This window comes from Mytilus edulis, chromosome 6 (assembly GCF_963676685.1).
Source record: "Mytilus edulis chromosome 6, xbMytEdul2.2, whole genome shotgun sequence".
NCBI lineage: Eukaryota > Metazoa > Mollusca > Bivalvia > Mytilida > Mytilidae > Mytilus > Mytilus edulis.
In genome coordinates, this window is record NC_092349.1 from 58,685,067 (window position 1) to 58,829,245 (window position 144,179).

At 32.3% G+C, this 144,179-nt stretch overlaps 4 protein-coding genes across 7 annotated transcripts in view; 1 reads left to right on the forward strand and 3 right to left on the reverse strand.

The window, feature by feature from the left end:
• Positions 1–9,280: 9,280 nt before the first annotated feature.
• On the reverse strand, positions 9,281–46,619 carry LOC139527988 (serine-rich adhesin for platelets-like). 3 transcript variants are annotated; one of them, XM_071323741.1, is made up of 14 exons: positions 46,525–46,619; positions 46,281–46,409; positions 40,055–40,154; positions 38,808–38,954; positions 38,029–38,136; positions 36,968–37,102; positions 36,489–36,583; positions 35,939–35,999; positions 20,279–20,303; positions 17,394–19,078; positions 14,594–14,668; positions 11,491–11,548; positions 10,202–10,304; positions 9,281–9,427 (listed from the first exon to the last, which is right to left on the reverse strand). In XM_071323741.1, the coding sequence occupies exons 3-14, from the start codon at positions 40,142–40,144 to the stop codon at positions 9,343–9,345; spliced, it is 2,667 nt and encodes an 888-aa protein (XP_071179842.1). In that variant the 5' UTR covers positions 40,145–40,154; positions 46,281–46,409; positions 46,525–46,619; the 3' UTR covers positions 9,281–9,342. The 3 variants fall into 3 exon arrangements, 2 of the variants coding, with proteins under 2 accessions (XP_071179842.1, XP_071179840.1); XR_011665499.1 differs by lacking the exons at positions 46,281–46,409; positions 46,525–46,619 and adding an exon at positions 45,177–45,220 and having other exon boundaries at positions 10,202–10,610; positions 10,763–11,548; XM_071323739.1 differs by lacking the exons at positions 46,281–46,409; positions 46,525–46,619 and adding an exon at positions 45,177–45,220.
• Positions 46,026–78,846, forward strand: LOC139527989 (THO complex subunit 6 homolog). The gene is made up of 14 exons (XM_071323742.1): positions 46,026–46,114; positions 49,835–49,950; positions 50,469–50,533; positions 56,121–56,175; positions 57,109–57,160; positions 58,631–58,668; positions 60,112–60,160; positions 64,079–64,156; positions 72,386–72,485; positions 73,119–73,171; positions 74,990–75,058; positions 76,792–76,905; positions 77,462–77,590; positions 78,717–78,846. The coding sequence occupies exons 1-14, from the start codon at positions 46,112–46,114 to the stop codon at positions 78,804–78,806; spliced, it is 1,011 nt and encodes a 336-aa protein (XP_071179843.1). The 5' UTR covers positions 46,026–46,111; the 3' UTR covers positions 78,807–78,846.
• A 4,553-nt stretch (positions 78,847–83,399) lies between these two features.
• Positions 83,400–120,547, reverse strand: LOC139527987 (telomerase-binding protein EST1A-like). The gene is made up of 20 exons (XM_071323738.1): positions 120,409–120,547; positions 115,638–115,828; positions 112,344–115,003; positions 111,744–111,866; positions 108,318–108,495; positions 105,514–105,737; positions 101,152–101,230; positions 100,387–100,497; positions 99,771–99,959; positions 99,046–99,107; positions 98,440–98,579; positions 97,357–97,612; positions 96,735–96,832; positions 95,289–95,392; positions 92,406–92,588; positions 91,042–91,179; positions 90,666–90,816; positions 89,102–89,316; positions 88,203–88,284; positions 83,400–84,417 (listed from the first exon to the last, which is right to left on the reverse strand). The coding sequence occupies exons 1-20, from the start codon at positions 120,515–120,517 to the stop codon at positions 84,287–84,289; spliced, it is 5,424 nt and encodes a 1,807-aa protein (XP_071179839.1). The 5' UTR covers positions 120,518–120,547; the 3' UTR covers positions 83,400–84,286.
• Positions 120,548–128,036: 7,489 nt separating this feature from the next.
• LOC139527990 (malate dehydrogenase, mitochondrial-like) overlaps positions 128,037–144,179 on the reverse strand; it is an 18,774-nt gene continuing 2,631 nt past the window's right edge. The window contains exons 2-8 of one of the 2 annotated variants that reach the window (XM_071323744.1): positions 140,613–140,934; positions 136,630–136,739; positions 135,788–135,913; positions 135,323–135,427; positions 134,244–134,315; positions 132,590–132,742; positions 128,037–131,659 (exon numbers count right to left, since the gene is read on the reverse strand). In XM_071323744.1, the coding sequence (XP_071179845.1) occupies positions 131,531–131,659; positions 132,590–132,742; positions 134,244–134,315; positions 135,323–135,427; positions 135,788–135,913; positions 136,630–136,739; positions 140,613–140,934 (1,017 nt within the window). In that variant the 3' untranslated portion in view covers positions 128,037–131,530. Of the gene's footprint in view, positions 131,660–132,589; positions 132,743–134,243; positions 134,316–135,211; positions 135,428–135,787; positions 135,914–136,629; positions 136,740–140,612; positions 140,935–144,179 lie in introns of both variants that reach the window. The other variant, XM_071323743.1, reaches the window with a different exon arrangement.

Consider the following 144,179-nt stretch of genomic DNA (forward strand, 5'->3'; position numbering starts at 1 on the left):
AGCATTGCTGAGGACGATTATAATTGGGGAAAGTTTCTGTTGGTGCAAAATATTTTTTGTACCAACAGAAACTGGTCGGCCTGTTTAAACTTTACCATTCGAAATTGGACGAACTGTTTATACTTTAACACTAGAAACTGGACGACCTGTTTATACTTTACCATCAGAAATTGGACGAATTGTTTATCCTTTACCATCAGAAAAGAGACGAATTTTGTATGCTTTACCATAAGAAATTGAACGAGTGTGCACTGGTAGCACAGATAATTTATATTACTTTCATTCGTAACTGTTAGTTTGATTATTCATCTGCAGATCATTAATTTAATATTAAAGTATTGTAATGATCTCTAATACATGGCCATAATTGCAAGTTTCAGTTAATTTAGAGTAACTCATATTTAATAATAGAATGCTGTCAAAGAAATTATTGCAAAAAGAAAAACCATGTAAAAATATTTTTTCTACATGGCCATAATTGCAAGTTTCAGTTAATTTCGAGCAATTCATATTTAATAATAGAATGCTGTCAAAGAAATTATTGCAAAAAGTTAAGCCATGCAACAATAAGTTTTTACAGTTTCATTCTTCTATCGAATTTCAAAAAAACAAATGTGATATACACAAACTTATAGCCGCACTTGTTTTGTTTATATGTATTTATTGAATTTGCAATTGATATCCAACAATTAAACAAATACATTTATAAATAGCTAATAAATAGTAATGTCAACAAGAATCACCCACCACTCACTTAGTGAATGGTCAATCATCAACGGTTTCGACCTAAACTTAGGATTTTATCCTGCAATATACGACAGGTGTCTCATAAGAAACATTCGAATTCATTCCCGATTTTTAATAGGAAGATCATTGAAAAACTTTTTTCCAGCATAACATCTTTAGGAATATCATGTATCTTTTCGTATCAAGCTTGTCTGTACTCATGCAACTTATGAATTGATACCAGCAACAGTTATTTAAAAAACAACACCATATAACTATATTTGGATGCTATCATCCTTATTGCAAAATAAATGTTTTGCAATAAAATTAATTCAAGATATAACTAACCTAGCAAGTTTGGCAGTTCGTTTTAAGACTTTTTAATGACTAAAAGACGTTAAATTGGTGGCAGTTTCAAAAAGATGGTTTGTCATTCAATGCTTCTGTTATATACACTTCTTTGGTAGCGCCTTTTTATTAACTTAACGAGGTACAGAAATATTATTCAAAAACAGTAATTACTATGAAAAAAATAATGAAAGTAGAGAATGATAAGATAAAAGTCTGTTTTTTCAAAATCATAATGTCATGTGGACGGTTTATAAAGAAAAATGTCTCTACATTAAATTTCTATTCATTCTTTATGTTTATAAATATGCATTTACCAGTATACTTGCATATACAAATTGAAGATGTGGTATGATTGCCAATGAGACAACTCTCCACAAAAGCCTAAAATAACACAGAAATTAACAACTATGGGTCACCGTACGGCCTTCAACAATGTGCAAAGCCCATACCGCATAGTCAGCTATACAAGATCCCAAAATGACAATGTTAACCAATTCAAACTAGAAAATTAAGGTGGTATGGGTGTCTTCCTCCATCTTGGATTGTAAAACACAGAGAACCAAAGGTCCAGATTTTCTATCAAGTTAGCAAAATTTGCAGGAATGTAGATATTTAATGTGAATTTTCATTTAGAAGAACCAATTTATAAGAATATAACTTATAAATATTAATATTTTTGCAAATGTTGATTATTTTTGGTTGTTTGTATTTTTTTTCTCAAATTGGCATTTTAAGGGGAGGTAACTCTAAAACAGTGCATTTTCTGAAGGATTCTACATGGAATTTTCCTATTTTGTTATTTAACCGAAAAAACGTACGGTGAACCTATCTTTTCTTTTGATATTCTCAAAGCATTGTCTGAAAGCTATCTTTTCCTTAAGTATTTAACAATTCTATCATTTTCTTTAGTTTCTAATCACAAAATGGTTTTTTTTCCTGTATAATCCATGCAAAATGTGTCATTTTGTCACGTCCTGTAGTTTGATAAAATGCGCGGTGACCTATCATTTTTATTAAATTTTTCAACATATATCAATAGATACTACATTTTGGCAAAGTATGAACAAATTCTATCATTTTTATTTTACACTCCCATACCACCTTAAAGGCCTAATTTATGTACCAAAAAATGAACGAAAAACAAAAATGTAACACATAAACAAACAACATCCACTAAATAACAGGTCTACTTATATTACCACTGTTTATAAAAATTCAAAATAAATAGAGAATAAATTAATCTAACCTTAAAAAAGAATCAATGATGACGCAACGTTAGCTTCTCGGTATGTGAAATGCATATGGATTAATGATTGTGAAAATAGCTTAGAAATCGACTGAATTGGCTCCAGTGTTGAGACGTCACCACGTGATACGTAATTGGTTTAATCTTTACTTACGTCAATTATCACCATTGATAAATAAATGAGAATGAATTAAAATAATAATTCAATCCTATTTATCCACAATCCGAAACAGACACTATTGCTAAAACAATTTGCGGCGAAAACTGCTCCAGGTATTATCATGAACACATAGATATCCGAAATATATCCTTTATCCTTTGAATCATTCCTTAATTCTGATTTGTAGACAAACATAGATATGTTATACATTCTCATCCCCAACACTTCTTATTCTTAAATACAGATAAAAGAAGGAGTGGGGTGTAGCTGTAAGTCAATAAGACAGAGACACAACAACTCAAAATAAACCAGATATCAAACTATAAATAGGTCAACAAAGGGTTTTTGGAAATATACCGATGGGTCAAAATGCGCTGTTTATATCAGTTAGGCGACAATGGTAGCTTTCTTATTTTCAGTCCATAGTGTTTACTTAGATATGTATGAAGGCTGGTTCAAAGCTTAGACATTTCCCAGACGTGGTCGAATTTCGAGTACGAAGTGGGATCATTTTTTTTTTACAAATTGGGAAACAACAAAAGGTCCAATTATTATGCTGCTTCAGCAACTAACATTTATACATTTTAACACAATAAAATTCTTTTAAAGTTCAGTTCTTTACCAACATTTTATAACTGCAAAGTTTGGTTATCCTAATTGTACAGTCGTGTGCTCTTAAAAAAACTCAAATGGTTAAGCTCCGTCAATTACGAAAAATAGCATCATGTCCAATATCAGTGCATACAAGTTTTTTTTAATTTCTTCTGATAGTTGAGTTTATCAATTTGACCCAGATAATCTGTACCATATGTCAACTTCTAAATCACCTGGATGTTTAAAATAGAGGAGATTATATTTAAAAGAATAGCAAGTTGCTTTCTTTAAAAAAAGAAATGCAATCGTAAACCAAAATTCTTCTTTGGCATTATGTATTAGATAAGTGTTTAATAAAGATGTATTGTTTTATATTATTTTTGTGGTATAAGAATTAGAAATTGACATTGATTGTTTACTTAATGTAACTACATGTACAGTTTAATGAGGGGTGAAATATTCTTGTTAAAGGAATCATTGCCCGCATCCAATGAATTGTTTTTTTCTCCTCTCTCCCGAAAGACAACATTCTAAGTCACCCACTGGATGTTCCATTCTAAGGTGCTGGTTGGGTTTTTTTTCGATAAGAGTCAGTTTTTAGGCTAAAGTACAAATGCAAATGTGAAGAAATTAATTTATGATTATTTGTGTTTAAGAAATGCAATACGTGAGCCTGAAAATAGATGTTTATATTAAAATTTGATATATGTTCATGGTTATTTGACCAATGGCTTGATACTGTTCATTATTAAGTTCCTTACACCTGCTCTGCAAGGTTTTTGTTATGCTTAGGGTAGTAAGCATTGGCAATTTTAAGTTGTGTGCGTTGTGCTCTTAAAAGTTTTAGATGACAAACCTCTTTTGTTAAAAACAAAAACTTTTTAAAACCTTTAAATCGCTTTGAAGATATTTTCCGAATGTTTCTTTTTATTTTGATGTTTTCTTATATTTTAAATTGTGGGTCATGAAAAATGCCTGCAAGTTTAATTGTAAATATATATAATTTCAATTAAACTGTATCCTCTTTACCTTGAAGACCAAAATCTATTCAGTAATAAAGTTATTTATAGCCTAGACAACACAGCTTACACCTTGTACTTATAAATAAACATTATAAATAAACAAACAAAATTGAAAACAACATGAACTGTTGGAGGGTGTTCCTTTTTTTTTTTTATATCTGAACACGAACTTTTAAATGGTGTCTTTTACATGGTAAAGTTGCACAACTGGCTTATGGTATGTATGTAAATTCTTTTAAAGCAGGTGTATTCATAAGCACATGTCCCAAGTCAGAAGCATGTTGTTTACATGGTTTAGTGGTTGTCTTTTTTTAGTGCAGTTCATATTTGCTTTTTGTTTCTGGTTTGAAGTTAGATTAAAATAGTTTTTTACTGTTTACATTATTTTATAACAGTGTTTTGGGGACCTTAGTAGGATGCTGTCCAATGTGATCCAAACCTTTGTTAAGAAGGCTGTATTATAACCTATAATTGCTAACTTTGACTACACTGTGTCTAACACTTGTAGAGAGTTGTCTCATTGGTATTACTACCACATTGTCATTTAAAAAGATATTCCCTCTGACATTTGACAAATTCATTAGAATAATCTAAATATTGAAATTGAACTAAAGTTGTTTTGTAGGTTTCTTATACTGACCTTACCTTTTCTCTCTTGTTGGGTAGTTTTATCCTGGTAATTTGGGGACACTTTGTAGCATACTGTTCAGTGAGATGGCTCAAAATCTCCTTACACTATTTTACATTTTCGTACTTAATATATCATTAAAACCGAAAATTCATCATCTTATCGTCTTCGAGAAATAATAATTATTTATTTTTATTTTGACGAACATTTTGAAGAGCCTTAATTATTACAGGAACATATAGTTAGATAATCTGTTCCCGGACCCAGATAACTATATAATAGAAAATAATTTTTCTTATCTCTGTCTGCATCTGTCATCACTCGGTGTCTATAAATAGACATTTGATATCTTATAGCTGACCCTGTAAGGTCTGCTAACATTGCATGCATGATTATTTTTAAGGTTATCGATCGTAATTAAAGCGGCACATTTAATATTCGTTATTTCATTCCTTGAAGTATTATTTCTTTCATCTGCATAGTGATCCATAGTAAAAATGTACTTTTAAAAAAAAATATATTTTAGATTTAGATTTCATTTTTTTTGTCTTCATATTTAATATCTACTTATACATATTTTAATAACGAAAAGGATCCAGATGTACCTATAGCAATCTGATCTATTATTTTAATCAAGGAGGTTATATGATCTCCTTGTTTTAATAAAAAAGGAAATAATGTTGCAATATTTAAACAAAGAAAATAACTGTATTTCAATTTGCAATTTTAATGAAAATAAAAACATAAATGTACTTTCAAAATAAATTTTAACGTTATTTTCAAAAAACTATATTTTTTTTTTTAAATCTCGTTTTTGACATCTATTCAAGGACCGTATATTAGATTTAATATATACCTCCGTGGTATATCCTAGACTTAACATTTTAATTAAGTGCAAGAAAGACTTCCTTTTAATTTCAGTATGAAAAAAAACAAATAGCCTGCTTTGTACATCATGTACATCTTCCCTAGACTCAGAATCTTAAATAAAGTGCTAGTTATACTACTTTTATAGATTTTAGTTTTGACAAATCTCGTTTCCGAATATAAATCGCATTGTTTACATGAAATCTTATCTCATATCTAAACACAGCTGGTTTCAACGTTTGACTCTAATTAAAATAACTACGCATATGTGTAAGGTTAATATTAGCAGCCTGTAATTGCGTGCAAGGAAGTATTCAAATGCTCATTAAAGTAGCTTGCATCATATGTAACATATCTCTATAGCAACTTTAAGATGCTAATGCTTATTCAACAGGTCAATTAATAAGCTATTCCGCATGTATATGAAAGGTGACCATAGAAAGAACAGATGAGTTCCGAATAACATCCCGTGTTCCGAAAGACTACGGACATCGTTCAATATATACTGCGTAAACCCTCAGGGGTTTACGCAATTATCATAGAATAACCATCAACACCATGGTTACAAAATGAGATCACTATAACACATTTTCACTAATACTTATTCCCGTCTAATGACCACATACCGTATAGCGGGTTATTTTCGCGGGTGTAAAATTTCGAGATTTACATTGAATAAGGTATACAAAATATTTTGGCGGATTCAAAACTTTTTCAATACCTTTGCATGTGCACTTTAAAATTGGCGGAATTCATTTTGACGAGTTTGATCTATCCTCGAAAATAAGCGAAAATTTACACCCCGCGAAAGTAACCCTCTATTACATTAACAAACCTATTGTTATATTATTGTTCGTTTCTGTGTGTGTTGCATTTTAACGTTGAGTCGTTTGTGTTTTCTCTTATTTTTGAGAAATTGAGATAAGACGTGGCACGGTACTTGTCTATCCCAAATTCATGTTTTTGGTTTTCATGTTATCGGTGTTATGTCGTTGTTCTCCTCTTATATTTAATGAGTTTCCCTCGGTTTTAGTTTGTTACCCCGATTTTGTTTTTTGTCCATGGATTTATGAGTTTTGAACAGCGGTATACTACTGTTGCCTTTACTAAACCATTGGAGTATATTTAGATGGCAGAAGTACGTGTTTACTGTTGAAGTTTGAAAAGAATTTGACCGCGTTATTTTTGTTTGACTAAATCATTACGGTACTAATCACGTTCTTGGAAAGCTATAATGAACCATTTTTAGATATCAAAAAGTTCTGTGGATTCATTTATTTTCGTAGGTTCCAAATTACGTGGATTAAGAAAAACTTATTTGTTCGTGGACATTTTATTTCGTGGTTTTGCCGATGTCTGCATACAAGCCCTTAGAAAATTTGCCATTAGTTGAACATGTAATTTCGTGGTTCACCCATAGGCACGAAATCCACGAAAATTAGTATCCACCGAAAAATAATGAATCCACAGTATCTTAAATGATTTCCCATATTTGAAATGATTTATATCAGACCTTCGATTTTGGTTATTTTTACAATTCTTTGTGTTGTTTGGCATCATTGGCGTTAACGTTCTTCAACTAACAACTCCCTAGAACAAATAATTGTTACTTATGAAATAAGAAGATGTCCTATAATTAACAACGAGTCAACTATCCAACCGATTCCAAAGTATTTTATTATCATCAGTTTATAAACTGTTGACGAAGAGATTTGTCTCACCTGTTTGAATAAAATATGAAAAGAGACAATCTGATGGGCTTATTAATGCAAAGCTACTGGATCATGAAATAGTGCTCGAAATAGTCGTAAATCTAAAAAGTAGATACTAGTAGTAATCCAACTCTATATTCATGATATTAAATAGCAATGATCTATCATAAGCAGTTTATATCAAAATAACTAAAGGTGAAAACTAATGTGTACTGATATAAATGAAAAAAAATCATGTCAGCTATCAAATATCAATCAAAAGTAGTTCCTCTCAAACTATAATAATCAAAATACTAAATATTGAAAATTGCTAATAAATTCAGTCACTGAACATTGACCTTGAAAAAATCGTCAAACTGATATTAACTGGTAGTAGTCATCTTTGAGATTTGATTTTTATATGATGAAGACATAATTTTTCATTCAGTTTAATTGAGGTATTGAGCTGGCATTTTATTAAACGTAAGTAGTTATTTGATAATTTATGTTGATCATTGTCAGTTTTATTCTTTTACCTATTCTAACATCAGACATATACTTCATTTAAACTTTGCGTATTGATGTGTGTTTTTAATTCTACATTGGCTAGAATTATGGGGAGGGTGAGATCTCACATGTTTAAACCCGCCGCATGTTTGTTCCTGTCCACCACAGTCGGGAACCTCTGGCTGTTGTTAATTTTATTTTTATTTTTGTTTTTGGTTCATTTGTATGTTTCGGAGTTTGGTATGACGACCACTTTCGCTGAACTAGTATAGTATTCATTTCTTTGTTTAGGGACTGTGTTGAATTGGTGGCAGTCGGCTATTTCCTGCTCTTTGGTGGGTTTGTTGTCTTTTTGACTCAGCCCCGTTTTTATTCTGAATCTTATATATTTAGTATCAGTGATCTATCACAAGTACATAGTTCCTATTAACTTAACTTAAACAGATAACTTATCGATGAAAAATACTAATTAATTCAAAGTCACAGCATCGTTTCTATCAATGTGTATTCTTGTGATACTTAAGTCTCATTCGGGAAAATTTCCAAATAAAATTGAGAATGGATATGGGGAATGTGTCAAAGAGACAACAACCCGACCATAGAACATACAACAGCAGAAGGTCACCAACATGTGTTACAAGTAAAAACTATCAGAGAAATTTTAAAAAATATATATTATAATCCACTAAAGTATGTGATAAATTTGTGTTATTACAACAAGTGGTATTTTAGTAATAAAATTTTCATATTTTATAACCAATCCGGATATAACACAACTTGCATGTTGAGAAAATGAGTGAGGGGTACGAAGAAATGATTTATAAAAAAAAATGTGTACATCTTGTTTCAATTTTTACTATCAAGATATGCATTTTTTCAATCATTTAAAACATAGAAGGTGAAATTATATGCTATCTGTTCTTAAAAAAAATATTTACAACTTAGTGCTGGTCAATTCGAATAAAAATAAAAACAAAAATGTATAGAAATTTCTTATATAATTGACAACAACCTATATTTTTTTATTCAGACTGGTCCACTTCATCTTTAGTGAAAATGTGTAAAAATAAAATTCATTGTGAAACTATTTTTCTTTTAATAATAATAGCCCACAAAACTTAGCTAAAAATTAGATCTGAAAAAAGCTAGTTTTCATCTTATTTTCTGGCTGCTCATATTATCATTGTCTTTATTTCTATATATTTTACTGTAAATTCCATTTCTATTCAATCTGGATGTGTCTATTCTGCGCATTCTCTTTTTTCAAGCCCTTTATCTTTGATCTACTCAAATGAGACAATCATATCAATCAGGTTGGCTCCACCATTTTCTACAATGCCTGTATCAAGTCAGGAATATGACAGATGTTATCAATTCGTTTGATGTGTTTGAGCTTTTGGTATTTCCATTTGCTTAAGAACTTTTCATTTTAATTTTCCCTAAAGTTCAGTATTTTTGTGATTTTACTTTTTATAACACAACTTGTAGTTTTTGGTATTTAATTTATTAAAATATCACAGACTATTTTGAAATGCATAAGGAAAATCATTCTATCTATTGGAAGTGTGTCCATCTACATGATAATAGAGTTCATTCGTTCTATCTCGACTGCTGTTACAACTACAGAGGTGGCTACTGAAAAATAAAAATATCCGTATCAACAAGCAATGGCAACACCAATTCACTTGGGCTCATTATTGAAGGCCATACAGTGACCTAAAGTTCAATCATACCACATCTGCTTTCTTTTATTTTTGGCTTTTTGAGATAATTTTATAATATGTAATCTGTATGTGATTTTTTATACATAAAATAAACTCTTCAAAATAAAATAAATTTGACTAGCTATTTCCACCAACACATTCTTCTTCTCAATGAATTTTCTGTTATTGTGTGTCATGCCCTGAGGTAAACCAGCAGTTAACATGGTTAACACAATACTATGTTTAAAATTGAAATTCCATTCTATTATAAATATGTGGTTTCCATAAATTTTATTCCACCGAAAAAAAACAAATGCTTTAATTGTATTTCTATTAATATGTAGTTTCCATGAATTTCGAATAAAAAGCAATAATAGGCATTCGTAGCATTATACAAATAACTTACAGTTTTCATTTGCCAATGTATGTTCCAAGTCAAGAATATGACTGTTTTCCATTTATTCCGTTCGTTTATAAAGTCGAACATTTAGATTTATGGAAGTTTATGGACTTTTTTTTAATATACCTAGGAGTTGGGTATTTTCGTTAACACTTTTTTGTACTAACTTTATAATTTCATTGCATATTGTCAACTTTGGTAAGAATTACAAAAATGCCAAAATAAACGCGCGTCTGGCGTATTAAATCATAACCCTCGTACTATTTTGTGTGTACTTTTCTTATATATAAAAAAAAACCTCCTTACGTGAGAGCAATGCTACTGAGGTCTACATTCCCTTGGTAATCTTTGTGGACATCTCCTGCTAACTTCTGAAAATCTTCATTAACCGGGACATCTAGTTCATTGCCTGTTAAGAAATATGTCATTACGACAATGTGTGAAGAATAAATTTACAATGTGTCAACACATATCTTACACTCATGAGAACAAAGCGAAAGATGTATGCACACTGTTTCCTCAAGAGTAGCATCAGTCCGGCCAGTGGTCAGCACTTTTGACCTATATTATCATTGATATGGACATACTTTTAATTTCACTGTTAAAGAACATAGAGTGTATAGAAATGAGGCCCCTCATGGGGGGGGGGGGGGTCCTATTAATCACATAATCACCATTTTTTTGCCAATATAATCACATAATCATTAAATATTTGCTTATCTTTAGTAATCAAATAATCATAAACTAAAAATACAGTCCTAGGTAATGAAATAATCATGAAATATTTGGCTTAATAATCAAATAATCATTAAAAAAACGGCCAAGTAATCACATAATCAAAAACCCCATGAGGGCCCTCAGAAATACTAAGGATTCTCTACCCTAGAGATAGATTATTTAGTTGTATGTGGCAATTCTTTCCGAAATTGGGCCTTCGATGATCTTCAACTTCGTTCTTTATTTGGTCGTCTTAACCTTTTTGAATGGAGCGTTACTAATGAGCCTTTTGTGAGCCTTTTGTAGACAAAACGCTCGTCTGGCATACAAACATTTTAATCATTGTGCCTATGAAGGAATTATTTACAACTAGACTGAGTCGTAATAAGTAATATGTTATTTTGAATTGAACCAGTACTTGTCTTTCTGCTATGTTTGTGTTAATGTTTATGATATTTAGAATATGCAAAGCCCTTTAAAAATAAAAACATACCAAAGATGTCATTAAATTTCTACATCGATGAACAATCAAAAACACCTTGCCATCAAGAAAATAACACAAATAAAACAAACAATAGTACATATCTCCACAGAAAATTAAACTATACATTTTCTATTTGTTATAAGTTATTGATTTTCAAAAATTGTGGCTATGAGCATAATTAGAAAGATATGTCTTCCAAAAGCAAACATCTGGCGCAGAAAATCAGTTATGTTTAAAACCATTGATCAAATTTCAAACTGAAATTATTCTTTAAAAGTAGGTTTAATGTGTTTAGAGTGCAGAGAAGTTCTCATATAATATCAAACTCATTATTTCTATCATGTTTATCAACTAAAATAGTTATCAAAGGTACCAGGATTATAAAAGTGTGTACCTTCAATCCGATTAGATAATGTATCATATTTCAAAAAGCTTGTTGTTTCCATAAAACCCTGAAATAAAATGCAAAGATTATTCAACCCAGCAGGATATTAATAATATATACAAAAACAATCTTTGATACTTATTTCCACGAAGACGACGCGTTACCGGAATACACTTCATGAGTTTTCTTATCACGTAACATCATCTTAGTCCTTTATAAGTAAATATAGTAAATTATTGTCTTGTTAATATACTATAAATAGAAGTATTAAAGTACAAACAAACATTGTAATAAAAGCAACCTCAATAATGACCCCCATTTGGATTGAGAAGTAGCTTGTAGACAATATAAACATTTCCAGTTGCACAAACAACACTCGTAATATGATTTCAAAGTACTAGTGATATACCGTCAGTAAGGTCAGTAATAGGACGATGGCAGTACCGGAAGTTATATCATACGGCGATTAGGGGAATATAAATGGTCTATGACAATTGAATAATCGTTAGAAATTACGAAACTGTCACTATTAAGACTACTTTTAGTTCCTGCGACCATTGTTAGTTCGTCTTCTTAACCATGTTTGATAATTTGTTGTTTTCGGACGTCACACCTGTTAGTTAGATTGCAATAATGACACCGCATCAATTAAAATAGGTAACAACACCAAAGGTTTGGTTTGGGTTGATGGCTTTAACTACCCAAAAATTATAAGGGAAAACTTTTAAAGTTATATCGTTTCTCATGGGTCATTTTTTAAAGTTATCCATCTGAATCATTAAAAAAAATAAACCTTGAAATTAAGTTCGTACCTGTTTAGATTTATATCAGTAATTGCAGGCCACAATAGGAGGGGAATATGATTAAGTGTCCTAGAAACCAGTAAAACTGTGAGGTTTTTTTAAATATGTGTATGTTTTTGAGATTGTGACACAGTGATGACTACTGTACCCATAGTTCGACTATTTTACCTATCATGTCTGTTTTGTTCACGCATCGTTGTAAATATAATAGAATTTGATGCGACTGTCATGCAAGTGAGAGGTTAAGCGCTATAAAACCAGGTTCAATCCACCATTTTCTACATCTAAAAAGCCTTTACAAAGTAAGGAATATGCAGTTGTTTTCCATTCGTTTGATGTGTTTTGTCATTTAATTTTGCCAGTTGAATAGGGACTTTCCGTTTTGAATTGTCCTCAGAGTTCAGTATTTTAGTGATTTTACTTTCTACTGCTCACTTATGAAACCATCCCCTAAGGAAAAGGATAATCAGGAAGTTGATGAGAAATAAAACTGAGAAAACATCCTACGATTGTGTATAGCAAATGAAGCCAGACATCAATTTCAGTAAGCTCTCATTTGTATATGTGGTATTTCGACATTTTATACATCAATGGCAATAAATGTTACAATTTATAATTGCTCTGTTTACAGGAAGTTGACGGTAGATGAACCATAACCCTTATCATATTTCAAGCATATTCAAATGACAACTGGTGACAAATTACAGGCATATATGATTATAGTTCATGAGAAAATGGATTGCAACGAAATTTTAACTGAAAGCACGGACATACTGACGGACGGAAAAACAGGCGCAAAAAGTATACTTTAACTCCCTCCTTTGGAGCAAGGATATAGAAAGGATTCTGGAGTAAAAGGACAACATCAATATTTATTATTAATCAATTCATTTCTATATCTTTTTCTTGGTATCCATAATGCTTCGTGACAATTCTATACTTTATGTTGGTTACAGAAACTTCTCTAGCAATGACACATAATAAATACTCATACGCAGATTGCCTGTTAGAACATAATTTAATCACAATCTGCAAATACACTGTTCATAAAAATCTTCAACAATTTTAGTTATATGTATTTATAATTAAAATCATTAAATGTGATTCCTAAAAAGTAAATTCACAAAAATAGTAAACTCCGAGGAAAAATCAAAACTGAAAGTTCCTGATCAAATTGCAAAATCAAAAGCTCAAACACATCAAACGAATGGATAACAACTGTCATATTCCTGACTTTGTACAGTAATTTTCTGATGTAGAAAATGGTGAATTCAACCTGGTTTTATAGCTTGCTAAACCTCTAACTAGTATGACAGTCGCATAAAATTCCATTAAATTGACAAAGATGTGTGAATTAAACAAGCAGGCATAATACTGTGAATTAAATTTTTTTCGAGGTTAAGAATTTTCGTGGATTAAGGAAAACTTGTATTTTCATGGATATTTGATTTCGTGGTTTTGCCGATTTCTGTGTACAAAGTCTATAGAAAATGTGTAATGCGTTGAACATTCGAATTTGTGGTTCATCGGTACCAATGAAACCCACAAATTTAGTATCCAACGAATAATAATGAATCCACAGTAGGTTAAACGACAAAATAGGGGTACAACAGTCAACATTTTGTTATAATCTTTATCACTTTAAAAACAAAGAAACATATCATGTAACAACGAAACAAAAAAAGCACATAAGCAAAAAATGAAAGACAAAAATTGACCATAGCACAATAAAATATTGACGGGATGTATAAGTACCGAGCCACGTCAAATAAATATTATCAAAAAAGACTTCACAGTAAAATCAATAGTCAAAATCTCAAATAATAGAATACTGTAAAACATTATAAAGTTGGTATACAACGTCGGTACCCAGAATCTATAATTCAGAGCATAGTGTATTATTTGTGAAGTTGATACGGAATATTTATCAATATGTCTTGGTACCTTCCGATGAACTTCTTTAGGAAAAGGACGACTTCATTTAACCTTAAATCAGTACATTTCTTTTATCTTATCTGATTAGTTAAAACAAGAAAAAATTCAAGAAAAATTATGCATTTATTTATAGTGTATGCCTGTGAAATATAAGCAAACTAAATGATCACTTTAGGTTGTAGACCTTGGTTCAGCAACTCTTCAGTGATGCGATTGTGAAAGTCAAGTTTCATCAATATATTTTAAACATTTACCTGAAACAGATTTGAAATAATCTATGTAACCTAGAAGCTTAGTACATATTGTTATTTCCCTTAACCTAGGTCTACCTCCTTAAGTTTATAAAATAATTAATAAACTGAATAACACATTACCTCATCAAGATGTTGTTCTACACTTTCTTGAACATAAAAATCTAGGTCAGCCAACTGAGGTAAAGCATCTTTCCACTGAAATCAAACAACCCTTTGGTATATGATTAATGGAAAGTATCCGACTTTTCATTTTACGAGAAACAATGCGAAATAGTGCAAATACGATTTTTAGAAAAGTATAAATAAAATTACAGACACAAAGAATTCAATTAGTAAACATGAAGATAAGTTACATATAGCTGAGTGAAAATATTCCACCTCTACCTTTAAAGTCGATCTACAAGCTTGGTATAATTCTTAGAATGCCTATGGAAGCAAAACGTGCGACAAAAACAATTGAAATGTTATTCATTATGATCATAAATGCATCCAATTACATAGGTTATCATAGATGGACAACGGAAAATATGTCAAACTCATTCAGTCAGTTGGCTGAAAAGTAGCAAATATTAATTTAAAAAAAAGGCATATGTAACAAAGTAATTCAGACTAACGGTATAAATCAGAGTTACCTATAATTGCAGTGAGGCACAAACAAACAATTGATCAATCAACCATCTCTTATTGTTTGTTTTTGTTGTGCTCTAGCTTGTACTTCTGTCCGAATATTTTTTTTGGCAATGGTTTTGTTTGTCCTTTTTGAAAGATGGATTTTCATGTTAGTTTTTATCAATTATAATATTGAAAATATCAACATGTGATGGCCATGTCTTTTAATGTATAGCAGTTGTGTCATAAAATTTAAAATGAAAGCGTAAACCAGAACTTAATTTATTTGATTGGTGTCCGCTTAAATAAAATTAGGAAATCTTACATATTCAAAGACGATTATATGTTTATATGTGTATAAATTTACCTTTAAAGACAAATTCGTATATTTCGTGAATTATTAACTTTCTTCGTGTATTTATATAAAAAGAGATCAAGTTTCATTAGCGTTATACTTTTAATCGTGATTGTCGGGTAAATAAGTCGGTTAAAAGTTTCATTTGAAGTATGAGTTATATAACTATCACTCTCTATCTCTTTAATGCCACGCACATGGCGGATATGCAGCAAATTATTATTTCTCTTTTATTGGTTTGACAGATAAATGATAAGGAAAACCAACGTAACAGTATAACACATACAATTCTCCTATCCTTTTTTTGCATCATATCGTGATGAACTACTTAATTCATTAAGTGACATGTCAGCTTTGCAATGCCGTTTTTATCCAACTTTTCTGTGCAAGTCATATAAGGTCTAGATAAATTAATGGATCAAATATTTCCCAAGCTTCTTAAATAAAAATCTAATAATTTATGAATCACGGTTAAAACATGTTTACACGGTTTATCAGCATATTAACATCAAAATATCACAACAAATTGCACAAAACCTGCTTCCGTTTCAAAGCATCTTAAAATGTTCTACATAATGACAATGAATGAGGTCTGTATAACGTAAAGCGGCAAATTACAGGCATATTAAAGACGAAAATATGTTAATGCAATTATGAAAAGGAAAACTGCGTTTTACTGGACACACTGAGCTAGAATCGAAACACGCTATTTCACAAGGTGTCTATTTTGTAGACGAAACACGCGTCTGGCGTATCAAATTATAAGTCTGATGCCTCTGATAACTATTTACAAATCACAAAAAGATATTTCACCCTATCCTGACACAATTTTCATTAACTTCAGACCAACCAGTAGTTGCTCTTTTTCTTTTATGATATTGGAATATTTCTAAAATAATATTATTAGAGTGTAAAATTATTGACAAATGCAGATTTTATATGAAGCGCAGAAGCGGTAATATTCAAAAAGTGCAAACGATCAATGCTCTTCCAATCCTATAAAATTATAAAAAGTTGCATTCAATTCTTATATTAACATTTTTCTGTTAAACCCATTGTTTTCAATTCATTTATTAAACAGGGGCATGGATAGCTCGTGAAATCATAGTTGTTATATTTTATACCGGGAAAATGATATTGGAATGTATTGCGATTGTTGTCAGATTATCAAACTTAAGATTTCTAATGAAACATACACATGATACATGTAATGTATATAGATATAGGAAGAAGTGGTGTGAGTGCCAATGAGACAACTCTCCATTACGGTTGCTTAGTTCAGAAGCAGCAAATACAAAAGTTAAAGTAATTTGTTGGCTATTAAAGGTCCACAGGAAATTCAATTTGAATAAGAAGATGTAGTACGGGTGACAATGAGACAACTCTCCATCCAAGACACAATGTATAAAAAGTAAACAATTATAGTTCAAAGTATGGTCTTTAACACAAAGCCTTAGATCACACCGAAAGGGAAGCTATGCAGAGCCCAAAAATGACAGTGTAAATCAATTCAGGGAAACTAACAGACTAATCTATATGGAAAAAACAAAATGCATGTTAAGGACATGTACTAAGGAAATGTAATATAAATATCAAATCTGCTTTTTAATAGACCGACGACTGAGCTTGGTTTTTATAACGTGCTAATTCACCAGGTAACAGTCCACAGGAAGGTATGTCGCCCTATCCGAACACATGCTTCTGGGATTATAAAAGATCAGCCATCAATGTCTCCCTTGAGAGATTTGAAAGATTGAAAGATTATATTGCTTTGCCATTGCAACCATATGTGATGGTAGGGTTCAACCTCCTAAAGGTGAAAAACCAGAGACTATCCCTAAGGTTTGTAAGATAAATACAGAGTGAATTTTGAACACAAAGCGATCGACAACTTACCGATATACTATATATAGGATTCACATACCAAACTGCTATTAAACATGTTAAAATACTTACCAAAGAATGCACAACAGATTTGTCTCTTGAGATATCATTGTCCAGCAGAAGTATCATTGAGGTTTCACTAGACTGATTTGCAGCTTGACCCTGGATATACAGGGTCATCTGGTATAAATCATCTTGTTGTGGGGTCCATAAATGGTTGGTATCTGATTCATCATCTAGTCCTTGTGAACGCAAGGTAATGCTTGATTGCATAGATGACGAGCCAGAATTCTGCAAAGTACTTTGTAAGGAATTAGGCATGGAGTCAATATCACCGAAATATTTCATTTTTCTATCAAAACTTGGTCGTTTTAAATGTAAACTATATTCAGATGAGGATTCGTCTGCCGATGATTGAAAATCAAATCTTTCCTTTCGTCTGCTTGTTGATAAAGAAGCAATATCGGAAAATGACCCATCCGTTTCTTCTTTACTTCCGGAATCGTCAGAAACATCATCAAACCCTGACTTGGATAATCCTGCTTCGCCATCAGATGAAACTCTCGACGAAAAACTAGAATTTTCATTCTTAGTGTGTTGCTTTTTTATTCTTAAGTTTGGGTCGTACTTATAACTTACAGTATCACCGGTTTTCTCTGAATCAACAAATACTTCGTCATAATTCATATTATTTCCATTAATGTTCTGTTCATTATCATTTTCAGTTCTAGAAATACTTGTTTTACTTTCATCGTCATCTTGTTCGGAATGAGTATTAACTCTTTTTGGAACATCGTGCGTATTTGTAAATGTATTAGATTTAACTGAATTGACATGCGAATCTGAATTATTTTGAACAGTCACACATCCGCATGAACATTCATGTAGACAATCTACTTTAACATCCTGATTATTTGAAAACTTTATTGTATCCTCCTCGGAAGTTCCCTGATTGTGCAGAGTGTCATTCTCGTCTGTTAATGTTCTTGGTTTAGATATATTTTGATGTGTTTGATCATCTAAGCTAGCCTTCTTTTTGCTTCCCAGAGTCCGGTTTATATTGTCTGTTTTATTATGGTCAATTTCCAAATTGTCTTCAGATATTTCCTCATGCACTGCAGATTTCTTGTAAGATCCATTTTCGTTCAAGTTACATTCCAAATGCCCGCTATTGTCATTTTCATGAACGCCAATACTATGTATCGTGGCTTCAACAACTATTTTATTGTCAGTTACTTTATTTATTGAACTATCACTATGAACACCTTGAGATTTCATTACAATGTGACCATCCAAAATATCGACGGTATGTTCAGGTTTTTCTAAATTACTTTTTTCTATACGTTCGTTGTGATGGCTACTCCTGTGATCACCATCTTCTAGATCGCTTATGGTTTCAATAATATCTTCCTTCCCAATTACAGAAAGTCTACGAGATTCATCCGAAGATTCAGATTGCTCGTCATGCGTTTTCCACATTATAGTATTTGTACTTAATCTATCATCTTTTTGTTCTACAGAATGAATGTACGGGTCTAAAGTTTCTTTTTCAGGAATACTCTCCATTACTACTTTATAAGGACTTGGAGCACGTTTAGTTTTAGGTACGTTCGTTTTGTGTGCCATACTATCATGCCATACAAATTGGGAAGGGTGATTATGCCTGTCACTTGGTTTAAAAGATTTGTCTATTGCTTTCAATTCATCTTTCGTTAGGTAAACTGTTATCATACGCATGCTACGGGAGATGTCAAAATCTAAAATAAATAAAAGATATAATTGAACTACTGTAAAAGAGTACTGATATTGATTAAAATAGAAAAAAAGAAGTTACTTCAAAATAAGAAAAAACATGGCACTGATCCTTATGCATCGATCTCTCTTGCTAAACGTTTCAGTTGATCAAGGAAATTAGAAGATAAATGTTTGAAGTTATCTCCTCTGCCACTTGTACATGATTCCTTGAAGAAAGAGAAATAAACCATTAAAATAGATATATATTTTAGGGGGTCCCAATTATCATCCCTCAAACCATGCAGGTAATATATTTTCAATGGCAATCGTCGCAACCTTTGTTGATCTGTATTTTCCTCTCAATGCATTGTAAATAATGGAGAAAGTATTACTAGAATTTAATAAATCAATAGTGTGAAAGACGACCAAACACATAGGAGGATTATTTTATAAACTGACAATAGAAGTCGCCATTGCTATACACTACACAATTCGGAATGTTTTCGTTTTAATACGATTCAATTTCAGAATTTATTTAACCTTTCAGTTGTTTTGACTCAACCCAAACGGATGAGGTTTATATAAACAAAACGCGAGTCTGGTAAACTAAGTCTTAATACTGGTATCTATATTGAACTCAAAGTCATAAACATTTTGTCCAACTCAAAAAAGAGATCAGATAGACCTCATATCTTTGATTGTTATTATTAACAAAAATATTCAAGATTACTACGCTGACGTGACAAGTCCCGGGTGCTTTGATTTATTATAACGCATAAAAAGGGTTTGAAAAGAGAGCTGAACAACAGCATTTATTACGACTGAACTAACACATTTTACACAACTAATACAGTGACAAGCAATCCTACAAGTATGATATTTTTCGACACAGAGGCTCGGATTAGTGCCGTCAGCAAGTGTAATTGTTGTGGAGTGAAGCGGATATTAAAAAGTTAATCATTAGTTCAAATAACTATGACGTCTTGGAAGGCTATTTTAAATTTTTGCTTTGACGTTTTCCTTCCTCGGCGTAAGGTGTCAAAGAAAAACATATAATAGCCTATCAAGACGTCATAATTATTTGGACTAGTTAATCATCAGAACTCTTTTAATGCATCTGATAGGTCAACTATAACCTTCATTATTCTTAAACATATGATTATTTCCTTGGTTTTAAAAAAGGGGAACTAGATGTCTGTGTAAATACTGTTGCAAAAACTCACCTGTATTCAAATGGATACATGGTAACTGCAAAGAGAACATATGCACTTTATCAAAATACCAATATATAACTGTTTAACAAATCCTTGTCTGTTTAAACATAAAGCTAATTTAAAAGCAGTCATTAATATAACAGAAATAAATACATTTCCGAACACTAAGAAAAACTTAGAAAAGATTTTTCATTAAATGTTTGAAAAAAAAGTCCTATCAAATCTACTTATTACATCTTTTGTGATATTGCTGTTCTTTTTTCATATTTTATTACTTTTTCTACATTCAACTTATTAATAAGCATTATCTTTAGAAAAATACCATTCTTATAAATTACATACTAAAAAAAATTAATGGTACAAATCAAACGATATGCTTGACTCTGGTTTTTTGTTGTTCTTTATAAATTGTGTACTGTGGATTCATTATCATTCGTTTGATACCAATGTTCGATGGTTTCGTAGATACAAGTAAACCACGAATTTTTCAATAGGCTTTGTATATAGAGATTGGCAATTCCACAAATCAAATATCCACGCGTAGATTTAAACGTTTTTAATTTTGTATTGTTGATGTGTGTATCTTAAATATTGTTGAAATCTGTAATAGTTAAAAAAAAAATCTGTTATACATTATGTTTCTAGTGTAAACTCTTCCTATATACCAGGAACGAAAATTCGGCACCTGCGGCAGTGACGTTTATATTAAAAAAAAACATTAAAAAAGCTAAATAAAGTACGAAGTGGAAGAGCTTTTAGGAACAAAATGCCTTAAAGATTTGCTAACTACAGCTAAGGTAAACCATTCTTTTGGTAGAAAAGACTTAGTACTTCAAAAAATCTAAGTTTTGTAAACTTCTGGTTTATGATTACCATCATTAAGCAATGCAATCGGCAAAGCAAGTAATTATACTGTCATGGAAGAGAGAAAAAAAGAAAAAAAACTAAACCGTATTGTGAATGTATGATTTTAAGATGAAATAAATCAATATGCCTTTTGTAAAGGAACTGATCATGAACACTTGCCATGAATGATAATTATACGGTTGGAACAAGTAAACTTGAGTTATGTAACTAGCAGTCATCTTTAAGCCATACTTATCATTAAAATCAGGGATTACCGTGTCATTTCGTGTTCTTGTATTATCAAATTACAAGGGAGACATGTACTAGAATGTCAAATGTTCTTGAAATTATAAATTTCAATGGAGATTAAAAATGTTTGAAAATTATCAAATGAAGTACATACGATCTCAAGCTGATGAAAACCACAACGCCACATACGACTTTGAATATCGGGTTTTCTTCTATCATTATAATTGACATGATCATAATAATAAATTAACTGTTTACAAAACTTTGAACTTTTGAAATACTAAGGCTTTTCTATCTCAGGATTGATTACATTAGCTGTATTTGGCACAACTTTGCGGATTATTTGGTCTTAAATGCGCGTCAACTTCGTACTTTATTTGGCCGTAGTAACTTTTCTTAATTAGAACGTCACTGATAAATGTTTTATAGATGAAACATATAAAATTTCAATCCTGAAATCTATGATGTTCTTGTCGGTCTTATCTAACGCCATGCTACTACAGTGCATTATATTTATTTTAGGTGACTTGGCGTGGAGTAATCGGTGAGGATGGGTATTGTAGGAGGGGTCCTGATCCCGAAATCCCGGGATTAAAAACACGAAATCCCGAGTTCCCGAATTTAAATAAATTTAAATCCAGACTTCCCGAAATTCGAAAAAAGAATTCCCGGATTCAGAAAGGGTCAAATCCGAAATCCCGAGCTTAAAAGCACCCGATCCCGGAGTCCCGATAAAGGTCCTATCCCCCTCATCGGTTCGCTTATCATTAATCAGTACATTTACAGAGAGATGTTCGTGTGTAAAATCAAGGAAGTGTCTGGCTTTTACAAATGATCCGGTTTAAATAGTCAATCACTATATTTGTATTCGCTATAAGATTCACAATTTGACACGATCGTTGATTTGCATGTCACATTTTATAAGTTTGGGAAAATGTTAAACTGAGTAAAAATAACTATTACGATGGCAGTTGTAAAATATGCATATGCATGTCGGAATTCTATATCATTTAAATAAACTTATTCCCGAACGTATTTCTATTGGGGGGGGGGGGGGGGGGGGGGGGGCGCAAATTGTACTTCCAACTTGTTGATTTCCTTTCTTAAACAGCGAAAATGTTCTTCAAGGATTTCCTTCAAGATATTACTGAACGCATATAAAATGTAAGGGAAAAAAGAATGCATTTTTGTATTTTATTTTCCCGAATGTTTCAACAAGTCACCTAAATCATTCACCTCATGATCTTTTTGGTTTTGAACACTACAATACAGTACAGCAAATACAAATGCAAAACTATTTTGTTCGTCGTCCTATATCTTATAATCAGCTCTTTTGTATCGCTGTTTGGTGACTAGGATACGTGATATATAATTAGTTATAAGGATCATAGCGGAAATCCTTCTTATCACGGACGACCTTGAATAGACGTAACTTATGCAAACCAGCCTCATTAGTTGAAAGTTTGATATTATATTTATAATGACATTGTTCATTATCAAAAAAACAGAATGCTAAATTAAAAGGCAAATGTTATTCATATCGTTGTTAGGGAAAACATGATCATCAAACAAACTACATGTATTTAGGTCAAAGTCAGACAACATTTTAATTTTGGTATATAGATATATAAAAAAGTGTCAATAAAATAAGTAAAATAACAGACATTTATGTGGAGAGGAGAAAAACAAAGACGAAGAGCAAGTTTCGAATATTTGATCAATGTCTTAGCACACTGCATTTGTCAATGATAAAACATATATAACTATACATTATTGTTTCATTTCCTTTTTCTCTTCATTGTATTCATAAATTTATTGGAACCAAATCATTGTAATAATTTGTACCAAATTTAATTTGATTATTAAGTAATGTGCGTCTTAAATTGATAATAAAATATTAAAACTTTTAAATTGAAACACGAGGTATCACATTGTATCCATGACCATAAAATGCCTGTTAATTAAAATAATTAGACTCATCATAGATACCACGATTTAAATTTTATATTTGCGCCAAACACGTGTTTCGTCTACAAAAGACTCATCAGTGACGCTAGAATAAAATAATGTAAAAAAGGCCAAATAAAGTACAAAGTTTAAGAGCATTGGGGACCAAAAATTCCTAAAAGTTTTGCTAAATACAGCTAAGGTAATCTATTCCTGATGTATTATTCAATAAGTATATTTATCCATTATGTGATAAACTATGCATGTTAATGGAAAATACAGATTCATTATATGTCTGAATGTCAAACATCCTGTACACATCATTTGTCTGGTTTAGTTCATGTCGGGATAGAAAATTTAATTATAAACATAACAACTCCACTAATGTTAAAGTAAAATAGAAATATAACATTACCCCGTACTACCCCAATACAAATGAAACCGGACGTTGACGCGTTCGAAGCGATAATCAGGACAATATTTAGGATGACAACAATTTGGAATGCCTCTCTAGAACTTATTTGAGTATATATAAATATGTCAATGTGCATGCTAGTTTATTTATTCAATTATACAATTGTTGTTAGTTTTAGATATTGCATAGAACGTTTGATAAAACTGCTAGATGCAAAACGCACAGACATGGTGCAATTTCATACGTTTTATGAGATAAACAATGCTGAATATCTTTTCGTGCATACACCTTTGCGTATTAATACCTTAAGCAATAACAAATAACTATACTTTGATATACAAATGTTCCCTAGAACTAAGAATAAACGCAATATCATAGTAAATAAGTTTTCTCTTACTGTATTGTTCGTTCCACTAAATGTGTCGCGTTCGTTGTGCTTTTTTGAAAAATCACTGTACAGTTCGTTGACAAAAACCGTTACCAATCACTTTCTTGTCAAGGTATTCGAGATGATGTCGGCAACCCTTTTTTCTGTATTTTATTGTAAATGTTTATCCGTTAAATTAGTCAAAATAGTTGAACTTAAATCACCAGTCACCCAAAGCCAAAATTGCAGTGTTTAACCAGCGTACGTCTGATAGGAATGTTTCTATTGAAAATTGGGACTTTCAACGTTATTCCAGATGAAATGAACAGTTGATAAATATATTCCAGAGGAAATAAAGTTTCAAAAAGTATAGAACAGTCATTAAAGCATTAATGACTTCCTTTTCACAATTTGAGGCTCCTCAAAATGCTGATGTTGGTCCAAATTCGCATAGACGAAAGCAGGCATAGGAGCTCGTTGAACTTAGTTTGCCGAATGCCTTTGATGGCTTTATCCATGGGTGTTTTTTTGTTGTTTTTTTTACATATAAAGCTTTTTAGATGTGGTGTGATGGCCAGTGATACAACTTTCCACCAAAGTTTAAATGAAGTGGGTGAATAAAGCAATTATTATAGTTCAATGTACAACATTTGACAGTGAGGAAAACCTATACCATATAGTCGGCTATAAAAGACACCAATATAAAAAAATGTGAAAAAATAAAAACGAGAAAACTAACGGTTATTTATTTATAACTTATGGATTAATTATTAAAGAAAAAAAATATGACAGATCTATATGACCTATGTTATACAGGCCCATGACGTAGGACCGACACGAAAAAATGCGGCGGGATTAAACATGTGAGCCCCCAACCCTCTCCTTAACCTGGGACACTGGTGTAACAGCACAACTTATAAAAAAAACCCATAAAAAAACCTGTACAGTTGCAATTGGCTCAACTCAAAATGTCAGTACAAGGCACAAAAACCATATACATAAAATTTCGACAAAGGAGTAATTGTAGTAACTGATAGTTATTTCAAAGCGAATTAAAACTTAGAGGTAAATCATGTGTATCTAAAGTATTAGTCAGTGATTATGTTCCAGACCGTATGAGTATTTGGACCGTACGCGTACGGTCTGGGCCGTATGCGTACTTTTTCAAAATATGTATGCGTACGGTCTGACTTATATTAAGAAGTATACATAAAATATCGACAAAGGACGAATGGGAATATATGATCCAATGTCTCGTGTACTTTACGAACCCTTGAAAAACTTTTTGAGAGGTCCATAAATGGCCTGTTGAAAGGCAACATTTGTGTCCTTATTCAATATACCTCATTTTATCCAGTGGCAGTCCAAACTTCGCTGACGTAATTCCGGAGGGCCTCCTTCCAGGACCTACATGTAGTATGTGTTGCTACTTTGTGCTTATCTTGAACGTTAAGCAGACAACAATCAGCTATTACGCACGCGTGTCATTAACAAATAAAGGGGTCCAGAAATTGTAAAGTATCAACTGTGAAACGTTTCAATTTTTTATTGATAACTATTAAGACATGATAAAAGAAACTAAGCAAATGTCTAAGGTTAGGTTGATGGTTGCTGATTGATGCTTTGCTCAATTGCATAATTTACCGATTACGCCAAAGCCAACGGTAACTGGGGAATATAAATATGGTCCTTTTGGTCTTCTCCGAAATAAGTCAAAATTTGAATGAAATGCATATGGATGGGTATAGACTTCTAGGTGCTTAAAGTACCAGAATTACCAATCATGTAGATTTTGGCATCACAGTAGAAAGACTGTAATGTTCGAGGAAACTAAGCATTATCTTTATACCTTAAAAAATAAACAAACAAAAAATACATAATAGAAGAAAGCAATTCAGTTAATATTAAGAAGTATCTCTTCATCTTTATATCTTTACATTCAAGAAACTGTATTACTATTGACGGCTATAAGTTACATGTTCATTGTATACACATATTCTCTAGCCTTAATGTAACTCTATTGTAATCTATGACCCCCTTGGACCCGCCTCTGAGATTCAGACCAAAAGCCTATAATCCATTAATTGTTTTTGATTGCCGTCTACATCAAAAAGAAGATGTGGTATTGAAACAACTCTTCGCAAGAGACCAGACGACACAAAAATGAACAACTATAGGTCCCCGTACGGCCTTCAACAATGAACAAAGCCCATACCGCATAGTCAGCTAAAAAATAACACAGAAAACTAACAGCCTAATTTTTGCAAAAAATAGTGAACACAAAAATATATATAACCACTGATTACAAGCTCCTGGCTTCAGACAGGCACATACAGAATATGGCGGGATTAAACATGTTAGCGGGAACCTAACCCACCCCTAACCGTACATTGACTGTCGTATGGTAAACATTTTCTAAAATGCTATCAAATTAGATATTCGGACGTGTGTATCTGTATGCTTAGTCATATTTGCATCTGTCGAGGTAATGTATTTCTACCAATTCAACTTTCGTATACATAAAGATTTTTTTTACATGTACAAAATACCTCCAAGAGTGTTTCGACAATACAACGGATATTATGGGTTGCTGTCTGCATGTTATGGTGGTAAATTATTTATTTTTAAACATGCATATTGGTTATAATCATATCAAAGCATTATTTCATACACGTAAAATTCATTGACAAACGCAATATTGTGTCAACGAAGCGTACAGTATAAAAAGGTGTAATGACAACGAAGCGTACACAACATGAAAATAAAGACACTTTAAAACGTGTATTTTTGTTTTTGTTTCTAGACACAACACAAACATACGACCTTTATAAGTTTGTAAATTTTAACTATGAAATTTTCAAAAATGTATGTTATAAAAACTATGAGGTGCAAAAAACATTAAGTTTTGAATATTTAAAAATACCAAGCACGTTTTATCATTGATATCATCGTGCGTTATTTGATGTTTGTATATAAAAATTCCACATATTTGAAAAACATTTAAGTAACTAATGAGTATTATGGCAAAGAATATATTGGAGCAAAATATCCGAAGAATAGATATTGGATTTTCTTTAAAAGTATTAATTTGTAACTGTCTGAACTCAGTGTTACACGATGTGTTTGATTCGAACGCGTCAACGTCCGGTTTCATCTGTATAGGGGTTATACAGGGTGAACATCCATTATAAATACTTTTAAAGATCACAAATGGTCATTGTACTATGGTGTGAGTGAAATTAATTGGTGTCGCTATGAATATGTTAGTTGTTGTGTATCATTAGGAATTACGTAAAATCCCTTGATATTTTCAGGGATAATATATAATCACTGGTGACTTAAAAGATTTTCAGTAATTACGCAAAACCATAACAAATCAAAGCCTTAAAGGCTGTAAAAGCAATTGCTGCCATGTTAATGTTTGGGGACTTTTATTTTTCATCCACATATATACAAGAATTAAACCTGACATGAGTGTTGTCTAGTTAAAAGTAAGAAGGTTTTAACTTTATATAAATAAAAGACTTTAGCAGAAAGTCATTTTTAATATGTTTTATATTTCACAAGGAGACAACACGTTTACCAGGCTAAAGTTGGGGTCAAATATACATGTGCTGAAACATATAACTCAAAAAGAAATCATCATGGATTATCCCCTGGTAGTGTTTGTAACTTCCTTGGCAATAATTTCCTTTATTGATTTAATTTTAACAATTTTCATTATTAATTTATATTTAACCATTAACACAACTGATTAAGTTAAAACATTTCAACTTTCCAGACACAAATGTTAAAAAACGGGAAAGAAATAAAATATCTTACAAGACATAAACATGTAAAGAATAAATGTATATTTCAGCTTAATAAAAATATTTTCATAATGTTACTTTGTCATCATTTTTAAAACTAAGTTCCAAACATTATTGCTCAGTTGATATGTGTCCTTCTGATGCGGTACGAGCACAGGCACTTGTTTCTATCCATAGGAAGGTCGATTATCCATATAAATAGTTTTATATGGATAGTCGACCTTCCTATGGATAGAAACGAGTGCATGTGGGTACGAGATAACTACAATTCTCATGCAATCCCGAAAAGGGGGGTCATCACAGACAAACATGACATTAAATCGTTATCACTGAACTAGTATATATATTGTATAGGGGCCAGCTGAAGGACGCCTCCGGGTGCGGGAATTTTTCGCTGCATTGAAGACCTGTTGGTGACCTTAATTCTGTTGTTGTATGTTTTTCTATGGTCGGGTTGTTGTCTCTTTGACAAATTCCCCATTTCCATTCTCAATTTTATTATACGAACAAGAACAAACAGCTCTACGTTGCTTTGATATTTATCAATTTTTAGGAAACATTGCGAAAAATGATCTTCAATATTTCGAAAACATGTGAAATAAAATTGCTAACACGGTGGACCGTCGAGTGTCAACAAACGTAGTAGACTTGTTCACTGAAAAGACGAGGATAATGGTTTCATCTGACATTTGTTATGCAAAACCCAGTTTTGATCATGATATTTTTAAAAAAAGACGTACTTTTTTTCAATCTATGTATTAATAAACTAGAAAATTCCAAATTGTAAATATCTCTTCATCTGGACCGACTTGGCATCTACTACGTTTGGACGGGTCCATTTCATTAGGAAGGTGATCGATAAATATTACGGAGTTTTGACAGAAAAGGAAAACGAACTTATTGTTATGTGTTTTCAACAAGGGTTTCGTTCCGCTAAATTATTTGCGCAAATAAAGTTTGTCTATTTTTAGATTACAGGTAATAATTTGACACTACGCATTAACCTGTGTAGTGATTTTGATTTTACGATAAATGTATGAATGAACGATAATTTTATGAATGAACAAGAGCACCTGACCTCTTAAAGAAACACAAATTAAACATAAAAAAACGTATTTATTATGAGATAATTCAGTTAAATTTTCAATACTAAATCAACAACTGAAATGAATCCATATTTTGTTGAAACATCGTACGAACGGCGGAAAACGGAATCGCATTTATAAAAATGTACTTTTTTTCACTCGGACTTCTATGTTATTTGATAGTCAAACGGTTGACCCTTTAAATACAAAAATACATCTACAAGAACATATTCTGAAACTTCTTAAATCCACTAACTTTTTTTTAAAGTTTCAAGCTATGTATTGCATTAGAAAACATACATAGGTGTTAAAGAATGACTGACCAGGAGCCTGTTTAACAAAATACTATGGCTTGATCTGGGCGGAGTCTCTGATCTGGGTCACAAAGATGGCCATACGCGACGGCATAAAAGCAATTGCTTTAAAAATGATTGTCAGGGATTTTACAAAATACTGGAATGAAAAGACAATGAATAAAAGTTTAATAATTTCAGGACCAAAAAATCACATTTTAACATCTTTAATATCTAAATGTTAAGCCATTTATTTTTACAACTTTCATTGTAAAGGATGACATCTTTATTACAGATTAAAGATTTAATCATTTTCCGTCTCTCTTATTGTTTTACAACATCCACTTGAAAATAAAAACAAATATGCGTTCATAGTATAGGATTTCCCACTCGCACTATCTTTTTCTTTGCGCAGTGGACCGTGAAATTAGAGTCAAACTTCCATTTGAAATTCAAATTAGAAAGATCATATCGTAACGAACATGTGTACTAATGGTCAAATTGATTGGACTTCCAACTTTATCAAAAACTACTATGTGGGGTATAAACAACCTGTCCTTCATATCGTGAATCTGATTTTACTTCACGTTCAAGGGAACAGATGTTCTTTAGAAACATCTGAAGGAGCCATACAAGGGAATCCGCAACCTCAAATTGATTTCTTGTGTAGGATTTGATTAAAATTAAAACAAGATCCGTTACAGCACATTTACGGACATTGGTCACAATATATATATTGCAGAAAGCTAAATACGCACATTTACCTTAATGTATAGTTTGTTAAAAGTATCTTCAAGATTTGATGAATGTGTAAATAACGCAAATCATACCATAAATCACTTATATGGCTGCAACCAAGGGTAAACATTCATGACAGGAAGAGAGAAAAAAATCTTTTCTTTAATGATTGTATAGTTTAATTATTTAATACTTTATATTACTTTCTTGTGTAACAGTACTTGATATCCGCCTTTGTTTTACCTGATTAGAGAATATATATTATTATGAACTTTCAGTCATGTACCTAGAACTCATTTGATAGCAATAATTCTAATCGAAGTCAGGATTTGCCGTGTTATAGCCATTCCGTTTATATAATTATAACATTCAGTTGGATAAAATATCGCAGAAGTTATTAAATGACGTATATCTCTCTACTATGTGACAAATAAGAGGTAGCCGATATAAAGGAGATAATTAAAAATTATAAGTTGACAGTGATATCAAAGTATTTCATCGCAAACAATGTTATCCATATGTTTCTTCAGCTTGAGACCTCAATAACAAACATGCCTGCACTTTTTCCAGTGCATTAAATAACCAAATCAACTAGACAATAAAAGCCTGTGTAGCTAATCGTAGTGTATGTGCATATTTAACAAAGCATACTCCCCACCACAGTAGACAAGAATCGAATTCATGACAAAAATCTGTTTTGTTGATCTTGTATTGCTGATCGTTTAGCCTGTTTAGTTTTTCCTATTTTCTTTAGTTTTTGCTCAAAACACAAAAGGGGATAACAAAATCCTCATATTAGGGCAAACACTCCTATAAAGAGTGACAGTCTACCAAACTATATCAGCAAATTTAGACTTGTTAGTAGATCATGTAGATCTTGACTGAATGTTTTTGTGATTTAAAGTGTATCATTATCTATTATGATTTTCTTTCATATTTGGCAAAACACAAATATAAGGTGAACATCGTCTTCAAAGGGCAATAACTCCAATAAGGAGTCGTCTTTGACTATATCATCCATGTTGTCTTCATCATAGATTTTGTTTTGCTAATCATTTTTGCCCAGCTAAGATTTTATCTGTTTACTGTGGATTCATTTATTTTCGTGGGTACCAATTTTCGTGGATTAAGGAAAACTTACATTTTCGAGGTCTAAATAAAAGACCTTAGAAAATTTGGTATCGTTGAAAATTTAATTTCGTAGTTCACCTGTTACCACATAATCCACGAAAATTGGTATCCAATGAATAATAATGAATCCACAGTATTATAAATTTAAATATATAAATCCAAAAACGCCAAAAAATTGTTAAATCATCATCTAAGTGCAGGAACTCTAATAAGGAGTCAAGCATCTCTGCCACTTTAAAATTCATTTTCATATTGTAAGCAGTACATGCAACAGGATATTTCTCAGATAAAATAATTCCTCATATTATTTAATTGTGTTTTCTTGAGAAAAAAAAGATTGATGATCAATTGACGATTTCAACAATGATGACCTATTTGGAGAACTTGTATTGCTGATCATTTCAAAGTTTGTCTGAATCTATTATAATTTTCAATTTAGTTGGCAAAAAAGAAAAAAAATGATAAGATTTATCATTTAAGGGCAATATCTCCTATAATGATTATTAAGATTATTAAAGATTACTATAAGTCATCTGACAGTTAAAAAATATATGAACAGTTCAACGCATCAATGTAAAAATATCGGAAATTGATGAGACTGTCATTAAAGTGAGAGGGTTGGCGCTATAGAACAAGGTTTAATCCACCATTTTCTACATTTGAAAATGCCTGTACCAAGTCAGGAATATGACAGTTCTTGTCCATTCGTTTTTGATGCGTTTTGTTATTTGATTTTGCCATGTGATTATCGACTTTCCCAATTGATCTTCCTCTAAGTTCAGTATTTTTGTGATTTTACTTTTTGGTAGAGCTCAACTATTTGAACATTTTTGCTTTTGTCAGATTTTCTCTCTTTATAATGGTTTTCAAAATAATAGATAAAAACTTGCTTTTACCCCCTGTTCTATATTTAGCCAGGTTGGCCGTGATGGTTGGCCGTGATGGTTGGCCGTGATGGTTGGCCAGCTGTATCATCGGACACATTTTTAAAACTAGATACACTAATGATGATTGGGGCTAAATTTGATAAATTTGTCTCCGTAGTTTCAGAGGAGAAGATTTTTGTAAATGATAACACAAATGTAAGAAAAATTGTTAAAAATAGACCATGAAGGGCAATTACTCCTTAAGGGGTCCGGTCAAGTGACAAGTTTAGTCATGTTGACTTACTTGTAGATCTTACTTTGCTGAACATTATCACTGTTTACAGTTTATCTCCATTTATCATAATTTTCAAGATTATAATTTTGGCCAAGTACTTTCAAAGGAAAGATTTTTGTTGAAGTTAAAGGACGATAACTGCTGCCAATTAATCTGGGTTGAATAAGTCATAAATGCACAGCTTTATGGTACGAAAATGCTGCAGATGAATAAGATGTTTCGAAAATGAGTTTCGATTTATATTTCACTAAAACATCAGACAAGACTTCAAATTATCAGTTCAGACTTTTCAGATGATCTTATGATCAAAATGACCGATTAAGGCTTAATATCATTTAATTACCAGTGCCTATATCTATTGAAAACTTGATTCATTATTAATAGTGTCATACACATATGAAATTTCTTCATTTAAGATTTTTTAGAAACACATAGAAGACATTATCCAAAAGCACTAGAAAGGTGAACACAAAAACTGATATCAATGATAACTTGTCTTTTTTTCAAATTGACGATAAATCTCTAACAATAGAGAGATATAGAAACCTTTTTTTTTTTTAAAAACAACATCTGGATATACCTATAGAATCTTTTATATGATTAAGAAAAAATAATCTAGGCTAAGTGGCTAGTATTTTGCTACACAGCTTTCCCTCACACAGACATGATTTTCCTGTCATAAAGGTGATGGGAAGAGTAATCATTAAAAACAGAAAATCTTAATATCAATCATCAATATAGTTACAAACCAAACAAACGCAATTGGCGGCAGTGATTTACCTGCACAGACAGATAAACAAGTACCAAACATGAATTGATCAATGCATGGCTAATTTGTATGTTTGACTGCTTTATAACTAAAATAATTTTAGTAATTAATAATGATTTTAATAGTTTGTCAAAATAATATCCAAAGTGACATTAATTTGAAAAGTTATAAATAGGTTCCAAGATTTGGGTCTTTTCATCGATACTGACACACATGGGCGAAATGAAAAAATAAACTGACAAATGTAATGATTTCAATTTTCCCATTGTTAACTTGCATTTCCCAGCAGTAATATTCCCTATGCCCTATGACTACATAATTTGCATATCTCAGTTAATAGTCAATGCTTGTGCTTGTTCACTTGATACAATCTACTTCATTAACAGTTGTGTGGTACTTTTACAAAAAAAAATCAGAGTTATGATGAAAGACTACTTCATTCAACACTCCATAATTTTAATGTCATAATCCAGATTGGTTGACCTATATGATGTGTCTGTGTCCCATTTCACAAGCAATGTGATTTTGCAGGCTAAGATCTTTAGAAACACGAATAATTTTCTGATCTTTAATTTTCATATCTGTGCCCTATTACTGATTGTAAAATCATGACTGAGTGTGGATTCCCATGGCTTGTGATGCATGCATAGCAAAAGATGCTTAACGTAGTAACACACCCATTTTGCTCCATTTCAAGTTCATGGAAGGTCCCCAATTTTTAGTTCATACCTAAACTAATATCTTTTTTAAACAATTTATGATATTTCTACTTAGGTGAATAAACTACTGTTGCCGCCATTTGAGAGAAAAGTGGACGGAACAAAGCTGTAACACAGGCATGAAATTTAAATATGCATACAAAAGCTTTAAAATTGATAAATAATGTTCTGTGACTTATCTTATGTTCATATCAAATATCTATTTGAAGAAAGACACTATAACATCAAATAAGGGGATGCTTGACAAAAATTTACAAGATTTTATAACAAATTTCCTTTATCCCTGTAAGTCAACATCCTGATTAGGAAAATCTTTTTAATTTTCTTATCACAATACTGTTTAAGGAGTATGAAGAGTATTGCCCATACAAGCTTTGGTCACATTTCATTAGTATCACTCTTAGTTTTAGCAGAACCCACATAAAGGTACGGGTCACTGTCTGTTTAGGTGTTCAAACTGATGCATGTGTTTTTCTTTAGTTTACGATCCTAAGATATGTAAAACTTTATTTTACTCAAGGATGGAACCGTTTTACTTTCAAAGTCGTATTTTACTGATATCTATTAAGTATGGATTTTTGGTACATTCTCTTTGAACTTAAAGTACATTATTATTTGAAAACAGCTCGTATTTAATTACTGTCACTAGCATAATAAACTGATATAAAACAATCATAAAATCTTCTCAACTATCCAAATATGTTATCTTTGACTTCAAATTGTAGAGAAAAAATGAATTCTGAATATGAATCAGCAGGCAACACATTAATTTTAAATTTTAATTTTAATTAAGACATAAAAAGTTGGAAGTACATGATTTAAATGGTCCTGTGTATGCTCTTTCTATAAAACTTTTATATTTTATTACATAACCAGGTGCTCCGCAGGGTGCAGCTTTATACGACCCCAGTGGTTGCACCCTGAACAGTTAGGGCAAATTTGGTCACAATATTCAAGCTTGATTCTGTCTGAAGTTGGATTGTGATCAAATTTTTTACATAATATAGGTTTTTGTCACAAAATAAATGTGGTCAGAGATCTAACAAATCTATTGCACAATACTGTGCAATTGAAGATTTTTTCTTGAAACTTTTCAAAATTCGAAATTTGAAAAATTTTGAAAAAAAAAGAAAGCCTTTCAAAAAATGGTAAACAAAAAATCCCCTCCTCAACTTTTTGAAACCCCCATGGAGCAATAACCCTTAAACTCAATCCCATGCTTTCCATTGCAGTATTGAACCTTGTAGTACAATTTCAGAGGGATCCATACACTTAAACACAAGTTATTGTCATGATTGTTTGGAAACTAGAAACATGCTTCTATTTGATCCTTTTTTTGGTCTCTAATTCCTACATATTTTGGGCAATTAACCCAAAACTTAATCCCAGCCTCCCCTTAGTTATATGGTACATTGTGGTACAATTTCAGAGAGATCCATACAATTACACACAAGTTATTGTCTTGAAACTAGAAAAATGCTTGTTTTGACCCCTTTTTGGCCATTAATTCCTAAACTTTGGCCTCATAACCCCTAAAACGAATCCAAACCTTCTACTTGTGGTTTTAAACATTGCAGTATGATTTCAGAGCAATTGAAATACTTCTACACAAGTTATTATCTTGAAACTAAAACAATGCTTCTTTTGGGCCCCTTTTGGGCCCCTAATTCCTAATCTGTTGGGACCATCATCCCCAAAATCAATCCCAACCTTCCTTTTGTGGTATTGAACCTTCTGAAAAAAATTCAATGAAGATCTATTCACTTAAACTAAAGTTATTATCCGGAAACCAATGTGTCTTCGGACGACGACGACGCAGACGACGACATCATACCATTATACGATCCCAAAATTTTTTTGGGGTCGTATAAAATTAAGGAGATGTGGTATGATTGCCAATTAGAAAGCTATTCACCAGACACCAAATGATGGAGATGTTGATAGCAACTATTGGTTGCAAACAACCTTCAACAGTAAGCAAAATTCATACCCTAAAGAAATAAGCCATAAAAGCTCCAGACATAAAAAAATTTCTTACAAATTCAAATGAGAAAAAGTATGCATTTAGTTCAGAATTTTGTCTCATCTTTAAAAACTGAAGTAGTAACAGAGAACAAATTTGAGTTGTTAAAAGATTTACCTCAGGTTTAACAAGAATCAGTTTACGTGTGAGCTCAGGTGGCATCTGTGTACATAACACTCTGAAAAAAATAGCCAAATCATCAATGAATGTTATAATTGTCACAAATGTTGCTCATATATGATGAAATGAGTTTACGGTTACTACAATCAGAACAAATCTGTCGTCATCTATTCAAACATATATTTTATAACAGTCCACCACTGGTGATGGTGTCTGTAAAATTATGAAGGGAAGACTTCAACCAGATATTTAAGTCTGTTTTATGTAAGGGTTCAACATTTTTTCCTTAAATTATGGTTTTTTTTTCGAATTGTGCACCTTCTATTTTTTACCAATATAAATAATTTTCTCATAGGTATTCATGTAGAACATTTTATTTCTTGTCAATGAATCCTAAACAGTGTTCCTAGTCATAAGTAACTTTTGACGTAGAATTCTGTTTTCCTTTGACTTATGATATTATCTCCCCTTTTTTTTTTTTTTTTTTTTTAATTAAAATTGATTTATTCTTTTTGTAAATGTTTGAAAAGTCCATTCATATACTCACTTGTTTTTGTAAAGTATAGCACCAACATGTACCCCAGGTCTTCTTTGACTAGACTGTAAAATGTATGATGCTTGACAAAATAGGTCACTTCCACTCTAAAATGTAAAATATTTCGGTAGAAGCATGTATTAGTAAATGATATGATGCCAAAACCAGTATCATTTTTCTTTTAAATGCATGATCAAACCACAAGCTTTTTCAATGATTTTGTCCTTTTTTGGCAAAATTGGCTGCTGTGTAATTAGTTTAATATTCAGATTCATAATATTCTGTTATAATTTTATATTTCTCATAGTGAAGTAAAATAATTTTTAACACTTATGTTATTCCTTTTGGAAAAAAAAGACTAATTTAACAATGCAAGCAGTGTCTTTCAGGTGAGAAAAAAATCTTTAATACAGTCGTCTTCTTTTCTAATGTGAGAAATTACTGCATGTTGATGAACTATTACCCCTCAATTTTCTACTTTATGTGTTTACCTTGGGTAAGTGTACCGTTGGTACTATCTGAAAAACTTGACTTATAAAGTTGTTATAGAAACAACCTGATGGATAAAGCACATCCCATATCTTTTGTAGTGCATCTGCAAATCCAGCATTATCATTCTCAAATTGCTGAAAACAAAAAAAAACATACTTAAAAAAGTCTTAGACATATATAGCTAGAATAAACTAGTTATATAATACTAAAATCAATGTTTGGTTACAACATATAAGAACTTTCCAGCAGTTTAAATTATAAACTTGAAGCAAAGAAACTAAATAGACGAAATTAGTCAATCCAATTATTTGCTTGTTTTCTTTTATCTAACCTTGATTTATTTGTCTGTGTTTTAGAAGGCTGTGAAAATCCATTTATATTACCAATTGTAAAATTTAATTATCATTATAATAAATAAGCTTTACTTAAAGTCGGCAAGGTATACAAACATAGACAAACATAAGCTCTAATGAGCTTTTAACCGACATAACTGCATTTGCAGAATATTTATTATTGAACTTTTGTAAAAAAAAAAATGCAATTTGTATTCCATCAATATCTTGCCTTCAATACCAATTCATAACAATTTGAAGACAAATCCAGGTCAAACTTGTGTTGAATATTTTTTGTTTGTATTACATAAAAATATTTTCAACTTATTATAATCATTTTCAGATTCAAGTTCATTTTTATTATTCTAATATGACAAATTTAGTATGAGTTATTTCCCTTAGTCACCAATCGGGAGGATAAATGGTTGATATTCTAATATGATCAACTAATTTAAATGAAACATGCAGTACAAACAAGTGTATGATAAAAGATGCATACCAGATCATAATGATGAATCATTAAAGACCAAAACAAATAAATTGTTTGGAATATAACTTTTTCTAAAGTTAAGCAGTCAGTTACATTACCAAGTTGAGTTTGGCTGATATATGAAGGAATTTGTGCACTTAATCCTCCAGCCAGGTGACAAAAGGAAAGTAACTTTTGTTCAAATTGTGTCAATTGAAACCTATTTATTCTTGAAGGACAATTATAGTATTTCAATTACCTGTACTATATTTTGAATACTTCCACAGAACATTACAAATGAATCATGTAAGAAATTCAACTGTTTCTTCATATGAAAGTCACTGTCATTTAGTGATCCTTCTAATCCCTGTAAAAACAAGAATGAAAATGAAGGTGATGACACACTTTTGAGATACATGTGGCTAAAAAGGGTAGGAATTTGAGGGGGAAAGGCAAAAAAGTGAGACGTGTGAATATTTTTTAAAGCAGGATTTAAGAAATGAACACTCCCATGCCACCTTCTTGAATATGATAACCTTAAAAAATTTGTGTTGATTTTGTTTTTATTTCACTATCCATGCATAATTAAGTGACATGATATTAATACTGTATGTTGCGCTCTGTATGCTTTATGTTGTTTTGTTGTTTACTTGGTTTCAGTTTCATTGACATATTTACATGCATTATTTTCAAATAAATATAGGTAACTGTTTCACCAATATTTAGTTTAACTATTAATATTAGCTTAAAAATATAAAATAAGGGATAATGTTCTCTATCATGTAAAATAATGATCCTCTAAGCATTACATAAAATAAGTTTTACAAAATTGAATATTGCCTAAGTTCATTAAGTTTTAAAATAGGATGAACATCACAAAAACATGTCTAAGAATAATACATTCTGAGCATTTTTGAAAAAGGAACCAGTTTATCACAAGACAAATGTGAATGGAAAATAAGATAAATCTTATCTCTATTGCTAAGCATACATTCATATTCAATTATGTTTCAATTCTTAACTGCTTAAAATATTTACCATAGTGTAGCTACCGACTCTTTTTAAGCAATACTTCTCATTCTGTAATTTGAAGAAAGTTGGAACAGACTCGCTGATTGTAGCCTGTAGGAATTCAGACAAACCCATCAACTGTCCACACAGGGCACATTGTTCATCTGCATTTGTCTGCAATGTTGAAGAACATGTAAAAGTTATAATAATTTAAGACTAGTAAAATCAACAACAGACAAAAAGAGTAAATTAATTGAAAACTTGCATGTTCTCAATAACTAAACAAATCTATTTAATATAAGTTTTTGGGGTTTGTCTTTCCATAATGCAAAGATTTGTACTGTCTGATCAAATTTCTCAATCAAAACATTGTCAAAAATAGCCAAAAACTGTTTCCAAAATCACTATATGAAATACAATTTACATTGCGAATTTTGTTTTTGTTGAAACAAACAAGGCCAGCAAAAAAATTAAAGACTTCAAGTACAACAACACAAATGTATATATATGCATGCTGCTGCTTAACAAAACAAAATAAATGTTGATTCTACCACTGCATCGAGTGTAATACGATATTTATCCACTCGAGAAAGTTAAATTTTCAAATTTAAAACGCGAGGCTCGCCGAGCGTTTTAAATATTTAAAATTTAACTCTCAAGAGTGGATAAATATCGTATTACATGAGATTTGGTGGTAGAAACTGTTTCTCTAATGATTTTCAAACAATACGCAGGCAAACTTATTCCTTCTTTGTGACTGATCTGCAAAAAGATGTGTTCTTTCTATGTGACGTCATCAGGCATGGTCGCCTTTTTTCATGCCGTCACAATAGGAAATTCAGAGGAAAACAAGAAACCAATGAAGAACTGAGATCAAACAAACCACACATTGATTAAATTTTTTTTATACAATGCGTGCAGAAAGGGATAAATTGACGAATAATTAGAGAATTAGAGAAATGTAGTTACAAGAATTTCTTTGAAATATATAAAATGTATATAAAACATAATACCAACTGTAAATGTATATGCAATGTTTCTTTTGCCTCAAATCACTTTTTGAAGTTATTGGGAACACATCAAACAAAGACACATACACGTATATTGATAAGGCTGCTTGCAAAATTAAAACACATATAAAACATAAATCCCAACAATCATTAAATAATAAACACAAACAGGACCATGAATATAATTTATGTCATACTTCATAGGTTAGCTTTCTGTGATCCATTGCTTGTTTTTTAATGTACATTTTGTATTATGATACTCACAATTATTGGATAGAAATAGACAATCGCATCTTTCAAATCATCTTCTTCTTTTTTAAGTTTGTTGTGATCATAAATGAAGAATTTTCCCATGCCATTTTTCCTGCAAACAGATAAATGTATATGTAAAAAATAGCAGAACTGAATGAGAATATATATGAAACTTAAACATGGCAGAAAATCAGAAATTCAGAAGAGACACATTCAAATCTAGAAGCTGATTTAAAAAAGGAATAGTTTGACAACATTAACTACCATGTTAACCTTAATCTAAACAACAGACAATCCCAAAAAACACTGAATATAAGGAGATGTAGTATGAGTGCCAATGAGACATGCTTCTCTATCCAATTAGTCACAATTTGTAAGAGTAATTACACTGACTAGGTCAAAGTACTACCTTCAATATGGATCCTAATGGTCTCACAATATATTTATATATATATATATATATATTAAAAAGGGAGATGTATGATTTTCAAAGATCAGAGCTCCAGATAAGAATTCACAAATTGGGTTTTTTACCCACCATTTTCTTATATAATTGAGTGATAAAGTTTTTTGATTGCATTATCAATTCCAATTCACCCCTCATGTTAATATCAAATTGGGTTTTTCACCACCAAGCTCCTTATTGTACTGGGTTTTTTCATCAACACAATATTGAATATTTAGGCAATATCAACCCCAGATTTTTTTCCATCTTAAATATGTTTCTTTCTTTGTTTAGCTGTTTTATTTGGTTTATGGTTAGGGTTATTTGCTAGCTGTTTTATTTGGTTTATTCACTGAGGAGCAATTGTAGGTTTAATTTTTGTTCCATTTCAAACCTTCTGCAAGTTTTGTATTTTCTCATATATACTGTATAAAACGGATATGTGTATTCACAGGCACTCATCTTATACCTTTATATAATAAATTCTGAGACCAGTGTAAAATGAAACAAAAAATAGTTTATATTATAAACTCTAATTATACTTGAATGTTTTTGTTTTATTTCAAATTTCATAAATCTGGGTTTAGTTGTCTTTTATTAGAACTTTTGGTTTCTGATGCTTTATCATGTCATAATTGATTTGGCCTCAAGTGTTTGGCCTTTCACTTTTTCCAACTGATTTCTTTTTGAGGAAACCCTGTATTTATTAGCAATGTTCTCGTTAAGGTACGCACACACGCCCGTGTGTTCTACGGCTTCCTAAAAACACTGGCTGAGTCTTGTTATCATCATAACTTTTCCTCAGCTTTTCAAAAGAAGCAGAAAACATGCTTCTATTCAATATTTTAACCGAACATTCACTTTTGTTTTAATTCAATGTATGTTATGATAAATCCCGAGCAATGCGAAAAAAATATGACTACATGACACACACTAATTGGATAGACGTCGAGAAGATCGATATGTTTTCAAAAACACGTGTACCTATTGAGCAACGGCAAACTCTAAAAGGGACCTATTTCAGCTACTTGATGCAGGGATCTATTTTTAGAACGAAAGGAAATTTCCAATTATAAATATTATAAAAAATAAAAATAGTTTACGCTACGACTGTAAACAGATAAGGGTAAACAACGCAAATGGTAGCCAATAAAAGGGTGGAAAACTCATGGTTTTGGAATATAATTGGGTTTTCCTTTGAATTAATTGGGTTATTGAACCCTGCAATGGGCAATTGCATTGGGTTTTTTATTATTTGTATTGCATGATCACGCAAATACGCAGCTTATCTGGAGCTCTGAAGATACAACAAATCGAACAAACCAATGAGTTCAAATGAAGTAAATGTATACATTTATAAGCAACCATACAGCTTTCAACAATGCGAACAACCCATACTAAATGTATCATCCTATATTGTCACTTTGATTCTTGTATATCAGTCATTTCAAAATAAAGTACAAATTCGGAATCTGAACTTTTCCAAAAAAAAAGTTAAAATAAATGCAAATTAATTTAAAAAACCAATAGCATATTGATTTGTTAATATTTTTTCAAAATATGCAATCTTACCAACACCTGAGAAAATTTTATTTTAAAATTGTGTGCAGGCTTGTGTCAGATTTTGTCCATCCTGTTACTATTTTTAACTGATAGCAAAAGTGATAATAGAAAAGAAAATATCCAATGAAAAGTGTGGCTCACATTTGCATAGCAGTGTTCATTTGAAATCACATTTACATTTATCATTTATGTAGATTACCCAAAAAAAATCTGCAGATAGTCGGTACGTTCAGGAAAATCATCACATTTCTTATTTTTCAAACACTCTTAAAAAAATATTGTGGAGACAGTGGCATTGAAAATTTACTAGTATGTCCCTTTTCAATTATACTAACTGGAAACTTAGTCAATAGATCAGTTATGTTGATTGTAAAAATTATTTTACACATTTTTTGGGGTAACAGGAACGAACAAAGACAGTAACAGGGAGGACAAAGTGGTAACAGTAGAGACAAAACATAATTTGGGTCACGAAAATCAATAACAAAAAACTGGATTTTGAATTTCATAGGGATACGAACGGGAGATATAAGTAAATAAACATTATACACGAACCATTTATACGTGTATCAACCCTGTCTGGGTCAAACAAACAAAACAAAACAAAAACAAATGAAAAATTGTTATTGGTGTTTTTTGTTTTTTTCGTTAAGTATGAAGTAAGATTTTGTTGCCGCAAGTCGTAAAAATCAGTACATAAGATGACATGCCTTTCTGTGAACTACCGCTTTTAAGACCAAGTTCAGCATGTTGGTTCTTATTTATTTATCATATTCTCTTCCTGAATATGCCTTTAAGTGTCCACTGGAGGCTAACCAATCAGCAGAACAACCACCCATCGTTCCGTCTTAGAGAAGGTTGAAGATAGGCGTAAAGAGCAAAACTAATTTCATATGTTTAAAAACATAAGGACAATTTAAAGAACACAACAATACAACTGAACGAAAATTCAAATTATTTTTTTTCTTATTGTCAATGATTCTGATATACATGTATCTAGTTTCTGACACATTTTAACACTGAAGGCTTGTCATTCTTGGATTTCTGGATCATCTCGATAAGTTCACGAAGAGGTTCTGATTTTATTTGGATTCGGAATGATAGCCAACATTCTGGAAGTTGTAGCAGCGTCTCTCAATGATTTTGACAAAGAAAAGCACGGAGGCGTCCAAAAAAAAGGGGGGGGGGTATGTCATTATAAAAATTAATAATACACACAGATTTGCCGCTGGTGTGCTTATTTGTATTTGGAATGGCAAATATATCAATGACCTGCAACTTTAAGAAGGCAATAAATCAATGGGTAGAAATTCTTATATCAATTAATGGGTCGACCCATACGTACATGATGTGCACCTACTGTAGACTAAAATTGGTGTTCTAATATTTGTATCTCCTAATATCATCTCATTTAAGTAAGAGAAGGGATTTGCACATAGTTATTTTATGAATAGGGCAGGGGAGTTCAAACCACAATCGGAGGTATAATATACCCACATTTATATGTTGTGCACCCCCCCCTTTTTTTTTGGAATAAAAGACATTCTTTTGTGTCATGAGTGTTGCTGTCGTCTCGCAAGGTCTGTATCTCTATTTGCCTGTAACGAGAAAGTATCATGTCTCTAAGAAACCAGTACAAAAGTTGGCAAAACATTGCACAATTAATAATGTAGTCCATCCTGTTACCAGTCAAGGTAGCACTTGACTTGTTCTAGAAATACCTCAATACAAATGTACATTTTATGAATTAATATACCGTACGGTAATAAATATGCGTAACAATTTATTTGCGATAATGTAAGAGGCATTTTGAGTTTTCTTACACAAAGTATGTCTATCCTGTTACCATTTTTGTCCCTCCTGTTACCAATGTCTTTGTAACAGGAAGGACAGTAACAGGATGGAAAAAATAGTACATAACTTAAATTGGTTTTATAATAGTCGCTCCCTAATAATTGATGTAGTGTTTTTATACTTCCGGCCCATGCCTAAGTTACGGTAACAACCGTTTCATTAGTCTTATGCAATTAAAAATTATCTATCAACTGGTAACATTAAAGACATTATAAAAAGGTACGCATACATCAATACCTACCGATCTTTTGATTCTGATGACCAAAATCTTTCCACATAAAAAATTTCACCATGTCGTTATGTCCTGTATCCACGCCTACGACGTCACCATAAAAAACCGCCGTTATTTGAGGGAGAAACTAGTTTTATTCCGTAAACAAATAAATAGTAACAGGAAGGACACATATTGATGAACAGACATTCCAGTGACTGTGGAATAAAAGTTGTCATGATTTGAAACATGGAAAGTTATTTATTTTTAATTATGATGTTACTAAATGAAGAAAAATCATTCTGTTTACCTTTAAATGCAGTTTTATGTACAGATAATTTGAATGCAAATGTTATTTATCAAAAATGAACGCATGGAAATTGGCGAATTTTCATACTTAAACGAATATAAAAAAAAATATGAAACTTTTTGCACACTAATATTTGCATGTACTATCTTGCACAATATGTAAACTCTTATGTTAAATTGAAAAAATATGTCAAACTTACAAATAAAACAGACAATAGACATTAACCGAAAAATGTACATTTTTTTGAAATGACTGATATCATGTATATGGTGAACTTAAATGTGTACTTTAAAAAAATCTTATCTTTATTTTTGGAGTTGGTAAAACTTCATCAGAGAATTAATATTAAACTATTTATCTATATTTTCATACATCAATCAATGTCACAGTGGCGGATCCAGAACTTTTCATAAAAGGGGGGCAGCTGACTGACCTAAGGCGGGCCTGCTCCAGTCATGCTTCAGTGATTCCTTATATAATCAACCAAATTTTTCCACGAAAAGGGTGGCCCGGGCCCCTTCCCCCTGGATCTGCCTATGAATGACAATATTATATATATTAAAATATCAACTTTTTCTCTGAACATGATCTCTAAAGGACAGGCCATATAGTAGCCTTAAATCTTAGGATTCAGGATTCAATATTACAAATAACTTCTTGTATATAAATGTTCATATGAACATGCTGTTTTATGATGATATTATTGCTTATTCATATCTGAAAACTTCTGTCAAATTATTACGTTCTTTACCCAACAACGGCCATTTTCTAGTCATATGACTTTCACTTTGTATACAAATTTTTATCACGTGATTTTATTCTATTTTGAGAGAAAGTATAATATAATACATATTACTACAATAAGAATTAACTTTACAGTTGATGTCTGTTTCTTTATGTTAAAGAACATGATTTTAATCATTCTAACTCCCGGGATAATATAATTTATTGGTTTTTTTTTTTATTTAATTCCGGATTTTTACCCGATTTCGATTTTTTGTTAGTCACCGGAACTGCGGGAAAACCAAGAATCCGGGTCCGTTCGCCCTGATTCTCGTTCGCCCTGGTATCTGTTCGCCCTGATTCCTGTTCGCCCTGATTCCTGTTCGCCCAGGGTCCATTCGCCCAGGGTCCATTCGCCCTGATTTTTCATTTGTTCTAATTGTTCTAGTTTCCTAATTTTAAGAGTATAATACTAAATGAACTTGTAAACAAACATGTTTCATGATTTACAGTTCGTACATCATTGTTTTTATTAATTTCAAGCTGAATATTTTATCAAAAGTTTTAAACAAAACGTTTGATTTTTATTAATAATCCATCAAAAGACAAGTATCAAAATAATCAGCGATGCGAATTATTTTGTCATTGAACAATTGTAATGATCCTAAACAAGCCATAAACTTTAACATATTTCGCGGTTTCCATAAATTTCAAGAATATATACCATAGAAATATCTGAATAAGTTTATTCAACTTCAATGCCCTCAATATTAATATTTTTTTAGTAGGGCGAACGGACTATATGGGCGAACGAACTCAGGGCGAACATACCCAGGGCGAACATGTTATTAGGGCGAACGGTCCCGATACCGAAAACCAAACGAAAACAAATCAACGTGCAAACTGCCAAAAGTTTACATATTACCAGTTCACTGGCGAATACAAATAGATTCAAAATTGAAAATGGTATAAGTTTCGTATGAAAACTTGAACTTATTTCTAAGCTCTGTTTAAGGGCTAAAAAGATGGGCTTGATATTGAAGTGTTATTTGCCATTTTGGCCGGTCTCGCTGAGCTCTACGGTTACCCCAGGGGTTAATACAAGCTATACTTAGTGTTAGAGTGCCCTTACCTCTCTTCTAGGTGTCAGTCCCAGCTAACCTTGTCAGGTCCCAAATTTCAGGCGCATTGCCTTGCTCGCTTCGCGTAAGAGAGGGATGCACTTGAAGTAGAGGCTGGAAGTACCTATAGTCGCCGTCAGCTGAAATTCGTAGCGGTTATCGGTAAAAATAATCTAAACTATCAATCGCGTTTCACTCGAGATATAGTTTTTCACATTCCATTCATAAATCGCAAAAAGAAAAACCACTACTGACCTACCTTTTAAGTGATCGCACTGTAACAATCCTGACCTTCACTTTTTCATAGACGATTTTGAATGGTGGAATCAGCCATTGTTTTTACCGGAAGTGTTTCCGTGGAGTTCAATTTCATAAAATTTGCATAAAGCGCGGGAAACCTTATCGCATCAATGAAAGGAACATTTCAGGAAACTGCGTACTGTGACGAATGTCATATGTAAACAAATGATCCTCATAGAAACGAAGATGGCGGAATTACAATGGAAAATATTCCCGAAAATGTGAAGGTCAGGATTATTACAGTGTGATCACTTAAAAGGTAGGTCAGTAGTGGTTTTTCTTTTTGCGATTTATGAATGGAATGTGAAAAACTATATCTCGAGTGTACGCGATTGATAGTTTATATTATTTTTACCGATAACCGCTACGAATTTCAGCTGACGGCGACTATAGTCCAAATAATTATGACGTCTTGAAAGGCTATTATAATTTTTTTCTTTGACGCCTTACTTCAACGTCGAAGTAAGGCGTCAAAGAAAAAAATTATAATAGCCTTTTATCATCGGTATAAAGACATCATTCGTAAATATAGCTCAACATGCAGACTTCTAATACGTTCAGGTATTTCACATCCAATTTTTTATGTAAATATTCTTTATAAAGCACAAAGGTGTCAGTATTCACCTCAGAAACTTACAAAACCTTTGAATAGACTTATTAATAAGGGATATAATTACGATCCTGTTGTCAAGTCATTAAAGATTGCATATTTTGGCGTTAATATTGAGTCACTGATAAGGTCTTTGCATCGGAACTAAACACATTTATTCTAAAAACAGTTGTTGGCATGACACGGGTTATGTTCTTCTCATATATGTTATGATGGTATGATACTAAACCCCTAACGGGAAGGATTGTGCCTGATGTTCATATGATGAAATCATAATCTTTCAGTCAGTTTATTTGAAGTCTGGAGCTGGCATGTCAGTTAACTGCTAGTAGTCTGTTGTTATTTATGTATTATTGTCATTTTGTTTATTTTCTTTGGTTACATCTTCTGACATCAGACTCGGACTTCTCTTGAACTGAATTTTAATGTGCGTATTGTTATGCGTTTACTTTTCTACATTGGTTAGAGGTATAGGGGGAGGGTTGAGATCTCACAAACATGTTTAACCCCGCCGCATTTTTGTGCCTGTCCCAAGTCAGGAGCCTCTGGCCTTTGTTAGTCTTGTATTATTTTAATTTTAGATTCTTGTGTACAATTTGGAAATTAGTGTGGCGTTCATTATCACTGGACTAGTATATATTTATTTAGGGGCCAGCTGAAGGACGCCTCCGGGTGCGGGAATTTCTTGCTACATTGAAGACCTGTTGGTGACCTTCTGCTGTTGTTTTTTATTTGGTCGGGTTGTTGTTTCTTTGACACATTCCCCATTTCCATTCTCAATTTTATTTTAAGACGTCATAATTATTTAGACTAGGAAGTACCCAACTGTTACCCTTGCGTCATGTGTCCCTTTCAGATCCCTCGGTGATGTACCAGTACCCTTGTTACATGTTGGGGAAACCCCCTAGAACTACGGGCCAATTACACTACTGTATATTTTTTTTATTTTTATCAAAGAAATCTAACAAAAACATTTCATATACAATAATACAAATGATTGATTGATTTTACTCTGATCTCCAACGGCTGTTTTGCCTTACCTGCTATTCCCATATCAGTAATTAGATATTTTCCCATCCAATATAGATGAGCTGCTTGGATGCTTCTGAAGTTCTGTCGCCGACAGACTGCCTTTGGTCCATATAAATCAGATCTCAATTTGATAATTTTTCATTTATCTTTTCATTTATATTAGTTTCATCTTCCTGCCACCCTTTATTTTCTCATATTTGGACAGTTTTCACAGTGACCCAACGATTCCAGGATTATCATTATCACACACTATCATTTTCTATGTGCAAAGAAACGTAAAATTGGGGTCAAAACTTTAATTTGGCAAACAAATTAAAAAGATCATATCATAGGGAATGTATACATCCTAAGTTTCAAGTTGACAAAATTTTCCTTGACCAAAAACTTTAACTTGAAGGTTGAAGGATAGGCAGACTTACTTAAATAAGTGATTTTCTAAATCACTGATTCAAGTAACATTATTTCCATAAAGGTTGGAAGTTAGAGTTGTCTTTCTTTAATAATCACCTATTTAAGAAGTAAAAATTAATCACTAGAAGAAGTGATATAATTTTATTGTAGCTTTAAATATAGAATACTAATGATCCAGGGACTAATTATGTTTCTAAACTTATCAGAACCAACATCTGTGTTGTCTAGGATGACTAGGTCATTTCAGGTGATGACCTTGTACTGAATCTAGGATAATGACATAAAAATCACTTGTTTAAGTATCAGACCTCAATTTCCTTCCCAAAAATCACTTCTTTAAGTATCATTCTTTTAATAACCCCCATTAATTTCAACACCCCCGAACAGTGAAATTTTTATCACGAACAGTAGAATTTTATTACATAATCTGAAAGATGAAACCTTGAACTTCACAGGAAAAATACTCCCACTGCTGGGAAAAATCTTTGAAGAAAGTATCAGTTCATAATGTAAAGCCATTATTATAGCATTTTTTCAACTAAAATAGAATTTTCAGCTAAATTTTAGCATCGAAGGCATAAACCTTGCTACTTAAAAGAAGCAAAAAGTTCATTTTTTTTTAATTTTACTAATTAAAAGATATTATTTAAACCTATGTGTTTAAAATTTTGAAAAAACTACAAAATTCCAATTTGTGACAAAACCTCGAATTTGCTACTCATTTCAGTAAGTCCCTTGACTTGATAATGCCCCTAAGTAGGGCATAAAAAGTAACTACAACATGTATTCAATACTATAAGATTATGTGAAGTCAGTGATTTAAAGGAAAAATATGCATTGATCTTTGTCAGTCATTTGCAACCTTAAAGTACCATACAACCATTAGTAGAAATGGACTTGGAGGCTCAAAGACTTACACATTTTTACATAACAAAATAAGTACACTGATATTCCTTACTTTTAGGTAGGCAATTTTATCTACCCCAAGTATAGATTGCCATAGCTGTATTTGACTAAACTTTTCACAATTATTGGTTTTTAAAGCTCTAAAACTTTGTATTTTACTTTAAAAATAACTTTACTCTCCAATTGTTTTTATGGAGCGTTGCTGGTGATCATAAATCTCATCATCTGCCGTACAATTTTATAAGCCTTGTTTGTTTAGGTTTGATGATTTTTTATTAACAATCAACAATGCTTTTGTCTTTGCAGGACAGAGATTTAGCAGCACGTAGACAACTACACACGACAATATTTGATCATTGTTACTCGCCATGTGGAAAGTACATTGCAGCTGCTAATAACTACGGACAGATTGCTGTTTTCAGGTGTAGTAACAGTTATTTTTAATTAAGTGTAGACTACATGGTTTAAAAAAGGAATGTTGTTCCAGGGTTCTCATTCATAAAGCTTTTTTCATTACTTCTAGTACAAAATTTGTGCTTTAAACATATGATTCATTATTTTGATTGGTAGAAGCCTGAGTATGATAATTACTCAAAACTTTTATGACCACATGGACAGATCTAATGTCATGAGTGTATCATATTCATTATGATTATAGCTTTATTAGAACAGCATCCTTACAAACATGACAAAACTTGATTTTAAAACAGTTTTCAAGGAAATTGTAAAAAGGTTCAACCATGAGACTTGATTTTAACTTCTTTGATATTTTTAATCCCAAATGACATTGCTTTAAATTTATGGATATTCAGATATACACTTTCCATACTTTTGATACTTTTACTTGGAATGATTTAAATTATTCAAAAGCTGCAATGTCAATATACTTTTTGTAGTTTGTAAAGAAAGAGTATTTTTTTTATCCATCATTATTTTACAGTTTGTCAGCAGCTTTAGCACCAGAAGCTTCAGAAGCTACATGGAAACCAGTCTTTATATTTGAAGGTAAGAAACCAGAAAAAAGGGGGATCAGTCTTTATGACCTACACATGACCTAAAAAGGATGAAAAACATCTGAAAACCAATTATTATATATACTGTATAATTAATACCAAACAGGACAACAATAAGAATTGTACTTGAAGATTTTGAAGTATAACAAAAAATGGTTATAAAGAGTTTGGAAATACTAAAAACTTCATGGAAACCAGTCTTAGTGTTGGACCAAAAAAATCAATCAATGTTGTAGATACTACATGTTATAAACATTTAACAAATGTAAGTATTTTAAATGAAGAATTGAAGGTTAGAAATAAAATTGATATGGGATGTCATAAGATATCATTTAAACAACTTACAATACACCTTTTTAGCTCACCTGGCCCGAAGGGCCAAGTGAGCTTTTCCCATCACTTTGCGTCCGTCGTCCGTCGTCGTTAACTTTTACAAAAATCTTCTCCTCTGAAACAACTGGGCCAAGTTAAACCAAACTTGGCCACAATCATCATTGGGTATCTAGTTTAAAAAATGTGTCCGGTGACCCAGCCAACCAACCAAGATGGCTGCCATGGCTAAAAATAGAACATAGGGGTAAAATGCAGTTTTTGGATTATAACTCAAAAACCAAAGCATTTAGAGCACATCTGACGGGGTAATATTGTTTATCAGGTCAAGATTAACCGCCCTGAAATTTTCAGATGAATCAGACAACCCGTTGTTGGATTGCTGCCCCTGAATCGGTAATTTTAAGGAAATGTTGCTGTTTTTGGTTATTATCTTGAATATTATTATAGATAGAGATAAACTGTAAACAGCAATAATGTTCAGCAAAGTAAGATATACAAATAAGTCAACATGACCGAAATGTTCAATTGACCCCTAAGGAGTTATTGTCCTTTATAGTCAATTTTTAACAATTTTCATAAAATTTGTAAATTTTTATTAACATTTTCCACTGAAACTACTGGGCCAAGTTCATTATAGATAGAGATAATTGTAAGCAGCAAGACTGTTTTGTAAAGTAAGATGTACAAACACATCACCATCATCAAAACACAATTTTGTCATGAATCCATCTGCTTCCTTTGTTTAATATTCACATATACCAAGGTGAGCGACACAGGCTCTTTAGAGCCTCTAGTTTTTCATTTTAAACTGAACTAAATACTTTCATGACTTTTGTACTTGTGTTAACTTATTGAAACCTTCTCTTATACATACTTATACAGTTAACTCTCGTTGTCTCGAACTCGGTTGACTCGAAATTTCGGATGAGTCGAAGTTTTCACGTGGTCCCAAACTTTATTCCATACAAAAGTATGTAATTCGACTCCTGATGAGTCGAAATTGGATGAGTCGAAATTTCGGTTGAGTCGAACTAAATTTACGGTCCCAAGGTTAACAAAAGCATTCAAATTCATTTTTTATCTCGAACTAATACACATATGTCAAAACATGACCTCCGGGATTGAAATGGATTGAAGAGTTAATCTGACAATACACGTGTAATTAAATTTCCGGTCACTGACCACTGTATTGATTTATGACATGCTATTTCCATGAGTGTTTACCTAAGATTATCTTTTATAGAATTTTTATAAATAATTAGTGATAAATTGTTAATGTTCATGAAAAAGTATTTAAATTGTTTACAAGACAATTAATTTGTGATTTACACTAATGAGCTTGGGTGTGTATAAAGTGAGGATTATGGCTTCCGTTGATGATCACCTAAAAACTACTCAAACGGGGTCTTTAATCTTATTATATGTTCTTTTGAAAACAAAGAGTGAGATAAAACAAAATGAATAGAAATCAAAATTTTCTTAAATCTCTTGTATCCGAGAATAAACAATTTTGTCAGCTATTAGCGACCTGAATTACGAAACTGTCGATTGGAAATTACTCTCTTGGAAAAGCCATAGGATTTTTTTTTAATTGAAACAATTGAATAAGTAAAAATAACAGTCATTATAATAATAAAAGACTGTGACATACAAATACATCGATCCGATACTAGGATATCGATCCCCTTGTCATATTCACCCGGATTTATTTTAGCTTTACCAAGCTAAGCAAGAGTTGTGTCCCTTAGATTGTCGAACTTCCGGTGTTCGTTTGAGTCGAACTACGTGTATCTCGAAATATTTCTCAGGTCCGGCTGACTTCGACATAACGAGAGTCGACTGTATATATATCACTTTAATAGTGGTTCATTTAAAAGAACTGTGTATGTCTTAACTGTAATAAATGTTAGGTTGACGTTTCATCTATAATTTTTAATAAAAAACAAAATTGTAACCTGCCATTAAACTACATGCAGGAATAGTTGATTATTTTTATAAAAAAAATATCAGACTATTTTTATAACCTTCTTTGATTTTAATTTAAAAAAATGGAATTTGGTATCCAAATATTGATACTTTTTATTAATTTTTAGCTCACCTGGCCCGAAGGGCCGAGTGAGCTTTTCTCATCACTTGGCGTCCGGCGTCCGGCGTCCGTCGTCCGGCGTCGTTAACTTTTACAAAAATCTTCTCCTCTGAAACTACTGGGCCAAATTTAACCAAACTTGACCACAATCATCATTAGGGTATCTAGTTTAAAAAATGTGTGGCGTGACCCGGTCAACCGACCAAGATGGCCGCCACGGCTAAAAATAGAACATAGGGGTAAAATGCAGTTTTTGGCTTATAACTCAAAAACCAAAGCATTTTGAGGAAATCTGATGTGGGATAAAAATGTTTATCAGGTCAAGATCTATCTGCCCTGAAATTTTCAGATGAATCGGTCAATCGGTTGTTGGGTTGCTGCCCCTGAATTGGTAATTTTGAGGAAATTTTGCTGTTTTTGGTTATTATCTTGAATATTATTATAGATAGAGATAAACTGTAAACAGCAATAATGTTCAGCAAAGTAAGATCTACAAATAAGTCAACATGACCAAAATGGTCAGTTGACCCCGTTTAGGAGTTATTGCCCTTTATAGTCAATTTTTAACCATTTTTCGTAAATTAAAGTAATCTTTTACAAAAATCTTCTCCTCTGAAACTACTGGGCCAAATTAATCCAAACTTGGCCACAATCATCTTTGGGGTATCTAGTTTAAAAAATGTGTGGCGTGACCTGGTCAACCAACCAAGATGGCCGCCACCGCTAAAAATAGAACATAGGGGTAAAATGCAGTTTTTGGCTTATAACTCAAAAACCAAAGCATTTTGAGGAAATCTGACATGGGATAAAAATGTTTATCAGGTCAAGATCTATCTGCCCTGAAATTTTCAGATGAATCGGTCAATCGGTTGGGTTGCTGCCCCTGAATTGGTAATTTTGAGGAAATTTTGCTGTTTTTAGCTCACCTGGCCCGAAGGGCCAAGTGAGCTTTTCTCATCACTTGGCGTCCGTCGTCTGTCGTCGTCCGTCGTCGTCGTCCGTCGTCGTCCGGCGTTAACTTTTACAAAAATCTTCTCCTCTGAAACTACTGGGCCAAATTTAACCAAACTTGGCCACAATCATCATTGAGGTATCTAGTTTGAAAATTGTGTCCGGTGACCTTGCCAACTAACCAAGATGGCCGCCATGGCTAAAAATAGAACATAGGGGTAAAATGCAGTTTTTGGCTTATAACTAAAAAACCAAAGCATTTAGAGCAAATCTGACAAGGGGTAAAATTGTTTATCAGGTTAAGATCTATCTGCCTTGAAATTTTCAGATGAATCTGACATTCCGTTGTTAGGTTGCTGCCCCTGAATCAGTAATTTTAAGGAAATTTTGCTGTTTTTGGTTATTATCTTGAATATTATTATAGATAGAGAAAAACTGTAAACAGCAATAATGTTCAGCAAAGTAAGATCTACAAATAAGTCAACATGACCAAAATGGTCAGTTGACCACTGTAGGAGTTATTGCCCTTTATAGTCAATTTTTAACCATTTTACGTAAATCTTAGTTATCTTTTAGAAAAATCTTCTCCTCTGAAACTACTGGGCCAAATTAATTGAAACTTGGCCACAATCATTTTTGGGGTATCTAGTATAAAAATTGTGTCCGGTAACTTGGCCAACCAACCAAGATGGCGGCCATGGCTAAAAATAGAACATGGGAGTAAAATGCAGTTTTTGGCTTATAACCCAAAAAACAAAGCATTAAGAGCAAATCTGACAGAGTTGAAATTGTTGATCAGGTCAAGATCTATCTGCCCAGGAATTTTCAGATGAATTGGATCATCGGTTGTTAGGTTGCTGCCCCTAAATTGGTAATTTTGAGGAAATTTTGCTGTTTTTTTGTTATTATCTTGAATATTATTATAGATAGAGATAAACTGTAAACAGCAATAATGTACAGTAAAGTAAGAACTAAAAATGAGTCAACATGACCAAAATAGTCAATTGACCCCCTGAGGAGTTATTGCCCTTCATAGTCATTTTTTAACAATTTTCACAAAATTTGTAGATTTTCACTAACATTTTCCACAGAAACTACTGTTATAGATAGAGATAATTGTAAGCAGCAAAAATGTTTAGTAAAGTAAGATCTTCAAACACATCACCATCACCAAAACACAATTTTGTCATGAATACATTTGTGTACAATGTTTAATATTAACATAGACCAAGGTGAGCGACACAGGCTCTTTAGAGCCTCTAGTTGGTTATTATCTTGAATATTATTATAGATAGAGATGAATTGTAAACAGCAATAATGTTCAGCAAAGGAAGATCTACAAATAAGTCAACATGACCAAAATGGTCAGTTGACCCCTTTAGGAGTTATTGCCCTTTATAGTCAATCTTTAACCATTTTTCATAAATCTAAGTAATCTTTTACAAAATCTCCACTGAAACTACTAGGCCACAATCATCTTTGGGGTATCTAGTTTGAAAAATGTGTCGGATGACCTGGCCATTCAACCAAGATGGCCGCCACGGCTAAAAATAGAACATAGGGGTAAAATGCAGTTTTTGGCTTATAACTATGAAACCAAAGCATCTAGAGCAAATCTGACAAGAAGCTTAATTGTTAATCAAGTCAATATCTATCTGCCCTGAATTTTTCTGATGAATTGGACAACTGGTTGTTGGGTTGCTGCCCTCCAATTGGTAATTTTTAAAGAAATTTTGCCGTTTTTGGTTATCTTGAATACTATTATAGATAGCGATAAACTGTAAACAGCAATAATGTTCAGCAAAGTAAGATCTACAAATAAGTCAACATGACCTAAATGGTCAATTGACCCCTTAAGGAGTTATTGCCCTTTATAGTCAATTTTTAACAATTTTCATTAATTTGGTAAATTTATGTAAATTTTTACCAAATATAGTTCTCTGTTACTAATGGGCAAAGTTCATTATAGATATAATTGTAAGAAGCAAAATCGTTCAGTAAAGTAAGAACTTCAAACACATCACCATCACCAAAATACAATTTTGTCATGAATCCATTTGTGTCCTTTGTTTAATATGCACATAGACCAAGGTGAGCGACACAGGCTCTTTAGAGCCTCTAGTTATTTTACTTTATCAGATTCTGGGCTGCTGTCCCTTAACTTTCACCCTACATCTGCTTGTATTTGTTCTTATATCTTTGATTTCAGCCTCAGAAGATGGAGCTATTTTTACTCTAGCATCTACAGATACTTTACTGATAAGGTAAGTGATAATAGGTACACAGTTATTCAAACTAAGCTTAAAGATTTGCATAACTTCAGGTTAAAGTATTTGGTTAAGGTAGTTTAAGTCCAATCAATTTGAAACTTAGTACACCTGTTCCGTATTACATGTATAAGGATTTCTTTAATTTTAATGCCAAATTAGAGTTTAAGGATGTACTTAGGTGAGGCTAGGTGAAAATTAATAAATTAAGAATTTGAAATTGATATTTGAAGCTGGTAGAGCATTTGTTAGGGATAAGAATTAGCTAAAATATTAATAGGTCATGGACCTCCTTTGCAAGATATATGAGATTTAAAATATGGCGGGAAAGGCTGACTGGGACTTTTACCTTATATTTGCATTGGTATTATTTTGGTTTCAAAACAAAAGAAAGAAAATTAAGAATCTTCTAAAATTTTGGTAAATGACCTTTCATGAGCTATTAAAACTTATATGAAAAAATAAATGGGTGTTATGGGGCAAAATATTTTACCTTGCTTTGTATGGAAAAACCCCAAGGAGTCCGAAATTTGACATGAATTCCAAAACCTAAGTACATCCTTAACAGGGATAAATTTATTTTTATGCACCCGCTGCTTTGCTGTACAACACTTTTAAAAATACAATGGAATATACTACTGATATTAAGGGAAACAACACCAATCTTTTTCCCTATAGCTAGCAAGCTCTTTGAGGTAGTCAATATGTAGAATATGTTTTAAATTGCATTTGCATCTTATTCTTCTAAGAAAATTCATTCTTAAAAAAATGAGTTGGGAAATACAATTAAATCCAGCATTCTCTTCAAGAAAGAAAAAATAGATTACATTGTATGGTCATGATGGTAGATCAGAAACCCAGCAAAACCAGTTAAAGCTAATGCTAGTTAGGGCTGTTTGTATTGATAATATGATTTTCAATTACTTTCAGTGGAGGAAATGGTCCAATAAAGGCTTGGAAATGGGCTGATATTCTAAGTAAGGTAAGTTCTTTTGATATTATTTTATCAGGAACTACAAATCAGAGCTATATGATACTTGGTATTGATCTTTATTTGAGCATGCTATATTGCTCATCTACTTCCTTTTTAGCTCACCTGACCTTAAAGGTCAAGTGAGCTTTTCTCAATACTTGGCATCTGGCGTCCGTAAACTTTTACAAAAGTCTTCTCCTCTGAAACTACAAGGCCAAATTTAACCAAACTTGGCCACAATCATCCTTGGGGTATCTAGTTTAAAAAAATGTGTCCCATGACCTGGCCATCTAACAAAGATGGTCACCATGGCTAAAAATAGAACACAGGGGTAAAATGTATATTTTGGCTTATATCTTTAAAACCAAAGCATTTAGAGCAAATCTGACATGGTGTAAAATTGTTGATCAGGTCAAGATCTATCTGCCCGAAATTTCAGACGAATCCTAAAACCCGTTGTTGGGTTGCTGCCCTGAAATTGGTAATTTTAAGGAAATTTTGCAAATTTTGGTTATTATCTTGAATACTATTATAGATAGAGATAAACTGTTAACAGCAATAATGTTCAGCAAAGTAAGATCTACAAATAAGTCAACATGACCAAAATTGTCAGAGAACCCCTTAAGGAGTTATTGTTCTTTATAGTCAATATTGAACAACTTTTCGTCATTTTTGTAACTTGTACAAAAATCTTGTTTTCTAAAACTATGGCCCAAATTTAACCAAACTTGGCCATAATCATTACTAGGGTATCTATTTTAAAAAAAGTGTCTAATGACCCAGCCTACCAACCAAGATGGCCGACATCAGTAAATACAGTAACAGGTGAGCGACACAGGCTCTTGAGAGCCTCTAGTTACCAAATAGTAATATATTCTACATAAAATGGCTATGTATGAAGGTATCTGTTGTCCAATGGTCAGTACAGTGGTCATGACTTAATTATAGCACTTAGATATATTTTCAGTGTATAAAACATATGATTTATATCAAAATATTGTTCAAATCTCCTAGGTTATGTTAGCCTTGGCTTGTTATGACTACTATTAATTTGTGGGATACCAATTTCTATGGATTTCTTGATTAAGAAGAATCCATTATTTCAGAGATCTTTCAACACAGATAAATAGATCATTTGATGTGATTTACTGATAAAACAAAAAAATTTCTCTTAGGAAACCTGTAGGTGACCAATTTTTCTCCAACTACGAAAAATTGATATAAACAAAACTATATTCACAGTATTATATTTACTGCCCCTTTTGTATACCTCTCGATATATTCATACATATGTGTTACCAAAAGTTTGGTACTTAGCCTTCCTAATTGAGGTTTATTCAAAATAGAACTAGTGTCTCAAGCACAATATGCTGTGTATCTCTCACTTTGAATGCTCTTATTATGACTATTATCTAAAAAAAAATTATAAATCTAAAATACCATTTTTTTTTCCAAATGATCATATTTTGTGATTTACAGTCCCCAAGATTGGTGTGGTCCTTAAATATTCCCAAAAAGTGAGTATAGAATACAAATAGAAAATGTGTTGTAAGGTTATTGCATCATTATTGGTTAAATTCAAAATTTATAATGAAAGCATAACTTTATTGCAGGCAGTATTGCTGAAAATATTGCATTCTTAACTTTTGTTCCATTCAACAGAGACTTTAACATTACTTTGAAATAAACATATGCAACATTATACTTGAAACATATGCCGAAATAATCTACAATGTAAACAAAGATCAATTGAAAATGAAAGTATTCTTGTACCATAGAATAAACTCACATGCACTGACAGGATATACAATATTGTATAAAAAAAGCAAATTTGATTATTGACTTTTTTCTGCTTCATGTTTATATCTTTTATTACAATTTACGATGTATTTATACAATGAACATGAGGCTTGTATTTCCTGGATTAGCAAATAATATGTAATAATCAAACTATGCTATTTCAGATTTTCAGTAATTTTATTCTTATGAGCTACTTGTTAATTTTCTGTCTTCTTTTTCAAGATAAAAGGAAAACTTAATTCTTTTCCAAATCCATTAAATGAATTTTATGGGTGATATGATCTTTTTATAGTAATTGAGCTTATCTCGACACATTTTTGTCTGTGAGGAATATAACCAAGTACTGTGGATTCATTATTATTCGTTGGATACCAATTTTTTTGTGGGTTTGGTGGGTACAGGCAAACCATGAATTTAAATGTACAACGAATTTCGGCTCTCCCTTGACACCATTTGCGAGTATGGTCTTGAGGAAACGATGATAGTCAATCGGAAGGGGATGATAAATGGCTGACCTGTGTTAAGAGAGAGACATATCTCTTGCACGTTAAAGACACCCTTGTAGTTATCGAAAAAGAGCAGGCTAATGCCGCTACAAGGCAGGTCTCGCACCTGCAAAGTAAAAAGGGATTAATATAAGTTGCAAAACTTGTTTCCCAATCCACTATAAATAAATATGTTTAAACTAAATGTACAACGAATAACATATTATCAATAGGCTTTGTATTCAGAGATTGGCAAAACCACGAAATCAGATATCCACAAAAAAAACAAGTTTGCAGCAATCCACGAAAAATTGATACCCATGAAAATAAATGAATCCACCGTTATATTTCAAACTAAGTTTATAAAACCTTTTCCCTCAGTCAAGTTCCTGTGACTTCAATATTAAGATCTGTTTTGAAGAAGTATTTTTGATACATCATTGATTTAATTGTTTGTTGCTGCATTATGAGTCATGTCCTTTAAAAAAATGTAAAAGAGGATATTTTAATTCCAAATAGGATAGGAAATTAAATTATGGCCATGCATTAAAACAATTTTGCTTTGAATATTGCAGGGAAAAATATCTCTGTGTTCTCAGTCTTTATCAACTATGACTTTTATGCATGGAAAAAAAGATTGCAATAATGATTATAATTTCTTTAATTTTATTATAGAGGACCATTTTCACAGCCTGAGATTAACTCCATAGTCCTTAATACAGAGGTAAGGTATATCAATTGTGTTCTAATTCCTTTCTGGGTGCAATGTTTTTCTTTTGGTACCAGTACAATGAATTTTCAAACTTAATCTAAAGACTATAGAAATCAGAGATGCTATATTTGTAAACAAAATTTCAATATTCAGTTCATATTTTCCTCTAATGTACATGTATTTACACCCTCAAAAAGTCTGCTTATACAATGTTATATTATACCCCCTTTAATTAGATAGGGGATAGGGGGCCTCTGTTATCAGGTGGTATGTGAGTGGTTAATCTTAGTACTGTATCACTGAGTTTTGGAGTTTAAAGATTGTTATGTAATTTATTTGTAATATAGAAAATTATATGCTTTATCATATGTACGGCAGTAATTGAAGAAAAAAAACATATTTGTGTTTGATTTGATTTTTTTTTCAACTTTGCCAAATAAGGGGAAATAACTCAGATAATTTTATAATAGAAAGTGTTGTAAATTAACTTATTTTAATATGTAGCAAGAAAACAAGTTTGGTGACCCCATTTTTTTCTTTTTCTTATCTGAAAGCATGTTATAACCAGGGCTTTCAAAAAATATTTGAGCCAGCCGGACATTTCATATCTGATCCTGATTTTAATTCCTTAAGACTTAGTCACAAAAGGCAATTATGGTAATTAGATGGCCATTCCAATGATTGACATTACATTAATAAAAACGATTTTAAACTTTACTTTGATATGATATGAATTTGATGTTCGGATGTAACTGTTAAATTGGCAGTGTATCATTCAAAGTGTGCACATCAGCATGCTCATATCTGCCTTAGACTTTTTATTTGTGCAAAAACATTTTCACATTGTTCTAACCGGATGTTGACTAGACAATGGTAAAACATGGACCATAAACGGATACGTAAAATCTGTGTATGTTTTACAAAGCACGACTGAGTGAAGAAGCTCTTTCCACGTTATTTCTTCAACAAAATACTTGAAATGAACGTTAGATACAGGTATCAATGATAATTTTGGCATTTTTGAAGAAATGTAGGATGTATAATTAAATTTCCCACCTGTGCACATGCGCTCACGTGTTCTTGTTCATACGACGTAGTTCTGACAATTTTTCATTTAAATAAAATTGAGAAAGGAAATGGTGAATATGTCAAAGCGACAACCACCCGACCATAGAGCAAACAACAGCCGAAGGCAACCAATGGGTCTTCAATGTAGCGAGAATTCCCGCACCCGTAGGTGTCCTTCAGCTGGCCCCTAAAATATGCATAATAGTACAGTGATAATGGACGTCATACTAAACTCCGAATTATACACAAGAAACTAAAAATTAAAATCATACAAGACTAACAAAGGCCAGAGGCTCCTGACTTGGGACAGGCGCAAAATTGCGGCGGGGTTAAACATGTTTATGAGATCTCAACCCTCCCCCTATACCTCTAGCCAATGTAGAAAAGTAAAAGAATAACAATACGCACATTAAAATTCAGTTCAAGAGAAGTCCGAGTCTGATGTCAAAAGATGTAACAAAAGAAAATAAATAAAATGACAATAATACATAAATAACAACAGACTACTAGCAGTTAACTGACATGCCAGCTCCAGACCTCAATTAAACTGATTGAAAGATTATGTCTTCATCATATGAATATCAGGTAAAATCCCTCCCGTTAGGGGTTTAGTATCATACTATCATAAAATATACGAGAAGAACATAACCCGTGTCATGCCAACAACTGTTTTTTTAGAAATAAATGTGTTTAGTTCCGATGCAAAGACCCTATCAGTGAATCAATGTTAAAGCCAAAATATGCAATCTTTAATGACCTGACAACAGTATCGTAACTATATCCCCTTTTAATAAGTCTATTTAAAGGTTTTGTTAGTTTCTGAGGAGAATACTGACATTTTTGTGCTTTATAAAGAATATTTCCATAAAACCTTTTTAAATTTTTCATCAAATCATGTTGATAAACTAAATTCTAATAATTTTAATCTTTTGGACTAAATTAATTAGAAACAAACCGCTGAAAAGTAAGAAAAAAATTGTGAATAGACCGATCAATTTATACGATGTCCGGTACTGAACATAGTTCACCTGTCACCTGAACAGGTAGATTTCAGCGGTCCAACTACTAATCAGCCTCAATTAAAATTAGAAAGTATTGGATTAGGTGTTGTTTTGATAGTAATTAATCATCATGTCACATTTATGACCGGAAATGTGTTGATGTTAAAGGCAAAAGGTTGGGTCAAAAAGATCGTGAATTATGAAAAAATTACCGAAAAATCCTTGAAACTAAAAAGTATATGACCGTTTGATGCTTTGCCCAGCTGGACTTTTACCGGACATTATACAAATGACCGGAATATATGACCGTTTTGGAAGCCCTGGTTATAACTATCTCTCACATCTTATCTTAAATTTCTCATGTGTAGTTTTCTTTTTATCACACAAAATTAGATTTTACATGCTTAATCTATACACAATCTGACAATTTTGCACAACCTGTAGCGTGAAAAAAAGTCATATTTTTTATGAAATTTTGAAAAAAGCATGATAAAATCTTCATTTTGACAAATTATTAAAAAAATTCTATGGATTTTGGTTAAGGATGTGTTTGGGTGAGGTTTTGGAATTTGTGTCAAATGTTTGGACTCCTTGGTGTTTTTCCATACAATACAAGGTAAAATATTTTGCCCCATAACACCCATTTATTTTTTCATATAAGACTTAATAGCTCATGAAAGGTCATTTACCAAAATTTTAGAAGATTTTTTATTTTCTTTCTTTTGTTTTGAGACCCAAATAATACCAATACAAATATAAGTCAGCCTTTTCCTGCCATATTTTAAATCTCAAATATCTCGAAAAGGAGGTCCATGACCAATCAATATTTTTAGCTTATCTTTATCCTTAATGGATGCTCTACCATCTTATAGTATCAATTTTAAATTCTTAATTAATTATTTTTTACCTTACCTCACCTAAGTACATCTATACGCCACCTTAATTGACTACCAGTAAGATTGCCAGTTTTACTGCTGAAGTGGTATTTCTCTCTGGTCACTATAGCTCCCTTCACCAATAACAACTTGCTGTCACAATAAATTTAAAAGTGATAATGGTGGTGTTAAACTCAAAATATAATCAATAATAGAATTAATGGTATACTGCAATCACTTTTCCACAAGTATGTCCATAACTTTCATTACATATTACTCAGCTTCTTTAACGAGGCATTTGATATTTGTTCTGGAGCTTATTAATGTTGAGTTCTCCATGTAAGTAATTACACATGTTGATCAGTCACTACACAAAAGGCCATGTCCACTTGTATTTTTGTCCATCTGATGAGTTAAGCCTTTTTCAACTGATTTTTATAGTTCGTTCTTATGTTGTACTGTTATACCACTGTCCCAGGTTAGGGGGAGGGTTGGCATCCCGCTAATATGTTTAACCCCGCCACATTATTTATGTATGTGCCTGTCACAAGTCAGGAGCCTGTAATTCAGTGGTTGTCGTTTGTTTATGTGTTACATATTTGTTTTTCGTTCATTTTTTTATACATAAATAAGGCTGTTAGTTTTCTCGGGGGCCTTTTATAGCTCACTATGCGGTATGTGCTTTGCTCATTGTTGAAGGCCGTATGGTGACCTATAGTTGTTAATGTCTGTGTCATTTTGGTCCTTTGTGGATAGTTGTCTCATTGGCAATCATACCACATCTTCTTTTTTATATTAAGATGTTGCTAAGTTCATATAGTTCATGTTATTTGTATTATACTACAGAATTGTGATGAGTTTCGTATCTTATTGAAAAGTAATTAAAGGACAAATATTTCTTCTGTTGATAAAAATACTAACTATCTACAGTATCTGATGTTTGAGTGTTGTAAATGAAATGTTTAGAATTATCATATTTTTTTCAGGAAGATAAATCTGAAGTGTTTGCAGCATGTGGTGACAATAACATTTATGTGTGGGACCTGGAATCTGGTCAACAAAAGGTAATTAGTTTAAATGTATTCTGGTTCCCTTCCAAACAAAGGTTACCTGTCTGTGATTATGTCTGGTTGGCTCCCTAAAATCTGAAAAAAAAATCCTGTAAAAGGTCAATTACTGTCTCAAGTTATGTATGTATGAATAATGATTGATGATCCAGACTCCCAGTATACCTTAGGGTTAGGGTTGGAAATTCCATCTAAAAAAACAAGAAACTAAAATTTGAACATTAACATAAAAACAATATCTATTTTTTTATAAAATTTTTGCTCAATGTATGTCAAGCTGTTCAATTGAACAACACAGTCTCCTTATAGCAATTACTAGTTTTTTGTCGAGCCTGCAACTTTTGTTGCAGAAAGCTCGACATAGGGATAGTGATCCGGCGGTGGCGGCGGCGGTGTTAGCTCACTTCTTAAAAGCTTTATATTTTAGAAGGTGGAAGACCTAGATGCTTCATACTTTGTATGTAGATGCCTCATGTTACGAAGTTTCCGTCAGTCACATGTCCAATGTCCTTGACCTCATTTTCATGGTTCAGTGACCACTTGAAAAAAAAGTTCAGATTTTTTGTAATGTTGAATTCTCTCTTATTATAAGTAATAGGATAACTATATTTGGTATGTGCGTACCTTGCAAGGTCCTCATGCCCGTCAGACAGTTTTCACTTGACCTCGACCTCATTTCATGGCTCAGTGAACAAGGTTAAGTTTTGGTGGTCAAGTCCATATCTCAGATACTATAAGCAATAGGGCTAGTATATTCGGTGTATGGAAGGACTGTAAGGTGTACATGTCCAACTGGCAGGTGTCATCTGACCTTGACCTCATTTTCATGGTTCAGTGGTTATAGTTAAGTTTTTGTATTTTGGTCTGTTTTTCTCATACTTTATGCAATAGGTCTACTATATTTGTTGTATGGAATGATTGTAAGGTGTACATGTCTAGCGGACAGATGTCATCTGACCTTGACCTCATTTTCATGGTTCAGTGGTCAAAGTTAAGTTTTTCAGTTTTGGTCTTTTTATCTGATACTATACGCCATAGGTCAACTATATTTGGTGTATGGAAATATTTTATGATTTATATATTAGTCGTGCAGGTTTTATTTGACCTTGACCTCATTTTCACGGTTCATTGCTCAGTGTTAAGTTTTTGTGTTTTGGTCTATTTTTCTTAAACTATAAGTATTAGGTCAACTATATTTGTTTTATGGAAGCATTTTAGCTGTACATGTCAGCCTGGCATGGTTCATCTTACCTTGACCTCATTTTCATGGTTCATTGGTCTTTGTTTAGTTATCTTGGTTAATGTAACGTTTATGTGACAGTTGTAATAAAGCTTTATACTTAGGACTATCAACATAATATCAATGATTAGTAAAGAAGGCGAGACATTTCGGTGTGTGCACTCTTGTTTAAAATGATAATTGCTTTTTTTATACGACCGCAAAATTTGAAACATTTTTCGTCGTATATTGCTATCACGTTGGCGTCGTCGTCGTCGTCGTCCGAATACTTTTAGTTTTCGCACTCTAACTTTAGTAAAAGTGAATGGAAATCTATGAAATTTTAACACAAGGTTTATGACCACAAAAGGAAGGTTGGTATTGATTTTGGGAGTTTTGGTCCCAACATTTTAGGAATTAGGGGCCAAAAAGGGCCCAAATAAGCATTTTCTTGGTTTTCGCACTATAACTTTAGTTTAAGTTAATAGAAATCTATGAAATTTTGACACAAGGTTTATGACCACAAAAGAACGGTTGGGATTGATTTTGGGAGTTTTGGTTTCAACAGTTTAGGAATTAGGGGCCAAAAAAGGGCCCAAATAAGCATTATTCTTGGTTTTCGCACAATAACTTTAGTTTAAGTAAAAAGAAATCAATGAAATTTAAACACAATGTTAATGACTACAAAAGGAAGGTTGGTATTGATTTTGGGAGTTTAGGTCCCAACAGTTTAGGAATTAGGGGCCAAAAAGGGACCCAAATAAGCATTTTTCTTGGTTTTCGCACCATAACGTTAGTATAAGTAAATAGAAATCTATGAAATTTAAACACAAGGTTTATGACCATAAAAGGAAGGTTGGTATTGATTTTGGGAGTTTTGGTCCCAACAGAATAAGGGGCCCAAAGGGTCCAAAATTAAACTTTGTTTGATTTCATCCAAATTGAATAATTGGGGTTCTTTGATATGCCGAATCTAACTGTCATGACTGTGTATGTAGATTCTTAACTTTTGGTCCCGTTTTCAAATTGGTCTACATTAAGGTCCAAAGGGTCCAAAATTAAACTTAGTTTGATTTTGACAAAAAATGAATCAATTAGGTTCTTTGATATGCTGAATCTAAAAATGTACTTAGATTCTTGATTATTGGCCCAGTTTTCAAGTTGGTCCAAATCGGGGTCCAAAATTAAACTTTATTTGATTTCATCAAAAATTTAATAAATGGGGTTCTTTGATATACCAAATCTAACTGTGTATGTAGATTCTTCATTTTTGGTCCTGTTTACACTAGAGTCCAAAGGGTCCAAAAACTTAGTCTGATTTTAACAAAAATTGAAATCTTGGGGTTCTTTGATATGCTGAATCCAAAAATGTACTTAGATTTTTTATTATAGGCCCAGTTTTCAAGTTGGTCCAAATCAGGATCTAAAATTATTATATTAAGTATTGTGCAATAGCAAGTCTTTTCAATTGCACAGTATTGCGCAATGGCAAGAATATCTAATTGCACAATATTGTGAAATAGCAAATTTTTTTTTAATTAGAGTTATCTTTCTTTGTCCAGAATAGTAAGCAAGAAATATCTAATTGCAAAATATTGTGCAATAGCAAGATTTTTTTTTAATTGGAGTTATCTTTCTTTGTCCAGAATCAACTTAAATCTTTGTTATATACAATATACAATGTATATTCACTTTTTACTACCAACTGATAAATTAAAATAATCTTTACCATTCAGTGATAACAAGCAGTTTTTTTACATCTTAATATTTTATGATGTATTTAAATGAGTAGTTTTTGTTGCAAACTCCATTAGAAATTTTAATTGAGATTAGTTTTGGAATAAGGGAAAGGGGGATGTGATTAAAAAAAATGGGTTCAATTTTTCTCATTTGAAATTTCATAAATAAAAAAGAAAATTTCTTCAAACATTTTTTTGAGAGGATTAATATTCAACAGCATAGTGAATTGCTCTAAGAGAAAACAAAAATTTTAAGTTCATTAGAACACATTCATTCTGTGTCAGAAACCTATGCTGTGTCAACTATTTAATCACAATCCAAATTTAGAGTTGAATCCAGCTTGAATGTTGTGTCCATACTTGCCCCAACCGTTCAGGGTTCAACCTCTATGAAAGGCCGTTCATGTCAAAAACCCGATAAAGTAACGCGTTAACATTTAACTCGATAAAATGACATTTAACGCGATAAATGTAGTTTAAACGCGTTAAAATAATTTTTAACGCGTTAATTGATAATTTAACGCGTTAAGCAATTCACTACAAAAAATGACAGAAAAACTTTCTACTTTCGCCTTAACTAAGTTTTAAGACGTCAGATTTTACTCGAAACCTAATAAATGAAATGGCCGGATGTGTCAAATCTTCGTCAATTAACGCGATAATGTTGAGATTAGCAGTGCATTACGTAGAAGCTTCATTAACGCGTTAAATGCAACTTTAACGCGTTAAAAGCAACTTTAACGCGTTAAAAGCAACTTTAACGCGTTAAAATCTTATTTAACGCGTTGAAAGATACTGGAACGCGTATAAAACTATTTTAACGCGTTAAAAGTTACTTTAACGCGTTTAAAACTTATTTAACGCGTTAAAAGCTACTTTATCGCGTTAAAAGCTTATTTAACGCGTTAATAGCTACTTTAACGCGGTAATAGCAATTTTAACGCGTAAAATTCAACTTTAACGTGTTAAATGCAACTTTAACGCGTTAAATGTTATTTTAACGCGTTAAATGCAACTTTAACGCGTTAAATGCAACTTTAACGCGTTAAAAGCAACTTTAACGCGTTAAAAGCAACTTTAACGCGTTAAAAGCAACTTTAACGCGATAAAAGCAACTTTAACGCGTTAAAAGCAATTTTAACGCGTTAAAATCTTATTTAACGCGTTGAAAGATACTGGAACGCGTATAAAACTATTTTAACGCGTTAAAAGATACTGGAACGCGTATAAAACTATTTTAACGCGTTAAAAGTTACTTTAACGCGTATAAAACTATTTTAACGCGTTAAAAGTTACTTTAACGCGTTAAAGACTTATTAAACGCGTTAAAAGCTACTTTATCGCGGTAAAAACTTATTTAACGCGTTAAAAGCTACTTTAACGCGTAAATTAAGAAATAATTCATGGAAGCCATAGATTTGTTGGAAATTTACACATGGCCTGGGCCGTGATATTGGAATTTTATCCTGAGCGTAAGCGAGGGATAAAATTAACGAATATCACGGCCCAGGCCATGTGTAAATTTACAACAAATCTATGGCTTCCATGAATTATTTCGATTCTAATAGGACAAATACGATCCGCATTAAAAAAACTGAAGCGATGATGGGTACACCGTGTGTGTGGCTGTTCTATTTTACCCACTGTTCGATAAATGTAAAACAAATCTAACAAACCTGCATAAATGATTTCTTAACTAACCGTTAGAAAAAAAATGTGATTACTTTTTTTACTTCTCAGTAAACCCAACATTTGCAATTTTAAATTTACATTTGTTATCGTAAGCTACCGTCAAATTCACTGTTGACATGTTGTAACCAAGGAGCCGCCATGTTGACTTGCTGAAATCAGTAAATGTGCGAATAATGCAATAGAACAGAAAACAAGCAACACCTACCTCAATACTTTATTTTAATGCAATTGTATCCGAGTTTAGAAGGTAAACGCAATAGAAAAACCCTCAACTTTGACGTTTTCATTCGTATGACGTCATGTTTTGAAATGACGTTAATGCGCAAAAATCATTACTGGAATTTCGCGGAATTTTAATTTATTTTGTTTTTGTCCATTTTTCCGTTCTCTAATGTGTAAATTCTTTTTGTTATGCATCAGAATCAGAATAAATGTTCTGTAGGGTTTTATTCTTAACACAGCGAAATCCACAACCATTTACACATAGATTACGATACATGTGGATTTACGTGGGAGGCATATTTAAACAGCCATTTGTGTACATCTTGGAGTCTGCGCTAAGTATAGATATATCGAGAATTTTATCACGGTGTTGTTTACAAAGCGAAAGAAGCACGTCATATTAGAATAGCAATTTTAACGCGTAAAATGTAACTGTAATGCGTTAAAAACAACTTTAACGCGATAAAAGTAACTTTAACGCGTTAAAAGCAACTTTAACGCGTTAAAAGCAACTTTAACGCGTTAAAAGCAACTTTAACGCGTTAAAAGCAACTTTAACGCGTTAAACGCTACTTTAACGCGTTAATTGCAATTTTAACGCGTAAAATGCTATTTTAACGCGTTAAATGCAACTTTAACGCGTTAAATGCAACTTTAACGCGTTAAATGCAACTTTAACGCGTTAAATGCAACTGTAACGCGTTAAATGTAACTGTAACGCGTTAAATGCAACTTTAACGCGTTAAATGCAATGTTAACGCGTTAGATGCAACTTTAACGCGTTAAATGTTATTTTAACACGTTAAAAACAACTTCAGTGCGTTAAACACTACTTTAACGCGTTAAATGCTTCTTTAACGTGTTTAAAGCAACGTTTGATTTAATTAAAGCTTACTTTTCATATGTATATATATATTGACTGATCATGCTAATTAAAAGGCTATTTAGATTTACATTTGTCAACCTGTCTTTACGCTTCGTCTTGAATAAAAAAAAATTATATGTCAGGTTTTTCAGATACTTTACTTCGTCTTTTTGCATTAAGTGATGTCTGTATCTAACATTATGGTTTACCATAGGTAGTTTGACGTATACTTACATAAGTCTCTACAGGTGAAGTTTTTTTTCTGCAGATGGTGAATACATGACATATCTTTACTATATCTATCGATCATGCCTCAGTTAAACATTACAATCGGATATTGTTACACGGCTATCAGTCAGATAACCGAGGCTTTTTTATTTATTTTTTCATTCGAGCGTCATTGATGAGTCTTATGTAGACGAAACGTTCGTTTAGCGCAAACACAAAATTTCAATCCTGGTATCTATTATGAATTTATCAGCTAGCAATCGTGTGTGAACATATTTAAAACAAGAGGCCCTTAAGAGCGTGCATCGAGCATCTAGTAAAGCATGCCCAATAATGTAATAAATCTGTGCCAAAAGTAAGAGGATGACCATTTGATATCTATTGAGGAAGGAGGATGTTACTTACTAAGTCGGATTTTTTTTCGCCGCGCAATCATTCATTTTCGACATGTTAACCTCTAAATACTGCGTTGTTTTGTAATATGGCATGTACGGAGAACAGATTATTTATCCCCCCCCCCCTAAAATGGGCGCTATTATCAATGCCCTACCTGTAAAGGCTGAAAGACACTGTCTCTCTGTCCGTCCGTTATTAGTCCTGAATTTTGTTCAAGGTTCTGATTTTCTTTCTGATATTGTTTGACTCTAACCCCATTGTTTTATTTTGTATTTACATTGAGTCATAGTTCACATTTATTCGTTCAGTGTATCTTCATTAGTTTTTTTAATATGTCATTTGATTGAGTAAAACCATTTCAGTTGATATTTTAAAGTGTGTCTTTCTACGTTGTGATATTACACTATTGTTTCAAGTTGGATAGGTGTTAGTGCATATTTAAACGTTTAAACCCACTGCATTTGTTTGCACCTGTCCTAAGTCAGGTACCTGGTACCGTAGTTGTCGTTTTTTGATGTGCTTCATAAGTGTTTCCATTTGTTTTTATAGATTAGACCGTTGGCTTTCCTCTTTGAATGATTTTACATTAGTCTTTTTAAGGCCCTTTGTACCTTGCTGTTCAGTGTGAGCCAAGACTATACAGTGAAGGCTGTAATTCATTACTGAGTGTTATCGTCTTCATTGGTGTCATCTTCTTGTGTTTGTGGTGGTATGTTTTCATTTGTTTGCAGCACTTGTTTTTGATAGTATGTTGTTCAAGATACCTGTTACAAACAGGACATTAGAACATGTATGGTTTTCAGTATTTTGAAATCTGGTTTGTTAAGTAGAATGGTTTAATCGTGAGAGGAAGACGAAATGTAATATCTTCATTATCCTCCTCGTCTGAAATGTCCTTGGGTTACAGTCATAAAACTTTGCTCAGTGCTCGGAGCACAAAAATCGTGCTCGAAACATGAAATCCAGCATTTTAATTTGTTGATTTTTGAGTACGAGTACAAAAAACAGACTCGAAAGTTTTAAAACCGCAAGGCCAGGACAACACGCTACTCCAAAAAATGCGAACAGATCATAGTATTCGTTAGCAACATTATTCCTTAACTCCAACCAACGATGTTTTATCGTGTGAACCGATGTTTTTTCGCGTTAAACGATGTTTTAACGCGTTAAATGAAGTTTTAACGCGTTAAATGAAGTTTTAGCGCGTTAAATGATATTTTAACGCGTTAAATGACATTTTAACGCGTTAAATGATATTTTAACGCGTTAAATGACATTTTAACGCGTTAAATGACATTTTAACGCGTTAAATGAAGTTTTAGCGCGTTAAATGAAGTTTTAACGCGTTAAATGATATTTTAACGCGTTAAATGACATTTTAACGCGTTAAATGATGTTTTAACGCGTTAAAATAATGTATCGTAGCAACGTTATTGTGTTGAATTTAACGCGTTTATGTTATTTATTATGACACATGTGGCCAGTGCAACGGATATTTTATCGCGATAAACGTCTATTTTCATCTACGGGATAAATCCCAAACTTGATAATTGCAAAGTTTAACGCGTTAAATATATTGATTTCTTTTCGCGTTAAAATCTTGTTTTAACGCGTTAAAACTGTATTTATCGCGTTAAATGTGATTTTATCGCGTTAAATTTTAACGCGTTACTTTATCGGGTTTTTGACATGATCGGCCTCTCATAAACCTCTGCGGTCGTATAAAGCTACGCCCTCTGGTTTTTTTGTTGTTTTTTTTTAAATCATAATTGCTATCTTTTTTTTATTAGACAATGCAATTAATGGATATCATGAAGATGGATTTTCATAAGTAATAATTGATAAGACTTTGACACTCATTTCAGATAACATTAAGTGGACACGACAATTATGTACATAGTTTAGCAGTAAAGAATGGAAACACATGTGCATCAGCTTCAGAGGATGGTACAGTCAAAATATGGGGTAAATACATAATGTAATAAAGGCCTTATTATGTATTCGGTACTCATTTTATATAGACAATGCTCAACACAAAACTATTCTATAAAAAAAAGTTTATAAATTAAAATTAAAGAGAAACCAGAGAAAATCAAATGAAACCGTAACAGATTTATACTGTGTAATGATGGGAAATTTGAAAAAAAAGGACATGTGCAGGATGTTCAGTGTGAGCCAAGGCTCCGTGTTGAAGGTCGTACATTGACCTATAATGGTTTACTTTTATTAATTGTTATTTAGATGGAGAGTTATCTCATTGGCACTCACACAACATCTTCCTATATCTAATTACCCTGCTATATGACAGGAAAAGCAGACAATGTTTAGGGGGGGGGGGGGGGGGGGGTTCTGATTCCAGATCCACACTTATTGTTATGTCCTATTCCTGTATCCTGCTTATCATTGTAACAATAACGCTTGCAATATCACATGTTCCAAACAAATTATTTTCTTGTATTCACCGACAATAATATGACTTTCATCATGTCACACTTAAAAAATATTGGCAAATCTGATATCACCCTTAGCCCTCAAAGAGACCAGCATTTTTACCTGATTTTGTAATATCAACTTGTTACATTCTTTGTTTTATTTCAGATACTAGGAGCCCCAGTGATGCTGTACATAGTATAGAACCATATAAAAATGAGGTATTCAGAGGACTAGAACATAATAAAATTTAAAATGTGTTAAATTTTTTTTAATTTGTTTCTCAGTAGTTTTAATTAATTTGTTGTTAGAATACTGTTAAATCAGAAATTATTGCAATGTTTTTATTATTGTTAAAAATGTGACACGGTTATAATCGCAATTATTAAAACTTTGTAAATTTTTCATATGAATCAAACAGTATTTTTCTAAACAGCCCAGAAATTAAAATCGCATTTTGTCAAAAATGTTGAAATCGCAATTATAAATGCATTCAATAATTTCTGAATTTACAGTAGTATTAATCAATAGGTAGACCAGGATTGTGTCAGGTCATTCTGCTTTCCTTATGTATGAACATACAACATTATGAAATTATATAAAAGCGTTTATAATCAATAAATGAGTTAATTGCATAAAATTTTAATTTTTTTGTTTAATTCTTGAAATCAAAGCTGATCACCACAATACACCTTATTAGTGCTAAAAGTTGTGTTAAGGTGGTACCTAACACTACAGGGAGATAACTCTGTAAAATCATCTAAAAGTTTTAAGTACGTCGTGTTGTTAAGGGAATATTAAGCTTTTCAATGATCAAAATAAGTGTTTGTCAAATTGCTATATAACCAGTGTATTTTTTCTGATAAAACGGTTGGTTCAAATTTTTTGAAATTTTTATATTTTTGTAAAAGGGTCAAAGTAAATACTTTGTCAAAATTTTAAGAAAATTAAACGAGCCATATTAATTTTAGTTAAAGTGTTGGGTACCACCTTAAGGGGACTCCTGGGTATAAACCATTTTTTTTTCTAATGAATGATTTCGCTATATTTTTTTATAAATGAACTTTATCATATACTTAAAAGAAAAATGAAATAAAAAGATGGGGTCACCGTTCATTTAAGCTCACAATCCTTCTCTGGAAGAAGCATACATTTTTGTTAATGTCCTTTTTTTCTGTTGAACTAATAAGAGAAATAGATGTAATATCGAAATAAAAAATAACCTAATCACAGAAATCGCTTAAGTTTTACAATTATTTAGTTTATGTACAGCTTATTTGAAAACAATTATAAAAAAATATAGGTCACCGATGTGTTATAAAAGATATTTCAAATTTAATGCCAAAAAATGGCATTTTTGCACCAAAGGGAGATAATTTGGAGCTTTTTCAATGATATAAACATTTTAAAAGTCATCTGGGGCCAAACTGAATCAATTTTTTGGGTTGATTTTTGTACCATATAATAAAGTAATAACTATTAGTGTAATAAATAAAACTTGTAATGAAAAAATAAAGGTTTAATTTTTGGCTGAAATTTTTGTACCCAGGAGCCACCTTAAACACATACAACCGATCATTTATTCTATTTTTTACAACTTTTTTTATAAATGTTTATTGAAATCTATTGTATGTAGGCTCTGACAGATTTAAAATTGATAACATCAATGTATATTTTATTTTTTTTTTAAATTGTAACAAAGTATTGTGGGTGGTGTCATAAATTAGATGTTGAAGAAAGAAAATTCAGACAAACAAATAATGACATAAATTTCTAGAGTTTGATTACTCTCATGAAGGTGTTCATATCTGATAGAACAAAAGAGAAAAAAGTACTTTCCTCCATATGTGACAAATAATTAAGGCCAATTATTTCTGGAGAAAGCCATAAATGTATGAAATAATAGACCATATCCTTAAAGACATCTGCCTAATTGATTCTGATTGTCACAGGTAACAAGAGCATTAAATCTCAGATTCAATACAAACAGCTGATGAAAGTAACAACATTTTAATCCTTAATCTATATTTGTATTTTAGTTGTGTGCCAGACCTAAGTTTGGTAAGTGGTTAGGATGTGTTGCCATGGATACAACAGATGATTGGCTGGTAAGATAAATATAGTTTATCTGTAATTCAGTCTTTTGTAATAAAAAAAAAACTTTAAAGGTCATATTACAGACAGCAGGTGTTCATGATAGATCATGATTATTTATTGGCTATAAGGGAATGAACTGATTTTAGCCCATGCTTATATTTGAAAAACCCAAGAATAGAACTATTTGCTCTACTTACCTAATTAACCCAACACTGTTTTAACGGGCATAGGACATTTGCGCTTTTTTACCTGTGAAAAGATAGGACATTTGCGCTTCAAATACTATGGACATTTCTGCTATAAATTTTGATTCACCTGTATTAAATTGACCGGACATTTGCGCTTATAACCTATAGTCGTATATCTGTAATTTTAATGAGAAGTAATAATTACGTAAATAAATTCAACTTATATTTGTCATTAGTTAGTTCACATTAAAACAGTCTTAGATGTAGAGTTTAAAGTGATAAAGACTAGTAAAGGAACAAAATTATGTCATGATAGATTTTTATATTGTTTTGATCAAACCTTCAAAAGTGAAGATCTTTCTTGGATATGTACCGAGAAAAATTGTAATGCTAGAAATAAAACGGACCATGCACAGAGACCATGAAAAATAACTTGTGCTGGATTGAAAGATGTTGGTGAGAATTTTTTGCAACCTAAAGATTTTCAGAGTGTGTGCAGAGTTAGAAGAAAATCTCAACCAAACTTGCCTAAATCAAGAGAAGATGTTCACTCTCTCTTCTATGGTTATCCAGTACGACCATCAAAATCTGAAAAAGAATCTTCAAGTCATTGATAGAAAAAACGAAATAATATTTTTTTTCCTTTGCAACCAATTTAAATTCTGCCAGGTCAAGCCTGTCAGTCCCAATTAAGCCCGGATAAAAGAACAGGGAGTAATGAAAACCAAATATTACAAAAGCACAAGTGTCCTATGTAAAAAGCGCAGATGTCCTTTTTTTCAAAAGCGCAAACGTCCTATAATTTGAAGCACACGTGTCCAAAAAATAAAGCGTGCAAATGTCCTATGTTAACTTGAATTAATTTGATTGGTAGAAATATGAAACAATAGATTATTATCTTATGATATATTATTAATATGGATATTTGATGATTACTATTTTATGAGCTATCAACTAAGAAATTGACACTTTATTTCTAAATGCAAATCATTAACATGACAAACAAATGAGTTCATATGGGATAATATGCTTTCATACACCTAAACAATTAAATGTATGGTGAAGTTTTGTGTTAAAAGTTTTTTAACTTTCAGGTTCAATCATAGGTATATATTTTATTTGACGATCTATAAATATAACATTGGAATGCTGTTTTTCAAAATTTTCAAAATGATAGCAAGTTTTGAAACTTTACAAAACACATTGTACATGGAAAAGTTTCGTCAAAATATTTCTAGTATTCCATGCAAGGGGAGGATATTATATTGGGTGTGCAACTTCATAATGTTGAGTTGTAGTGTGTGAGCAATTTCTACATGTGCTTTGCAGCCACTTGCTGTTTTTCAATAGTTTAAAATATAACAACACCAATCGAACTTGTAAGGAAAATTCTAATCAAAGTTTTCTTGGCTTCAACTGAAAGGAATGATTAGTAATGCTTCAATTTACATACCGGTATTAACTCTATCAATTTCATGCAGCAGCACATGTTCGGACATTTTATGTCTGGTTTGCATTTAAGAGGAGAAATCGTAAAACATGTTTGTTTATTACAGGTATGTGGAGGTGGACCAAGTCTGTCTTTATGGCATCTAAGATCATTGACAGCCACAACTATGTTTGATACACCTGGAGCTTGTCAACAGTGTGTTATGTTCCATGATGATTCAGTACGACTATTCATACACAGATTTACTCTAAATATTCATATTTTTCATACCAGTTGGAGATTGTTAGTTTATCCTAAAACTCGGAAACTTGTGTTATTAATCTCAATTGAGTAAAACAATTTGCTGCAATTCTTAAATGTCGTAACAAAAAAATAAGGAAGAAAGTCAACAAACGTAAACATCGCTCTGTCATCAAACTTAACTTACATCTTATTGTACATGTGTATCCATTCTTCTTTGTTGATTGTTAACAAAGATGACAATCGGTTAGCTTCAAACATAACCATTAATTAGCTGCCATATTTTCAAAACAGCAAGAGTGAAATATTTTTTGACAAATATTCGAAATGAATGCATAAGTTTGATATATGCATGCATCATGTGCATTGGTTCAAGAATTGGATTAACAATTTTTTTCACAAGTCACTCGTTTCATATGATTTTAAAGGAACAACGCTAACAAGATGTTATAATTTCTTAATGATAACCTATAATCTGTTACTATTTTCATATGGATTGTAATATTATTATATAATTGCGTATTTTATATTTACAGATTATTTCAGCAGGATCAAAAGGTTACATTAACCACTGGTCTGTTAATGGTGAACAGAGGATGGAAGTTCCCTGTACACCTTCATCTGTGTTCAGTCTATCTTATAATTCTGCATCAAATAATTGCAAGGTAAATATCAGGTTCTTTTAATGGCAAACAAAAACAGAGAATTAAGTTCCCGGTGCCCCTTTGTCACTGTTCTGTCTGTTTGTCAAATTTTCAATTCTGCATCAAATAATTGCAAGGTAAATATGGAGTTTTTTTAACATTGTTTAATGGAGAAATAAAAACAGGATGGAAGTTCAATGCTGTACATCCTCATCTGTCTTGTCAGTTCTTCATCAAACACTGGTGTGCAATCTTAAGGACTGTTCATGGGGAACAAACGATGGCAGTTCCCTGTCAACCATTATGTGTGTTAAGACAGACTCATCTCAACATAATTTCACTGCAGTAATATCAGGGATTGTTAATACATCAGTGCCAAAACCCTTTTGGTGCAATTCAAAACAAGTTTTCTTATTTTGTAATTTTTTTTCAGTAATCATAAATGTTTTTACCATAATCATACTCAGGACTAGACACAAAGAAAGTAAATGATTTCCTTTATTAATGAGGAACACTGACCATCATTGCTTAATGAAAGTCTTTTATGTATTATTTGAAAAACAAAATGTTACTGTGTTTGTGTCATTGTTTCCATATCTTTTTCTGTGCAGCACAAATTTCACTTGTTTTCATCATACATCATAAATTGAAAACACAAACTTTCTGCATTCACTACTTATCTGAATTGAACTAGAAATGGATAAATCCTTTTCTACCGTAGTTAGTCCAGAGAAACCTGAAAGAATTTGAACTCAAGTGCTGATTATAACTGAAAATAAGCGTCAAAATTATCAAACAATATTGAAACAGGGAATCATTTGAAATCCATGACAAGTAGACAGTTGTCTATAAAGCTGTTATCTCAGCCTGAAATTCGTAACAAATACAGAAAGTAACTTTGCATCCATGTTTCATGTGTTTATAATACTGTTTTGCTCGTTTACATAGGGGTTGTAATATTCAGAATTTGAAATTCTTTAAATTGCGGTGGATGGTTATTTACTATTACCAATGTCAGAACTTAAAATCTCTATAAACAGTTCTTTCAGTGGAAATAAGTGTTGATAGTGATTAAAACTTTCAGTTATTGTAATTATACATGTACTGGTACTTATTACATGTAATTTTCTTTTTTATTTATTTGTAGGTACTGAGTGCAACAGGGAACAGTTCCAAATTGGACATATTTACAAACTTTGGTTACAAAGCATTTTCATTTATATTCACACAAGTTTAAGATACTTAATTAATTAAAAAATTGAACTATTTTTTTTAAATTTTTTTTTTTTTCAGTATAGAACAAAAGTATTTTCATGTGTGAAAAAATCTGCAGATGATATGATATTGTAAATAGTTTCCTTGTCTGAATGAGTAATGTAATTATAATGTAAAGTTTGAAGGGAATCAATTCAGGAATAAGCCATGATTTATTAAAAATTTGTCAACAATCTAAGAGTCAAAGTTCTATAACTCTGGAACAACAAATCTGATTATATGTTGTATTGGATTGATTTAAGCAAACTTGAATAAATGTAGGAGTCTTGTACGGAAGGAAATGGTATACAATAATACTTCCAATCTTTGGTGGATGTATAAAAATGAAAGAAAATGATTGACAAGGAAAAATCCTGGAAAGAGTAGGAATAAAAAAGGTTCTCCAAACTGTATACAGAAGAATGTTTTCTACACATCATTTTTTAAGGGTATAATTTTTTTTAAGGTATAATAAAAATAACCAACCTGCAGTTCACTATTCTCATTTTTTTATTCTACTATACTAGCATATATAAAACATAATAGAAAACAAAGATAAAATTTCCCAGAACAATTTATGATTCCATTTACTTTTAAGTATAAAATTTGAAATATAACCATGTTTGGAATTATCTCCTCATGTCTTTAAACTTGTAAATTAAAAACAATTAAATAAATCTGTTTTTATGATTTGTAATTAACTTTTGTTTGAAATAATGAACTGTGCATACATTTCCCCCATTACATACAAATTTGCCATAATTTCACAAGAATAGCATAAATATTGGTCAGGATTGACCCAGGCAAAAAATATACAGAATAATTGATGCAAACAATTAAGAATAGAGAAAAATAAACAAACGTTATAAAGAATAGAGCAAATTTAACAAAAATTATAATGAATAGATATTAATGGACAAGAAAAATGTTAGAATACACAAATGAAGTCCGGCTTCATCTAGATCCATATATATCTGTTACTAAAGTTGAGTCCAATAATACTTGTCTTTAAGGAGGGTCATAACTGAGGTTCCTACATGATGTTTTCTTTAAATGGTAACAAAATCTTGCCAAATAATGTTAATGGTAGTTTTTGGTACGTGAAAATCAAAAGTACACTTTCTCTTAAGGTGGTACCCAACACTTTCACTAAAATCAATCTGGCTCCTTTAATTTTCATAAAATTTTGTCAAAGTATTTACACTTTAACAAAAATATAAAAATTTAAAAAATTTTGAACCAACCGTTTTGTCAGAAAAATTACACTGGTTATATAGCAATTTGACAACCACCAATTTTGATCATTGAGAAACTAAATATTCCTTTCACAACACAACGTAATTAAAACGTTTAGCTGACTTTACAGAGTTATCTCCCTGTAGTGTTAGGTACCACCTTAGGATGATAAAACAAGATTCGTTTTGACAAATCACTAACAGTGACATATAATTATTTGAGTCCTCTAACAAATCACAATAAGGACATTTTGACAAAATACGATAACATTTTAACCAATTTGATGCTAACCGCAGGCAAAAATGACCATTTGACATCTGACGGTAAAGGACATTCATATCCTCTGTAAATACCTTTTCTTGAAATGCAAACAAAAATAGAAATTCTAACATCCAGCAGGGACACTGATAATGTCTATTCTAAAACTACACATAACCACAAGTAATAACAAAAGAATATAAAAAATGATAATATACACAAGCATGATTAAAGAAATATTAAAACTTAAATATGAAAGCATATAATGTCCAGACTGTTAATAATAACTTGCTGCTCATCTTAATCTAAGCACTTAAAACTTTCCATATTCTACCTCTGATGTAAATACATTATTTAAAAAACCTTTTCCTTATGGACACCACTGCAGCTCTTTACACAAAAAATCACTCGACTAAAACTGATTGCAAGTTATATTAAAATATTCATGACTTACAAATAAGGTTTCTCCTACGATTTTGTGAGAAATTAGTCCCAGATCTACTCATTGTCATTTAGCTGCAACACTCAACTGATGGCAAAGAGGGGGGGGGTCCAACTATATGCTCCCAATCAAATGCATTGATCGTCCAATAAAAAGGGGAGTTCCAACCCCCGGAACCCTCCCCTGGATCTGCCACTGCAAAGACATAAGTTAATTAATTACCACATAATAAAGACTTATCAATTTTTTGTCAGCCATTACTTGTCATTACAGATGTTTCTGTATTATTTTGAAGTGGTAAGAGAAAATGTCTGATGTCTCAGGAAAAAAAATTGCAAGAGGTTTACAATAGTTCAAGAGTTGCAGATTCCAAAATAGTGAAAAGGTCTATAACGGTTTTAGTTCAAAAATCTGTTTTAATGGTAAGAACTAGTAACAATTATTTATCGTTCTGCACGAGATACAGTGGTTGGATCTGTTTCTGTAATTGTGAAATGAAGGAGAATTTCATATTATTTTTCAATGATTTGCAATTGGATTTTGTTCTTTCTATGTGACATCATTAAGCATGGTTGTATAATTGCAAGAGTCAAAATATTGAAACAAGAGAAAAATAAGTATATTTGACACCATAATTGACAAATGAAGAACTGGGAGCAAACAAACTACACTTTAATTATCAAAAAATTATCAACTGGCCTGGGAAAATTATAAATCAGTTTAGTGTTAGAGAAATGAACTACATATTTCAGTCCTAAGTAAGGATTTGTAATAAATAAGAATATCTGTGATGAAAAATTCCAATATAGTAAGTAATACATGTATAAACATGTTAATACATCACACAATATAACTTACTGGGTTTTTTTTTTCTTCCCTCAAAAATTTTAAATATAATAAATATAATCATGCATAACTACTGGGAGATCTGTTATGTACATTACAATAAACAGCTGCGCCATGAGCGCATGATACGCCCAACGTCGTGTGTGGAAGTTTTATGCAATAATCATGAATAGTTTCTGAGAAAGTTTAAAGCAATAACCATATATTGTTTTTGAGACAAGGCGGGACATGTGAAACCCCCACCCTGTTTTTTTTTTTTTAAATATCATTAAAATAAAATTTTGAATCAAAACCAAAAAGTATACAGATCTTTAGATTAATATAACAAAGAAGTGTGTAAAGTTTTAAGCAATAGTCATAAATTATTTTTGAGATACAGCGCAACATGTAAAAAACCCTCGCCTGTTTTACAAAATACTCAAAAACTAAAAAAAAAAATTTTGAATCATCACCAAAAAGTATACAGATCTTTAGATTAATATAACAAAGACTTGTGTAAAGTTTTAAGCATTAATCATAAATTGTTTTTGAGATACGGCACAACATGTAAAAACCCCCTCCCCCTTTTTTACAAAATACTCAATAACTCAAAAATGAAATTTTGAATCATCACCAAAAAGTATACAGATATTAAGATTAATATAAATAAGAAGTGTTTAAAGTTTTAAGCCATAATCAAGAATCGTTTTTGAGATACGGTGCGACATGTGAAAAAAACACACCCTTGTTTTAGTTACAAAGTGCCGTAACTCAAAAAGTTTTAATCTTATTTTCACCAAAAAGTATACAGATCATTTGACCATCATAAGAAACAACTATATTAAGTTTCATGAAATTTGGATAAGTCGTTCTCAAGTTACATTGCGACATGTTTACGCCGGACAGACAGACAGACAGACGGGCAGACAGACACCGGACATTTGTAAACCATAATACGTCCCATCAAAATTTTGACGGGGCTATAAAAAGTAATGGAGAACATGATGCAATACCTCTCTAGATAAGCAGGGGGTATCAAAAATCCAACTTGAATTTGGAGTTGAAGAATTTTCTTTTCTGATTTTTTTTTCTTCTGAACTATTTTTTACTGTACACATATCATTGCATATAGTGATGGCTTCTTTGCCTGCTTATTATTGCAATTGATATAAATGTGTAACTATTGACCTTTACGACCTTTAAAATAGCAGTATTTGATTTTGCACCAATATATTATTAGACAATTGTGTTAAAAAAAAATAAATAGTTTGGAATTCACCATTTCAAAATCGAGTGCAATCTGGGTAATATTCTCAAAAGGTACACCAGTATGTTGCAATTGGTTAAACAATCCTTTAACAATAGAAATATAAAAACCGATGGTGTATATATATTTTTATGTACCAACAATCCACAAAACTATACATTCTTACATTGTAAATCTTAAAGAAAAATTTACTTATAGTAAACTAAATAAAAAAAAAATATTCCATATACATGTATACAGTATATTAGGGAAGACATCAAAAGTTCAATGTAGGATAAAAAACTTAATTCACATAGTTTTTTCCCTGACACCCCCACCCCCCTCTTAACTTAATTTGGGAAAAATTGATTTACCAATAGGGATATATGTAAAAATCGATTTTAGATATACAAAACTTGTAGAATTTTAACCCCCCACCCCCAAACTATTTGATTTAAGTTTTTTATCCTACATCGATCTTTTGATGTCGTCCCTTAGATATAACAAATCAATGAGTAATGATAGGTAAACATAATTAAAAAAAAAAACAATATACTATCTGATTCAAATTTTTCAATCTAATGTGCAAATCATTTTATATATATACAAGTGAAATAAAACTGCTATCTATGGATAAAGCAAGCTTGAGGTATTAATGACCTGAAATCTTTTATAAATCTAGGTTATGATTTAATCACTAAAATCTTTTTAATAAACGTCCATATTAAGTTTTCAATTTAAGTTAATTGTGCACTATAGATCTGACTTATGACATCCAACTTCATGGGATTCCATAACATATAATCGCACATCAATTTTTAAATCAATCTAATTTCCTTTTCCACCGTAGATACTCGTGTGATCTATTTCAATCCAATATTTTTTTTAATGTAAAATTTCTTTCCAGTTTGTTGATCCTGCAATTCCTTTTTCGGCCATCTTTATTAAATGTATAAACAATTCTATTTTTAGGTTGCTATCCATGTGTTAGATTGGTTAAGACGTACACAAAACAATCATGTGATATTCACAGTTCATAAGTCAATTAAATGTCACTAATTCACTGTCTATATCAGTTCAAAAAGGTCAAAAACTACACCAAACAAATATATCATAACAATACATATATCCTCACTCCTTGTGTTGAATATTTCATGTTGAAAACACTCCAATTGGTATGGCAGACTTTGTATAAAGCCTTTAATTAGCCATGTAGAATAACAATAAATAACGGTTACAGATAATTCTAAACGGTTAAGCTATTTTCTTCACTCAGCAAATTTGCAGGGAATCAATTTATTTTTTTGAAACGCCAGACTAAATAATGCGAGGAATTATTTTCTTCATTGGGTGTGATTTATCCTGCATACCACTACACTTGTTATGTAGTGATATACAGTGATCCAGTTATCCCGGGCAGAATGACCAGCACCATTGTGATTGGATAACTACATGATCAGGTGACCTTGCTCCAATGGAGGAAAGATGGCACATCTTTCACAGGAACATTATGTGTGTGTGCCTTCAATCTTAGATTTCTGTCATCTGTTAATAGGACTACATCACGGTACAGTCTCACAGGACCATCTGTAAAGAATAAGAAGGATATAAAAATAAACAAGAGTGCACACGCTGAAATGTCTGGCCTTCTTTATTAATCATTGATATTATGTTGATAGTCCTAAGTATAAAGCTTTATTACAACTGTCACATAAACTAAACATTTCCCAAGATATCTAAATAAAGACCAATGAACCATGAGAATGAGGTCAAGGTCAGATGAACCATGCCAGGCAGACATATACAGCTAACAATGCTTCCATACAACAATTATAGTTGACCTATTACTTATAGTTTAAGAAAAATAGACCAAAACACACAAACTTAACACTGATCAATGAACCGTGAAAAGAGGTCAAGGTCAAATAAAACCTGCGCCACTGACATATAGATCATAAAATATTTCTATACACCAAATATAGTTGACCTATGGCTTATAGTATTAGATAAAGAGACCAAAACTCAACAAGAGTGCACACGCTGAAATGTCTCGCCTTCTATACTAATCATTGATATTATGTTGATAGTCCTAAGTATAAAGCTTAGTTTTATTACAACTGTCTCATAAACTTAACATTAACCAAGATAACTAAACAAAGACCAATGAACCTTGAAAATGAGGTCAAGGTCAGATGAACCATGCCAGGCAGACATGTACAGCTAACAATGCTTCTATACAACATATATAGTTGACCCATTACTTATAGTTTAAGAAAAATAGACCAAAACACAAAAACTTAACACTGTGCAATGAACCGTGAAAATGAGGTCACCGTCAAATAAAACCTGCGCGACTGACATAAAGATCATAAAATATTTCCATACACCAAATAGTTGACCTATGGCATACACTATTAGATAAAAAGACCAAAACTCAAAAACTTAACTTTGACCACTGAACCATGAAAATGAGGTCAAGGTCAGATGACATCTGCCCGCTAGACATGAACACCTTACCATCATTCCATACAACAAATATAGTAGACCTATTGCATATAGTATGAGAAAAACAGACCAAAACACAAAAATTTAACTATAACCACTGAACCATGAAAATGAGGTCAAGGTCAGATGACACCTGCCGGTTGGACATGTACACCTTACAGTCCTTCCATACACCGAATATACTAGCCCTATTGCTTATAGTATCTGAGATATGGACTTGACCACCAAAACTTAACCTTGATCACTGATCCATGAAATGAGGTCGAGGTCAAGTGAAAACTGTCTGACAGACATGAGGACCTTGCAAGGTACGCACATACCAAATATAGTTATCCTATTACTTCAAATAAGAGAGAATTCAACATTACAAAAAATTTGAACTTTTTTTTCAAGTGGTCACTGAACCATGAAAATGAGGTCAAGGACATTGGACATGTGACTGACGGAAACTTCATAACATGAAGCATCTATATACAAAGTATGAAGCATCCAGGTCTTCCACCTTCTGAAATATAAAGCTTTTAAGAAGTGAGCTAACACCGCCGCCGCCGGATCACTATCCCTATGTCGAGCTTTCTGCAACAAAAGTTGCAGGCTCGACAAAAACTTAACTTTGACAACTGAACCATGAAAATGAGGTCAAGGTCAGATGACATTTGCCCGCTAGACATGTACACCTTACAATCATTCCATACAACAAATATAGTAGACCTATTGCATAAAGTATGAGAAAAACAGACCAAAACACAAAAACTTAACTATAACCACTTAACCATGAAAATGAGGTCAAGGTCAGATGACACCTGCCAGATGGACATGTACACCTTACAGTCCTTCCATACACCGAATATACTAGCCCTATTGCTTATAGTATCTGAGATATGGACTTGACCACCAAAACTTAACCTTGTTCACTGATCCATGAAATGAGGTCGAGGTCAAGTGAAAACTGTCTGACGGGCATGAGGACCTTGCAAGGTACGCACATACCAAATATAATTATCTTATTACTTATAATAAGAGAGAATTCAACATTACAAAAAATCTGAACTTTTTTTTCAAGTGGTCACTGAACCATGAAAATGAGGTCAAGGACATTGGACATGTGACTGACGGAAACTTCGTAACATGAGGCATCTATATACAAAGAATGAAGCAACCAGGTCTTGCACCTTCTAAAATATAAAGCTTTTAAGAAGTTAGCTAAAGCCGCCGCCATAGCCGCCGCCGCCGGATCACTATCCCTATGTCGAGCTTTCTGCAACAAAAGTTGCAGGCTCGACAAAAATGTAACAACTCTTAATTTTTGGTGAAAGGTTAAAATACATGTATGTCATTTCTTACCATCTAAGGCCTCAAATTAAAGTTGAACCATTTTGGAAATTTGCCTGCTTTGCAAAAACAGCTTAAATTCAAAGGGAAATTAAACTTGATAAACTATCAACATATAATTTATAAAAAAAACTGCCTTCCAGTAAATTATATATTTTGGTTTTTAGATAGTCTTGTGTAATGCAAAAGACTTCCCTATACTGCTTTCTGATTAGTCAATTCGTTTTATTCACTAAATATAGACAATCCAAACCTTCAATAATAGTGACTATCCTGATTTTCAAGCAACTTCAATCCTGAAGGGAAAGCTTACATTTACTCTTTAATTGTTCTTATGATCACTTCAATATGGTTTATAATGATGCGAAAAAAAATCAAATCATTATACGGCCAACTAAAATTAATTAGTAGATTTTCATCCAAATTTTTGAAAAAAATGGGGCGGGTGGGAGGATTTTATTTTTTAAATTTTATTTCATATGAAACCCTCGTCACGAGTTCTTCATACCGCGGAGTATATGCTAGTCTCTTAAACTCTTAAATAAAAATCCCTGATTGACAACCACGGTTATACATGTAATTTCCGCTTTAGAAACCTATTTATAGTATACATCAAAAAGAAGAGAAATGCTCTCTTCAGTTGGACTATACCTACACCAAATTTATTTTGCCTTCTAAGCAATGGTTTGTAGTCCCCATAAAATCAATAAAATGTATTGGTACAATTGTATGCAACACAAGTATTATGAGTACAGAATAAAATTTAAACTCGGTGTTGAAAGTAATTATGATGTAAAACATGAACTTAACCAAAAAGTAGTTGTTGTTTAATGACTAAATTGAGGGTATTGGGACAGTTACAGAAGGTGTTTTCTGTTTGTCAACAGAAACAACAGCCATGGGTAAATATAAGGGCTTGTTATAATTAAAATGCGTGTTTGTCGACTTTTTTTCTCAATATACGGTCATAAATCAAATAAGTTCGTGCTTGTGTCAATTTCTTTAATCCAGTCATGTTTTTTTGTACCAATTTGTTCTACAATTCTTGCGCTTTGGAAAACATTCAGTCCAAATTTCCTGACACAAAGTCATTGTATAAATAAAGTAAAAAACACGGTTTTCGATTCACTTGTGACAAGGATTTACTATACAAATCCTTGCTTGTGACTACCGCAATTTGCGTTCAAGGACAAGGCGTTTTACTCGTAACTCAAATATTTCATGCCCTTCTCGTTATCGATCTCTATTCTCGGTAGATGATGTTGTCATCATAGAGGAGCAGCAGAATATGTCGACTTAATCATTTTCGTTAGATTACTCGAAGAAATACAAAAACGAAATTTGAAACAGGAAGTTTTGAATGAAACGAAATTATCGATGGTTCCCGGTAACGGACATGAACAAAATCCGGAAATCGTATTTTTGTTAAATAAAAAAAATCTAGACGGGACGATTTCAGAGGGGCGGGCGGGGATGAAAATCTAGCAATTAATTTTAATTGGCCTAATAAATATATTATTACAGATTCTACTAACCTTTCTCTTTAGGCATAAACTCTCTGGCTTTATCCTTACAGTAGTGTAAACAGCTAGACAATATTATGTCATCATTGTTCCCCTGAAGAAAAAAAAACAGATAAAAGTTTAATTTTAGAGCTATTCAATGAAACATTATCACAGGTATATGTAGGTCAGGTGGAACTTTCAGTAAACAATAATGGGAGCATAATAACTTGTGAAATAAAAAAAAAATCATAAAAAATTAAATGTGAATAGTGATTCAATGGCTTTTGCTTAATGTCCACTTATATATATTTCATGAGTATTCAGTGGAAACACTTTCATGCATAAACTATCTTAATAATCTGTAGACTGTAAGTCTTGTATTTTTTCTAATTTTAGTTCATTGATATGTTTTGGAGTTTAGTATGAAGTCCATTTTCACTGTCAAAACTAGTACACATTCATATTTAGGGGCCAGCTGAAGCCCGCCTCTGGATGCTAAATTTTCTCGCTGTGTTGAAGACCCATAGGTGGCTATTGGCAGTGTTCTGCTCTTTGGTCTGACATATTCCCCATTTCCAAATTTTCTGTTAATATCTAGTTTTTTTGCATTCTAATTTCATTCATTTGGAAAGGACTGTTATTGTTCATGTACAGATATATGTAAAATTGCCGAATGTTCTTCAGTATGGTATTTACACTCATATTTAAATTCAATGTTTAAACATTTTAATTTGTATAATATTGGAACACAATTACATGTTCATAGATACTTAATTTCATTGTATTTGCTGAAGTTTGCACACAAGCCAATAGAATATTTGTCATTCGTTGAACATTTAATTTCTTGGTTCTTCTGTACCTATGAAACAAGCAAAAATTGGTATCAAACAAATATTAATGAATCTACAGTACGTATCTTATTTACTTACTGTTCCATTTTCACTTTCTTCACTCCTAAATGCAATAGTTTCTAATATGTTTCCTTTTGATGTTTGAGTTTTTAAGTGAGAGTTTTTCTTCTCAAATTCAGCCTCTAGAAACTGCACACTTTCCTCTGATGTTTTTCTCACTCTGTTTGCATGTTGTTGTGTACTGTTTTGTCCATCTTTACTGCCTTTGGCCAAGCCATCCAATTCATTGATCACTAAAAATTAGAAAAATATATTACTTGATACATGTAGTATGATTTATTATTGAAATTTGATAAAACAAGAATGTGTCCTTAGTACACGATGCCCCACTGGCACTATCTTTTTCTATGTTTACATGACCGTGAAATTTGGTTTCCAAACTTAATTCTTTTAATTCCTTCCAAATCCCTGAATCATTCTGAATTGTAAAAAAATCCAACTAGTTAAACTAATATGTTCATCCTTGTTTTCAAAATTCACTAATATGTTCAAGTAATATTATTAGTTTAGTACTGTAATTTATGCAAGGACAAGCTGACAAGTTAAAATACAGATACTGTGTCTACGCTTTGTTTATAAAGTTCTGACAACAATCTGTTCTACTGTCAATCTGACAATTATTACATCAGCCAATGATATTTCAGTCTTCAAATTTTAAAAGTTGTGTATCATTGATTACTGTGAATTCATTTTTGTTGTTGGATACCTATTTTCATGAGTACAGGTGACCAACAAATTAAATATACAACAAATTATAAACTTTCTATAGGCTTGTATGCAAGCATGCATTGACAAAACCACTTAATCAAATATCCTCAACAAAAATGTGTCCATAGTACACAGATGCCCCCTCACACTTTCATTTTCTATGCTTAGTGACCGTGAAATTTGGGTCAAAACTCTTATTTTGGCATTAAAATTAGAAAGATCATATCATAGTGACCATGTGTACCAAGTTCCGAGTTGATTGAACTTCAACCTTCATCCAAAACTACCTTGACCAAAAACTTTAACTTGAAGCGGGACAGACAGAAGGATGCACAGACCAGAAAACATAATGCCCATCTACAATTATAGGTGGGGCATAAAAATACACGTTTTCCTTAATGCACAAAAAATCAATACCCAAGAAAATAAATGAATCCACACAATCTAATTAAAAACCGATCTCTCATCGCTCCCGTTTTCTGATATGTCGCATGGGAAAACTAACAAAACCCGCTTTGAGGTCACATATGAGTGAACTGAAAATTATGAATTTCTAATGATATGCAAATGACTTGATGACCTATTAATAAGCCAATCAAAAAAGTTTATGAATTATTTGGATTGACGATTTCTTCGTAAATAAAATGAGTTACATCCCTTTACCTTACGATAAACTTTCAAGATCGTAGAAGACTCATTTTCATAGGTCGAAAAAGACACACCTACGAGGTCACTCACATGTGACCTTTAAGTGGGTTTCATTAGATCTTCCACGCGACATATCAGAAAACGGAAGCGATGAGAGATCGGTTTTTAATTAGATTGGAATCCACAGTACATAATTTTACTATTTGCTTAATAAAACTCTTCTTACCAACTAATGGTACAGTGATAGTGAACTTCTTTGACAGTATCAGTTTCTTCAGGCCTGGAAGATGGTCGATAAAACAGTTGGTATCAGGTACCAGGAATATTGGATGTATTTCTACTTCGATACAGTGGTGGCGATTCTTGTCTATTATTTTCTGCAATAAAAAAAGAACATGATATTACTATAAACTGTATTCAAGGACAATAACTAATTCCTTCAATTTTCTTACATTATGTAGTAAATTAATCTAGTACATATTCTTTGCTTTTCCTCTTTTTAAGTATTTCATGTTTTACCTGTATATTTTCTTTATGTTTTTCCTGCTCTTGTTTAATCAGTTCCATATGAAGATTTTTTTTACTTTAAGATCAAGTTTTACCTGTATATTTTCTTTATGTTTTTCTTGATCTTGTTTAATCTGTTTCAATTGAAGTTTTTTCTTTTTAAGATGTTTGACGTGGTCATCATCACCACCATGGATTATCTCCTCTTCACTCTCTATAATTACATCTCCATCCTGTCAAAAACAAATTACATTAATCAACTTATATTATCGTATTCTAAAAATAGAAGAAAAAAAACATCAAAGCCTTCAGGTTTAATAAGGGAGAGGGTGTTTCCCAGCTACAAATTCATTGTTGGGTGAAATTCCACCAAGCCGTTATTCCTTTGACTTGAGGGTCAAGGCTGCTTGGTTCCTTATCCTGTAATATTTTTATTTATAAAATTCGTTATTTCTTCTATTCATATATATCTGTGCATTTGTTGACAACTTGTCTAAGACTAGGTGGATTATGAGTTGACAAACAATAGAAATGTTTTCCTACAGTTATCCTTAACTCAAGATGATGTTTATACAAGCTTAAACACATCTTAATGTTCTTAAAGTCATAAGAAACCTCAAATTAAAAAAAATAATGCATATGCTTTTTTATAACTCAATGGATAGTTTTCATTATAAAACTTATGTACATATACTTTTTTCTGAAGAAAATTCTTTAATTTATTCATATTTAGAAGAAGTTTACTTTATTTTCATTGCTTCCTTCCAGGAAGAAATTCCCCCACATATTTCCGTATGCAAAGTGACCTCAGTGTGACCCATCTCGTAAAAATCCGGTGATCACAATACCCATGGATGTCCTTAAAATAAACTATTATCTGAATTTACATGTTGAACACGTGCTCAATTTCCATGCTTTTTTGATGATTTTTTGTCGATTGTTGACACAGGTGACAATCGTTAAAATTCGGCTTCAAAACACAAACTTTAATAACCTGCCATATTTTCACAACAACACAGACCGATTGAAAAAAAATTGCCGATTATACGAAATTTACACGAAAAAAATGATAAATTCGTGCACAGAAGACTATGTTTATGATGTTTGTATGCATTGGTTCAAGAATTGGAAGAACATTATTTTTCACCGGTCACTCGTTTCTTATGACTTTAAACAATACAAGCTCACTTTTAACACATGAGACAAAAGATCAACAATTTCTTAATGTTGTTTTATTTGCCGAGCTTTTTAAATAAGTAAAATCTAACTGTTGAGAGTGGAGATATATTGTAATATACGAGTTATAGTGGTGGAATCTGTTTCTCTTATAATTTTTATCCTTCCTTTTCAAAGGTTTTCAGAAATTTATGTCCTTTATATGTGAAGTCAACAGGCGTAGACACCTTTTTTCGAAAGTTTGAAAAATCAGAGAAACCAACATCTATTTTTATTCACTTACATCTGACCATTCCTCGGCTGATAAGGAAGGTTTCTTTTGTTCCTCTGTTTCCTCGACAGATAAAGCTATGGAGTAATACTGTTTAGTCTCTACATTATAGGCTAACATTGGAGGTTCTATACCACATAAATAATCACCAAACAACTGTAACTTCTGTATTCTCAGGCAGTCCTGAGCAATCTCCTTAAATATAATAGAAATGAAGTATGAGGAGTAAGAAATGTTGGCAAGGATTTTTATCTATGATTCAGTGATATGTTTTAGCAAAAGATTTAAGGAATAACAGTACTGTAGTACATCAAAATTGACGGTGCCAACTCTTCAACTACAGTACTGCTATTCCCATTCTAATGCATTGAAAAAGAAATAATACGATACAAATTGGAAAAATGTCTAAATTTGACAAATAAAAAAAATCTGTGAAACTTTATGAATGATTGTGGCGCCAAGACGTCATGGGTAAATGTGACGTCATACAAATGAAAACTTACAAACTGGAGGTTATTACGTTACCTGTATGCTTCAAATTCTGTAAAAATAACATTAAATAGGCGAATTCAAGGTATGTGTTATTTTATTTTTCGATTATATAGTAGTAATCGAACATTTGTTGATTCAATCATTTCAAAATGGTTGTCCCTCCTTAGTTATGCCTGGTAAACTGTGGTTTTGACGGCAACTTTAAGCCAATGAAAAGAATTGTTACATACAAATTGCATTAGAATTATGAGTATTTTTTATTGCCCAGCAAGGAACACAAGTCTGGATAAAACAAAACATGCCAATTTTGCCAATTTCACTACACAGACAGTTAATCACAAGATTTGGATGGTAAGAATAATTATTTTTACACTAAACTTGATTTACAATCAAAGCACTGTAAGCGCTGTAGGCAGTTAACCAAAAACCAAGGCAAACATAACAAGTGAAACTGCGAGCTACTGCTCACGGATGATACCCCCGCCGCAAGTGGATAATATTAATAGTGTAAAAATATGCAAGTGTTCGGTAAACAGGAAGTTGTCGAGTGATGAATCTGAAAACGCATCACACGGTATAGCTGACTTATATAAATCCTGAAACCAAATTTCAGAAATCCTTGTATTGTAGTTCCTGAGAAAAATGTGACGGAAATTTTCAACTTGGCTATCATGTGTAAAATCAGACAAGTGTTCGGTAAACAGGAAGTTGTCAAGTGATGAATCTGAAAAGGCATCACAGGGTATGGCTGGCATATATAAATGTTGATACCAAATTACAGAAAGGGTGGATGTGTAGTTCCTGAGAAAAATGTGACGAAAGTTTCATGGGACGGACTGACTGATGGACTGACTGATGGACGGACTGATGGACGGACGGACGGACTGACAGACAGAGGTAAAACAGTATACCCCCCCTTTTTTAAAGCGGGGGTATAATTATGAAAACTGTGGCAATGTTGCTTCAATTTTTTTTTAAAGATTTAAATTAAAAGAACAAACATTAAACATTCATATATTGTACATTTATTTATGTTCATTTAATGAATTAATCATTAAGGCAAATAATTCATATTTAATCAAGGTTTTCAAAAGCAACACATATATCAAGTATATTTTTTTCATGGTCACGAGTCTGCAGTGGTACAAGTTTGCAATGATTGCAGTTTTTCTAGTTGATAGTTAACATCGGTATTAGTTGACTGTTAGTAGTTCAAGTTGACTTAAGTACAAGCTTGTAAAAGTATGAATGGACTTGCTTCCCTGGAAAGAAAACTGAGTTTATGTTCTACAGTTTCAAAAGTTATGAGACACAAATCAGATAAATATTTACTACTCCAGGGATCAAAGGTGAGGTCTGACTGACCTGCCCATAGTAAATGTAAATGACCCCCACCTTCACCCCAATTCTGTGATGTCTAAGGTTGGACTAAAATGACAGGTAATTATAAAACAGTTGGTCAAACATTCTTGGGCTTGAAAGATATGTTTTCTTTAAAATGACCCATATCAAAATGAAAATTTTTATAGGACCAGAAATAATTCAAAATATAATTAAGGTAAATTCTTTAAACCTGCTCATTTTTTTCCATCAATAAAATTTATAATAAAGAAATAATTGTAACGTAATGCAGCTACGAAGTCTCCCAAACAAAGTTCCCATAATTACTCATTCCCATGGTTGCCTGACATTGGGCAAAGTCTAGTACACATTAATTAGGTCTAGCAAAGTGATATGAATATGTGACGCCTATGAGATTGACCTTGTATGTCATTCAATCTTTTTCAAATGACAAACAGGAATGAATATGGGCTTAGGTTTAACTGATCCAGCAAAATTGAGAAAAAAATACCTTTTGAAATTGCAGTAATATGTTTACACTTTAAAAGCATCTAACATGCATTACCAACATTTATCACTGATAAAGAAAATTTATACTGTCACCATGAGCATATATATTGTTAGATATACATGATATACTGTTCCCAGCTGTCACTTGTATTGGATTTTAACATTAAAATATGATGTATTTTGTCACCTCTCTGGATCTTTTTTTTGTTGATCGCCAAAACCCGAAATTACCCTTATCCAAGTGCTGCCTTGTAGCGGCATTAGCCTGCTCTTTTTTGAAATCTACAAGGGTGTCTTTACCGTGCAAGAGATATGGCTCTCTCTTAACACGGGTCAGCCATTTATCGTCCCCTTCCGACGGACTATCATTGTTTCCTCAAGACCATACTCAAAAATGGTGTCAAGGGAGAGCCGAAAACTTCAGTCCCTGAAATTTTTATCCCAGACGGGAATCGAACCAGGAACCTTTGTGTTAGTGGTCCGATGCACTAACCACTACACCACGGCTCTCACCTAAGCATTTAAAACAAGTACTCTTTACGGTGAACATACCTTGTCAACTAGTTTATGTACAAATGAAATTTCTATTGGTGCACTGAGTAGGGGAACAAATCCTGACAACATTGAATCTTCCATAAGTAAAACTGGCTCACATCCTAAAAATATAAATGCATATAGCGTTTTGATTTTGATTATAATATGTAACATTGGTAGTGTGCAAAAACATAAATACATTTATAACAAATGTCTTATGTGTTGTTGGGTTACTGTCCTTTGATGAATACTGCAAATCTCAATTTGTTCATGTTAAGTTGCACAAAATTAGTTTATGCTCTTTCTGGTCATGCCTTCTTGGACTTTATTTTATTGGACCACTATTTCTGATTAAGAGTGTAAATTTATGACAAACAGTTTTAAACAAAATACAATAAAAGAACATGAACATGTTTAACCCGGCCACATTTTTGCGCCTGTCCCATGTCAGGAGCCTCTGGCCTCAGTTAGTCTTATATGATTTTTAATTTTAGTTTCTTGTGTATAATTCTGAGTTTAGTATGACGTCCATTATCACTGTACTAGTATACATATTTTTTAAGAGGCCAGCTGAAGACCGCCTCCGGGTGCGCAAGTTTCTCGCTACATTGAAGACCCATTGGTGGCCTTCGGCTGCTGTCTGTTGTATAATCTGGTTGTTGTCGCTTTGACACATTCCCCATTTCCTTTCTCAACTTTATGGTATGAATCTAGGTATAGTTATCATTGACAAACCAGTTTTTGCACACATGGTTCTTTCTCTCAAATAAAACTAACTTCCATGAAACTATACAAGTGTATTGAATAGTTTTATATTGGTCATTTTGGGGTCTTTAATAGCTGACTATGCTGTATTGGTTTTGCTGTACTGTGACATATAGCTGTTAGTTCTATGTCCTTTGGTCTCTGGTGAAGAGCTGTCTTATTGGCAATTGTACCACATCTTCTAATTCTAATATGAAGGTGTTTCTTATGTAATGATATACTATAAACAAAGCTGTGTGTCCCTCAGTATGTAAACACAGCCTTTGTTGTGAATTCCAAGAGTAGTCTCTTGGTGGACCTTAGTTTTGTTGCAGAAAACTAAAGAGTATGTGTAGTTTTTTTTTTTGGTTCTTTGTGTGAATCTGTTCCATGGTTTTATTGTTTATATCCATCTACAAGTATATATTCTACTGACCTTTGGTCTCTGGTGGAGAGCTGTCTCATTGGCCATTATACCACATACTCTTTTTTTTATAGGAAGGTGTTTCTTATGTAATGATATACTATAAACAAGGCTGTGTGTCCCTCAGTATGTAAACACAGCCTTTGTTGTGAATTCCAAGAGTAATCTCTTGGTGGACCTTAGTTTTGTTGCAGAAAACTAAAGAGTATGTGTAGTTTATTTTTTTTGGTTCTTTGTGTGAATCTGTTTCATGGTTTTATTGTTTATATCCATCTACAAGTATATATTCTACTGACCTTCCTTCCTTTCTGTATATAGTTTTACATGATTAATATCAATGTCCTTCAATATGTTACATAACCCAGCTGTAGCACTCCAGACATCTATTTGTACACTGAAATAGACCATTAAAATGTCATATAAACATTATAGTATATAAACTAACCATCCTTATAGTTTGGCATTGCAAAATATTATACGTTTATTGCATGAATATTGGGGAATATTGTCCCGAGTAGAATTTTATATTGCATGAGCTTGCGAGTGCAATATATGTTCTACGAGGGACAATATTCCCCAATATTCATGCAATAACCCTTTTGTTGTATAGCAATATAATATTTGAAAGTAAAAATTGGTTTGAACTAAGTTTTTGTTGTTGATGAAGTCATGAATTTTGAAGATTTATTGCACTAGTGCAATATTAGAATTTATTGCACGCAACTTTTGGTTACTTTCTGTTGGAAATATCATATTGCTATACAATAATATACGTTTCTTCACACTTATGTATTAAAATAAAACTGTTCTTATCATCATCGACCTGCATACCCTTAATTTTGTAATGAAATAGGACATCATCTATTGCATTTAAAAGAATAACAAAACTTATAGTTGGGGTTGGGGGTATTTACTAACCCTAAACTTGGATCCAGTGTTGCAGGGGGAGGATTCCAGTATTGAGAGTTACAAATCATCCAATCAGTCCAGATTTTGACCCCAGGAATCAGTTCTTCTAGTTCTGCATTACATAATTTGGTAGGATAGTCTGAAGACTTCAGGTGGATTCTAAATTGATCTGAACATCTCTCCACTAAAATACCAAACATATACAGTCCAAGTTCAACAGCTTGTTCCTGTAGTTCTGACCTAAACCCTGATGCGAGGGAAGTATCTGTAATCAATATTAAGAATTATATTACAACTGAATCGATGTGGTAGAATTACACTACGGGGAGATAACTCTGTCAAATCAGCTGAACATTTTAATCATGTTCTATTGGTTAAGGAAATGTTAAGCTTCTCAATGATCAAAATTAGTGTTTGTCAAACTGCTATATATCCCATAAATTTTTTTCGATAAGGTGTGTGGGTTTGGTTTTTTTTTTATTTTGTATATTTTGTTAATTTTTTAACAAAATTAACAAGCCAATTAAATTTCAGTCCAGTTTTTTTTTTTTACCACTTATGCTAGATATGTGTGTAGATTTAATATCTTTGTCAGATGGTGCTGTATAGGGGTATATAAAATCCTGATTATTGAGAAGAAGATTTTTGGTACCAAATATTTTTATTAAAATTCATATCTTTTAATATTGAGATGTAGTATGATTGCATGATGAGAAAACTTCTCATGAAGACCAAATGATATTGATATCAACATTTACAAGTCAGCATACTGCCTTCAACAATGAGAAAAACTTAAAATCTAAAGTATAAATGGCTATTACAAAACGTGAAACAATACATAAGAGAAATCCAACTGCTGGATTTATACTACAATGAAAGAAAACAAATATGACAGACAGCCACCAACTTCAACAACCGAATTACAAGTTCCTCGCTATTGTCAGAACATAAAGAATCTGTCAGCGTTAAAAACTCAAACCAGAAGTTTAGAACAAATAATGAAACAATTTCTACAAATCATTGTTGGCATCCAAAACAACAAGTACCTATAAGTTTAACAAGAAAAGTAAGAAAAAAGATCTCATTTCTTACCTTTAAGAGCTGTGTTGTCAATAGCAAACATATTGATTGCCATCAGCTGTAACAACCGTGAAGGTCCTATTGCATTGTATTTCAGTAAGGCTCTGAACTCCTTCAACATCTGGGCACAACATTCAGGGAAACTTTCTCTCCTAAAATGTCATATATATTTTATTTAATTCCATGTTTTGAAGTCTTTCAAATTGAGATTATTTTGTGTATAAATGAATGATTTCTTGCATCTTTAATGAAATCTTCTAAAATTTGAAGAGAAAAAATCTGCTTATGAATATTGAGGAATTACATATGCAGCAGTGGTGCATAAGATGAAGTGCTATCTTTCTGGATTTGTTGTACAAGATGTTTTGTGTTTGAAACTTACTTTTGTTTGTTTGAGCTTGTTAGGTCTGCTGGCAATCTTTTTAAATTTCAAATTAATAAAACACATCATACAACAAATACTGGTAAAACTCTGATTTATGACTCATCAGATATTGTCCTGAAAGAAACTTTTAAAACAATTATATGCACTCTACACTTTAATCATGAATGACCTGGCATGGATCTTTGACCTAATAACCCCAAAAACTAATATGTGTATTGGTACTTAGAACTTACCCAATCTTGGTAAACAATTTACCATGGATGTTTAAGAAACTCAGCACAAATCTTTTGTTCAACTAAAAGAGAAAAATAAAAACTGTTGATGAAAACGGAAACAAATACATGGAGAATGTGTTCATGGGACACAGAACTTGACAGAAGATGCCCTTGCTTGCATATAAATAATCAAAACTCCAACAGTCAAACTAAATCGGTATGGCATTTTAAAACAATTGAAAACTTTGGTAGAAAATCAACATTTTATAAAATAACAAACACAACTCTTAAAAATAACAGAACAAACAAAAACAAAAAAATTTCATGTTCCAAATGTATACTTACTAAATTTTTCCTCTGTAAAATAGTTGATTTAAATATAATATTAAATCCATCTACATTTATATTTTTAATGCAGTTCTCAGTAACTGGTTAAAAGACGAGGAAGGAATCTGGATTACTGTTTAAGGTGGTACCCAACACTTTAACTAAAATTAATTTGGCTCGTTTAATTTTTTTAAAATTTTGACAAAGTATTTACTTTGACCCTTTGACAAAAATATAAAAAATTGAACAAATTTGAACCAACCAATTGCATTATATATGGAAATAATGCAGGAAGCATATCCTGAAACCTTATTCTTTAATAATTTTTCAACAACCACAAAAATAAACCATAAAATGCATGATAAATTTTTCCAATTTACAATGGTATTCAAAGACTGAAATCTAAGCTACAATACCTCAACAGCATCCATCTTTTCCAGATCTTCACCGTCGCCATCCTGTTTATGGGCCTCAGAGCTTGTCCCATCAGTACCTATCCAGATTTCTATTCTTTCACCATGTTTATGTTGTTGTTGTTGATGTTGTTGTTTTGGGTTCTTATGTTTATCCTTTTCATCTGATCTTTTCTTCTCAGCTGCCTCGGCCTTAAAACATTGATGACAATTTTATACTTAATGGTAAATGTTTGTTCTAAATGTTCAGAATCTCCTTTGTTCATTATAATCTGACAGAAATATTAATTTCAAACTTTCCCCAATCTGTTCAATCTTTATCTTTTGTGGATTCATTATTATTCATTGGATACCAATTGTCATGGATTTTGTGGTGAGCCGGGAACCACAAATTCAAATGTCTAACTAATTAAAATTTTAAACAAATTTTATAGACTTTGGCAAAACCACTATTCAAATATCCATGAAAATGAAAGCTTTCCTCAATCCTAGAAAATCGGTACCAACGAAAAAATAAATGAACCACAGTTTGAGTTTGAATTTGGTAAGCTAGTCATCATGATAACAGTGACACTTTTTCTGATTGTTACAAAATGGAAATCATTAAATTTGTATCTACCTTTTTCCTTGCTTCATCAAACAAAGACATTAGACTTTCTCTAGCGGTTAAGAATGGATTACTAGCTGCTAAACTTCTCATGTAATAATAAACAGCATCCAACTTTCTTCTCTTAAAAAATAAAATTTGTAATTTTATTCAGTCAAACAATAGATATACATTTGTACATCATTCAAGGAAGTACACCATATTAAAATATCCTAAAAAAGATGATCTCTTTAGAATATATACTACATGTTTTGAAGGTTTAAAAATTTATTGTCTTTCTTTTTTAGTCTTAAAATTCCAGAACTAATGAAAATTGTTTCTGACTCTCACATTCAAAATGCAGCATTGGTTGGGGTTCAAAGGGACACTCAACAACAAAACCCCATAAAAATATTCCTGCATATTGTGAATAAACAATTTTCTGTTCTTACCAAGAACAATCAAAATACTAACTGAAATTGGTTTTGTCAATAAACATATATTATGTGACCACCATAATTAACAATCTACTAATCATGCTAATAGATATAGGAAGATGTGGTATGAGTGCCAATGAGACAACTCTTCATCCAAGTAACAATTTATAAAAGTAAACCATTGTAGGTAAGGGTACGGCCTTTAACACAGAGCCTTGGCTCACACTGAACAGCAAGCTATAAAGGGCCTCAAAATTTACTAGTGTAAAACCACTCAAACGGGAAAACCAACGATCTAATCAACTTAAAAAAAAAAAAACAAGAAAAATGTATGAGCTACATAAACAGAATGTTCACTTACTGTATACAGGGCCAATATGGCCAGTTGATTGTATGGTCTGCCATTCTTTGGTGCCAACAACTGGGCTTTCGTGTACCAACTGAAATCAGAAATGACAATATAAAATGCAATCCAGATTCAACCTGTATTCAGTTAACTAGATTTATATTGTAGTTAATATTATCATGCTTACACTAACAATTATTTGGTGGGTTTTTTTTCTAATTTCATGTCATTGAAATAGTGTCAGCAATTGTGGTCATGTTCATTGAAATATTAAATTTGGGTCAAAACACTAATGTACGATGATTGTTATAGTCGCCGTCACGTAAAATTGGCACCATGTTTTTTGTCAAAATTTTCAAACAAGAGTGCACACACTGAAATGTCTCGCCTTCTATACTAATCATTGATATTATGTTGATAGTCCTAAGTATAAAGCTTTATTACAACTGTCTCATAAACTTAACATTAACCAAGATAACTAAACAAAGACCAATGAACCATGAAAATGAGGTCAAGGTCAGATGAACCATGCCAGGCAGACATGTACAGCTAACAATGCTTCTATACAACATATATAGTTGACCTATTACTTATAGTTTAAGAAAAATAGACCAAAACACAAAAACTTAACACTGTGCAATGAACCGTGAAAATGAGGTCACAGTCAAAAGAAACCTGCGCTACTGACATAAAAATCATAAAATATTTCCATACACCGAATATAGTTGACCTATGGCATATAGTATTAGATAAAAAGACTAAAAGGTGTCATACCACCAATTACTCCCTCAAATTTAGAACGTATGTGAAAGTAGGCCTACTCGGACAAAAAAAAGTGCATTTGATGTCATTGTTCACCTAAAATAACCAACAAATTTGCAGAAATGAAAGTTTTGTTGAAAGAGAAATATATTAAGACCATTTTGAGCCAAAATTTACCTGTCTATGAGTTTGCATTAAAAATTGAGGATTAATGCGCTCCATAGTATACTAATTTAAGATTTCCAGAAAACCAGGGGTTATTTTTAGTGGTACCTCCTTTCGGAAGCTCTCTGCTTTCTTATATGATTTTGAATGTATGTTGAAAATTGGCATGCAGAAAGGTGACACCTGTACAATTCAGGATATACCTAGTTTCTATGAAGTTAAACTTAAGGTAAAATATTTAGAAAGCTGTGAAAATTGCAAAATTTGGTTGAACAGATAGGGACTTTTAATTGGTGGTATGACACCTTTAAGCAAAATGCAGTGAAACATCAAAATCAGCAAACAATTGTTTTTTTTTGTCTTAACTGATCATTTGAGATAATAGTAGCCACATTTCAATCTTTTTGGGGGCAAAATGTCACATATTGCAAATTTAGAGCCTAAAACTTGAGTTTGTCCTATTTTTAGCTTTTCCCATCCTGACAATATGCTTTTATATCAAAAATGTCCTAAATAATGTTATAAATGCACATAAAGTTATTCTGTGGTGTTAAACATTGAAACATAAGTTGTTTACTACCCCCAAAAAAATTTTGTCATGCAGATTTAATGAAATTATTTGATTTTTACTCCTTATAGCATTGCGTCATACTATGTACTTGGCAGATAGCATAGCCTAATGTAAGCACTGCAGAAACTCACAAAAGCACCATTTATTATTCCAAATGAAATTTTTATATCTTAAATTTTATTAACTGATGTAAATAAACACAGTTAAATGACCATGACTGCACTTTTGATCAATTTGTAGTACTTTACTGACACCAGATGAAAAAAAGGGGGGTCAATATTCCTTGACACTTCAATACCTTGGATTTTTTACTAAATTCATTGCAAAAATTGCTGGAAGTCTTTAAAGAAGTAGAACAAACAAGAAAAAATCAGCAAACAATGATCTTGATATTGAAAGTTTATGTTCCTGTAGCCCAAAATGAAAATTTCAAGTATTTTCTATCAAAGTCATACATTACAGTCAGTTTAAATTGAGCTGTGAAATTTTTATTATAAGTCGCATAATGCTCAGATAGGCTGATTTTAACTACAAATTGACTAAGGATTAAGAATAAAGCAAAATAAAAGATTTCTAATCAACTTTTTTGTCTCTTTAGGTGTCATACCACCAATTACTCCCTCAAATTTAGAACGTATGTGAAAGTAGGCCTACTCGGACAAAAAAAAGTGCATTTGATGTCATTGTTCACCTAAAATAACCAACAAATTTGCAGAAATGAAAGTTTTGTTGAAAGAGAAATATATTAAGACCATTTTGAGCCAAAATTTACCTGTCTATGAGTTTGCATTAAAAATTGAGGATTAATGCGCTCCATAGTATACTAATTTAAGATTTCCAGAAAACCAGGGGTTATTTTTAGTGGTACCTCCTTTCGGAAGCTCTCTGCTTTCTTATATGATTTTGAATGTATGTTGAAAATTGGCATGCAGAAAGGTGACACCTGTACAATTCAGGATATACCTAGTTTCTATGAAGTTAAACTTAAGGTAAAATATTTAGAAAGCTGTGAAAATTGCAAAATTTGGTTGAACAGATAGGGACTTTTAATTGGTGGTATGACACCTAAAACTCAAAAACTTAACTTTGACCACTGAACCATGAAAATGAGGTCAAGGTCTCATGACATCTGTCCGCTAGACATGTACACCTTACAATCATTCCATACAACAAATATAGTAGACCTATTGCATATAGTATGAAAAAAACAGACCAAAACACAAAAATTTAACTATAACCACTGAACCATGAAAATGAGGTCAAGGTCACATGACATCTGCCCGCTAGACATGTACACCTTACAATCATTCCATACACCAAATATAGTAGACCTATTGCATATAGTATGAAAAAAACAGACTAAAACACAAAAATTTAACTATAACCACTGAACCATGAAAATGAGGTCAAGGTCAGATGACACCTGCCAGTTGGACATGTACACCTTACAGTCCTTCCATACACCGAATATACTAGCCCTATTGCTTATAGTATCTGAGATATGGAATTGACCACCAAAACTTAACCTTGTTCACTGATCCATGAAATGAGGTCGAGGTCAAGTGAAAACTGTCTGACAGACATGAGGACCTTACAAGGTACGCCCATATCAAATATAGTTATCCTATTACTTATAATAAGAGAGAATTCAACATTACAAAAAATCTGAACTTTTTTTTCAAGTGGTCACTGAACCATGAAAATGAGGTCAAGGACATTGGACATGTGACTGACGGAAACTTCGTATCATGAGGCATCTATATACAAAGTATGAAGCATCCAGTTCTTCCACCTTCTAAAATATAAAGCTTTTAAGAAGTGAGCTAACACCGCCGCCGCCGTAGCCGCCGCCGGATCACTATCCCTATGTCGAGCTTTCTGCAACAGAAGTTGCAGGCTCGACAAAAATAATGTTTACTAAAGATCATGTTTTTCAATTAGCGGAATCAAATATCATTCCAAAAATCAACTACTGTCCTACCTTTTATTGTGTTTGCACTGTATAATCCTGACCTTCACATAATCCAAGATTATTTTGTATGGTGGAATCTAACATTGTTATTACCGGAAGTGTTGTTGTGGAATTTCCACGCGCTATCCAATTTCTCGTGTCTCTCGGAGCTTTTCCTCATCTTTACATAAAAAGTGTGGGAAATTGTATCATCAATGACAATGATATTACCGGAGAGAAACGAATGTTATGGAATAAGGGATCCTCATAGAAACCAAGATGGCGGGTATACAATGTAAATAATCTTGAAAAATGTGAAGGTCAGGATTATACAGTGCAAACACAATAAAAGGTAGGACAGTAGTGAATATTTGGACAGGATTTTACTTCCGCTAAATGAAAAACATCATCTTGAGTAAACACGGCTGATCTTTCAATTTTTTTTGACAAAAAACATAGTGCCAATTTTACGTGATGGAGACTATAGTTGCTTAACTTTCAGTGAAGGATCCTTTTAAAAAGATCACATCATAATGAATGTTTAAGTTTCAAGTTGATTTGACTACAACTTCATGGTTTTTAAATGAACGATTGAATAAACGGAGTGTAGTTTATGGGGTATACAAATGTTTGTTTTCCATAAATTCAATTTGAATGCTTTAAAAACTGTCAAAGTCTTATAAAACTACTTTATATGTCAATTTTTATCCAACACAGCTCAAATGAAAATACAGTTATTTTACCTTTTTAGAAATCAAATCCCTATCTACATACCTCCATCATTAAATATCTAACTGCTGTAATGTGAGTTTGACAATTAAAATAACTGTGTGTTAATCTCTAAATGTTTTTTTTGTTAATTTTGTTGTTGGGTTGATGTCTTATTGACATATAACCCACATTTTTTTATATTTATATAAATTTTTACTTTCTAGCCCTTCCATAGTTGACTTTTCCTGAATCATTCATCTGTTCCCTGTAGCGAGCTATATCTCCCAGGCAGATCATATTCCTCTGACTACTAAGCAAGGCAAGCTTTACAAAACGATGAATATTTTCTGGAGGTAGATTGTGAGTGTCTAGAAAGTCATCCAACTTGAATCGGTAGTTTTTCTGCAATTTCTGAATCAAACCTTCATAAAATGCTGTTCCCTGTAATTAAATTAATATTTTACAATTACATAAAAGTATATATACACTTGCTTGTACGGATGTTATGATGTCTCTTGTTTTTGTGTGTTGGATTGCTCTCCTCTCATGAATATCCCTTCCATATCCTTTCTTTTTTTAATGTGGCAAATCTCAACAAGACACATAAGACATGAAAATCTAAGCACAAAACAACCAGATGCTCCGCAGGGCGTAGCTTTATACGACCGCAGAGGTTGAACCCTGAACGGTTGGGGCAAGTATGGACACAACATTCAAGCTGGATTCAGCTCTAAATTTGGATTGTGATTAAATAGTTGACACAGCATAGGTTTCTGACACAGAATGAATGTGTTCTAATGAACTTAAAATTTTTGTTTTCTCTTAGAGCAATTCACTATGCTGTTGAATATTAATCCTCTCAAAAAAATGTTTGAAGAAATTTTCTTTTTTATTTATGAAATTTCAAATGAGAAAAATTGAACCCAATTTTTTTAATCACATCCCCCTTTCCCTTATTCCAAAACTAATCTCAATTAAAATTTCTAATGGAGTTTGCAACAATAACTACTCATTTAAATACATCATAAAATATTAAGATGTAAAAAAACTGCTTGTTATCACTGAATGGTAAAGATTATTTTAATTTATCAGTTGGTAGTAAAAAGTGAATATACATTGTATATTGTATATAACAAAGATTTAAGTTGATTCTGGACAAAGAAAGATAACTCCAATTAAAAAAAAATCTTGCTATTGCACAATATTTTGCAATTAGATATTTCTTGCTTACTATTCTGGACAAAGAAAGATAACTCTAATTAAAAAAAAATTTGCTATTTCACAATATTGTGCAATTAGATATTTCTTGCCATTGCGCAATACGGTGCAATTGAAAAGACTTGCTATTGCACAATACTTAATATAATAATTTTAGATCCTGATTTGGACCAACTTGAAAACTGGGCCCATAATAAAAAATCTAAGTACATTTTTGGATTCAGCATATCAAAGAACCCCAAGATTTCAATTTTTGTTAAAATCAGACTAAGTTTAATTTTGGACCCTTTGGACTTTAGTGTAGACCAATTTGAAAACAGGACCAAAAATGAAGAATCTACATACACAGTTAGATTTGGTATATCAAAGAACCCCATTTATTCAATTTTTGATGAAATCAAACAAAGTTTAATTTTGGACCCCGATTTGGACCAACTTGAAAACTGGGCCAATAATCAAGAATCTAAGTACATTTTTAGATTCAGCATATCAAAGAACCTAACTGATTCATTTTTTGTCAAAATCAAACTAAGTTTAATTTTGGACCCTTTGGACCCTAATGTAGACCAATTTGAAAACGGGACCAAAAGTTAAGAATCTACATACACAGTCATGACAGTTAGATTCGGCACATCAAAGAACCCCAATTATTCAATTTTGATGAAATCAAACAAAGTTTTTTTTAATTTTGGACCCTTTGGGCCCCTTATTCTGTTGGGACCAAAACTCCCAAAATCAATACCAACCTTCCTTTTATGGTCATAAACCTTGTGTTTAAATTTTATAGATTTCTATTTACTTATACTAAAGTTATGGTGCAAAAACAAAAAATAATGCTTATTTGGGCCCCTTTTTGGCCCCTAATTCATAAACTGTTGTGACCTCAACTCCAAAAATCAATCCCAACCTTCCTTTTGTGGTCATAAACCTTGTGTTAAAATTTCATTGATTTCTATTTACTTATACTAACGTTATGGTGCGAAAACCAAGAAAAATGCTAATTTGGGTCCCTTTTTGGCCCCTAATTCCTAAACTGTTTGGACCTCAACTCCCAAAATCAATACCAACCTTCCTTTTGTAGTCATTAACATTGTGTTTAAATTTCATTGATTTCTATTTACTTAAACTAAAGTTATAGTGCGAAAACCAAGAAAATGCTTATTTGGGCCCTTTTTGGCCCCTAATTCCTAAAATGTTGGGATCAAAACTCCCAAAATCAATACCAACCTTCCTTTTGTGGTCATAAACCTTGTGTTAAAATTTCATAGATTTCCATTCACTTTTACTAAAGTTAGAGTGCGAAAACTAAAAGTATTCGGACGACGACGACGACGACGCCAACGTGATAGCAATATACGACGAAAAATTTTTCAAATTTTGCGGTCGTATAAAAAGTAGATTAGCAGAAATTTCACACCTTGGTAGCAGAATGTGATTGAATTTTAATAGATGGTTAAAGTATCCAAGTTAAAAAGAACTGTTGTTATCCAACAAGATTAAAGATAAAGATCTAATAAATAAGATTGATTAGGGTATACAATTATGGTCCTGTCTTGGTCTTCTTCTGACTGGCAATTTAAACCTTGTCAAAGTAGGGCATCTGTTTGGTTGTGCCAGAAGATCTATTTTCAGTCACATCTAATATTTTTGGGTAGGCTATTTCTACCTTTTATAATTCATCCAATATTTGTGTTAAGACTCACCTACACTTCTACTTACCTCAACAAAATTTGGGTTAGTCCTACCTGACCTTAACCTTACCTCTTCTTCCATATATTTGAGTTTGACTGACCTGAATCTTACCTCATCTAATATTTGGGATAGTCTTGTCTTTGAATCATCTTCTTCATTCATGTGTTTTCTGAAGACTTCAATTACTTGGTAAAATACAGCTTTCCAGAGAAGCTGATCTACATTATGCTTCGTAGACTGGTCAATGTCTATCAGGATCAAATGTTCATAACGTTTTGTAAGTTCTTGTCTAAAATATAAAAATAGGATGTCAGTGTTGTTTTCAACATAATGTTGTTTAAAAATCCAAATATTATATTGATTGATTCTTCCAGTGATGCAACCATGCAAGTGGTGGTCTTTTTTTGTTGGTTTATATCTCATTCATTCATTGTTGGTGTTTAACTCGACTATCAGCACTTTTGGTTATATCTTTGCAGCCATTTATTTATTGGCGATAGAAGCCAGAGTGCCTAGAAAGAACAACAACCCTTCAGGGTTTATTATATCTAAAAATGTAGCTCCTATCATTCAGATTTCTGGTTTTCTCTACTGAATGGATTGTAAACATGATTTCTCCAACCCATTAAGAAAATTTTAAAGCGGTGTTCTCAGTAAGGACTTTTGAAGGCGAGTCCAGGGACTCGTCATTCTTTTCCATGGTGAGTCCCAACAGTAAGACGATATTTTATTGCAATATGATTTATCATTTCAAGGTTCTATGACCTAAAAGAGCAATGAAATGACATTAAATTCAGATTTCTTTTATTCTATTGCTATAAAGTGATGATATGTGTGTTCAGTTTATACAAAATATTTCAATTTTGATGCATCTTTGAATAAATTTAATACTAAAGAGAAAAAAAATTAACTTGTGGCCACGATGGCAGTCAATATTTTTTTAGTACACCAGATCCGGATTTCGACAATAAATGTCTCTTCAGTGATGTTAGGGATCGAAACGGTATTTGGAAGGTCATATAAAAATCACCCTCATTTATATATAAAAGATTATTTAATATTTAAGAAAATATTTCATCAATGTAAAAAACAAATGTTAAAGATTAATAACATTTTTTTCTATAAATTATTTTCAAACCAGGTGCTCCGCAGGGCGCAGCTTTATACGACCGCAGAGGTCTAACCCTGAACAGTTGGGGCAAGTATGGACAAAACATTCAAGCGTGATACAGCTCTGAATTTGGATTGTGATCAAATTTTTGACATTACATGGGGTTTTTTTTACACAAAACAAATGTCAAGATTTTACAAATCAATTAAAGATTTCTTCTTCAAACTTTTTAAATCTAAAATTAAATAGTTGACACAGCATAGGTTTCTGACACAGAATGAATGTGGTCTAATGAACTTAAAAGTTTTTTTTTGCCTTTGAGCAATTCACTATGCTGTTGAATATTAATCGTCTCAAAAAAATGTTTGAAGAAATTTTCTTTTTATTTATGAAATCTGAAATGAGAAAAATTTAACCCCCCCCCCCCTCAGTAACATTTTATATTGGCAAATTTCCAATGAAGTTATTTACATAAAGTTATTGGCAAATAAAAATAGAAAATGACATCATAGTCATGTCTGGCAAATGTCCAACATACATTATCTAAAAACATTTTAGATAAGATTAGGAAAAAAAGCTTCATCAGCAACATTTTATATTGGCAAATTTCCAATGAAGTTATTTACATAAAGTTATTGGCAAATAAAAATAGAAAATGACATCATAGTCATGTCTGGCAAATTTCCAACATATATTATCAACTACTATTCTATACAAAGAAAGATAACTCCAATTGAAAATTAATTGCTATTGCACAATATTGTGCAATTAGATATTTCTTGCTATTGTGCAATACTGTGCAATTGAAAATTTCTTGCTATTGCACAAGACTTGATATGGAATCCTGATTTGGACCAACTTGAAAACTGGGCCCATAATCAAAAACCAAAGTACATATTTAGATAAAGCATATCAAATAAGCCCAAGAATTTAATTTTTGTTAAAATCAAACTTAGTTTAATTTTGGACCCTTTGGACCTTAATGTAGACCAATTTGAAAACTGGACCAAAAATTAAGAATCTACATACACAGTTAGATTTGGCATATCAAAGAACCCATTTATTCAATTTTTGATGAAATCAAACAAAGTTTAATTTTGGACCCCCATTTGGACCAACTTGAAAACTAGGCCAATAATTAAAAATCTAAGTACATTTTTAAATTCAGCATATCAAAGAACCCCAAGGATTCATTTTTTGTTAAAATCAAACTAAGTTTAAATTTAGACCCTTTGGACCTTAATGTAGACCAATTTGAAAACGGGACCAAAAATTAAGAATCTACATACATAGTTAGATTCGGCATATCAAAGAACCCCAATTATTCAATTTTTGATGAAATCACACAAAGTTCAATTTTGGACCCTTTGGGCCCCTTATTCCTAAACTGTTAGGACCAAAACTCCCAAAATCAAACCCAACCTTCCTTTTATGGTCATAAACCTTGTGTTTAAATTTCATAGATTTCTATTTACTTATACTAAAGTTATGGTGCAAAAACAAAAAATAATGCTTATTTGGGCCCCTTTTTGGCCCCTAATTCATAAACTGTTGTGACCTCAACTCCAAAAATCAATCCCAACCTTCCTTTTGTGGTCATAAACCTTGTGTTAAAATTTCATTGATTTCTATTTACTTATACTAAAGTTATTGTGCGCAAAAACCAAGAATAATGCTTATTTGGGCCCTTTTTTGGCCCTTAATTCCTAAACTGTTGGAACCAAAACTCCCAAAATCAATCCCAACCTTCCTTTTGTGGTCATAAACCTTGTGTCAAAATTTCATAGATTTCTATTCACTTAAACTAAAGTTATAGTGCGAAAACCAAGAAAATGCTTATTTGGGCCCTTTTGGGCCCCTAATTCCAAAAATGTTGGGACCAAAACTCCAAAATCAATCCCAACCTTCCTTTTGTGGTCGTTAACCTTGTGTTAAAATTTCATTGATTTCTATTCACTTTTACTTAAGAGTGCGAAAACTAAAAGTATTCGGACGACGACGACGCAGACGACGCCAACGTGATAGCAATATACGACCAAAAAATTAAAATTTTTGCGGTCGTATAAAAATTACTCATTCTTCCCGTTCTCCCTTCCTTGAAAAGGTTATATTTCGAAAAACACTTTCATTGATTTTAAGGTTGTACCTAACACTACAGGGACATAACTCTGTAAAGTCAGTTATGTTTTAATAACATTGTATTGTAAAAGGAATATAAAGCTTTTCAATGATCAAAATTGATTTTTGTCAAACTGCTATATAACCAGTGTAATTTTTCTGACAAAACGGTTGGTTCAAAATTTTTGAAATTTTTGTTAAAGGGTCAAAGTAAATATTTTGACAAAATTTTATGAAAATTAAACGAGCAAAATTAATTTTAGTGAAAGTGTTGGGTACCCCCCAATCTTCTGGCTACTTTATCTTACCTTTGATTAGCAAGTAGTGACAAGCTTTCACCATTTAATCTTCTGGCTACCAAGTTACCAAGCTGATTATCCAGTCCCAAACATTCATTTAACATCTTATCAAACATTATTTCTCTTTGTTTTCTGCAATAATCAAATTTCTTAATACATTACTAACATAACAATGACACAAATAGGAGATTTGTTCATAATTTCCTTTATAAGTATCAGGAGTATTTAGACTTAAATGAATCAAATAATAAAGTAAAATTGACATGAGTCATAAATGATGAAAATCCAAGCTATTATTGATACATCTGTGTTTTGACTATAAATTCTACTTTTTTTCACAGCTTTTGAAAGGAAAAAAGGTGTTTATATAATGTTAAATGTGTGAAACATCTAAAGTGAATAATTTCCATGTTTTCCCATCAAATTTCAATTGATCATATAAATCTCAAAAACAAGGAAAGAACATTGACCTTTGATTATTTTCAGCTTTTTAAGTTTCTTTATTTATATACTACCAATTATAATACAAGTCTGTTAAAAAGCTTGTTATTTTGAAACAGAGGAGCCAATATCATGAACATCCTTATTAAAGCTTAATTTTATTCTTACCCTCTAATCATTTCGTAGTACTGAGGTGGAGGATAGCCATAAAAGTAACCATGTGGTGGCATCATCTGTGGTGGCATAGGTGGACCAGGAGGACCATACATTCCTTGGTCTGGAAACTGAGGTCCATAATACTGAGGTCCATATCCCTGGAAGGGTGGATTCTGTGGATAGGCTGGTGGTGAGGGAGATTCCATACCGGCTGGTTCTTGGAACTTCAAATTTGGTGAACCTGTTTCTTGGAACTTCAAATTTGATGAATCAGTGTCCTGGAACTTCAAATTTGACGATTCTTGGATAACTATAGGCTTGTTAGGGTTCTTTGGATCAAATAATTGTTTCTGTCCTGCACTTGGTCTTTGGTCACGTACTGAATCTCTGTTGTGGGACTTTTGTGATGTTTCTTTCTCCTTTTCTACATGAGAAGACTGTTCCTCTCTCTTATGCTCTTCTGTTGTGTGAACATTTGAAGGTAGTTTAATTAGGCCCCCACTATGAGTTTGAGGAGAAGTCTTTTCAACCTGAGGACTTTTGTTATCTTTTTCCCTCTCACTATTGTTGCGACTTCGACCACCTTGCCTACTACCAAAATCTCTGTTCCCATGAAAATCCCCTCTTCGACTGTTTGATTCCCTGTTACTATGGTAATCATTTCTTCTGTCACCATGATAACGGTCTCTTCCCCAATCTCCATGTTCCCTGTTTCCATGACGATCTCTATTCAAATCCCCATGTTCCTTGTTACCATGACGATCTCTATTCCAATCTCCATGTTCTTTGCTACCACGACGATCTCTGTTCCAATCTCCATGTTCCTTGTTACCCTGACGATCTCTATTCCAATCACTAGGTTCCTTGTTACCCTGACGATCTCTGTTCCAATCTACAGATTCTTTGCTACGACTACGACCACCTCTACCTCTCCCAACATTCCTACCACGAGAAGATTCCTCTTTATTGTGTCCTCCTCTGTTAGGTTGGTCTTTCCTTTGCATATCTATACTTTCTGGTTCTTCACTTGGCCCTCTACTTCCAACCCTCTGACCTTGACTCATATCCAAGCCATGCTGACGTCTGCCTCTACCTCTTCCTCTTCCAACATTTTTACCTTGAGGCTTGCCATCACCATCAGGAACAACAACTTGTCGCCTGTCACTTCCTATTGTCACTTTGATATTCAAACTTTCTGGCTCATTTAGTCTTTCTCGACTTGAACCTCCACGTAAGCTAGAATTACTATTTTGTCTTTTATGTCTTCTGTAAGATCCATACATATCCTCATCTCCATGGTTACTTCTAACACTCTGTACACTTGACACACTAGAATCCCTACTTCTCCTTCCATTAGATTCCCTGGACTGTCTCCTTCTCCTGTTGCCAGTTGAACCATTACTTAGTCTCCTTTCCCTTCTGTCATAACCCCTGTAATAATCATCATTGTCTTGCTTGTTTTTATTATCATGGTTCCAACGTCTGTCCCATGAGCCAGCATTCCAGTTCTCATTTCTACCTTCTATTGAGCTACCTTTATATCGATCACCAGAATTTCTCTTATTCCTTCTAGGGAACGTACCAGCATTTTGATAATTTCTCTGTCCAATGTCTTCATTTTCTTTACTACTAGATATCTTATCCAGCAGTTCAACAGATCCTGCTGGTTTGATGTGTTCCCAGTCAGGAGGAATGTCCTGTATATCATCTATGGGCATATCAGCTACCATTTCACTCCAATTCATGTGTTTGTCTTCCTTACCCCATTCCACGCTACCTTCTTGTTTTTCTAAATACTCTTTTAATTTCTGAGTTTCATTGTGAACTTGCTTTGCCATTTCCATTTCAACTTCACGATCCCAGGATAGGATTCTTTCAGTTGTTTCTTCATCAATACTGAGATCACTAGCAGTACTGACATCACTACTAAAACTTCCTGCTCTGGGGCGTCTCATATTTGTTGAATATCTCTTTGAGCCTTGCTTTCCGCTACCTCTTGGTGGCTTCTGGGATAAGTTTTCCACGGTTAATTTTGAATCTGATTGATTATCATCCTTTCTTTCAAACACCATCGTCTGAATGACATTCCCATCGTCAGATAAATCTTCATCAGGTACACGTTGGTTATTATTTCTAGCAGGCTGAAATTTTCCTGGTCTTCTATCAGTTCTTTGTGGTTTTGGGCTTGCAGAGAAACCTTCCTTCTTAACATTAGAATATCGGTTTCTTGTATCACTTTTACTGCCCTTATAATCTCTATAATCACCTTGTCCTCTTTGAGAAGGTTGCCTTTGATACTTTTCTGTACTTTGTGTTTCAGATTTTGACCTTGAGGCTGATGGCATGTCTTCTACGCTCTGTGCCTCAGCCGTATTAGATCTTGATCTAGAAACTTGTTTTGATTCGCCATCTTTTGAAACAGTTACTTTAATGTTCTTGATATCATCCAATTTTAAATCAATTTTTTTATCGTTCGTATCGGATCCTTCATCAATAAACAAGGGCGTTACATCGCCAACTTCGCCCGATGATTCTGTATCTTCATTTTTATTCTGTTGCATTTCCAGTATCTTCCCTTTAGGTACATATCTCTGGATTTCTGGTCTTTTTCTTCTTGACTTAGACAAATCATGTTTTTCATTCACATTTAAATCTTTAATTCCATCATTAATCTAAAGAATAAAAAATAAATTTGCTATTGTTCAATTATTTTAATTCTGAAAAAGAAACATTGTTATGATATTTCATTACAGTCTGGTGGAATAATAAAAATCAAATTTGTAGAGCCGTGGTGAAGTGGTTAGAGCATCCGACTACTAACACAATAATTCCTGGTTCGATCCTGGGACTGAATTTTCAGCTCTCTCTCGACACCATTTGCAAGTAATGAAGTATGGTCTTGAGAAACGATGATACAAATGTAGTCCATTGGAAGGGGACTATAAATGGCTGACACGTGTGATGAGAGAGCAATGTCTCATGTAAAAGACACCCTTGTAGATTTCGAAAAAAGAGCAGGCTAATGCCGCTACAAGGCAGCACTCACAACCGCAAAGTGGAAAGGGATTAATATAAGTTGCAATAGCTTATTCCCAAACCATTTTAAATAAATATGTTTAACTAATCTAAATGAAGTAGATTTGAGATATTTATTTAGGCCATAAAAATGCTCATTGTTGAAGGCTGCACAGTGACTTATAGACTATAATTGTTAACTTTTATGTCATTTTGTCTCTGTAACAGAGTTGCCTCATTGGCAATCATATCACATGTTCTTATTCTTTAAAACTAATTTGATTGATATACCTCTCTTTCAATACTGTTTTCTTTACTGTTTGTGGCAGAACTGGTACTGTGTTCTTCTTCCTCCCAGATTTCCCCTTGCTCATTTAGCTGTTGTTGGCCACTGTCTACATCTTCTACTGGATTTTTCTGCTTTAAAAGACTTGGTGGACGATATATTCCTATTTCTGGTCTTTTTGTTTTTCTTTTTTTCTCTGAAAACATACATGACATAAGAGCATTTTTTCCAATTAAATATAATAAAATCACAATAATTTATATAGTTTCATTTATCATGTTTATAGGCTAAAAAAGGTTTAACAAGTTGAACATTTAAAAACAAATGCTTATGATAATTTACCCAATCAGCATCCACCTTTTAAAGGAATACATTACAAGGTTAAACTCCAAAATTCCCTATAATTTCATAGTTTACAATCAAATTAATACAGATCTGGTTTACATCAGAATCAGAAGATGCATGTCACATGGTCTATCACTGGAATTTGTAATTATGAGTCCTTAAAACCATGTCAGTTTGAGCTTTTGACTTTCACAAATCTGTTTTCAATGTTTTACAAAAATGGGTACAAACTTCTTGTTCATGTTGTTGTTGATGCTACAAATCATCGGTCTCATTTTGTGACCTTCAACTTGAATTTGACACTAGTACTACAGAAGTTTTTGACAAAATACCAAAAATAGCAAGAAAACTACTCTGGGAATCTTCTGACAGGAAAAAACCCTGAGGCAAATTTAAACAGGACAGCTAAGTCATGTAAGTTGTGGTTATCTTTGTCATAATAATTGTTATTTTATAATAAAATGAATAAAAACAATTGACCAAGTTGTTTGCAAATTGATGTCAGAAAGCATGCTCGAGTTATTGTCCTATAATAGAAAAATCACCCTTTTTCATTGAATAAAACCCCATATTTAACTCAAACGTTTTAATCTAAAATTTATAACAAACAAATTTAAGGGAGCTCACATCAATAGATATAAACAATTCACCAAAGTTTTATGTAAATTGGTTGAAGCGTTTTTGAGTTGATATCAAACATATTGAGGACGGACTGACACTGGTAAACCATAATACATCCCGTTAATGGACATATTATAATATGGGTTTACATCTTGGTGACAGTTTTTCCATTGTTAAATTTTCATCTAAAGATCCCTCATTGCTGCATAACAAATAGCGAAAAATGGCAGAGTTCACATTCCGAAAAAGTACTACGAGTAAATTAAAGCCTAAAGGGTACACCTTCTGCTTGAAATAAATAGTCAATACATGCATGTACTAAATATGTACTACAGTACGCCCAGAGAGTTTGTAATCGCGAACTTTTATCACCGATTTCCGAGTGTAGCGGTGTGACACCGCGAATCACGGATTCTACTCCCAATTTCCTCCAAAGATTCTCTCCCAACACCGCGTGGCTGTTAATTGGTTTATTGCCCATCGGATGAACTGAAAATTAATGACGCGTGACAACATAATCGGATTAGCCAGATTTATTACCTTTGTACATTTAATCGATCTTGATTGCACCTGTGTGCTTTAAAATACGTTATTTAAATGTCCATTCATTGTCAGATAAAAGTGTGACATTTTTATTTAAAATAAGATAATTATTCTTGTATGTATATGCCCATGTCATTGTCATATTAAATAAAACGTAAAAACGTATAAAAATACGAATAAAACACTTATTTAGTATTTTCATTATAGTCCGATCAGGTCATAATTTTTGTTTTTTCAACAAAGTTTCAACAAAGATGATTTTACCACAATTAGAACCTTTTATGACCTACTCAGTGAATATCCAGTTCATTAATAGTTCAATATTATATAATTAATATCAACTGGCTTAAAACAAAATGTTGTTTTTACGGTAATTTGTCCAATCTAAATCAAACCCTAGAGTTAATTTATCGGACCAACAAGTGAACTCTGTTAGGGAGCTACCATTTGATTTTTATGGGGGGGGGGGGGGGGGGGGCTAGGATGAAATTTGAAAAAAATAGGCAGGACAGGAGTTTTGAGTAAAAAAAAAAGCAGGATGAGCAACTTGGTAAAAAAAAAGGCAGGATGACAATTGTGTAAAAAATGGCAGGATAACTAGTAAAAAAAAAAAGGCAGGACCGAATAGAGTAAAAAATAAAAAGGCAGGACAGAGATTACACCTAAAAAAAAAAGCAGGACAAAATTTTTCATCCTAGCCCCCCCCATAAAAATCAAATGGTAGCTCCCTTACTTTCAATTTATTTTGAAATGTAAAATATTATGTTTCACTACCTCGGTAGATTACCGACTTGAAATATTTGAATTTAAAAAAGAAACTAAAGTGACAAATAGTTTTGTATGCAATGTGGCAGCCCTATATTCATAAATACTGAGATAATTCCCCGCCCAGACACAACACAATAATCACAACCTTATTTAATTATATGAAGAAATAAAATCATGTGTTTTTTATCTGTTATGATCTGTTATTGATCTTTTATTATTTAAAATAAAATTGGATTGGCGCAATCCGTATTTTACTGCTGTTAAAAGTCCTCGGCGAAATATAAAAAGAAGTATTTCAACAATTTATACTATAGAATATTAAAATGAAATTATATCGTACAAGAAAGAAATATGGAAAAAAAAATGTGGATTGGATTTTTACGATCGACACATTTTCACAGAGGATCTCTACCAACGCCCATCAGGAACTAAACGACATGCATCCTGTTTTCATCTACCATTAATGTATAGTGTTGACTATGGAAGTATAAATAATGTCCAGGTTTATGTCCTCTGTTGACTGAGAAACGTATAAATAAAAGGCTGATGTTCGTTTATTCAGAAAAGGAATAAAATTTAGAATCCGGTTAATCAATTGTAAAAGGACCTTCTAGAGCCTCAATCTTAACGCATACAAATGTCAATCATTACATGAATTTTCCCACGGTTATCCAGAAAGGTCACCTGAGTTAAACTTTACTGTTACATGATACTATTTCCCGCCAAATAAAAATCTCTTGGACAAAATTGATGTCACTATTTTTAGCATTCAATATTGTGAGCGAAGTCAAGTTCAAGTTCAACCACGCACTGTTGATCACTGAAATATTTAAAGATAACTGTTCTAAATACAACACAAAGGTTTACATTCATTGTGCGTAAATGAATATTATTCAACGACGAGTTGATGCAGCTATAGAAGTATTCCTGTTGTAGCCGAAATGTATTATATCCTAAAGTAATGCTAATCGTGAAGAGAAAATGCCGTAGACTTATTAAGCATAACGAATGGTGAATAGTATTTTCTTTTTTACTTGCATATACAAGTTTTAAGACACGTTATTTTCTTTAAACTCACTGCTCACATTTTATACCTTCAGCGTTATTTTCCGTTTATTTTCACGCAAGTATGTCTCTTTTCGTAAGTTATATCAATTACCGATAAATAAAAAACGAGGTCATAATCAAGTATAAATTTTTTTTATAAAACTTTAATGCAATTGAAAGCATTAACAACAACGTTTTGGATTTTAAAACTTTTATTTTGTAATCGTAAAATGGAAATGGCGTAGAATTATTAGCATAACAGATAAGGAATAATATTTTCTTTTTTACTTGTAGTATAAAAAACTTTGAGACGTGTAATTTTTCTTTAAACTGCCCTCATTTATTCAGCGTTAGTCTCCGTTTATTGTTGCACAATTATATCTCTTTAAGTAAATTAAATATTTATTTACTGATAAAAAAACGGAAGTCAAAATCAAATATAGTTGTTTAAAAACTTGATTAAAATGTACAGAGTAATTGAAAGAATTAACAACAACGTTTTGCTTTTTATTTTAATCTTTCATTTGTTTCAAGTAATCAGATATAACCTGATAATCAATAGACAGGAAATACAATTGTTTAATAACATTAGAAATCTCTCATACCTTGACTGTCGCGTGCCGGCATAGATCAGACGGATTAGGGCAATTAATTACCTGGTGTCACACCGCGTCACACCAGACTGGGAGAGATGTCGCTAATACAATAAACAAAAGGTAGCGGATTTACGCGGAAGTCGGAGGGAATACTCCCAAATTTCTCCGAGAATTTTGGGAGGGATGTCGGAGTTTTCTGGTGTTACACCAGGAAAAATATCGGAGTATGGAGTTTGGGATTACAAACTCCTTGGGCGTACTGTAATAGTCATGATAGTAATACTCATCAACATTATAGTTCTGAAATACAAAACAAGCTGCAGACTAAACATTGTATATAGATTTTTTTCTTCCAAGATTTTTACAAAATTTACGATGTAAACAAACATTTTTGTCCATTCGTGCCATTTGTTTGTCTTATGATGAACATACATCATGTACATGTAGAGGAAATTGGATAACAAATCATAACCTTTCTTTGAGAAAAATACTGCAAGTATTACCAATAAGTTACTTTTTTTCAATTAACAAATCTGAACTGTATTAATTCCTTTTTTTCAAGAGGAAACCTAATAATTTCCCAAATTTTCGGTTTTACCCGCTTTTTTTAAGCTCATTACTTTGATGTGTTAATTTCTGATAAATTTTGATCAAATCCAACTTCTGACTTTAAACCTCAATGCTTTGTATGCAATAACAGTTGCCAGACAGGCAGATCTTTGTTATAATTGAGTACTTTCGTTTTGTCAATCAACGTTTTTGTCTCCCATGTTTCATGTTGTGATACTTTTTACGCGTTGGTGATCATTAAAAACTAGGTTTTCGGTCAAAAACTGGCTTTGTGTTGATTTATTACCATTAATTTTGTCCTTCTGATGGCTATTTGGTTTATTTTCAGACTTCCTTTCAACAATATTTTCCAATTCTCCGTAAGTAATTTTCACAGTTTTTAATTTGGCAGCCATTTTCAACTGCCGCCATATCGAATCTCCTACACAAAAGAGTTCATCAACAGAAATAACTGGTCGTACGGTGTACAGATTATTATAGATTATATTAAACATTATTTTGCATTTAGGAAAACTATATGCTAACGGGTTTAGCAACATATTCAAGACATTTATATTTATATTTTTTACAGTATGAGAAAGAAAAAACATCGCTTTCTTTGTTTTAGAACGAACCAATTTCACTATTCTAAAGGAACTAAAGGGGCATTACTAAGTACGTACTTGCTTCGAGATTTGATACATTGTATATAAAAAAAATCTTTAGACTTATGTATGATTTTTTTTTCTTCAATCATCAATGATAGTGAAATAGTGAAAAGGTGATATAATAATTCGCTTTTGGCAGCCAGTATGGTTCAATTTTGTCAGATTAAGCTCTTCAGAGACATTGATGATGAACTATTCACTTCCAATTGAATAATTCGACCTCATTGAATGATCCGTATTCATGTGTTCTTCGTGTGAACTTCAATTTAACCCCGAATCTAGAGATGGATAACACAAGCAGCTGTGCTTGTTCGGTTATTTTAAGGAAAAGAATGTCAATATTGAAAGTGAAAAAAGCCTATAGTAAATCATTGATTGGAGACTATATAAGATATAAGCAGCTATGAAAATTTACTTTTGACTTCGAATCTCCCATATTTAAAAAATCGCAGACTATAAGAACCATTGAAATTGAAACATTTAAAATTGTACACAAAAACTCAAGTTATCTTCATGATCTAATAAATATCAAAACTCAACGTTATAATTTTAGATTTAAGGATACAGCTGATAATTAAACCAGAGACATATATACACATGTATATATGTCTCTGATTAAACCAAGAGTTTTACTACTAGACAAGATATCATGGGTTATCAATCAGTTATAGTTATAGTGCTACACAATTATGGAATGAGCTGCCAAACCAAACAAGACAGGAAAATTCTCTCTGAACTCAATTTTTCCAATATAATACAGACCTGGAATGGCAGCTCATGCCAATGTAATGCATGGCGATTGGTGCTTTCAGATTTGAGCTTAACTTGCCTTTTTTTGCTGCTTTTATACACAGGGACTCGGTTAGCAGATAAAAAAAAATTACTTTGTTAATCGTTTTTTCGTATTTCCTGTTTATTTGTATTACATTATTTACGTTTTTAACGTTGGCATCAATATTTCTTTGTTTTTCTAGCAATGTGCAGTTTACTATCCATATCCGTATACTGAAAGGAAATACGAAAAAAAAGATTGAAAAACATAGACAAACAAATAATATAATATCATGATGATGAAATTAAACATACCTAGAAAAATCCAATTATATACACGTGTATGCTTTGTTTTTATAAATGATGTTTTAGGCTCTGATCCTGTCCATTACATGATAGAAATATTTTAGGTTCTTGTTTTTATTTTTCCTTTCATATTGTGCATATTGTTGTTTAGATATGATGCCCTTCATGGGTTTTTGATTAGTTTCTTACATTTCTCATCTCTTATACTTATCATATATACCTACAGACTTGCTCAGACGAGTTTGAGTTCGTTTACTGCACTGTGTATTTGTATAAAAGACAATATATATCTGAAAAAAGTCTAATTTTTGGCAATAAGAAAAAAACAAAAAAAAATGTCTTTACACCCAGTATTTTAATAGCACAAATTGAAGAACGCACATTGAGGATATAGGAACTGTTGTCTGTAATTCACACAATTGTTTAATGTGGAAACAATGGCAATTTTAACTAGACGCTCACCTTGGTCTATGTGAATATTAAACAATGGACACAGATGGATTCATGACAAAATTGTGTTTTGGTGATGGTGATGTGTTTGTAGATCTTACTTTACTAAACATTCTTGCTGCTTACAATTATCTCTATCTATAACAGTACTTTCTGTGGAAAATGTTATTGAAAATCTTCAAATTTTAAGAAAATTGTTAAAAATTGACTATGAAGGGCAATAACTCCTTCGGGGGTCAATTGACTATTTTGGTCATACTGACTTATTTTTAGTTCTTACTTTGCTGTACATTATTGCTATTTACAGTTTATCTCTATCTATAATAATATTCAAGATAATAACAAAAAAACAGCAAAATTTCCTCAAAATTACCTATTCAGTGGCAGCAACCTAACAACCAATTATCCGATTCATCTGAAAATTCCAGGGTAGATAGATCGTGACCTGATCAACAATTTTACTCCCTGTCAGATTTGCTCTTAATGCTTTGGTTTTTGAGTTATAAGCCAAAAACTGCATTTTACCCCCATGTTCTATTTTTAGCCATGGCGGCCATCTTGGTTTGTTGGCCGAGTTACCGGACACATTTTTTTAACTAGATACCCTAATGATGATTATGGCTAAGTTTGGTTGAATTTGGCCCAGTAGTTTCAGAGGAGAAGATTTTTCTAAAAGATTACTAAGATTTACGAAAAATGGTTAAAAATTGACTATAAAGGGCAATAACTCCTAAAGTTAAAGTGGCCAACTGACCATTTTGGTCATGTTGACTTATTTGTAGGTCTTACTTTGCTGAACATTATTGCTGTTTACAGTTTATCTCTATCTATAATAATATCATACTTTACTATAGTCTAAAATAAGGACAACATATTGACAAAACGTCAAAAATACGTGTTACTTTTGATAAGATACTATAAAACACATGTACTGTTATAGTGCTGACAATGAAATATTCTCAGAAGGTACACAAAAAGGCTGTAACAGGAGAGAACAACAAAATTATTTTTCTCCAAATTCTAATCTTCGGGGAGTTCAAATTTTTCAAACTGGCTGCTATTCACCTAAACATGAGGAGTCATACATTCAAGAAATGATGCGCTTCACATTGCATTAAAAGAAATAAACTTTGGTCTTTCAGACTTGTCCACAGGTGGAAAAAACGCAGCGGTAACAGGAAAGAAACTACCCCTGGGGACAACATTTAAAATACGCTTAACAATGCAAAATTTTCTTACATGCTTTAGTTATAACAAAATCAGACCAGTAATGGAGAAGTGTTTTATATAATCTATCATATTTGTGAAAATTGGATGGCTGTTTACTTAATTTAGATATTCTTTGAATGATTTAATTTTCGGAAAATACAGGGGACATGATTTTTTTTGGGGGAGGGGGGGGGGGGTTGACCCTTTAAATTATAATTTTTTGTAAGAAGCAATATTCAAAAGAATGTTTAATTTGGTGCAGTTGGTGCATTATATACTCTGGTTAATACTGAAACTTAAAATTTTCCAAAAAAGATGTCTGAATAAAAAAATAATTGCTGTTGAAAGGCGGGACAACGAAAATAGAATTTTTCAGATATTGTCTCATCTATATTTATGATCATTTATGTTATGTGTATACCGCTTATATGACCATCCGAGGTATTTGGAGCCCATGCCCTGTAAATTGTTTATTTTAGACTTTTTTATAATTTGGATGAATGTTTTACATGGTTAATAAAAATCAAATATGAGAATTTGAGTCAAATGGGTGAACACGAATTTGACAGCGTATAGTACCCCATTAAAGTGGGTCTCATTGGGGCCTAAGCGTGAGGCGGGATTGTCGATTTTTTTGTAAGCTTGACTCGTGAAAGTCAAATTATTGTGCCGTGAAAACGGGATATGAACATTAGCGGGACACGGCAAATTACAAAAAAACATGAATTGCTTACATACATAGTATAAGCGGAATACGGGAATCTTACAAAACAGTAAGCCATTAAACTACATAATTTTCTGATACAAAACCCATTCTTCATTTGTGTATAATTGCATTCCCTTATTTCTATACATATTTATTTGTAATGATATGGCCTTGTATTTATTGTTCTCCTCTTAACTAAATCACAACCGGAATTTAATGACAGAAGGACATATATACAAAACTTTATAATTAGTCAGACGCTTATAAAAAATAAAACCATGTTAACTTGAATAAAGCTATGTCATTATTTAAAGGCGCACAAGCTGTTAAATTCGTTTTCACCGATTTGACTCAAATACTCATATCTGATTTATAACGATGTAAAACATTTATAAAAAATATAAAAAGTCTAAATTAACAATTTACAGGGCATAGGCTCGATAATAAGTAACCTCGGTTTGTGTCTTTTCTAGTCTAGACACCATCTAATTAACTATCAAGTTGACCTCCGAAGACCTCCAATGGTCATATAAGGGATATAAACATAAATATAGATATAATTAAGATAGCGAAATTTTGCAATTGGATATTGCTAGGTCTTTTTAATTTCGTATAATAGATTAAAACTGTCTGTTAGTCGTCGTTTTTACCTGTATTAGAATGATTTTTTGTAGATTGAATCAGCCTGCTCAATTAAATGTACCCTCTGGGTAAGGGGTAACTGAAAGAAAATTATTAAGATGATAAACAACGCCAATACCCAGAATCTATAATATATTTCAAGACCATCGTGTATTATTTGTGAAGTGGATACAGAATAGTTATCAAAAATGTCTGAGTACCTTCCAATGGACTTTTGCTTAGAAAAAGGTTTAGACGTTTTTCGACACACCCTGGTTCACCTTGTTGATAAATATTCGGTATCAACTAACTTCACAAATAATGCATGATGGTCTTGAAGTATAGATTCTGTGTACTGACTTTGTTTATCATCTTAATAACGTGTTATAGTATTCTTTTATTTGTTTTTATGAATATTACTTTTACTGTTTAGTCTGCTTTTGGTGGGATCCATTTGACGTGACTCTGTACTTACATCACGTCATTATGTTATTTTGTCATGGTTAATGTTTGTTAATTTATTTTATGTTTCTAGAGTGATTAAGATAATAACACAATGTTGTCTGCTGTACCCCTATCATTTTTATTTTAACCTATTGGGTCTGTTTGTTTTGTTAACACATCGCTGTCAATACAATCGAATTTTATGCGACTGTCATACAATTGAGAGGTTCAGCTAGCTATAAAATCATCTTTAATCCACCATTTTCTACATAAGAAAATGCCTATACCAAATCAGAAATATGACCGTTGTTTTCCATTCGTTTGATGTGTTTGAGCATTTGAATTTGCTATTTGATTAGGGATTTTCCGTTTTGAATTTTCCTCGCAGTTCAGTATTTTTGTGATTTTACTTTTCGCTAGTAAAATCTACTACCAAGAACTCATTTTGTGATCCCTGCACTTTAACTAACACCAAAAAGCTGCACAGGATACAATCATGAAAATCACAAGCTACCCTGCTTAATTATTTGAGGAATAGATACTATAGTACTCAGTTACAATATTTGCGAGCACTCAAATTATCAAATACTCTGATAATATCTTTAAGAAAACGCTTCCGTGTTACTGTATTGTCTTTTCAGTAACCCAAGATCAATCAACTAATCACAACACCTTGAGCAACATATCCCAAGATTTAATTGAACAATTGAATACACCCACAACAAATGGTATTTACAAAAGTTGTCAACCTGTGAATTGTAAAATCATTATAAAAACACCACCACTAATAAAAACAGTTTAGAGGCTGACTCATGCTCTCAATAAGGACGACGATCTTCACCAAAATGAGATTTACAACCACATATTCTGTGTCTAATAGGCAACATTGTAGAAATTTTGAGGAAACTGTAGTTCAATCAAATCTGATAAATGCATTTAGAGCACACTATTTCACAATTAAAGTAAAATAAATTGCTTCGCTGGATACGACCGCAGAGGTCCAACCCTGTACAGTTGGGACAAAAATGGACATAATATTCGCGATTGATACAGGTCTAAATTTGGATTGTAATTAAATATTTGACACATAATAGGTTTCTGACAGAGTAACTGTAGTAAAAAAACTTAGAATTGGTTATATGATTTGAATTTATATATTTTTTGCTTTTGTGCAATTCACTATGCTGTTGTGAATTGACCCCCCCCCCCCCCCCAAAAAAAAAAGTTAACCTCCACTTTTATCTTTTTTGCAGTACATTATGCTGTTGCGAATTGGCCTCCCTCCCCCTAAAAAGATGTTTACCCCCCTTTTTTGCTTTTGTGCAATACGCTATGCGTTACTTCTTGACCCCCCTTTTTTGGAAAATAGTCCAAAACCTTACCTTCTTTATACATAGTGTAGGGAGGTAAATTCAAACATACAAAATATTGTATTTTAAATGTATTTCAATTTGAACTACCTCCCTTACACTGCTTTTAAATTGTCTTAATTGTCCATTAACCAGAAAAACCTAGTTTTCCCCCGTTTTATGCCCCTACTTTCTAAATGGTTTGAGCCATAATCCCCCCAAAAGTTTATCCTAACCATCCCTTTGTGGTATGGAAACTTGTGGTATAATTTCAGAGAGATTCATACACTAAAACATAAGTTATTGTCTGGAAACTACAAAAATGGTTATTTGGGCCCCTTTTTTTGGCCCCTAATTCCTAAACTGTAGGGGCCATAACCCCGAAAATCAATCCCAACCTTCCTTTAGTAATATTGAACCTTCTCATAAAAGAAATTATACAGATCCATTAACTGAAACTAAAGTTATTGTCTGAACATTAAATGCGTCTTTGGAAGCAGACGACGACATGATAGCATTATACGAAGCCAAAAAATGTTTGCGGTCGCATAAAAATAAGGGAATTACATGAAATCGAAAGAACCGAGAAAAGTTGCGTCTACTGAGTAAGCTTCAATTCAAAACTGAACTCAGTCAGAATATCGGAATATCAAAACCGGGAATAGAGCACAATCATCACGTTTTCAGATCAGACGACACAGTGAGATGGGAAGTCATGCAAAACATATTATAAGGGAGTTTGAGGCACATATAGAAAAATTTTGTTGAAATAATTCGTGACTGTGACACATTGTACACATCAAATTCTACAAATAAGTTCTTTTGAGTTATTGTCAATTTGGCTGAAGCTTTCAAGAAGAGCCAGCCGAGAACTTTGGAATGATGTATGAATTTATTAATCACCAGAGAAATATAGCATTATCCTAGATGTTAGTGACTGGACTTATTGTTTTAATTTTAAAGATGTAAAATCTGGGACTATTATACTGACATATTATGTCATAAATAAAATCAAAGGGTAAGAGTACTGTAAACCAACTTATTTTCGCGAGCGATTTATTTTCGCGACTTTCGCGAGTAGAAAAAAAAAGCGAATATAAATTGTCGCGAATATGTAAAACTTGGAGCTTTCAATATTAAGCTACGGCATTTAAATGAAAAAATCGCGAAATTAAATAGCCGCGAAGTTGACCAGTAAGGGTAAAACGCGAAATAAAGTATCCGCGAAAATAAGTTGGTTTACAGTACTTAGTTTACTTGATAAGTGTGCCAGGACATTCACTTGGTAGAAGCACTGTTATATTGCAACATGTAGGATATTTTTGTGATAATTTGATGTTTTCTCTAGCAAAGAGTTTTAAATTATCCTTTTTTTGGAACATATCACAAGACAAAAATTAACAAACAAGAGTATGTAAACAATATTTAATACTAGAGTCCATTCCCAAATACATAATGTGTCAACTACAAAGAATAATAAAATATATAAATAATTCTTGCACCAATAATTGCCTATATGATAGAAAATAAATAATTCTTTCATTAATCATTCCATTTCACAATAACACGGGACGTAATATATTGTATAATATATATATATTTATAATCATTTGAGCAAATCAGACAACTATTTTTCTTCCTCCAGTAGCCTTAAATTTGCCTTGACAAATGCAGCACAAAGATTAAAACATTGTTCTATCGAGCAATTTCCATTTAGTAATTACAGAACCATTTTACAGGAAAAGTATTTTAATTAGATCGATGGGTACAAATTAATCTAATTTGAATACCGGTATACTAGTTTGATACTACTGATGCCCACCATTATCACATCATAACTTGTATATAGCCTTGACAATTTAATATAAATCATGACCAATTTTCATCATTGTCTTATTGTTTAATATATGCAAAACATTGGAATCTAGGACTACAAATGTGTTATATCCAAAATCATCTCTCGAGCCTAAAAAATCATAAGGAAACTGTTACGTGTATAATAGCATAATATAAAGTGCATTGATAGGAGAAAGTCTGAAACCAATCACTGTACATTCCCAAAAATGCTAATATCTCAATTATGTAAGTTAATAAAAATATATAAATACTTCTCGCACCAATAATTGCCTATATAATAGAAAATAAACAAGAATGTGTCCATAGTACATGGATGCCCCACTCGCACTATCATTTTCCATGTTCAGTGGACCGTGAAATTGGGGTCAAAACTTTAATTTGGCATAAAAATTAGAAAGATCATATCATGGGGAACATTTGTACTAAGTTTCAAGTTTATTGGACTTCAACTTCAATAAAAACTAATCTTTTGTGGATAGTTGTCTCATTGGCAATCATACCACATCTTCTTTTTCATATTGACCAAAAACTTTAACCTGAAGCGGGACGGACGGACGAACAAATGAACGAACAAACAGACGAACGAACAGAGGGACGAACGAACCTACAGACCAGAAAACATAATGCCCTTCTACTATTGTAGGTGGGGCATAATAATTCATTCATTAATTATTCCGTTTTACAAGAATTAAATACTATGGAGAAAACAATTTATCCATATACATAATTTTTTAATCATTTGAGCAAATAGGACATTTATTTTTCTTCCTTCAGTAGCTTTAAATTAGTCTTCACAAAGGGAGCACAAAACAACCTATTAATTAAAACATAATTTTTTCAAGCCAAATTTGGAAACAATTGCCAATTAGTGATAGAGGGAGTTTCCAAATGGGAAAGGTTTTTTGTAACAACAGAACCATTTTACAGGGATAAAAAGTATTTAAGTTAGTCAGATGCATTTAATTTTACCTGTTTGGTATTAGTGATGTCATTATCACATCATAATTTGTATATAGCCTTCACAATTTAAAATAAATCATGACCAATTTTCATTGATAATTATTGTATGGTTATATGCAAAACATGGGAATCTATGACTACAAACTGAAACCAATCAATATCTCATTAATTACATGATGCAGGTTCAAAATAATTGGAGGGTCTTGCATGGTTGTGTTACTTAAAACTACAACTGACAAATCATGCAAGACATGTTGTGAGGCCTTCTCTAGATTGTATAACATATACTTAATTTGGAAACAGAGGTGAAACCTAAGGGTTCAATAAAAACCACTTTAAACTATGTTCAAAGTAAGCACCTGTTCTATAAGAAACCAATTCAGTTGTAAAATATGATGTAAAAATTGTTTGTCAGAAAAAAACAGACTAGAATGTTTCTCAAAGGCGTACACATAAAGACTACATAGAGCAAAGATAAGATATTACTATCTGTAGTTATTGATATAAAAAAAAATGAGACAAAATGTCTGGTACAATGTAAACATAAGAGACAGGTGTTTTTGGTTTTTCAATGTATGTATCAATTAATGAATGAGACTGCTTTTTGTAGCACTATTACAAAAAAATATATTAATAATACCTAAGAAGTTTTGCCATAAATATATGCATTAAATCAGTTAGCAAGTTTAATGCAAAATATTTGAAAGAATCACAATGAAATTGAATGCTCCACTCTGAATAAAATTATCTTGGCACTTATTCAGATATATGTATTACACTAAAATCTTTGCAATTAATCCAAACCCAACCTTTATTTGAAGAACGAGATCACCTTAAAGTTTTAATATACACCAATCAAAAGTTTTCTTCCTTAATAGAAAATAAAATGCAAGAACACTTTTTTGCTCAAATTGTAACCCCAAAATTATGATTACATATATTGTTCAAATATATGAATCAAGATTTTTGCATCAGCTTTTGACAAAGCAGGTATTGGATAAACATGTACATTGTGTATGTATGATTAATATTTATAAAACAAAGTAAACTGGTTAAAAAGAGGTAAAACAGGTACAAAAATCATCAAATATATTAATTTACAACAAAACTATTAGAAAACAAACCAAACGAGTTATCAAACATGTCAAAATATAAGTAAAAGTACAAAAAACAAGTACAACATTCCTGATGAAAAAATTGGTCCTTGGGTTACATCATCATATATAAATTTATTCATATATGCAGAAATCTTAATACAGTTACCACTTTAGAGTTGCATAGTTATTAACTATAAATCAAAACTTATTTTTTTTCCTGAATACATACATATATATCCCAAATAGTTAAAATGAAATCACATTATTAACTTAGACATATTTTGGTTATCTCACTCATGATGAAGGGTCAAATTGTTTGAACTTGGAGAGGTCTTGTGTGTAATACACCAATAGAAAAGGACAGAAAAGTAAATTCAGTTCAAACACTCCTATATTATTCTTGAATAGGACTTTGAAAGTAGAGAACATGCATGTCTACAATATTTCAAACAAACCAATTTAGAAGTTTTATATTCTAAAATACATAATCTATCTAGTTTCCTTTTGCTGTATTGTTAGTAATGAAGCTAAATAAGATTGTCCAGTTGAGCCATTTATGTCAAAAAGTCTCCCTGAGAAACAATAATATTTTTCGTTGTTTACGTCTACCAAACATGAAACTTTTCCAGTGGTAGCCAGCTACATTTAAATCCCTTAAATTCTTAACCTGCTTTATAAAGTGAACTTAAAATCTCAGTTCAAATGTTTGTCTCTGAAAATATGCTAGCCTAGCCCTCATTTATCATCTTTATAAACTTATGGCTACTAGTGACTACCGCCATATGTATTCTGATTATTGCTTATAAATTCAATTTATTTTGTAAAATCAAATAACTGTCTGTAATATATAACTATAAAAGGGAAGGATAATCTTAACTTTTTACAGGACAAAAATCACAGATAATGGCACAATAAGGCACAACCACTGCATAGTCATAATATCTCAACATAATATACCAGATACACTAAACAGTTTTTCTATTTGGTTCAATTATGACTTATTAGCATAATCTATTCCTTTCTGAATATTTCTGATTAATTCAGGTAGAGCTGCTTTCACCATTTCTGTCTCAAATTCATCCAAACTAGACATGCCAAGATTCTTTACTATTCCTTCACCCTGAAAACAAATCAACATTTCTGCTTTAAATTTGTCCTATGAATGAAAATTTTATTCCAGGATTTTTTTTCAATTAAAGTTACACTATAAATTTTATATATGAAACACAGTTAATAAGTATTTTGTCATATAATTTTCTTTTGAATTCTCTGACTTTATGTAAATATAATTGAGAAGGAAATAAGGAATATGTCACAGAGACAACAACCTAAACAAAAAGCAGAAAACAGCTTAAGGCCACTAATGACATCATTGTTGTGTCTTTGGTAATTTTACACGTTCATTGTTTCTGTTGTCCTCAAATACACCTAATTGCTATTTATTCCATTCCGGATAAGTTCTAAAATTACACAACTTTTTCATCCAGTTGAAGCTATCTGGGACCCTGTTTAAACAATTCACCATGCATGATACTTTTTAATGAGACCTGTTTAAACTACCGTAAATACTTCAAACAAAATATTTTTTTACTTCAATTTTAATTTCGAAAAAAGTGGATCATACTATATCAAAGTTTCTTGATGATCACTTTCTAAAGTTTTTTCTCCCTCAGCTCACTACTGATGACCTCCATTTTTCGGCCGGTGACCCAAAACAGGAAGTTGTATAAATGACTGTTTTTCCCGGAATGGACTAAATAGCGATAAGGTGTATTATTAACATTCCTCTATACTTTCTCCTAGCAAACATGTCTTGTCATGATACCTTTTTTTGTATCCGCAGACTATATATCCCATTACTAATTTTCAGTAACACAGGCTTTGTCATGCAACTTTATAAACCCCTATTACTTTCTTTCAATTACATTGGTGTTGTCATGATAGCTGCTATTGAGTTCTAAAAATTCATTTGCATGTACCCTACCTGTAACAGTGATATTTTATGTACGCTTCTTTTGTTTCATCTGACCTTGCATTCTCATATACTTACCCCCAATAACAGTGGTGTTGCCAAGTAAGGTGAAGTTGTCTCCTCTGACTTTACATAGGCACTTTCTACTTGTCCTTCTTCTCCGTCTATTGCTGCTAGCAATGATAGTGTGAACTTTGCGGCAGCATGTGCCATTGACAATGTTGCTGAACCCTGTTCAAATATATATATATATATTTATGATTAAAATAAAACACTCTAATTAAATTAAAAGGACATAAGGGACGACATCAAAAGATCGATGTAGGATAAAAAACTTAAATCGAATAGTTTGGGGGTGGGGGGGTCAACATTGCTGCAAGTTTTGTTAATCTAAAATCGATTTTACATATATCCATATAGGTAAATCAATTTTTCCCAAATTAAGTTAAGAAGGGGGGTAAGGGGGTCAGCAAAAAAACTATGTGAATTAAGTTTTTTATCCTACATTTAACTTTTGATGTCGTCCCTAACACTTACTGTTGAATCTTTTATTTTCGTGGTTTGAGGAAAACTTCCATATTGGTGGATATTTGATTTCGTGGATTTGGCAAAATCTGCACTCATTCCTATAGGAAATTTGTAATTCGTTGAACATTCAAACTGGTGGTTCTCCTGATAGATCCGTGTTTTACTTGCTCGGATACTAATATTAAAAACACATATTTTTGTATCTATTCTATATTTTCAAAACTACCTATTTACAGTTATGCTACAAATCTACAACTCCCAGTTTAGGCTACACGTGCTGATCTTATCTATATTCATGCATATTAATTAGCTATGCCGGTAGGCGTGTCAAAATCGTATCATACTCGATAATGACCAGCCAGTACACACTGTAATGATTTCATTAACCAGTATTAAAAAGATAAACATAACACTCCTGTACCCATGAAATCCACGAATATTGGTACCCAACGAATATTAATGAATCCACAGTAAGTCTTCTCTTCATTTTTTTTATAGAATATAACAATGTTCTTCAATTTTCACACTACATGTATCAAAGGGTTGCAAAAACCCATTTAAATGCAACCAGTAAACTTTTATGAGATACTGAGTTTTTCACCTTGAAAATTTGCATGGAAAAAATTGTTTGACTGCATTATCATTCATTACTACCCTGAATAAAAAAGGGCTAGATTGCCTCACACAGCATTATTCTCCAATCAAGATATGATGTATAAAAATATATACACCTCAAGCTCAGAGAACCTTTTAACAGCATCCACATACTGTAAATTCAGAAATTATTGCGTGCATTTATTATTGCGATTTTGTCATTTTACACTTGAATGCGATTTTAATTTTTACGATTTTGAGAAAAGTCATGCTTAATTCCGTTTAAATATTATAAAATGCGAGTTTTAATTATTGCGTTTACAACTCAGTCGCATTATTCGCAATAATAAAAACCTCGCAATAATTTCTGAATTTACAGTAGTTTAATGTGAAGTGCAACATGTACAAGTAAAAAGTTTATTGTTAAGTGCAACATGTACAAGTAAAAAGTTTATTGTGAAGTGCAACATGTACAAGTAAAAAGTTTATTGTGAAGTGCAACATGTACAAGTAAAAAGTTTGTTGTGAAGTGCAACATGTACAAGTAAAAAGTTTATTGTGAAGTGCAACATGTACAAGTAAAAAGTCAAGTATACTAAAGATCACTTACAGTCGAAGCCTTTGTCTCAATAATCTCTGTATCCGCATTCTGTAGTTTCTGTATTATTTTCTTTCTTTCTTCCTGAATAAAATATAGTCCATTTTCTACCAGTGTGTAAACACAGTAATGATGATACTTTGTTAATCTTGGTTCCTTCCAAGTTAGATTTAATTAAAAGAGCTTCCTAAAATATTTACCTTGCCTCTGATGTAAACAAGAATGTGTCCTCATGCAGTACACGAATGCCCCACTCGCACTATCATTTTCTATGTTCAGTGGACCGTGAAATTGGGGTAAAATCTCTAATTTGGCATTAAAATTAGAAAGATCATATCATAGGGAACATGTGTACTAAGTTTGAAGTCGATTGGACTTCAACTTCATCAAAAACTACCTCAACCAAAAACTTTAACCTGAAGCGGGACAGACGGACGAACGAACGGACGAACGGACGAACGGACGGACGGACGAACGGACGCACAGACCAGAAAACATAATGCCCCTCTACTATCGTAGGTGGGGCATAAAAAATGGTCAAAGAACACTGGGTGAAAATGAAATAATACCAAGTTATTAAATTGAATGATCATTGTTAATACATAGTGATCATTTATACTAACAGGTGTTAACATTCAGATATCACAGAAAACAAGGAATTCTAAAATCCAGAAATCTCCTAATGAACTTTTTGGAGGAAATAGAATATCCATAACATCTTGTCCAAGCATCCATTTTTAAGAAATCCTTATAGGTACTGATGATTAAACTGACAGTGAATCGGAGGAAACAAATTTGTCAACATGATTAATTTATTTATAAACACCATTTTTAGCACTATTGGAGGTAATGCAGCATTATATTAGTATAGGAATCCTAAACTGGGTACTTAGCTGTGATAAATCTACATGTACAATAGTAATACCACTATTTCCTCCAACAGCTGGTACCACTAGTTTGAAGACATAACTGGTATTTACCTGTGATAAATCTACAGGAGGTATACTCTGTGATATTAGAGGTACAATAGTAATACCACTATTTCCTCCAACAACTGGTACCACTAGCTTGGTGACATTACTGGTACTTACCTGTGATAAATCTACAGGAGGTATACTTTGTGATATTAGAGGTACAATAGTAATACCACTATTTCCCCCAACAACTGGTACCACTAGCTTGGTGACATTACATCCCTGAAAATTAAGCTTGTGTATAAATATAATATGACAATGAACTTTATTTTTCATATCATCTACTCCTCTATATTCTTTGTTTGTTTTCATTTACATATATATTTAAAACCTATACAATATACATGATATCTAAAATAAAATAATTTGTGATTATTTACTTTTCAAAAGCTAATAGTGACCAAATTGTATATTATAGTAAAAATATGTCTTCTTTAATAGGTTTACTGCAAAAAGTCTTTAAAAATAAATTTAAAGTGACTTTCAAACAGAAAAACTGCATATATATATATAAGTCCAGCTGCTTTAAATAGACCAAAAACTTGATCATCCCTTTGCTAAGCTTGGCTAAACTGACATTACCACTGCTTCTGCCACAAATGCTTTAGCCCTGGATAAGTTTAATGCCGTCATTCCGAACAACCGCTTCTCATCAAACACACCCTTTTTCTTTAGAACTTCAGCAGCAAGTGGCAATGTTGAATTTACCTAAAACATTTAAGATCATCCTTAACTGGTAATGTCATTTATAAAGTAACTAAAATGAGAATAGTCCTTTAACATGTTCAAGTGTATTTTCTTCTTTAATATAGCATGTCATGGCATGTATAGTTGTTTTAAAATTAATTATTGCACCTTAGATCCTTTGAATTAGTTTTTTGTTAACATTAAAGTGTGTCCTTTAAAAAGTTGTTGGTGGGAAAGAAAAATTCTTGGTACTTATCTAGACTAGTTACGATCTTAAGCTTGACATTGTTAAAAATGATATATTGTCATCTATGTGTCTTACCTTGCTTTTTTGTGTTTTAAAGTAGAAATCTTGTTGGAATATAGTCCCACATCTCTATTTATTCTTATTCTTATTATATATTAAAGTTTGACTTAAATCATGACTTTTAAATCTATAAGAATTAGTACAAACAGACTTTATTTATCGTTCATTTTTTGTACATAAATTAGGCTGTTAGTTTTCTCATGTGAATTGTTTTACATTGTCATTTCAGGGCCCCTTATAGCTGACTATGTGGTATAGGCTTTGCTCATTGTTGAAGGCCTCACGGTGACCAATAGATCTAATTTATATGTCATTTGGTCTCTTGTGGAGAGTTTTCTCATCGGCAATCATACCACATCTTCTTTTTTTATATTTATCCTCATTTGGCACTCATATTTTTACCTCTTTTCTTACTTTTCATTGTACTTACAGGGTTGGTAATGATACAGATCATTGCTTTTGGACAAAAATCTGCACAGGCAGACACTAAATCTTTGACAATTTCAGCATTTGTGTTGAACTGTTCGTCTTCAGTCATACCTATTTGAAAAACATGAAAAATATAACTAGAGGCTCTCAAGAGCCTGTGTCGTTCACCTGTTACTGTATTTACTGATGTCAGCCATCTTGGTTGGTAGGCGGGGTCATTTGACACTTTTTTTAAATAGATACCCTAGTAATGATTGTGGCCTAGTTTGGTTAAACTTGGCCAATAGTTTCAGAGAAGAAGATTTTTGTACAAGTTAAAAAAATGACGAAAAGTTGTTAAAAATTGACTATAAAGGGCAATTACTCCTTAAGGGGTTGACTGACAATTTTGGTCATGTTGACTTATTTGTAGGTCTTACTTTGCTGAACATTATTGCTGTTTACAGTTTATCTCTATCTATAATAGTATTCAAGATAATAACCTAAAACTGCAAAATTTCCTTAAAATTACCAATTCAGGGGCAGCAACCCAACAACAGGTTATCTGATTCGTCTGAAAATTTCAGGGCAGATAGATTATGACCTGATCAACAATTTTACTCACGTCAGATTTGCTCTAAATGCTTTGGTTTCAAAGATATAAGCCAAAATATACATTTTACCCCTGTGTTCTATTTCTAGCCATGGCGGCCATCTTGGTTTGATGGCCAGGTCATTGGACACATTTTATACTAAATACCCCAAGGATAATTGTGGCCAAGTTTGGTTAAATTTGGCCCAGTAGTTTCAGAGGAGAAGATTTTTGTAAAAGTTAACGGACGACAAGTGATGAGAAAAGCTTACTTGACCTTTCAGGTGAGCTAAAAATAACTAGAGGCTCTAAAGAGCCTGTGTCGCTCACCTTGGTCTTGTGCATATTAAATAATGGACACAGATAAATTCATGACATAATTGTGTTTTGGTGATAGTGATGTGTTTGTAGATCTTACTTTACTGAACATTCTTGTTGCTACAAATATCTCTTGTCTATAATGAACTTGATTGGCCAGGTCACACCACACATTTTTTAAACAAATTACCCCAATGATGATTGTGGCAAAGCTTAGTTTAATTTGGCCCAGCAGTTTCAGAGAAGAAGATTTTTGTAAAAGATTACTAAGATTTACGAAAAAATGGTTAAAAATTGACTATAAAGGGCAATAACTCCTTCAGGGGTCAACTGACCATTTTGGTCATGCTGACTTATTTGTAAATCTTACTTTGCTGAACATTAATGCTGTTTACCGTTTATCTCTATCTATAATAATATTCAAGATAATAACCAAAAACAGCAAAATTTCCTTAAAATTACCAATTCAGGGGCAGCAACCCAACAACAGGTTATCCGATTCATCTGAAAATTTCAGGACAGGTAGATCTTGACCTGATAAATACTTTTACCGCATGTCAGATTTGCTCTAAATGCTTTGGTTTTTGAGTTATAAGCCAAAAACTGCATTTTACCCCTATGTTCTATTTTTAGCCATGGCGGCCATCTTGGTTGGTTGGCTGGGTCACGCCACACATTTTTTAAACTAGATATCCCAAAGATGATTGTGGCCAAGTATGGATTAATTTGGCCCAGTAGTTTCAGAGGAGAAGATTTTTGTAAAAGATTACTAAGATTTACGAAAAATGGTTAAAAATTGACTATAAAGGTCAATAACTCCTAAAGGGGTCAACTGACCATTTTGGTCATGTTGACTTATTTGTAAATCTTACTTTGCTGAACATTATTGCTGTCTACAGTTTATCTCTATTTATAATAATATTCAAGATGATAGCCAAAAACAGCAAAAATTCCCTAAAATTACCAGTTCAGGGGCAGCAACCCAATAACGGGTTGTCCGATTCATCTGAAAATTTGAGGGCAGATAGATCTTGACCTGATAAACAATTTTACCCCATGTCAGATTTGCTCTAAATGCTTCGGTTTTTGAGTTATAAGCCAAAAACTGCATTTTACCCCTATGTTCTATTTTTAGCCATGGCGGCCATCTTGGTTGGTTGGCTGGGTCACGCCACACATTTTTTAAACTAGATATCCCAAAGATGATTGTGGCCAAGTATGGATTAATTTGGCCCAGTAGTTTCAGAGGAGAAGATTTTTGTAAAAGATTACTAAGATTTACGAAAAATGGTTAAAAATTGACTATAAAGGTCAAAAACTCCTAAAGGGGTCAACTGACCATTTTGGTCATGTTGACTTATTTGTAAATCTTACTTTGCTGAACATTATTGCTGCCTACAGTTTATCTCTATTTATAATAATATTCAAGATAATAGCCCAAAACAGCAAAAATTCCCTAAAATTACCAGTTCAGGGGCAGCAACCCAATAACGGGTTGTCCGATTCATCTGAAAATTTGAGGGCAGATAGATCTTGACCTGATAAACAATTTTACCCCATGTCAGATTTGCTCTAAATGCTTCGGTTTTTGAGTTATAAGCCAAAAACTGCATGTTACCCCTATGTTCTATTTTTAGCCATGGCGGCCATCTTGGTTGGTTGGCTGGGTCACGCCACACATTTTTTAAACTAGATATCCCAAAGATGATTGTGGCCAAGTATGGATTAATTTGGCCCAGTAGTTTCAGAGGAGAAGATTTTTGTAAAAGATTACTAAGATTTACGAAAAATGGTTAAAAATTGACTATAAAGGTCAATAACTCCTAAAGGGGTCAACTGACCATTTTGGTCATGTTGACTTATTTGTAAATCTTACTTTGCTGAACATTATTGCTGTCTACAGTTTATCTCTATTTATAATTATATTCAAGATAATAGCCAAAAACAGCAAAAATTCCCTAAAATTACCAGTTCAGGGGCAGCAACCCAATAACAGGTTGTCCGATTCATCTGAAAATTTGAGGGCAGATAGATCTTGACCTGATAAACAATTTTATCCCATGTCAGATTTGCTCTAAATGCTTCGGTTTTTGAGTTATAAGCCAAAAACTGCATGTTACCCCTATGTTCTATTTTTAGCCATGGCGGCCATCTTGGTTGGTTGGCTGGGTCACGCCACACATTTTTTAAACTAGATATCCCAAAGATGATTGTGGCCAAGTATGGATTAATTTGGCCCAGTAGTTTCAGAGGAGAAGATTTTTGTAAAAGATTACTAAGATTTACGAAAAATGGTTAAAAATTGACTATAAAGGTCAATAACTCCTAAAGGGGTCAACTGACCATTTTGGTCATGTTGACTTATTTGTAAATCTTACTTTGCTGAACATTATTGCTGTCTACAGTTTATCTCTATTTATAATTATATTCAAGATAATAGCCAAAAACAGCAAAAATTCCCTAAAATTACCAGTTCAGGGGCAGCAACCCAATAACGGGTTGTCCGATTCATCTGAAAATTTGAGGGCAGATAGATCTTGACCTGATAAACAATTTAACCCCTTGTCAGATTTGCTCTAAATGCTTCGGTTTTTGAGTTATAAGCCAAAAACTGCATTTTACCCCTATGTTCTATTTTTAGCCATGGCGGCCATCTTGGTTGGTTGGCCGGGTCACGCCACACATTTTTTAAACTACCGGTAGATACCCCAATGATGATTGTGGCCAAGTTTGGTTTAATTTGGCCCAGTAGTTTCAGAGGAGAAGATTTTTGTAAAAGTTAACGACGACGGACGACGACGGACGACAGACGACGGACGACGACGACGACGGACGCCGGACGCCAAGTGATGGGAAAAGCTCACTTGGCCCTTCGGGCCAGGTGAGCTAAAAAAAGATGTAGTAATATAATTGCCAATGATTCATATTTGGATAGATTGTCTTTAGTTGATTTGAGGATAAATTTAAGCCAATGAAAAAGGTTGTTAAATAAAGATTGCAATAGAATGCACAAAATGCCTGTAACATTTCAACAGTGGTGGTATAAGTTTTATGTGTAGTGTGTTTGCCGATTGTCAGTTGATCATTTAATTTACCTGGTTTTCTAGGAATTCCAGCTGTTATAAGTACAACATCAGATTTTGATAGACAGGGCTCCAGCTGTACATTGCCTAGGTAACCAGTAACAACAGTTCTTGTATCTATGTGACTTAAGTCTGCAGCGACACCTGGTGAGTGAACAACATCGTACAAACATAGCCTGCCAACTTTGGAGGAATTTTTCAGTAGTAGAGACAATGGCTGAGCAACAGCCCCTCCTGCTCCCAGTACTGCAACTTTATGTGGTGAATGGTGGACAGGATGTTGATGGTGGTGAACAGGATGGTGACGATGGGGATGTTGGTGATTATTTTTCACCTGGAAGATTCAAATATATGTGTGTAATATTACTAAGAAGAGATCATGAGGATGGTGGTTATTAGTTAATACCTGAAGGATTTTAACACCATTAACAAGAATACTGAGAGTCTATGATTTGATGGCCGTTAAAAGTCTATATAAATGTATTACCTGAGATTCAAATACATTAATGAGAAGTGATTATCAATGGCAGATCCTAAGAGGGGGGCAGATCCTAAGAGAGGGCCAGCTCCAGACATGCTTCCATGAATGCCTAAATATTCCATCAAAGTTTTTCTAAAGTAGTAAAACACAGTCAGTCAGGGGTACTTCTTGTTCATGAAATTTATACTTACTTGAAGAAGTAAAAAAAAAAATACACATAAGATTATTATGAGGTTTGAATAATCTCCCCTTAATTTTCACAAAATTTCACTTGAATAAGTAAATTTTTCTTACAATCCCACGAAAATACTCAAGTTTTGAGATGTAATATCAATGCCTTTAATGATTTTTCCCAGGTTAGCTCATATTTTTTTTATTAGAGATCAATGTTTCATCTCATTAATTCATCAAAGAAACTGATTGTTCAAAGATCTTTTAAGTATTTGAGCCAAGGCCTTCAAAAATTGCTCCATTGGATTTTTTTTTTTACTATCAATGTTGAAATAAGGGTTTTAACCTTGATAGTAAAATAAAATATCTGATAAAACAAGTTGAAGGTAAATGAATGTAAATGATATGAAACTCCCAAGTCTTAAATTATTGGACTAGATGAAGGGAGTACCTCTTTTGCATATATACAGTACATCCAAAAGTACTAACGATAGTATGCAAGATAATGCATTTTTTAATAATTTTGATAATAATTTTGATAATGCAGAAAATGACAATGCAAGTGAAACTGATGATATAAACGATTATGGTAGTGTGATAAGTGATATTATTGTATAGCAATATAATATTTCCCACAGAAAGTAACCAAAAGTTAGCGTGCAATAAATTCTAATATTGCACTAGTCCAGTAAATCTTCAAAATTCATGACGTCACCAACGACCAAATTTCAGTTTAAAACAATTTTTACTTTCAAATATTATATTGCTATACAATAAAAGGGTTATTGCATGAATATTTGGGAATATTGTCCCTCGTAGAACATATATTGCACTCGCAAGCTCGTGCAATATAAAATTCTACTCGGGACAATAATCCCCAATATTCATGCAATAACCTTTATTATATAGTACTTCCGAAAGTACAGACAATAATAGGCAAAATAATATTGATGATTAGATCGAAACATTAACCCTTTAATTGTAAACAAAGTTAAGTGTATGTACACCAATGCTGATCAATTACGTAATAAAATATTGATGAACTTGAAGCACAAATACAGATCGTGAAACCAGATTTTATCTTATAACAGAAGTTTTGCCTAAAACAAATATTGATATAGATTGCACTTCTCCATTATTTAACATTGAAGGCTATACAGCTTATCCGAGTAAAAATACAGGAAGGGGAGTTATTATTTATGCAAAAAGTCATTTCTGCATCTCACCAAATGAATATATGAATTTGCTTTATGATGATGCTTCATGGTGTAATTAGGTAAAAGACAATAAGACTGTGTTGATAGGCTCAAGATACAGAAGCCCATCAGATCAAAACTTGTGTTTAAATATTATTGGACTTTTGAATGAAGCAGCTTGATTGTATAACAATAATTTAATAACAGGAGACTTTAATATGCATGATATTGATTGGAACTTTTGGACTTCACCTCACTCTGAGGACCATTACGAACATACTTTTATTGAAGCTTTACATGACAATTTTCAACGATTCAATTGATCAACGTATACATGATGTAGATAAACCTACAAGATTTAGGGAAAATCAGATGTGTAGAACTCTAGATTTAGTTATTACAAAAGATGAAAGCAATATTGACAATATTAATATTGATGCTCCACTGGGACTTAATGATCATGCTACCATTACATTTGACTTTTACTCTTTCAATGAATATGAAACTGGTAAATCGAAATATATAAATATTCCAAATGTGACTTTGAAAAATTTTCTGAAGACTTAAGTCTTTAGCAATTTTGATTGGGATAGTTCTTTTGAAGATAAAGACATAAGCGAGATGTGGAAAATATTTTCTGATAAATATAAAAAATGTGTAGAAACATATGTACCAAAAACTAATCTTAAACCGGGTTGTCAACCTAAACCATTATGGCTAACATTTGATTGTCTGAGCAATATAAAACGCAAACAAAAGGCCTGGTCAAGATACCAGGCTACTAGACGAGCAGTAGATTTTGATTTTTATAAAGATGATAGAAACAGGACAAATGAGAACGTTGGAAAAGCAAAAAAGGAATATGAGAAGTTAGTGGCATCAAAAGTTAAAACTGAGCCGAAACATTTTTGGACATACATGCATGTCAAAAGTAAGTGAAATCAAAATCAGCAGTATCAAACCTCATGAAACCAAATGGGAACTTAACTACTACTGACAAGGAAAAAGCGACTGTGTTAAATGACTTTTTTACCACTGTATTTACTGCTGAAAATCCAAATGATATACCTAATATTGAAGAGAGAAATTTTGAATCATGATCTTTAGACCACTTTGTGATCAATCAAGACACAGTTGAAAAATATCTACTTTTATTAAATGGAAGCAAGTCTATGGGTCCAGATAATATTCATCCGTTAATAGTAAAGAGACATGGCAATTACATTTTCAAAACCTTTGACTTTGACATTTCAAAAGTCCATTGACACTGGAAAAATTCCTAGAGAATGGAAAGATGTTAGAGTTACCCCACTTTTAAGGAATAAAGGTAGTAAACTGGATGCGGGAAATTACAGACCGGTCAGTCTAACTTCAATTGTTTGCAAAACTTTGGAAAAGGTTATTCGGAAGGAAATGATTGATCACTTTTAAATAACCAATAATTTGTAATCAGACTCACAGTTTGGTTTTTGCTCTGATAGATCATGTATATTACAATTACTTTATGTTATGGAAGACTGGTCATTATATATGGATAATAATATATCCTGGGACACATTATATCTCGATTTTGCCAAAGCTTTCGATAAAGTGCCACATAAAAGATTATTAAAGAAACTGTATTCATACAGTATTCATGGATCTATATTAGAATGGATAACTGACTTTTTAACAGAATGTCAACAACAATTTGCGGTGAAAAGAGAAAAATCTGACTGGCAAAATGTAATT

What these genes read in the sequence shown, in the direction of transcription:
- LOC139527989 (XM_071323742.1), top strand. An exon ending in GGGCTGATATTCTAAGTAAG is followed by an intron (nt 57,161 to 58,630) that starts GTAAGTTCTTTT and finishes TGTGATTTACAG; the next exon opens with TCCCCAAGATTGGTGTGGTC. An exon ending in CTGCATCAAATAATTGCAAG is followed by an intron (nt 77,591 to 78,716) that starts GTAAATATCAGG and finishes ATTTATTTGTAG; the next exon opens with GTACTGAGTGCAACAGGGAA.
- LOC139527988 (XM_071323739.1), bottom strand. An exon ending in CAACGGTACACTTACCCAAG is followed by an intron (nt 36,584 to 36,967) that starts GTAAACACATAA and finishes TTTACATTTTAG; the next exon opens with AGTGGAAGTGACCTATTTTG. An exon ending in ATTATCTAATCGGATTGAAG is followed by an intron (nt 10,305 to 11,490) that starts GTACACACTTTT and finishes ATTTCTTAACAG; the next exon opens with GCAATGAACTAGATGTCCCG.
- LOC139527987 (XM_071323738.1), bottom strand. Translation starts at nt 120,517, where the DNA reads ATGGCTGCCAAATTAAAAACTGTGAAAATTACTTACGGAGAATTGGAA. An exon ending in ACACTGGATCCAAGTTTAGG is followed by an intron (nt 96,833 to 97,356) that starts GTTAGTAAATAC and finishes GGTCTATTTCAG; the next exon opens with TGTACAAATAGATGTCTGGA. An exon ending in ATATACAGAAAGGAAGGAAG is followed by an intron (nt 95,393 to 96,734) that starts GTCAGTAGAATA and finishes TTATATTTTTAG; the next exon opens with GATGTGAGCCAGTTTTACTT.